The sequence below is a fragment of the Lagenorhynchus albirostris genome, chromosome 15 (genome assembly GCF_949774975.1).
Source record: "Lagenorhynchus albirostris chromosome 15, mLagAlb1.1, whole genome shotgun sequence".
Lineage (NCBI taxonomy): Eukaryota > Metazoa > Chordata > Mammalia > Artiodactyla > Delphinidae > Lagenorhynchus > Lagenorhynchus albirostris.
Window position 1 is genome coordinate 65,250,694 of NC_083109.1, and position 144,179 is coordinate 65,394,872.

At 43.8% G+C, this 144,179-nt stretch overlaps 1 protein-coding gene across 1 annotated transcript; it reads right to left on the reverse strand.

Moving 5' to 3' along the window:
- Nucleotides 1–24,312: 24,312 nt before the first annotated feature.
- Nucleotides 24,313–63,875, reverse strand: GPR139 (G protein-coupled receptor 139). Its single transcript, XM_060124571.1, has 2 exons — nucleotides 63,752–63,875; nucleotides 24,313–25,247 (listed from the first exon to the last, which is right to left on the reverse strand). The coding sequence occupies exons 1-2, from the start codon at nucleotides 63,873–63,875 to the stop codon at nucleotides 24,313–24,315; spliced, it is 1,059 nt and encodes a 352-aa protein (XP_059980554.1).
- Between the last annotated feature and the right edge of the window lie 80,304 nt (nucleotides 63,876–144,179).

Genomic DNA, 144,179 nt, shown 5'->3' on the forward strand with positions numbered 1-144,179 from the left:
CGCCTCTGAGAAGAGAGTGTGAAAGGGTTACTGATGGGGTCTCAGCTTGGGGCTGTACAATGCAAAACATGAGAACTTTTCAGTGAGAGTGAGGCCTGGTTTACCAGCAAGACTAAGAAACTCAGAATGGAGAGACCTGGTGTTTGATTCCAGCTTAGCTCTAGCATGCTGTGTGACCTGGGAGAAACTTCTTTCCTCTGGGGAGCCCTATCTGTGATGTCTGATTCTATCAACATCTTCATTATGTTTCCCTATTTGTGTACTACCTTGAGACTGAGTTACTTGAATTTTTTTCTATTAAAATGACTCACCTTAAATTTACTTTAAAAGGAAAAATTATATAATCTTTATATCATGAATGAAAAGCCAATCAATTGCCATAAGCAGAAGACAACTATGAAAATAAATAGGAGGAAAAAACCCCACTGTTAAATTCTATTCAGATGCCATCACCCACTGCAAGCTCTGAATCTGGCGCCTGCCATGATTTGTTAAATAGGAAAATAGCACGTTTAGGAGAGGTGTTATAGACATGCCGGAACCAGATGGAGACTGTCTATGTGAGGTGATTAGGAAGGTAGAAAAAGAACAGAGAAGGAAAGTACTGCCCCAGTATATGAATTGATATTATGTAATGTCATGGCTGGGTACCACTTAAAAACCAATCTCTACCCTCATCAGTGATAATCATGACTCATTTGGGGAAGCCTCCATGATTTCAAAGTCCCTTCTTGGTCAGACGTTCCAGGATTCTTGAATACCTAGATGGCTGTTTTAACACGTCCGCCATCATCTGGTGAGGCAGTGGCACTGTTTCACTTTAAAAATCAGCTAATTTGAGCCTCACTGTGGTTGGCCCCCATGCCTTCCACGTCCCTGTTCAGCTTTCATGTCCATCCTCCACGATGGCAATTTAACCTTCTCTGTTCTTACTCCTCCCACCATCTACCATCCCTCAGCAGATGCTCATGGAAGCCATCAGTCAAGGGGAGGTCCTCCTTTCCAACTGAGCATCTTCTCCTTCTCTTTCATATGGTCAAAGTGGTGTCTCGCCTGTGCTCTGGAATCCCCCCTCTTGGGTTCTCAGGGTCTATGCTCCATCAATTATTCCCAATTTTTCCAGTAGTTTCAACTTTTCTCCTGTATTGATTCCTTTCCACCAGAAGTTGTTTCCCATAAATGTACAATTTATTGGGCAATAAATAAGGAAACAAGATTATTTGGCAAAATATCTCCTGTGTTATTTGGAGTCACTGATTACCTATCTTTTGACAATCTGCTAGAACAGGACTTGGTAAACTACAGCCCATGGCTCAAGTATGGCCTCTGCCTGTATTTTGTAAGTAAAGTTTTATTGGCACACAGCCATGCTTATTCATTTATGTACCATCTATGGCTGCTTCCATGTTGCAATGGCAGAACTGAGTAATTTAATGGAATTGGTATGGTCCTCAAAGTCAAAATGTACTTATCATCTGGCCCTTTGCAGAAAAAGTTTGCTGACTCCTGTGCTAGAGAAGAACCAATGTGTATTTCAAGATGAATAATTGATATGGGCTGCTACAAATTTGTCCCATGTTTGGAACCATCACCTGAATAGAAATGTGGCCACAGGCCAGAACAACCATAGTCTGATGGATCAAGGTCTGGCTCACACATTGGATGTGGAGTGTGGCCAATCCAACTCTTGCACTTTTGCCTGTGTTAGTGAACTGGGGCAGTATGTAGTTTTGAATGAGCAAAGCTGGGTAAGGTTGATGATATTTCACAACAGCCCACACCCACTCAGCACGATAATCATGGCATAGCCATCTGAATGATGTCCAAGTTAAAACCCAATGCTTTAACACCTTGAGCACACCTTTCCCTTCAGTGTAACACATCCATTTACTTGTGCCTTTACCTGGAAGAAACACACACTCAAATTACAATTGGGTCCTCACACAACCTGGATGTTTCAGACAGCCAACAAAGACAAAATAGATGGTTCATACGGGTCAGTCATCTCGTCTCAGAGTTTCGGATGAGTCCCCAAAGCTGAGATAAATGGGGACCAAGGATCCTTATATTTTAAAGTGAGGTGCTAGACTCCTTTGAGAGAACTTTGGCAGGCCCCCAAATAGAGTTTTCTAGCACTAGCTCATCCCCAGCCTCCAGGGGAAAAGGCTAAAATTTCATTCAGCAGTTGTAGACTGTAGAGCGTGAATAAACCAAAGAGTGAAGGTGTATTTGGAGAGAATTTTTAGACTGTTGATCTAACAATTTCTCCCTCCTCTTCCAACCATGGGGCAGAAGACGGTGGTAGTGGAATTAAAGATATCTGCTTGGATAGGTTGAATTAAATCCCCTGAAACCTGAGGAGTACAGTAACTGTTACCTGTTGCATTCCTAGCCATCCAGAGCCAGGATGCCGGCTCGAAGCAGAGCATGAGATGAGGTTGCCTTTGTATTCCCCTGAGTCTCACAGCCAAGGGTGCCCCCACCTTACCCATGGAAGGAAGCTGGCTATGGGTCATCCTCAAAGGCATGTCACACGCGAGGATCATCTGGAGAGAGGATGTTACCCCAATAGAAGGGTGGATGGAATAGAGGATGTTACCCCAATAGAAGGGTGGACCCCCAGGAGCCAGGACCTGGGAACAAATGAGATGAGAAAGTCTCTTTAACGCAACAGTGGTAAGAAAAAAAAAGTTTACAGATGATAACCACCTTCACCTTCTACCTCAGGTAACCATTAATCTATTTCGTTCTCTATAGAATTGCCTTTTTGTGTATATGACATTTTATGTAAATGAAATAACACAGTGTGTTGTCTTTGTGTCTGGTTTCCTTCACTTAGCATAATGTTCATGAGGTTCGTCCATGTTGCAGCATGTATTCATATTTTATTCCTTTTTATTGTCGAATAGTACTTTATAGCATGGATATACACCAGATATGGGCAGACCTCAGAGACACTGTGGGTTTGGTTCCAGACCACTGGAACCAAACTACCGAACTACACAGACTACTACCATCGTTGGCAGTAAAGCCAATATCTCAATAAAATGAGTCACATGAAATTGTTTTGTTTCCCAGTGTGTATAAAAGTTATGTTTATGCTATACTGAAGTGTGCAGTAGCATTATGTCTAAAAAATGTACATACCTTAGTTAAAAAATACTTTATTGCTAAAAAATGTTAATCATCAGCTGAGCCCTCAGTGAGTCATAGTAGTAACATCAAAGATCGCTGGTCACAGATCACCATAACAAATATAATAATAATGAAAAAGTTTGAAGTATTTTGAGAATTACCAAAATGTGACCCAGAGACACAAAGTGAGAAAACGCTGCTGGAAAAATAGCACCGATAGACTTGCTCGATGCAGGGCTGCTACATGCCTTCAATTTGCAAAAAACAAAACTGCATAGTGTAATAGAGCAAAGTGCAATAAAACGAGGTATACCTGTACTACACCATCCCATCATAAATAAGAACTTTTGAGACACCAAGTCAACATGTTTAAGTTTCTCCTGGTTTATAAAAATAACTAAACCCAGCAAATCTCCCTCAGCCTCACAACTCCCTGCAGCGAGCAGCTCCGTCCCTCTCAACCTTCCTTCCTGACACTTGTTGTCCAGCTGTCCCCAGTTCCTCATCTCCTACTCACTTCTCAAGCCACTGGCACCCAGCCTCCGACCCATCCACCACTTGGAAACTGCTAATGCCAAGGAGATGTCTTGGACATCCCCTACCTTAGCCTGAGAGCTTTTGTTTAGCTAATTGCTTCCTTCTTGAAACTTGAGCATTACGACATCACAATTTTATGGTTTTCCTCTAAACTTCTGTTTCTTTTCACGAATATTTTATTTGTATTAGCTTTTTACCACTGTGTAACAAGTTACTGCAAATTTAGTAGTTTAGTAATTTAGGTTTAAAACAACACACCTTCATGGTCTCAGTTTCTGTGGGTCGAGAGTGCAGATACGGCTTACCTGGGTCCTCTGCTTGGATCCAAGCATGCTGGAATCAAGAGATTGGCTGGGTTGTATTCTCATCTGGAGTCTTGGCTGGGGAAAAATTCAGACCCGAGGTCAGTCAAGTTGCTGCCAGAATTCATTTCCTTGTGACTGTATCACTGAGGGTCCATGCTTCTTGCAGGGTGCCGGCTGGGGGCAGCTCTTAGGTCCTAGAGGGCCACCCACAGTTCCCTGCCATGTTGCTCTCCCACAACATGGTAGCTTCTTTGTCAAAGCCAGCAAGAGTAACTCACTCTAGTTTTCTAAGGCAGAGTCTTATACAATGTAATGAAATCATGACAGTGACAGCCTACCACCTTTGCCATAAGACATAACCTAATGATGACAATGACAATCTATCCCCTTTACTGTGTTCTATTGGTTAGAATCAAGTCACAGGTTCTGCCTGCACTCGTAGGGAGTGAATTATGTAAGGACTTGACTCATTGAAGGTTACGTTAGGATATATCTGTCACATTATTATAAAATATGGTAAATGCACAGAAAGTCATAGGAAATAACAGAAAGGACAATCTTCTATATAATATCTTAAATATTTTGCCTTGTTCGTTTCAGAGTTTTTTAAAGGAATGAAACATATCAGATAGAGTTTCAGCTCCTGCTATGTCTGTCCCCTTCTTAACTTCTTTCTCTTGTCCAAGAAGCACTCACTCTCGGAAATTTGGAATTTCGCATCTCTGTTCATGTTTTATATACTGTTTCTACAAAGGTATGTATGCATGCAGAGAAACTTCATGTAAATGGAATCATACTGTACATATGTGTCAACTTTCAACATTCCCTTTTTGAGGCCTATCCTTGTTGACACATGTAGCCTTAGTTCATCCATTTGCTTTGTGGTATAGTATTCTATTTATCCATTCCCCTCTTGATGGGCACATAGATTGCTTCCAAGTTGTTGCTAACACAACAACGTGCAATAAACATTGCTGTATCTACCTCTCTGAGCACATGTGAGGTTTTTTTCCCTCCAGCATACACCTGGAAATAGAATCATTTGGTTGTAAGGTAACACATCATCAATTTTTCTGTAGGTTGCCCAGTTTCTCTTCAAAGTGACTGTATCCACTTTCACTCTCACCAGAGGTCCTTGTCTTTTCCATTTCCACCCAACACTTGAGGTTGTCTGTTTCTTCTAATTATTATCAATCTGATAGTTGTGAACATTGTTGATATCTTAATGTTCACATTTCTGATTTTTAGTGAACTAAGGCAAGCTTTTTATTTTTATTAGCCATCCAGGTTTCTCTTTTATGAACTGCCTATTCATAGTCGGAACTTTCATCCATTTTTTCCCCAAATGTGTGCCAAGGTGACTTGACCAGGAAGAGGGACAGTTTCCCACCTCTGCTAGGAAGGGGCCCTACTCTAGCTCCTTGTTGTCCTTTTCATGTGGCCTCTGTCAGCAGTGGCAGCAATGAGGTGTCTGAAGTTCTTCGTGATTGGGAGACATCAACAAGGAGGACCTAGGACAAGAGAAGAGGAATGGGGGGGGGTGGGACCCCACATGGACACAATAGCTGACAGACTGAGAACATGTGAAGTGACTGCAGAGACTCCCAGAAATATTGAAGGAGGGACCTGAGTGAACACAGGGAGGCAAGACATAAACAGTTTGATTAATGGAACATCTCGATGTAGTTCTTTGTGTGTCTGTAAGATGATGAGGCAGGGGCATATTTGGATTATTAAACATTTTACCCTTTTCTGGGCTGTGGATAATATGTCGTCAGTTCAATCCTTTTATAACCCTAGCAGCATATGTGTAAACCAAAGGGAAAAGTTAATCTCTCAAAGATACTGCTGCTTCCCCAGGCAGGAGATCTCTTATCATAAGATCTGATCCTGTCTCACTTTCTCTTTTGGAGGGAGGTTCTACAGCTGTGCTGGCCTTGACTGGGGGTACACTCTTGTTTAACATGTCAGTTCAAGTGAGACAAGATGGAATATTTAAACAGGGCTTTGCTAAAGTCCTGGGATTATAGGAGGACACTAACAAACAGAACCTTAAGGATCTGGTCAAGCTTGAAGTAGAGCTGCTTCTCCAGGTATACCTTTCTCATTAATGGGGCCTCAGGAAAAATGGCCCATCCCAGTCCTTTTTCTTCTGGCTTCAAGCCCTATCTTTAACATCTCTGCCCCGAGAAAACTACTGCTGATATCTAGACTGTCCAAGGTAAGACAGAGAATCTGAGCCCTTTCTCCTACCTTCCCAGGCACATTTTCTTTTTCACCTGTCTGATGACCTGCTTCTCCCCTGGATGACTGATGCTATGATGACCTCATCTGTGGAAAAGGCCCTGTCCTTTCCCCTCATGGTTGTGGCCTTTCCCTTGCAGACCTCACTGGGACAGCAATGTCAGAACACATCACCATGTCCCAGCAATCAGATACACTAAGAGGCACACACATATAGCAGTAGGGAGTCATTTCCTTACAGCTTCTTAGGAATCAGATATTTACAAGATTAATTTACAATAACAAGAAGGCCTTGTCTCCAGCTGAGGAATATTTGTATCCTCTTTCAGAGCCCTAGAGACATTCTTGACATAGTGGGGATGTACAGGTCACCTGTATCAACCTCCACCCACCAGCAGGAAGGACTATTTCCTTTTTTCTCATCATTGGAACCAAGTGATAGCAATTCTAACAAGACAGGCGAGTTGGCCTTTATGCAGCTGCCATCACATCATCCCAAAGGCTAAAGTTTTGCTCCAGAGATTGACAGTGGATGCAAACTGACTAAGAGAAATAATTAGCGTAAAACTAGAGGCCACATTTCATTGAAAATTGAAATTGAGTATGGAGTGACTGATGGCCTGCCTCTCGTCTTCCAAATCTTTGATGCTATAGCTTTTTCAGGGACTGTCATTGGATAACTGAAATGAATGACATGCTTTCTCTACACTAGAAAAGAGAAAGAGCTGGAAAAGGACATAGCTAAACCCTTTCTTCCTGGGAGTGTCCTCTTCATTGCAAAGGTGACCAAGTTTCCCAGAGAAGTCCTAGAATATGCCATGTTCTCTGTCCCTATCACAGGGAACTAAATAATAATAATACTGTTTATGAATAATACAAGTATGTTCTATACACTTAATCATATTACAAATAATTCTCAATACCTCCTTTTGAAGTCAGTACTATGGTTATTCTCATTTTACATATCAGGCAACAGTAGCTCAGAGACTGGGAATAACTTGTCCAATGTCACTCAGCTAGAAAGTGGTGGAATCAGAATTTGAACCCAGATCTGCACAACCCACATCCTTGCAAACCAGAAACCTGCCCTTGGGGGTTGCAATGCTATGAATGTGTCTGATTTTAGCACCACCTTTGTTCACTCCTAAAAGTGTTATTTGGCATCCTTATTTTAATCAAAGTCAATTAAAATTATTTTTGATTTCAGAACTTTTAGGTACCTGAGTGCCATCCACGAGAGATGCATATACCAGGGCCTAGAATCTCAGACCCTGAAGATAGAATTATGCCTTTGGAAGTACCCAATAGCCTTAATTTGAGGACAATGAAGCCCCAGGAGGATCTTCTCTTGCCTTTTCTCTAAGTATTTTAACAGTACAGCACACCTGTCTATCTCCTTGAGGGTTGTGAAACTCCCTGAGTCACATTTGTAAAATTCCCTAGGTCATGAGGAGGTGAGTATAGGGGGAACCGTTTTCTCTAATAGTTCTATTTTAGTCCATTATTTAGGAATTCTTGATCTTACTGTCAGACGTATTTGGAATATAATTTCTCTCAACCCTTCTCTTTCATTCCATCATTGATGGGGAAGGAAAGCCTTGACTGATTTGCAGGATTGGAAGAAGGAACACAGCATATGTGAGAAAGCCTCCTTCACTCTTTATTTCTCAGGTCTCTAGAAGGGAGGAATTCTTTCTATGTACCCATCTTACATACCGGAACCCTAACTGGTTTGTGATCCAGGCTTAGCTTCCAGAGTAGGGTCTAGATGTCCATCTCTAACTGTCCTCACTAATAAGACTCTACTTGGGGGGACAGAAAGTCTGCTTGTAATCATCTGGGTAACTGTCTTTTATGCAGTTCCAGACTCCCTCAGGGGTGTCTGAGCCGAGATCTAAACTGGTTGGGGAGGAAGTCCATTGGCCCTGGATTCAACTGAGATTTTGCAACCTACCCTTCCAATAATAGAGCTGATAATTGATCGCCACTAGTCTATTTCTTGAATCTATTTCTCAATTTGTTCCGCACTGAGAGTGAGGGGATAGATGGGCATGATTTGTCAGCCCCCTTAATCTTCAACAGTGGAACTGCACGTGCAATGAAAACCTCAACCAATTGTGGAGAGTTTGAATTAGGGAACTGGCCTGATGACAGATTATTTGGGAAAGTTATGTTGTAATTTCTCAGTTCTTATAGCCAACCAAGTGTTACCAAGGAGACAAGCAGGTTCTCAATCCTGGCTGTATATAAGAATCACCTGGAAATGTTTTAGACTATTCTGATGCCTTGGGCCCATTCCCAGATGTTCTGATTTAATGCATCTGGGGGTAGAGTCTAGACATAGGCTTAAAAACATTAGGTGAGTCTAAAGTGCAGCTAAGGCTGGGAATCACTAAAATAAAGAAGCTGCTGAAATCTCCTTATTTAATAGATCAGTGTTTCACAAAGTACAGTGTTTATAACACAAGGGGTGTGTGAGTAGGCTGAGGTAGCAGTAACAATGAAGCACATAGTGAAAAAAATTTCTCCCTTTCTATTTTGCTATTAATTCTTCCGATTAGGTTAAAGAAAAGTCTCAATATGGTGGTAGTAGGCCCTTAACACCTATCTTTTGTTTTTTTAACAAAAAGAGAGTAGATGTCAGTTTCCGACAATTATGTAAGGTAAGAATTATTGACAGTCTTTGATCTTTTTCTTTAATGGTGTCTATCTATTTATGGCAGGTGATACTGGTTTTCGCTTATGGTAGTGATATAAAGTTTTCTTTGAAAAGAATCTCTATCAAGAAAAGGAAACCCTCAAACACTGTTGGTGGGAATGTAAATTTGTGCAGCTACTGTTGAAAACACTACAGAGGTTTCTCAAAAGAACTAAAAATATAACTACCAAACAACCCAGCAGTTCCACTCCTGGGTATACATCCAAAAAACCCCAAAACGCCGATTCAAAAAGATACATGCACCCAGAAAGATACGTGCACACCAATGTTCATAGCAGCATTATTTATAATTACCAAGATATGGAAGTGTCCATCAACAGATGAATGGATAAGGAAGATATGTATGAATATATATGTATATATATATATATACACACACACACACACATTGAAACATTACTCAGCCATAAAAAAGAATGAAAATCTGCCACTTGCAACAACATGGATAAACTTGGAGGGTATTATGCTAAGTGAAATATGCCAGACAGAGAAAGACAAATACTTATGGTATCACTCATATGTGGAATCTAAAGTATAAAACAAACTAATGAATATAACAAGAAAGAAGGAGACTCACAGATATAGAGAACAAACTAGTGGCTACCAGTGGGGAGAGGGAAGAGGGGAGGGGTGATATAGGCATAGGGAAATAAGAGGTACAAACTATTATGTATAAAATAAGCTATAAGAATACAACACAATATGACTACAACATAAGGAACATAGCCAATACTTTATAATAGCAATAAATTGAGTATAACCTTTAAAAATTGTGAATCACTATATTTTACACCTGTAACTTAAATAATATTTCACATCAACTGTACTTCACTAAAAAAAAAAGCGTCTCCATCTTGGGTGAACACTAGAATCATCTGAGGAGCTTTAAAAATACTGCTATCTGGATCTCATCTTGGGATTGCGATTTTCAAAAGCTTGCCAAGGGTGTAAAACCACTGTTTTAAAGTGCAGCAGTGCAGTGCTTCCCAAACTTTAATATGTGTATGAATCACCTGGGGATCTTATTAAAATTCAGATGCTGGTTCAGCAGGCTGGATGGGGTCTGTGATTCCACATTTCTTCCAAACTCCCAGGGGATGCCCATGCAATGCTCCTGTTAGGTGGAGAAGCAAGGACAGTGAATTTTGTTTCTGTAAGAAATCGTATTTTAAATGATTTCATAAAGTAAATAATGCTGCCCCAATTCCTTTTTTTAGTGAAAAGGGGGAGCAAAATCTGAATCTTCATACATAAAATTTTAACAGATATTACCTTTCTTCCTCAAGTCAAATTCGTGGCCAAATGGCTTCAGCACCTTGGACAGAAGCACAGGCAATTTTTTTTTTTTTTAATTTTTTTATTTTAACATCTTTATTGGAATACAATTGCTTTACAATGGTATGTTAGTTTCAGCTTCACAACAAAATGAATCAGTTATATATATACACATGTTCCCATATCTCTTCCCGCTTGCGTCTCCCTCCCTCCCACCCTCCCTATCCCACCCCTCCCGGCGGTCACAAAGCACAGAGCTGATCTCCCTGTGCTATACGGCTGCTTCCCACTAGCTATCTACCTTACGTTTGGTAGTATATATATGTTCATGCCTCTCTCCCGCTTTGCCACAGTTTACCCTTCCCCCTCCCCATATCCTCAAGTCCATTCTCTAGTAAGTCTGTGTCTTTATTCCTGTTTCACCTCTAGGTTCTTCATGACATTTTTTTTTCTTAAATTCCATATATATGTGTTAGCATACAATATTTGTCTCTCTCTTTCTGACTTACTTCACTCTGTATGACAGACTCTAGGTCTATCCACCTCATTACAAATAGCTCAATTTCGTTTCTTTTTATGGCTGAGTAATATTCCATTGTATATATGTGCCACATCTTCTTTATCCATTCATCCGATGATGGACACTCAGGTTGTTTCCATCTCCGGGCTATTGTAAGTAGAGCTGCAATGAACATTTTGGTACATGACTCTTCTTGAATTATGGTTTTCTCAGGGTATATGCCCAGTAGTGGGATTGCTGGGTCATATGGTAGTTCTATTTGTAGTTTTTTAAGGAACCTCCATACTGTTCTCCACAGTGGCTGTATCAATTTACATTCCCACCAACAGTGTAAGAGGGTTCCCTTTTCTCCACACCCTCTCCAGCATTTATTGTTTCTAGATTTTTTGATGATGGCCATTCTGACTGGTGTGAGATGATATCTCATTGTAGTTTTGATTTGCATTTCTCTAATGATTAATGATGTTGAGCATTCTTTCATGTGTTTGTTGGCAGTCTGTATATCTTCTTTGGAGAAATGTCTATTTAGGTCTTCTGCCCATTTTTGGATTGGGTTGTTTGTTTTTTTGTTATTAAGCTGCATGAGCTGCTTATAAATTTTGGAGATTAATCCTTTGTCAGTTGCTTCATTTGCAAATATTTTCTCCCATTCTGAGGGTTGTCTGTTGGTCTTGTTTATGGTTTCCTTTGCTGCGCAAAAGCTTTTAAGTTTCATTAGGTCCCATTTGTTTATTTTTGTTTTTATTTCCATTTCTCTAGGAGGTGGGTCAAAGGACCTTGCTGTGATTTATGTCATAGAGTGTCCTGCCTATGTTTTCCTCTAAGAGTTTGATAGTTTCTGGCCTTACATTTAGGTTTTTAATCCACCTTGAGCTTATCTTTGTGCATGGTGTTAGGGAGTGATCCAATCTCATACTTTTACATGTAGCTGTCCAGTTTTCCCAGCACCACTTATTGAAGAGGCTGTCCTTTCTCCACTGTACATTCCTGCCTCCTTTATCAAAGATAAGGTGACCATATGTGCGTGGGTTTATCTCTGGGCTTTCTATCCTGTTCCATTGATCTATATTTCTGTTTTTGTGCCAGTACCATACTGTCTTGATTACTGTAGCTTTGTAGTATAGTCTGAAGTCAGGAAGCCTGATTCCTCCAGCTCCGTTTTTCGTTCTCAAGATTGCTTTGGCTATTCGGGGTCTTTTGTGTTTCCATACAAATTGTGAAATTTTTTGTTCTAGTTCTGTGAAAAATGCCAGTGGTAGTTTGATAGGGATTGCATTGAATCTGTAGATTGCTTTGGGTAGTACAGTCATTTTCACAATGTTGATTCTTCCAATCCAAGAACATGGTATATCTCTCCATCTATTTGTATCATCTTTAATTTCTTTCATCAGTGTCTTATAATTTTCTGCATACAGGTCTTTTGTCTCCTTAGGTAGGTTTATTCCTAGATATTTTATTCTTTTTATTGCTATGGTAAATGGGACTGTTTTCTTGATTTCACTTTCAGATTTTTCATCCTTAGTGTATAGGAATGCCAGAGATTTTTGTGCATTAATTTTGTATCCTGCCACTTTACCAAATTCATTGATTAGCTCTAGTAGTTTTCTGGTAGCATCTTTAGGATTCTCTATGTATAGGATCATGTCATCTGCAAACAGTGACAGCTTTACTTCTTCTTTTCCGATTTGGATTCCTTTTATTTCCTTTTCTTCTCTGATTGCTGTGGCTAAAACTTCCAAAACTATGTTGAATAAGAGTGGTGAGAGTGGGCAACCTTGTCTTGTTCCTGATCTTAGTGGAAATGCTTTCAGTTTTTCATCATTGAGGACGATGTTGGCTGTGGGTTTGTCATATATGGCCTTTATTATGTTGAGGAAAGTTCCCTCTATGCCTACTTTCTGCAGGGTTGTTATCATAAATGGGTGTTGAATTTTGTCAAAAGCTTTCTCTGCATCTATTGAGATGATCATATGGTTTTTCTCCTTCAATTTGTTAATATGGTGTATCACGTTGATTGATTTGCGTATATTGAAGAATCCTTGCATTCCTGGAATAAACCCCACTTGATCATGGTGTATGATCCGTTTAATGTGCTGTTGGATTCTGTTTGCTAGTATTTTGTTGAGGATTTTTGCCTCTATGTTCATCAGTGATATTGGACTGTAGTTTTCTTTCTTTGTGACATCCTTGTCTGGTTTTGGTATCAGGGTGATGGTGGCCTCGTAGAATGAGTTTGGGAGTGTTCCTCCCTCTGCTATATTTTGGAAGAGTTTGAGAAGGATAGGTGATAGCTCTTCTCTAAATGTTTGATAGAATTCGCCTGTGAAGCCATCTGGTCCTGGGCTTTTGTTTGTTGGAAGATTTTTAATCACAGTTTCAACTTCAGTGCTTGTGATTGGTCTGTTCATATTTTCTATTTCTTCCTGATTCAGTCTTGGCAGGTTGTGCCTTTCTAAGAATTTGTCCATTTCTTCCAGGTTGTCCATTTTATTGGCATAGAGTTGCTTGTAGTAATCTCTCATGATCTTTTGTATTTCTGCAGTGTCAGTTGTTACTTCTCCTTTTTCATTTCTAATTCTATTGATTTGTCTTCTCCCTTTTTTTCTTGATGAGTCTGGCTAATGGTTTATCAATTTTGTTTATCCTTTCAAAGAACCAGCTTTTAGTTTTATTGATCTTTGCTATCGTTTCTTTCATTTCTTTTTCATTTATTTCTGATGTGATTTTTATGATTTCTTTCCTTCTGCTAACTTTGGGTTTTTTTGTTCTTCTTTCTCTAATTGCTTTAGGTGTAAGGTTAGGTTGTTTATTCGAGATGTTTCCTGTTTGTAGGATTGTATTGCTATAAACTTCCCTCTTAGAACTGCTTTTGCTGCATCCCATAGATTTTGAGTCGTCGTGTCTCCATTGTCATTTGTTTCTAGGTACTTTTTGATTTCCTCTTTGATTTCTTCAGTGATCAGTTCGTTATTAAGTAGTGTATTGTTTAGCCTCCATGTGTTTGTATGTTTTACAGATCTTTTCCTGTAATTGATATCTAGTCTCATAGCGTTGTGGTCGGAAAAGATACTTGATACAATTTCAATTTTCTTAAATTTACCAAGGCTTGATTTGTGACCCAAGATATGATCTATCCTGGAGAATGTTCCATGAGCACTTGAGAAAAATGTGTATTCTGTTGTTTTTGGATGGAATGTCCTATAAATATCAATTAAGTCCATCTTGTTTAATGTATCATTTAAAGCTTGTGTTTCCTTATTTATTTTCATTTTGGATGATCTGTCCATTGGTGAAAGTAGGGTGTTAAAGTCTCCTACTATGAATGTGTTACTGTCGATTTCCCCTTTTATGGCTGTTAGTATTTGCCTTATGTATTGAGGTGCTCCTATGTTGGGTGCATAAATATTTACAATTGTTATATCTTGTTCTTGGATTGATCCCTTGATCATTATGTAGTGTCCTTCTTTGTCTCTTCTAATAGTCTTTATTTTAAAGTCTATTTTGTCTGATACGAGAATTGCTACTCCAGCTTTCTTTTGGTTTCCATTTGCATGGAATATCTTTTTCCATCCCCTTACTTTCAGTCTCTATGTGTCTCTAGGTCTGAAGTGGGTCTCTTGTAGACAGCAAATATATGGGTCATGTTTTTGTATCCATTCAGCCAATCTGTGTCTTTTGGTGGGAGCATTTAGTCCATTTACATTTAAGGTAATTATCGATATGTATGTTCCCATTCCCATTTTCTTAATTGTTTTGGGTTCGTTATTGTAGGTCTTTTCCTTCTCTTGTGTTTCTTGCCTAGAGAAGTTCCTTTAGCAGTTGTTGTATAGCTGGTTTTGTGGTGCTGAACTCTCTCAGCTTTTGCTTGTCTGTAAAGGTTTTAATTTCTCCATCAAATCTGAATGAGATCTTTGCTGGGTAGAGTAATCTTGGTTGCAGGTTTTTCTCCTTCATCACTTTCAATATGTCCTGCCAGTCCCTTCTGGCTTGCAGAGTTTCTGCTGAAAGATCAGCTGTTAACCTTATGGGGATTCCCTTGTGTGTTATTTGTTGTTTTTCCCTTGCTGCTTTTAATATGTTTTCTTTGTATTTAATTTTTGACAGTTTGATTAATATGTGTCTTGGCGTATTTCTCCTTGGATTTATCCTGTATGGGACTCTCTGTGCTTCCTGGACTTGATTAACTATTTCCTTTCCCATATTAGGGAAGTTTTCAACTATAATCTCTTCAAATATTTTCTCAGTCCCTTTCTTTTTCTCTTCTTCTTCTTGATCCCCTATAATTTGAATGTTGGTGCATTTAATGTTGTCCCAGCGGTCTCTGAGACTGTCCTCAGTTCTTTTCATTCTTTTTTCTTTATTCTGCTCTGCAGTAGTTATTTCCACTATTTTATCTTCCAGGTCACTTATCCATTCTTCTGCCTCAGTTATTCTGCTATTGATCCCATCTAGAGTATTTTTCATTTCATTTATTGTGTTGTTCATCATTGTTTGTTTCATCTTTAGTTCTTCTAGGTCCTTGTTAAATGTTTCTTGCATTTTGTCTATTCTATTTCCAAGATTTTGGATCATCTTTACTATCATTATTCTGAATTCTTTTTCAGGTAGACTGCCTATTTCCTCTTCATTTGTTAGGTCTGGTGGGTTTTTATCTTGCTCCTTCATCTGCTGTGTGTTTTTCTGTCTTTTCATTTTGCTTATCTTACTGTGTTTGGGGTCTCCTTTTTGCAGGCTGAAGGTTCGTAGTTCCTGCTGTTTTTGGTGTCTGTCCCCAGTGGCTAAGGTTGGTTCAGTGGGTTGTGTAGGCTTCCTGGTGGAGGGTACTAGTGCCTGTGTTCTGGTGGATGAGGCTGGATCTTGTCTTTCTGGTGGGCAGGTCCACGTCTGGTGGTGTGTTTTGGGGTGTCTGTAGACTTATTATGATTTTGGGCAGCCTCTCTGCTAATGGGTGGGGTTGTGTTCCTGTCTTGCTAGTTGATTGGCATAGGATGTCCAGCACTGTAGCTTGCTGGTCGTTGAATGAAGCTGGGTGCTGGCATTGAGATGGAGATCTCTGGGAGATTTTCGCCGTTTTATATTATGTGCAGCTGGGAAGTCTCTTTTGGACCAGTGTCCTGAAGTTGGCTCTCCCACCTCAGAGGCACAGCACTGACTCCTGGCTGCAGCACCAAGAGCCTTTCATCCACACGGCTCCTTAATTTGGGATGATTCGTTGTCTATTCATGTATTCCACAGACGCAGGGTACATCAAGTTGATTGTGGAGCTTTAATCCGCTGCTTCTGTGGCTGCTGGGAAAGATTTCCCTTTCTCTTCTTTGTTCTCACAGCTCCCAGGGGCTCAGCTTTGGATTCGGACCCGCCTCTGCGTGTAGGTTGCCGGAGGGCGTCTGTTCTCTGCTCAGACAGGACGGGGTTAAAGGAGCCGCTGATTCGGGGGCTCTGGCTCACTCAGGCCGAGGGGAGGGAGGGGCACGGAGTGCAGGGCGGGCCTGCGGCGGCAGAGGCCGGTGTGACGTTGCACCAGCCTGAGGCGCGCCGCGTGACGTTGCACCAGCCTGAGGCGCGCCGTGCGTTCTCCCGGGGCAGTTGTCCCTGGATCCCGGGACCCTGGCAGTGGACCCTGGCACAGGCTCCCCGGAAGTGGGGTGTGGAGAGTGACCTGTGCTCGCACACAGGCTTCTTGGTGGCGGCAGCAGCGGCCTTAGCGTCTCATGCCCGCCTCTGGGGTCCGCGCTTTTAGCCGCGGCTCGCGCCCGTCTCTGGAGCTCCTGCAAGCAGCGCTCTTAATCCCCTCTCCTCGCGCACCAGGAAATAAAGAGGGAAGAAAAAGTCTCTTGCCTCTTCGGCAGCTCCAGACTTTTCCCCGGACTCCCTCCCAGCCAGCCGTGGCGCACTAACGGCCTGCAGGCTGTGTTCACGCCGCCAACGCCAGTCCTCTCCCGGCGCTCCGACCGAAGCCCGAGCCTCAGCTTCCAGCCCCGCCCGCCCCGGCGGGTGAGCAGACAAGCTTCTCAGCTGGTGAGTGCCGGTCGGCCCTGATCCTCTGCGCGGGAATCTCTCCGCTTTGCCCTCCGCACCCCTGTTGCTGTGCTCTCCTCCGCGGCTCCGAAGCTCCCCCGCTCCGCCACCCGCAGTCTCCGCCCGCGAAGGGGCTTCCTAGTGTGTGGACACTTTTCCTCCTTCACAGCTCCCTCCCGCTGGTGCAGGTACTGTCCCTATTCTTTTGTCTCTGTTTATTCTTTTGCCCTACCCAGTTACGTGGGGGGTTTCTTGCCTTTTGGGAGGTCTGAGGTCTTCTGCCAGTGGTCAGTAGGTGTTCTGTAGGAGTTGTTCCACGCGTAGATGTATTTCTGGTGTATCTGTGGGGACGAAGGTGATCTCCGCGTCTCACTCTTCCGCTATCTTCCCGGAAGTCCAATTTTTTTTTTTGAAAGACCAGTGCATAAACTAGGGAAGGACCAAGATTTGAAATCTGCATACAAAAGCATCTGCAAAACAATGATATCGAATATATTACTGCGGGTTGTGTGGGAAAGTTTTAAAAAGTATATACATTTTTAATGCCCTTCCTGCTAGTATAGTCTATATTATTTCAAATACAATCTTGTGGGGCTGATTCTCTACTTTGCCTGATTTCATTAGACACATGAATTGGATCATGAAATAGAACCATTTAATATTATGACCTGATGATCTCTGAATCCTCATTACTGGAATTAGAGGATGACTTTAGCCTAAATATCAACCTTGGATACTGAAAAGGTGAATGGGAACAAGCTGCTAATTCAGGAGAGTGTTGGGATGTCAAGGAAAATGTGTCAAAGTGGCCTGATGAAGTGGCTCATGGAACCAGATGGGACTGGCCTTAAATAACAATTCATAAGTTACTCACTGTGACCTTGAACAAGCTTAATTTAATTCCCACGAGACAGTTTTCTCATCTGAAAAAAGGAGGTGACAGCATTTTAAGAGTTATGATGATTAAATGAAGTAAGAAGATCACATCAATTTCTTACTTAAAATTCTCCATTGCCTTTTACCACCAAATTCCTCACCAGGGCCCACAGAGCTCTGCACGATTTTGTTCCTGCCCACCCCCCCTTGCCTTGTCCAATACCATTCTCTGCTGGGTCACTGTGCTTCAGCAGTCCTAGTCTTCTGTTTTTTCCTTGAGTACTCAAAATTATTCCCATTTCAAGCCCTCTGTCCTTTTTTCCCCTCAGCCTGGAATGTTCTTTATATGACTGTTTCCTTTTAATTTGGATTCCAGTTCTGTTACCTTCTCAAAAAGGCCTTCCCTGACTAACTTGTCTGCTCTTCTTTCCTCCTGACCTTAGTCACTATCATTTATTTCCTAGAAATTATCACTACCTGAAATGATTTTATTGGCTTCCTTGTGTATTGTCTCTCCTACTCGGGCAGGGGCCCTATCTGTCTTGTTCACTGAATCTGTCTTCAATCACTATGCCTAGAATGGATCTTGCCACATAGTGTATTTAAATACATATGAGTCAAATAAATCAATGACCGTGGGAGTGCTGGGACACATGGTTGTTAAATGAGTGCCCACTCTCTTGGCGCTCTTTATTTCCATTCCTAGACATATTCAAGTTGATAGTCTAGTCATTGGAGATGCTGAAGATGAATAAAAGGAATTTCTAATGATGAAGGCTCGAAAGCAAGCTTGTAAAGGTCTATAACATATATTTCCTGTAATGTGCTAGGAAATCATTGGAAATTGGACCTACCAACATCTAGGTTTTATAATCTTGGGCAAAGGGATCTCTTGGGCCTTAGCTTTCTTTCTTTTTGATATTCGGGTGAAATAATCTCTAAGATTCTCTCCGGCGTCCTATGATAGTAAAATAAGAATCTACCCTTTGCTGGTTATTCTGTAATCACTTCCTATCTCACTTCGCCCTTGATTTTTCACTGTTTTGTGCCTTGCGATCTGGCCACTATGGACTGCATCACCTGCACTCCCTTCCTCGCTGACTTCTCTTTGAGCTCGGCCAGTGGAGGCATCAGCATGGTATCAGAGGGAAGGAAGAAAGAGGTTGGGGTACCCCTTCCTTCCTCTCTGGCATCATGTCTCTGGCAGCGGTGTGGCACCTGCTTGCTGGGAGGCCCTTCTCCAAAGCGCATCCTACTCTGAGCTGCAGTAACAGCTATTTCCTCCCGTTGCCCATCAGGCATAGGGAGGTAAGGCTTCCTATTGTTTCTAGTTCCCGGGTGCCTCAATAGCTCTTATTCTTGCTCAGATCATTACTGAATAGTCTCTTGGTTAGTCTTTTTATTGAAATCATCTGAGTGAGATTTGCTTCCCTCCAAGACTCTGATTGATATACAATCCATTTGGAAATATATACAGAGAAGCAGATTCTAAGGACACCCATGGAAAACCATTTGTGGATTTAATAGACATCACTGTGAAGATTTCTTCTTTGGTTTGATCTGAATCCCTTATACTGCAGTTTAGGTCTCATTCCTTCTTGTTTTATCTCCAGTGGAGAGAAATATCATGTTACCGCCATTCACTAGGTAACAAAGTTCCGCAGACATGGTAACTCCTCATGCAGAGTTGGTGAGACGGCATCTCTCTTCCCCGTAGCCCTGTTCTGCTCCTTTTTAATCAGAAAAGTTTTCTTTTTCTTTTTCTGGCATGACAGTGACACATTCTTTCAATAAACCCAGGAAATCCACTGTGTCTATTCATCCCATAGACACAAACCTCTCATCCCCCTTGTTGTGTCTGGCAAGTACTCAGACTAATTGCACACCCTCACAGAGGCTGAGCCATCACATTTAGCCAATAAATGTAATAAAAGGATTATTATTTAACAGTTCAACTTCCGTCAACTCACTTTTATCCTGCTTCCCTGAGTTGGTGAACAAAATTAATGAGAACAGTGTGGTCATGCTTACCAGCTTCTATTTGCAACCTTCTTATCAAAATTTTTGCTTTTCTATACTTCCCTCTCAACTTGTAAGTTACTTTCATGCTCCAAGTTGATGCAAAGATAGATTATGGCAATAGTTTGTGGGTGGCTGTCAGAATTGACAGTGGTTTGTGTGGGAAATGCATAGCTAGTTTGAGAGCTGTGGTTAGAATTCCTGATAGAGTCAATTAAAAACAAAAATTACACCTCACAGGGAAAGGTCAAATCAAGTGTTTTAATTATGATGCTGTTATACTATATCTCACGCTTGGATGACCTGGGTTTGAAGAGTTGGAAAACTATGTAATATAACCAACTGTAAAAAGGGCACAAAAATAATGTGAACTTTTGGAGGGATGAATCAGAATCTTGCAGAGACGCAATGAGGTAGAGTGGAAAGGATGAAGTGTTAGGTGACTTGGGTTCTACTCTGGGCAAAATCATTTAAGCGTTTGAGCCTAGCATCCTCACCTGTAAGAGGATGTACAATTGGAGGCTCTTTTTAGCTCTACTATTAATAATCACCACCCCATGAAGTACGTACTGGAACTACTATTAGCCCGATTTTATGGAGAGGAAATTGAGACTCAGAAAGATTGAAAACATTGCCCAAGGCCACACAGCTAGAAAGTGGCAGAGCCTGCAAAGTTATAGCTGACAATAACTCACTCCAAACTTTGGTGTCCTGACCTTGAGAGTGTCTACTTACCTCTCAGGCACCTGGGAAAATTTGACTTTTACACCACTTTCTACATGAGGACAATCTTTCAGAGATCTTCAAGGACTTGTTCAAGGTCAAACATCTAGTACATTGTGGAGCTAGGACATGAATTTGTGATTGTCTGACTTCAAAGCCCAAGCTCTCAGCCATTATGCTAGATCTCCACTTATGATAACAGCCACCACAGTCTCGAAGATGCATAGACGATGTAGTCAGAAAAGAATTCAGATTTATAACCAGTAAGCTACCTAATTTAGGATTATAGGAAGCAGAGCTCAGTGGCAGGGGCAGGTGGGACTCAGGTCTCATTGTAGCACCAGCACAAAGCATAAGGGAGATGCTTATTTAAAAATTTTAATCAGAGTTCTGCCATTGCTTGAGCATATATGCATTTACCAAACACCAAGTGTGCACCATATTAGAATTTATTATAATACAAACAAGTCCAAACACAATATATCTAATTAAGAAAATATGAACATCTACTATTTTTCTATGGTAACATTTTATTCCATTCTTTCAACTGGAATAGCCAACACTAGAGTCTCTTATTCACTTCAGATAGGCCCCCAGTTTGGACCAGTAGGCACCAACTGTGCAAAGTAACCTTTTCTAATTGCAGAGTGTTTGCAAAATGAAACTTCATGCCTTCTCATGGTCTGTTTTTTATGGTTTGTCTCTCATCCTCCGTATTTCCTTCCTATTAGACAGTTCAGTCCTTGAGTTGTTCAATAAAAAAGATACAGTGTGTACATGTGTAGCATCACTGCATGCCCAACCAAGGACACAAATCATACAAGAGGAATGCTAGTTAACAGTCTTTGAAGGAGGCATCACAAAATCCTGATATAAGGCAATTGCTTGAGTGCAATCAACAGCAGCTGTTTACGTGACAGGCTTCAAAATTCAAGGCTTTATTTCTAAAACTGGCCTGAAAGAAAAGGCTTAAAAGTTTGTTTTTTTCTTTAAAAAAACTTTTAATTTTTGTCCACAATGATTACTATAAATAAGAATAAATTAAAAGTCCTTAGATTATCTGAAATAAACTTTAGGAGATATGTATCAACCTAAGCCAACAGGCGTTTGTATGCATTTTAACCAGAAGACAACACCTCTGGGCTGCCTTCAAAAATCAGACCTCTTTTAAACATTACTGTATCAGAATAGAAAACACAGTCAGAAGGAAGAGTGATCACAATACTAGTTGGTACAGCCTCTGTTGTTAAGAGAAGTAATAAACGAGTGTATGAGGAAAACATTCCAAATGCACACCCAGTTTTTACTTTTTAAACATCAATAAATAATTGTTACATACAACTAAAAACGTGGAGCAGAGAGCATTGAGATCCACATACATGGTTTTCATCTTACATACATTCTCAAAAAGGAATTGCTTAACCTTTATAGATATTGCACTGTGACTCATTCATGTATAGTTCAAACTAGCATTTTTCAGAGCTATGTGTTTAAAAATAAATAATTAAATAAATACGTATATATATTAGGTGTAGGTAGCCTTTGGTCAATGTTCATTCACAAGGGGGTGTGGTGGAGTTGCATCATACACACATTTAATGAACAGATGCCTGACTACACATGCTTGGCAAAAAAGAAACAGAGGGAAATGCAACTTAAGGGGAAATCAGGCCACTCTTCCACTAGATGTGCACATGCCCTGGGGAGAGTGTGACCTGGGAGATAACGAATCTGCTTGTCCCTCAGTCAAGCAACTGCCATGAACCTCTTCTAGTGGGAGCATCTTGCTGCACCAGTGTGATCCTAATGTTCTTGGGTACATGAGAGTCATACCATATGGTCCCTAAATGCAAGCCAACTCCGTCTTGTCTTCAACAGAAGAAACAGCAAACTGTTCCAATGCTGGAAGAAAACTTAGCTAAGTTTTTAAGGGGTAGAATATGGTCTCCAACATGGCTCCTTCCTGAGAACTTTGCAGAAATAACTTTGGCTCTGCCAGATTTTTGATGAGACTTTACTGCAATTATTTAAAAGGAGTAGGGGGCTTCCCTGGTGGCGCAGTGGTTGAGAGTCCGCCTGCCGACGCGGAGGACACGGGTTTGTGACCCGGTCCGGGAAGATCTCACATGCCGCGGAGCGGCTGAGCCCGTGAGCCATGGCCGCTGAGCCTGCACGTCCGGAGCCTGTGCTCCGCAACGGGAGAGGCCCGCGCACTGCAAAAAAAAAAAAAAGGACTAGGAATTCGGATCATCAGGATGAATGTGACCTAAAGTTGATTGAATTAGTGTTGAGGACATTGGTTGAAGTTTAGGGATTGTGTGGCATCGGAGCCTTTTCTACCCTGCTCATTTATTGCAAGTTCCCTTTAAGAGGGTAGACATGTCTTCCAATATAGGGACAAAAGTGCAGTAAAAATTCAGCCTGAGGAACCAAGTGTTCCAGGTGGACTGTCTGCTTTTTGTTGGATCACCAAAAATATCATACAATTCCAAAATCATTTTGGAAGACTTCTTCTAGAACAGGGATAAGTTCAAATACTGGGAATCTGGGAGAGAAGTTTTTAAAAAAATGTAACTGAGAAAAACTCCAGCATGGATTTTTCTTTCAAAACACGTCATGGGGTACATAGGAACCTAATGTAATCAAGTCTGTGTGTGTGCACACATGAGTTGTAGTTCCCAGGGAAGCCTCTATTAATTACACCCTAGAACTGTTCTTGCCTTGGACAGACAAGAGCAGAATAAATAAATTCATATTTTATTATTTTGCAAAGGATCTGGGTTAAATAGCATCACCAAAAACGGGCACCACCCTTTTGAGCCATGTGCATCAAAGCGCAGACATGCAGACAACACGCATACCTTTCCACTGCCATTTGCGGCCGAATGGCAATGCCAGCTGGACAGTGGGGCAGAGCTGAGAATGTCTCCCTTCACACCTGGAGAGCTACAGTTCCTGACCCTCAAAAACTAAACCCAGTTCCAAAGTCACTTCAAATAAAACAGTTTGGTGACGGCTTCAGCAAGCAAGGAGGCAGGGTTGGCAACTCTACACATAAAGCCTTCTCCAGGAAGCGTGAGCGGCACCGCAACAAGAAGCTATTTGAGTAAGGAGACCGTACACAGCTGACACAAGGATGGATTGAAACAATGGCAAGAGTGGGCTTATTTTTTTGTTTTTCTGGGCTCAAGAACTCCTCCTATATCCCCACACACCAGGCAGGGTCTTTGTTTTGGAGGAACTAGTTAAAATCTGTACATAATGGCAAATAGAAAGGCTGCATCTTAGACCCCAGGTCTGAGTGTCGTGGTTATGTAGGTCAGGAGCCTTTGCACAGAAGCTCTGACCAGAGTTGGAGTAAGATCCAATCCTCGCCTGCCCCCAGAATCTCATTCTACAGATTGGGGTGCCAGGGCCACTTCAAGACCAAAACCCTCACTAGGACAAAGGGCACCTTGGAAAATTCTCGAATTGGTCAGCATCGTTAGCTGCTGGTAACAACACAGGGAAATGATGGATGACCTCAGCTCTTGGAAGAAGAGTGTGGGCTCAGCTATGTGCTACTGTGGCTTGATGTGTCACATAAATGAGCGGTTTCCAGTGACCGTGGATGGTGCCAAGGCTAAGTCATAGACTATTTCTCTACTGTGTGTCCTTACAGGCCACAGGATAATGACACAACCTCCAATGACATCTTCAAACTGGTAGGGACTTCTGCTGTCAGCATGACTTGGTAGAAATGAATGCATAAATGAAAACAAGATTCATGCTTTTCTTTCTTCTCCTCCATCTTTCCTCATCTACCAGTCTGAGAGTTGCTCAATCTGTGGAGACAGGAAATCAGGTTAGCACTCTTAAGGAGAGCTGTTCAGCCATAGGATGGGCCACATTCCCATCTGGAAATGGATTATGCAGAGACACTAGGTGCCAAACCTATGAGGTCATGGGGATACCTTTATAGGTTTTCCATTTTTGTCGTACTGGTACACCAGCATCTTGATACAGTGTGAGTTGGCCGGCGAGATCCAAGGGCTACTTGTTATGGAAAAGTTATGGTTGGTGTAGAACTGTATTGGTTGCTTCTGGCACTTGAAGAAGGCCTTGAGGGTAGCGGCCGCCATTTTGCGGAACCGCTTGCTGATGAAGCAATAGAGGAAGAAGTTGATGGCCGTGTTCAGAAGGGCCAGCATGTTGGCAATGTCGGACATAACGTGCATCAGCCAGCGGTTCTGGATGGGTGCCCCATACAGGTGGTAGAGGATCATGATGATACGTGGGGCCCAGAGTGTGGCAAAGATGGAGGTAATGGTAAACAAGATGGCAGTGGTTTTCCCTGTGGAGTAGCCACGGAGGCGAAAATTGCTCTTCCGCCTGAGCTTGTATACAATGATTGAGTTCAATATGAAGAAGATGGAACAGGGCACCAAGTACACAGTGAAGCAGTGAATCCAGATAAGGACATGGTGCACGGAGGTGCTGATGTAGTCTTCAGTCCAGATGTTGGGCCACCAGTAGTAGGGGATGCTGGTCAGGAAGCAGGTGACATAAACACTTACGATGACTTTCCGGGTGCGGGCTGGGTAGGAGACCATGTGGTACTTGAGCGGGTGGCAGACCGCAATATACCGGTCAATGGTTAATGGAACAGTAATCCAAATTGAGGTGTGGATGGATGAGAATTCCAGCACTTCTATGATCTTGTCGGGAACCTGAGGCATCTGCATATTCAAGATGAAATCTTCCAACAGGAAGTCCACGAACACAATGAAAAAGAGGACCAAGATGTCAGCAGCAGCAAGTGCCAAGAGATAGTTGTAGGAGGACTTCTGTCTCCTGGCCACCAGCTGAGAGAGGATGATCACGGTTAGGATATTTGCTGTGGAGAGAAGAGAATCTGGCTTACGTCTGAAGCAAGATGACTTTATTGGCTACTAGGGGCCCCTAGGCATAGTGTATCAGGCACTCCCACGGAAATCAAAGGGACTGAACCCATGCTCTTGAGGGACAATCTCTGCACTGCAATTGCACCTCATACAAACATCTGGATACGATTTTGACAAAGTATCCTGTTCACATGGTACTTAATTTGTCCCTCACACAGTCATGACAGTGGTGCTGCCGTTGTCCTCGCTTCAGAAATGAGACTGGGTCTCAGAGAACTTAAGGAACTCACTTAGAGCCACAGAGTTAGTCATTCATGGTGACAGGGACCAAACCCAGATCCTCTAATCCCCAGTCCTCTGCTCTTTCTTTTGTCTGACTGCATGGAGAATATGGGGTTGGGATGGCATTTGCTGTTTCCCCATGCTCATTGGACTATACAACCTCTTAAGAACCTTTAGAACTTGGATTTTAAGACCTTTCTTTTTTAAGTGGGTTCAGAATTGAAGGAATGGAGAAGATCATGACCTTTAGATTAATTTAAAAATAAATTATATTTATTTTTAGAGTCGGTACACATGGTACATAATTAAAGTTAATAGAAAAGTAAAATTTCCTTCCACTCTTATTCTGCAACCACCCAAATACCCCTCCCTCAGGGCATTCATAGTTAATAAATAATCTGTGCTTATGCATGTCTGTATAATATGTGTGTATATAGGTTTTGCAAATATAGTAGCAATACATTATTTTTCTGGGGGTCAGAATTGTTTTGGAATGCATCCACATAATTCTGATCAATTTTAAAAAAACAAATGTCTCTCTGAATAAGATACATCTGGAAAGTCATTAGGAACTCACTCTAAAATGATATCCCAATGGATAACATCTGGAAGTCATTCTACACATTTATTCTCATTAAGTCACAACCAAACCTGAAATTTGAACATTATTAATTTTAGTTTGCAAACAAGGGTCTGAGAGAATTTATGTCCCCTGTCTGAAGTGCAGTGGCAGAGCTGGAATCCAGGGCTCTCTTTCTCACATGTGCCTTTAAAATTATTTCACAATAGTTCACATGTGAAAATGTCTTTAATATGCACACTCTGGTGTAGTCATCACTCGGGTTAAACAAATTTTAACACTTTGCCACATATGCTTTAGTTCTTTTTAAATAAAGAAACGACACTATAGATGCAGTTGAAGTCTTCTTTGAAATTGTTCCAGCCCATCATTTCCCTTCCGCCTTTCCCCGCCAGAGGCAACCACAGTGCTGCGGTCTTCAGGGCCACGTTTGCATACTCTTAACATTCTTTTATACAGAACCTGCCACTCTACATGCTGCTTTTTTTCACAAAACAAGTTGCTTTTGAGACCTCTTTTTTTTGATACATGTAGATCTATTTCACTCATCTTAACAACTATAGAGCAATTCTATTAATAACCTTATTGCAATTTATTCATATATACACATATTTATACATATACACACGTGTCTATATATGTATATATACACATATTAATGTAGACATATACATCTAGCTGTCTATATGTGTATATATATACACATATACTATATATAGACATCTATGTGTCTTTGTATATGTATATATGTGTGTATGTATATATATATATATATATATATATATATATATATACACACATTTAACTTGGTTTCAGGATTTTGCTGTTATAAACTGCTATAGTTAATACCTTGATATGACTCTCCATGAGAAGTAGCTATGTGTCAGAGTTTCTCTCAGGTAGTATATACATATGTAGAAGGGTGTTTATTATGCTTTAGAATATGTGCATCTTCATCTTTACCAGATATTGCTGAATTGCTCTGTAAAGTGGCTTTACTAATCTGCACTCCCAACAGTAGAGTATGAGAGTTCCAGTTGCTCCATAACCTCTCATTACTTGGCACTGTCAGTTTTTTTGTTTGTTTGTTTAAGTCTGTGCTGTCCTTGTTCTTGCTCAAAGCACTTTGAAATAACATTTTGAAGTGGTGGAGAGTTAAGGTACCAATTATATTAATTATCCAGTATTCATTCCCAGTGGTTTAGAGCATTCAATACCCATGCTTTAAACCACTCGGCAATATCAGTACTTCTAAGCGGGAGTGAGGGCACCATGTGAGTATGTTACACCCTGGACAATAACGAAAAATTATGAGTAAATTTTACTTTAAGTCAATATCTAAGAAAAGAGGTCCATTAAAGCAAAATTCTTTATATTCTTAATCCTGGAATTTCAAAAGTTTACTTATGCATCCAACAGTGTTTTTCCATAATTACTATGAGCTATGCCCTGGAAGGAGATGTTGAACAAAATAGACATGGTCCGTCTTAACTTCATGGAGCTTAGAGTTTACTATGCAAGAAAAGCTTCAACCGAAGAATCACAGAAGAAAATGTGTAACTGGAAGCTCTAGTAAGTGCTATTAGTGATCAGAAGAATTTTTACTGAGGAAGTGATATCCAAGCTGAAATTTGGAGACCCAGTAGGAGGTAAATAGGCAAAAAAGGTGGTTGGAGAAAGTGTTTCAGGCAAAGGAAACAGCATGTGCAAAGGCCCTGAGGTGGGGAAAGCATGAAGAGTTGAGTTTATTAAGGCAAGGAATACTCATATGGATTTCTACTTGCTTTGTATACATTTTTGCACTTCATAGCTCTCTTTTATTAAACAGCCTGTTGAAAAGTGTTCGAAAATGTCTTATTCATTTAGACATCCTTTCAGAAAACATCTAGCATCTTCCTTCTGTGTACATGGGCCCAAGATGGATACAAATTAGTATTGTAGACATTCAGAGTCTCCACTCAGAGAGTGTAGAAACAGCATGCAAGGGGCTGAATATTAAAGAGACAAACAAGAATACACACAGTGATACATGAGCCACAGGTGCATAGATACAGGATGAAGCGCAAAGGCTTTGGAGGAGGTGATGGGTCAAAAGTTAGGCTACTCCGACCTGACAGTCAGAGTTTCATGGAACTCAAGCTGTAAAACCAGCCACATAGCACAGGGAGATCAGCTTGGTGATTTGTGACCACCTGGGGGGGGGGGGCGGTATAGGGAGGGTGGGAGGGAGAGAGACGCAAGAGGGAAGAGATATGGGAACATATGTATATGTATAACTGATTCACTTTGTTGTAAAGCTGAAACTAACACACCATTGTAAAGCAATTATACTCCAATAAAGATGTTAAAAAAAAAACCCAAAAAACCAGGTCTGATGCTTTCCCATCAAGCCAAGAGCATCAGAGCACAGTGATTTAGAATGTGGAGTTTGGGGCCAGGCTGCCTGGGGTTCAGTCCTGGCTCTATTATTTATTGACTCTTTGGCTTTGGGCAAATTTATTCAATCCCGCTGTGCCTTAGTTTCCTTTTTCATAAAATAGGTTTAATAGGGTTATTCTGAGGACTAAGTGAGATAATTTTTATAAAGTGGTTAGAACAGTATCTGGCATGTGGTAAGTTCTCAATGAATGTTAGTTCTTGACTGAGAATCCACTCATTCAACAATTATTAACGGAGCATTTACTGTGTGTCAGGCACTGTATGAGGTGCTGGAGATGCAGAAATTAACAAAATGGACAAGTTCCCTTTTATCATGGGGCTTATAGTAGAGTGGGTGAGAGAGACAACACATAAATACAAAAATGTACAACAGAATTTCAGATAGTGATGCTATACAGAATAAAGCCAAGGGATGAGACAAATCGTTGGGGGGTGTTGTTTTTTAGATTGGACATTTGAGTTCAATTAAGGATGAGGAGAGGGGCTCTGCCATAAAAAGATCCGTGAGAAAAGAACTCTAAGTAGGGGGAATGGCAAGTGCAAAGGCTCTGAGGTAGGAAAGAACTTGGCATTCATGGAACTGAAAGAAGGACTCTCATCCGTCCTATTATCATCCCTGTTTTACAGGGGAGGAAACTGAGGCTTTGATATTTAGGTTCTCTCTCCATAGCCACAAACTGAGTAAGTGGGAGAGCCTGAAGTTGACTCCAGCTCTCTCTGACTTTATGGCATATCAAGTTCCGCTTCGTTTCCAGCCGGAGGAAAGTGATTCCTGTTCTCTCAGTTGCCCCTGACTTAGAAAAGTGCCGTCATTTCTCAGAACCTCTTTTTTCCATTCATTAAACAATGTCCACACACTGTCTCACGTCCCTGCTCTGCTCCCCAGCTTATAAGGGGGGTAGGGATGAATAAATGCTGGGGCGTCCCCAGAAAAAAATGTTATACAGTCATCCTTTAGTATCTGCAGGGTATTGGTTCCAAGACCCTCCTGTGATACCAAAATCTGCAGATGCCCAAGTCCCTTAAATAAAATTGTAGAGTACAGATGGCTCTCTGTCTCCGTGGGTTCCGCATCCACGGATACAGAGGGCTGACTGTATATATTCTGCGGAGAGTCACTTTCCAACACCATCTCTTACTTCCTCATCGAACCCTGTTTGTAATGTGGTGCTAAAAATGTTCCATATCCAAACTCTTCAAAAATATTCCATCTCCATCTAATTAATGCTTTAAGTCAGGCAAGTCATCAACTCCAAATTAAATTTCCAGCTATTCATATTTGACATTTCCTTAAGTTTCTAGTAATTGCGTCTCTCGAGAAACTAACCCGCAGACATTGAGTTTCCCATTGCTTTCGTGCAGGTCGATTTGCTCCCAAGGCAATATCAAGAACACTTAGAACATCCTTGGGATGAGAGAGATGTGTGAGCCACAGAGACCCAGAGGGGAATGGAACAATGCCTGTGTATTGATTTTCTGAAAAAGAAATGAGAAGGTAGAATTTTCAACTCCCAAGGTCGGCATTTGCTATAATTCCCCACATTGAAAAATCCTTTCATTTCCACTGTGACAGTTTTTTCCCCAAAGAAAAGGAGTGGTGTTGACAGGGTCTGTGTGTATTTATAAAGGGTGAATAAGCGAAGAAACCCAAGTCATCACCACCTGAAATTCCATTTCATTGCATTTTTACTTTAAAAAATATTGCATTAGGGCTTCCCTGGTGGCGCAGTGGTTGAGAGTCCGCCTGCCGGTACAGGGGACATGGGTTCGTGCCCCGGTCCGGGAGGATCCCACATGCCGTGGAGCAGCTGGGCCCGTGAGCCATGGCCGCTGAGCCTGCGCGTCCGGAGCCTGTGCTCCGCAGCGGGAGAGACCGCAACAGTGAGAGGCCCGCGTACCGCAAAAAAAAAAAAAAAAAAAAAAAGTCAATGCTTCTAAAAAGCAAATCCTTTCTGTCAGTGGTGTTGTTGGACAGGTGGGTAATATAAAGCCCATGTTTTGTGATTGCAAAGCTTCTTGGTTATATTCTTGGGGGAATTCATTTCCTATACTTTGCAGCTTACCATGCTCAAACTTGAGAGGATTTAGGGAGCGCTAAAAGATCAACACAGGTTGGGCTGTCAGACCCCACCACTGGACGGTTGACTGGTGCAGAGGGAAAGGGTCAAGGTCTTCCAGAGGTATTTTCTGTGTCTGTGAGGACTAAGAAGTTCCTGGAGATTCCTTGGAAGAGCCCTGACTGGGAGTTCTGAGTTTATATCTCTTAATTCTGCTACATTTCTTGGTTTTTGGTTGTTTATTTTTGGTCTTTGAAAATTATTTTTTTTAATTACAAAAGTAAAATATACCTTTAAAAATTAAACATATCAGTGTATAATAATATTATTAGCTCACTTTTATTGAGCATTTACTTCTAAGCATCTTACACACATTTAATTTCATTTAATTTTTACAACCACCCTATGAGGTTGGAACAATTATCTGAGAGCATCGAGCCTTAGAGAGGTTATAAGTAACTTGTTTGTGGTCACAGAGCAAGCGAGTGGTGAGCCCAGACATTAAGCCAGGCTTTTTGTCTCCTGAGTTTGTACATGTAACTATTACATTAGACACTGGAAAGTGAAAGTCTGTCCGAATCGCATTTTCTAGAGATATTATGGTATCTAGTCTCTTAGATGGTCCTCAGTGAACCATACCTCCTGGTGTTCATGCCTTTGTGTAGTCTCCTCCCCTTGAATTGGAGCTTGTCCTGTGATTCACTTTTTTTTTAAAATAAATTTATTTATTTACTTTTGGCTGCGTTGGGTCTCTGTTGCTGCGCATGGGCTTTCTCTAGTTACAGCAAGTGGGGGCTACTCTTCGTTGCGGTGCCCGGGCTTCTCATTGTGGTGACTTCTCTGGTGGCTTCTCTTGTTGCAGAGCACGGGCTCTAGGCATGCGGGCTTCAGTAGCTGTGGTATGCGGGCTTGGTAGTTGTGGTACACGGGCTTAGTTGCTCTGCGGCATGTGGGATCTTCCCCCATCCAAGGCTGGACCAGGGCTCAAACCCGTGTCCCCTACATTAGCAGGCAGGTTCTTAACCACTGCGTCACCAGGGAAGTCCCTGTGATTCACTTTCGACCAATAGACTACTGTGGGAGTGACACTGCATGAGCAGGTTGTACGTGGGCCTTTTGAATACCTGCTTTGGGACGCTCCATCTTGGAGCCCAGCTGTGAGAAGGCCAAGCCACACGGACTCTGGTTGAAAGCCCCAGGTGAGCTCGTAGCCGACAACCAACATCAACTGTCTGTCATGTGTCTGTCATGTGAGTGAGCGCTCTTGGATGTCCAGCTCCATGGAACCCCCAAATAACTGCAGTCCCAGTGCTCTGCGGCTGCCACTGTGAGAGACCCTGAGAAAGAGCCATCCGGCTGAGCCCAGTCAGCCTAAGAACCAGGACAAATAATCCTAAATGGCTGTATTAAGCCTCTAAGTGTTCGGGTGGTTTGCAATGCTGCAACCAGAACAGAGGTTTATTAACCATTTGGTGTTTTTATCTCTAGGATATTTATATGCCTATAATTATAAATATAATTAGTAATAAGATTATCACCACAAAATGAGATCATACACTAATACTGTTGTGCAAGTTGGTTTTTTATTATCTTTTTTCTCTCTCTTTTTTAAAAACTTTAAATAATTAATTTAGTTTTGGCTTCATTGGGTCTTCGTTGCGGTGTGCAGGCTTCTCATTGCGGTGGCTTCTCTTGTTGCAGAGCACGGGCTCTAGGCGTGTGGGCTTCCGTAGTTGTGGCTCGTGGGCTCTAGAGCGCAGGCTCAGTAGTTATGGCACACGGGCTTAGTTGCTCCGTGGCATGTGGGAAGCCCCAAGTTGGTTTTTTAATCAATTAGAAATAAATCGTGAATTTTTTCCTATGTCAATTATATTCATGAAATATTCACTTATGGCTGGACATTACTTATTTTATTTTTTATTTTATTATTTTGGCCACCACAGAGCTTCATTAAACATCTTTGCATATTTCTGTAGAATAAATTCTCAAAAGTAGAAATGCTGGCTTAAAGGGTAACACACATTTTTTCCCTTCCTCCCTCTCTCCTCCCTCTCTCCCTCCCTCCCTCTCTCCCTCCTTTCTTCTTAAAGGCAGCTAATAGAATTTGTAAGAAGGGAAAGAGCTCAAGGTGAAGCTACAAAAAGATTTAGTTTAGACACCAAGAAGCACTTTCTGACTACAGTGGTAGTTATGTGAACGAGAGCAGGCCACTGACACCACAGCTGTTTGGTCCACGCAGGTCTTCTGAAAAGAACAAAGAGCTGTGTATCTGGGCTGATTAAATTCCTGGCGTTACCTTCTGCAAATCCTCTTTCTCTGCATCCTAAATTATATTTTCGTGAATTTCCAAAAAGAGAGCAATTCACCCCTTTCAGCCCCATCCCCTGTGACTTAAATGCATCCCTCCCTCCTTCAAGGTGCCTATCTTTTGTACTAGAAGAGTCAGCCCTCATGTCCTACAGACACATGACGACCCCTGACACTGTGAGCCATTCCAGTGGTGCTATTTATATGGTTGCTGGAAGGTGCCTCAAGGACAGGTTTTTAGGAAAAGCCTAGGTGATGGGGCTCCTCTGCTACACAGCTGATGCCTTCCCCAAGGAGTCCACCCTGCGGCGTTCGACGATTGCAGTGCCCGAAGTGCACCTGACTGGCGCACGGTGAGCCCGAACCTGTGGGACGCGGGGCCAGGAGCATGACCGTCTCGCACACTCTCCCACCCTCAGCCCAACGTCTTTGTCATCTATGTCTCCACTGCCAGAGAACGTGCGGCACAAGTGGCATCCAGAAGGGTGTCACCACTGCCCTGAGGTGTACATCCTCCTGCTGGGCACCAGAAAGGACCTGAAAGCTCAGCCTGACACCTGCGGCGCCTCAAGGGCAGGGCCAGGTGCTGGCCGAGCAGATCAACGTCGTGCGCTCCCTGGAGGGCTTGACCTGGCAGCAGGACGGCGCTCAGCTTGGAGGCTGCCCCGCCCCACCCCGGACAACTGGTGCCTTGGTGCCCTGTCTGCCCCCAGCTGAGCCTGAAGGACAATTCTAGCACCCCTTGAGGGGGGGGGGTGCTCCCTGAATGCCTTTTTCTCCTTAAGGAGGCCCACAGCGAGGGGGCCTTGGGTCCTGCCCCACTCTGCTTGGGAACACCAGGTATTCTCGAGAGCTCACCCAGGCCAAGGTTGGCTCCCTCCCCAAGAAGCCAACCCTTGCCCCTCCCCATTTCCCCACACAGACGTTGGTGCCTCTGTGCTGCGTCCTCTCAGGTTAGGAGCTCTCAGCTGTCCAGTCCCTAACAGCTCCCTCACTGCTCTTTGACTGGTTCCCCTCTAGATGCTCTCTCCCTTCCCCAAAGAAGGAGCCACGGAACCCAAGAACGGTGAATATGTCCTAACCTACTCCCACATGCCCAGGTCTTATGCATTTGCTGACTGACTCAGCCCCCCATGCCCCCCGGGCCTTTCCTACCCCATCAACATTATTAAAATCTCATCTCCAGTGGGGGATGGGGGGAGATGATGCTGACGGGACTTGGTGTTCAGTCTTTTTGACCTCTGTGGATGGTGCCAGGAGGTCTTCAGGCAGTTGTGCCCTGAGGGCTTCTAGGAGAGGAGCAGGGAAGGGTTTCCCAAGGGCAGCTGTCCATCCATGTGGTCCCAACCCCAGGCACTGCCCGCTGGCCAGTGGCCAATCTTGTTTCCCATTGTTCCACTTGCTCCAGGGCAGAAGCCAGGGAATGTGGAACATACTTCCTGAAGTTGGCTATTAGGGGCACGAAACTGACTGTGGACTAGTGGGGTGGAGGTCAGGCAGTGGGGCCCCAGCTCATGTGAAGGCAATCCCTGAGGGATAGCTTCCAGGTTCCTGCAAGGGCTCTGAAGGGCCATTTGTTCTTTTTCCTCTTTGCAGGCTGAACTTCACCCCACATATCCAGGTACATAAGAACCTATCATAGGACTTCCCTGGTGGCGCAGTGGTTAAGAATCCTCCTGCCAATGCAGGGGACTCAGGTTTGAGCCCCGGCCCGGGAAGATCCCACATGCTGCGGAGCAACTAAGCCCGTGCACCACAACTACTGAGCCTGCGGTCTAGAGCCCGCGCTCCGCAACAAGAGAAGCCACCGCAATGAGAAGCCCGCGCACCACAACGAAGAGTAGCCCCCGCTCGCTGCAACTAGAGAAAGCCCCCGCGCAGCAATGAAGACCCAACACAGCCAAAAAATAAATAAATAATTTAAAAAATTCTCACTTAAAAAGAAAAAAAAGAAAAAAGGAACCTATCGTAGCTGGAAGAGGTTGTGAAGTGTAGTGATTAATCTCCCTGAACCTCAATTCCTACATCTGTGAAATCGGCAATCAATATAAATAGCACCCTCATAGGTTATTAGAAAAATAGAGGAAATAACGTGTAAAATACTTAGTACAGCCCCTGGCACATGGTGAGCACTCTGTAAATGTTAGTTTTGTTACTTTTCACACCTGGCCAGTTCAGTTCAGCAGACAATTATTGAGCTAGAGGCCAGACACTTTGCTGGAAGCAGAGCTGAATAGGAGAGAGTCTGAGCTCTCAAGGAATCCATGGAAGATTCTCGTTTACCTCCATGGATCATTCCAGGCACTATAGTCCTGTCACCTTATCTGGAAATTCTTTTTTTTTTTTGCGGTACGCGGGCCTCTCACTGTTGTGGCCTCTCCCGTTGCGGAGCACAGGCTCCGGATGCACAGGCTCAGCGGCCATGGCTCACGGGCACAGCCGCTCCGTGGCACGTGGGATCTTCCCGGACCAGGGCACGAACCCGTGTCCCCTGCATCGGCAGGCGGACTCTCAACCACTGCGCCACCAGGGAAGCCCTGGAAATTCTTCATTCCCAATTCCTCTAGCTGCAGCTGTGTCCCACCAACAACCCCTCTCTATTTTTCTCTGCTTGGTGGAGAAAAACATCGGTCTTTATCTATGGAACTATACCCTTAAGAGCCATTACTATATGATAACTTAGTTGTTTCTTGCATTCTCTGAAACAGCTTCTGTTCTTTTAAAATTTTAGTTCTTATTTGACAGCTCTTTAATTTTCTTTGTAGCTTTACTATCATGCCCTTCACTGTTATTTTTTTGTGGGGACCCTACTTGTCACCACATTTAGCACTTGAGTGGATCCTTTTCAAAGCTAGGATCTGTGTTTCTTCCTTTCTTTGAATCTCCCTTTCTAGGATCTCCTGCCCAGGGTGATAGCATAGCCGGAGGCAGGGATGACAAAAATGTTTACTCTTCAATTGACTGGTAGGGGCTGCTGGGTGCCATGTTGAAACATTCCAAAACCACACCTGGGTTTAGCAGTGCTGCAATGAATTGGTGATGCCTGCCTTGGTAGAAGAAATGCTGTGGATTTGCCACAGGAAGTCTTGGGACCTGGATACATGGTACAGGTTTCCTTTTTCCCAGAACTTAATAAAGTAGTGTTTTCCAGTGTAGACCAGGACTAGTTGAGACCTAGCAAGCCTGCCCTTGTGGTTGAGTGGTCAGCAAGAGCTAAGATGGCTACCCCAGGGCAGTCTGACTCAGGGCGATGGGGAGAAGTGAGTCCTCCTCCAGGCTACAGGCCAATCAGTTGGCCTTCTCTTGACAGTAAAATTGCTTCTGGCTTTTTGACTATGCACAGCTTCTTCGGGTAAGCATGACAACAACTAGATTCTCAACTGGGAAATCACATTCAAGTTGGCCAACAGACTCAAAAGTTTCCAAACCATACTTCTCAATGCCAAGCTTCATTTTCTTATGACTACCATACACTGAGCACCTACTGTGTGCTGGGTGGCTCTGTATAGATGAGATGATTTTATGAGATTTGCTGATGAACATTTTTACTTTCAAAGTTATACATTTAGTTTAAGTGGTACTAGAGGAATGTTATTTTTCCATTTAGGGTAGTGATAAAAGCCTGTTTATAAAATAACTTTATCCAAAAAGTGAACTGACTTAAAGAAATATTTAAGGAGATGACAGTGCAAGCAGAATGTAGGCTCTCATCTCCATTTTACAAATGAGGAGAAACTAATATTCAGAAAGGTTTAGCCACCTGTCCAAGACGGCACAGCTGGGAAGTCAAAGAAGCATTCTGAAAGCACTTGACGGTGCCATTCTGGGTCAACTTTTGTACTAAGTGATGGATGCGACTGTGTTTTTTCAGCTCTGGGGGTTTGTCACAGAGACAGATGGGGGCAGGGCTTGAGGTGGCTCTCCAGCAAACACAGAACAGAAGAGTTATCGGAAAGGACAGGCTCCTTAGAGAGGCATGAATTTTGAAGTCTGGAGGAGCTGGGCTAGCACCCCAGATCTGCACATTTCTTGCTAGCACTCTTGGGCAAGTAAACACAAGGAACAATCAATAAAATGGGAGTAACGATGCTGTCCAGTTCAGAGGGCTGTTGTGAGGGTTAGAGGGAATCTCTCACACACACAAAGCTCTTAGCACGGCGCCTGGCCCAGGGAGAGTGTGCAGTATAAGTGGTCACAGTTATTGTCTGCGAGTGTGATGACCAGTCCTGTGAAGGTGACAAACTGAACCAGGCGAAGGCCTGGTGCAGGCGAAGCAGCGCCCGCAAATCTAGGTGGGGCTTCTCCTGGTGTAGTTCTTGAGGATGGGAGAACTGGCTGTAGAAAAGACCTCTAACTTGTTTCTCACACTCGGTCAGTGAAAGTGTCCTTCATGCTGCTGTATGTTACAGATGAACGTTGTTAAGAGAGTAAACCCTAAGGGTTCTCATCACAAGGAAAACATTTTTGTTTCCTTTTCTGCTTTTACTTGTATCTCTGTGAGATGACGGATGCCAACTAAACCTATTGCGGTGATCATTTCACACTATATGTAAGTCAGATCATCATGTGTATATGTTAAGCTTACACAGTGATGTAAGTCAATCATATCTCAGTAAAACTGTGAAAGAAAAAAGAAAGCATCTTTAGCCTTTCCATTTTTGTTAGGAGGCCCCTCGGGTTAGACTGAGTTCTCACATAGACGCTTGTGTGCTCCTGGACAAGCCCCTTCCCTTCTCAGAGCCTCAGTTTCCATATCTGCAAAGTGAGCTGGTGAATAGTAAAGAAATAATTTAAAAAATAGTATCATAGCTCCCGTTTGGTAAAGGTGGGCAGGGGTTAAACAGGCACACAAGACAAGGAGAGGCTCCCAGGGAGAGTGAACAGCACGTGCAAAGGCAGGAAGGAGGAAGGTCCTCAGGGCAGCTGTTTGCTGTTTGTCAGGCCCTGAACTCACTGCTTCATATACATGAAGCATATTTCATGTCTACAATATCAAACATTATCTAATATTATAATATCTAACATTAAATATCCAGTATGGAATCCTTGCTAATAAAGTAGGTACTATTTTCATCCCCTATTATAGATGAGAAAGACTGAGGCTCAGAGGGTGAAGAAGTTGACTGAGGTTGGATGCAAAAGTGTCAAATGCCTCTTCCAGTTCTTCCATTCACGCAGACCTGTAATACAAGGGCTGAGCACATGCAGTAATAACTGGTACATTTATTAACAACCATTCCCTTTATTAGGCACTTGCTATGTGTGACTCACTTGCTAAAGGTTTTACTGGCATCAAATTTAATCCTCACATGACATAAAGGGATAGATGCTATTAATATCCCCATTATAGAGATGAGAACACTGAGGCCCAGTGGGTTAAGAGACTGGCCCAGATCAGACATCAAATGTATGCTGGACCCAGGATTCAAAAACAATTTATTAGACTCTAGAGCCCATTCAGTGCACCTGCTCATCCAGACGCTTCCATCATTAGCTTGAGGGAACTATTAAGTAGAAATGGGTCAGTATTTTGTTTCTTTTTCTTTTTTAACAGTGTGTATCAGCTGGCATGTATGGTGGCATGAGGTAGCTGAGGGAAGAATTCCCTTCAGAGGAGTTGTAGGTCCTTCCAGAACACCCACGACTCACAGTCCCTGGGAATAAGCGAGGGTAAAGAGACAGGGGGTTCGTCTCTGCCTCTGAGGGTCTAATCACTTCCTCCAAGTCCAGGGCTTACCACCGAGACCCTCTCCATGGCGCCTCCCGTATGGAATGGTGCTCGCGCGGGCTAATTCTCCCTGGGATTCACCCCAGGTGCATGGTTTCCGCCCACATGGCCGTCCCCAGACTTGGAGCTGGTGGCTGCCATGTGCACAGAATGCTCATTTGTTTTGCTGTTTTGTGGACCCAGAGTGATGGTCACTGGGTGTCAGGGGACCAACAGGAAGTCAGAGGCTTCTGGGCTCTTCATCTGGAGTTCACCGTGGTGTCAGAGGCTTTTGTGGCTCTGCTCGGGTTGTTGCTGTTTGATTAAATGTCTTGCACTAAGCACCATCCGTCTCCCACTGGCTCTCGGGGGGTAGGTATTTTTAGCTGTGGGCAAATAGCTTATCAATTGTGCATGCAAGACGCAGCCAACACAAAGCCTTCATTCCTGTTGCCTGTCTTCTTCCACACAGGCAAGGACAACAGAAGAATTAAAGGAGGTTGGCACTCATTTGCTCATTCCACAAACATTTACTGAGCTGCCCACCATGCACCAGGCACTGGGCCAGGCACTGTGGATGCAGCAATGTGCAAACGCACAGGTGGCGTGAGTCCACATGGGGCTTACGATCTATGTTGACAGAGTTGAGGTCTGCTCTGCTGCCTGCTAACTCTGAGGCTTTTGGTGGGTCACACATTTCTCTGGACCATTTTTCATTCAAAAAGCACGTGCTGGGCATATACTATGTGCCATTCACAGCACTGAGGTTGCTGGTGTGGAAAGACAAGTCTCTCCCCACTAGCAAGTGAGGTAGAAAGGGAAAGAGGTTGCACGACCAAGCAGCGAGCATGACCCAGGTGGCCCAGGCATTTTCTCAGGCCCATGGGAGAAAATGGCAATGAGTTCTGACCTTGGGGCCTGGGAAAGTTGCACGGAAGCGTGAAGGAGGGGCTGGTGGGATCCAGGAGCCACATGGGCAAAGGAAGCAGGATGGTGGGCAACACAGTCAAGAACTAGGAACATAACAGATAAGTTAAACAAATTCTTCAGCTAATGACCCAAGCTGTCTTTCTAGCCTGAAGGCTTCTCTTCCCAGGGGCCACTTCCGAGGGGCAGCTGGCTGCCCTGCGGCCAAGGCCACGTATAAACTGCAGCAGTCAGCTGTCACTTCGCACCTCCAGCTGCTTTCTAGTATTAGGTCTGCATCAAGTGTCTCCAACTTAAAAGAAGGAAAAGCAATACCATGTGATGTCAGGAAAAAAAAAACAAACCACTCACTATTATATACAAAGGTCCCAGAACATGTTGTTATGGTTAATCTACTTACCCAGGGTTCCATTGCTATAGACACCACCAGTGCTGACCCACAACTATCACAACCATCACTTTGATGATTTGGGAGTCACTTTAGGGACTCCCAGTGTCATCCCAGAATGGTAAGAGGCAAAGAGTACAGATTCCGGAGCCATGCTGCTAGGGTTCAAACCTGCCTGTGCCACTCTAGCTGTGTGACCTTGGACAATCTACTTAACCTCTCTATGCCTCAGTTTGCTCATCTATGGAAAGGATGATACAGCACTTATCATAGGCTTTTGTGAGGATTAAATGAATTAATATATGGAAAGTACCAAGCACGGTGCCTGGTACCATACAGGCTATATAATTTTACCATCATAACTATTAGGTTAGAAATCCAGACGAGCAGGAAGTGTGTTTGCTTTTCTTCTTATTATTAATATATTGCCAACCTCTCACACAGTTCTGGGCATATGGTAGGTGCTCTAAATATCTGTTGAATGAATGAATGAATGACTACGAACATAGATTAACATGGCATTTTAGACATGCAGAAGGGCTTTGTCATAGTTTTGAATAGACTGGAAGACTGCTAAGTGTTTACTGCAGAAAATGAGTCAGGTGATGTGATCAAGGGTAACTGGAAATTAATTGGAAATTAAGTTAGTGTTCACTGTGTGAGATCTTTTAGAGACTATCAGCTTCTCCAGAAGAGGTTTTGTGCCAGAATCTTCCATGTGAATCCAATTTCAGCTCAACATAAATTTAGTGATGCTCAACTGTGTAGCCAAACCTGGATCAGACTCTCAAGGAGTACAAGACCCTGCACTCAGGGTGCTGAGAACTTACTGAATAAGTCATCCCAAGGCAGCATGAGGAGTCATTCAAACTCCCTGCTACCTTCAATGGCTCTATGCCAGGGCTTATAAACTCAAATGGCACAAGGGACCAGGTAGGTGATATCAATGTGTGAGGTGAGCCTGCGGGGGCCTTTAGTGAGCGGCCCAGCTTATACCCCCTTTCAAGAGGGCAGCCACTGTTTAGTTCCCCCTGGTGGTTTCTCAGGAGGGAATGACAGCCAACTGTGGCCAGGTCATCCAATGTTTCAAGAGAGGCTTGCAGGCAACACACACACACACACAGGGGGTGGCCCATGGGTTTGAGACCTCTGCTCTGTAGCAAAATCCAGTGTCTTTGTACAGCCGACCGGATACCCCCCACACCATCAGCGCCCTTCTGCATCCCATGCAAATGCTCTTCACTTTACGAGCTGTTGCCTAAATGTGCAGTGTTCTGTCTCGGCTTTGTAGCATCGTATGGGCTATTTCTTCTGCCTGGAAGGCCTTCCCTGCCTACAGCACTTTGCCTGGCAGACTTCTTATTTTTAAAGCCTTTCCTGATCTCAGTGCACTGAGGTAAGCACCTCACTGGGTAGAGTATTTAGAACATTTTGGTACTGATCTCCTTCAAAATCTTTATCACCCATTCTCTGGAAGGCAGAGGCTGTATCTTTTTTCTCTGAACCTTGAGGGCCTATCACAGGGCAGTCAAAGAGTATGTACTCCGTCAGTGTTAGAGGAATAAAAGTGTGACAGATGGATGGATGGATGGGTGGATGAATGGGTTACCCAAGGCGCTCTCTGTGGAGTATTCATCTGCTGGCTGTCACTTCTGTGGTACTCCATTATATCCATGACGACTTGATCTTATCCCTTCCCTCTGTCTTCTCTCTAAACTCAGTCTCTCTAGGTAGCCTCTCGGGAACATTTTCCTGTTTCCTCTTATGATGGCTGATGGATCTGGACTCAAATTCCCCATTTACTTGTCCAGGCATGATTTAACTCAGTTTCCTCACCTGCGCAAGGGGGAAAATACCATTTCCCCAAAGGGCTTATTGAGAAGACTGAGTAACTTCATATATAAAAGCATTATTACTATGCCTAGCATTTAGTATGTACTCAAAAGTATTATTCATTTCTCTATTGGGTGTGATAGTTTCTTTCTTAGAGCACTGACTCTTTCCCTTGTTGGAAAGTGGGGAGCACCGATTCTGAAACCAGACTTCGTGGGCTTGAATCCCAAGTTTGTCATTTCCTAGCTTTGTGACCCTGGCTAAGTTACTTAAATAACTCTGTGCCTTAAAGTTCCTCATCTGTAAAATGGGGATAATGATACCTGTCTCTTAGGGTTCTTGTGGGAATTAAATCAAGGGCTTAGAAGAGTATTGGGCACATAGTGAGTGCTCAGTAAGTGTTAATTTTGTCGCTCACCAACCCAACCCAAGAGACTCAGGGCTGAGGAGAATTTTGCATATTCACCAAGACTACTCAGGCCGACTTCCAGACCCTTCCTTCTATTATAGATATTGACTCCCTGCTGGATTCAGCCACCTTGCTACAGCCGTGGACGTCATAGTAAACCCGAGGAAATGGTTTCTTCCTTTCTGTGGCTCCTATCCTGGCAGAAGCCAGATAGATCACCAGAGAGAAGCTCCATGACAGCAGGAGGCATCGTGCTATGGGAGCACTTAGGAAGGGGTAACGAGTCTAGCCTAGAGGATCACGGAAGACTTCTTGGAGGAAGTGGCACGCGTGCAGTGACATGGAGGAATGGGAGCCAGTCGAATGACTGGGGAGCAAAGTGTGTCAACAAGAGGGAACAGAATGTGCGAAGGCCAAGAGGCGAGAGAAAGAGGATGGCCGTTGCAGGAGCTCAGCTCCTAAGCTCAGCATGGAATGGAGGCCACAGACTGGGGGCTTAAGGGGATGATTCCAGGCTGCAGATGTGTTTTTAAGACTTTTGAATCAGTTGCCATGTTTACAAATTGGAGTATTTCACGTCCAATTGAGGGTTTGAACTTCTTTTGAAAATCAGAAGGAGAGGCCACACTGGGCCCACATTTCCACTTGGGGCTACCCTGCAGCTCAACAAGTCCCCATGGGCCGCACTCATTTCTGCCATCTGCCTGCCCCTGCCCAGAGCCGGGGAGGGAGTTGGAGGGAGGCCTGGCGGGAGAAGAGGTAGAGAAGTAACAGCACTTGATTCTAATGATTCAAACTGGGTTTGAGTTGAATTTGTCCTGAGGTGATAGCGATTCATTGAAGGGCTTTAAGCATTAAAGGGTTTTACTAAGTAAGATGCTTGTTATTTAGACGTCCTTGAAGGTAGTTGAGGGGGGTGGTGGAGAACAGAGGGTCCTTTATATAACTCATTGAAACTTTCAAACATGGGTTGGTATTGTAGCTTCCTCCTATATAAAATTTGACAGGAGCAGCAGAAATGCCGAGAGGTACCATCTTCCTGCAAAACGTGTCCCCTTCCCCTCTTAGGCCGGCAGGGGAAAGTTCCATGGGATCTGGATGTCCAAGAACATTGGAAAATTCCCTGATGTACACCACCTGGCTGCACTTTCTCCAAGGCCAGCGTCCTGGTGGTGGTTGTGTTCCACGACGGGACCTGCATTCTCCCAGCAGATGCGGGGTTGAAGCGGCAGCACCTGTGTCAGAGGACATGGACGGACAGGGAACAGGCCATGCCCAGAAGACAATGTCTAATTACCTGGGGGCCTCAGGAAGCAATTTTCTCTGGTTGGAGAAATTGATTTTTGTGCCACACGGCCGAATGACATGTAGGTCAAGGAGGTGTAATTATATGGAAATGGATTTATGTTTGGGAACTTCTAAGGACCCACCTCTGCACGCTGGGAGGTGGCAGAGAGAGAGCGTAGCTTCCATTCTGCCCAAGCTGGGTTCAGCAGGTGAAAGTCGGCTTGCTTCCTTGTGATTTTGAGGGGGTCTCTTTCTTTTCTAGCTTGGGGACACACACCTGAATGTCACAGAAGAAAAGAAGCAGTGCCCTTCCTAGTGCTGTGGTGATGAGCATGGGCACTGGATCCAGATGTGACTCCTACTGGCTGTGTGACCCCGGGGCAAGTTACCTAACATCTCTGTGCTTCCATGTGCTCAGCTGTGAAATGAAGCCTATTGTGAGGACTAAATAAGTCAATGCATAGAAAGTGCTTACAGAAGTCAGGGCTGCAGAGTCGACACCCCTGGAATTGTGGCCTCGGCTCCCTTCTCCATCCCATTTCACTCACGAGTGCTGCCTTCCCTCTGTCCCAGCGGAGAGGAACCAAAGCACGTGCAGCTCCCCAAACAAGCCTCACTGTCTCCGGCTCTGGGTCTTTGCTGATGCAGTTGTCTCTTCCCAGAACACTCTTCATCCACTTTATCTGGTTGACCCTTGTCCTTGACCCTTCAGGAGTCAGCTTGTCCAGCCGCCTGGATTGATGCCCCCCATGCTTTGCTGTAGCCCTGCTTATGACACAACAATCTGCCTCCCTTTTTTTTCTGAGCAGAAATATCATTTCCAAGAGAGGACAGGGAAAGTGTCAGTAGAAAAGCAAGTGGTTTTTTTTTCTCCCTTTAGAAATAAGAGAAAATGTAAATAATAATAGCAGTAGTGGTAGTAACGGTGATGATGAGGATGATGAGTGATTCTATACCTTTTTCTGCCATGAGGGAAGTGTTTTGTTTTGTTTAATAATATTACTATTTTAAAAAATTCAACCCAGCTCTCCAGGCTGTTTTTTGTTTGTTTGTTTTGTTTTTTTTTTTTGTCTGCATTGCACGGCTTGTGGGATCTTAGTTCCCCAACCAGGGATTGAAGCTGGGCCCTCAGCAGTGAAAGCGTGGAGTCTTAACCACTGGACCGCCAGGGAATTCCTGGAAGTGTTTTTTTTTAACATCTTTATTGGAGTATAATTGCTTTATTTACAATAGCCAGGACATGGAAGCAACCTAAGTGTCCATCGACAGATGAATGGATAAAGAAGATGTGGCACATATATACAATGGAATATTAGCCATAAAAAGAAATGAAATTGAGTTGTTTGTAGTGAGGTGGATGGACCTAGAGTCTGTCATACAGAGTGAAGTAAGTCAAAAGAGAAAAACAAATACCATATGCTAACACATATATATGGAATCTAAAAAAAAAAAAAGGTTCTGAAGAACCTAGGGGCAGGACAGGAACAGAGATGCAGACAGAAGTGGTGTTAATAATAAAAAGAATAGCTTCCACTTAGCAATCTATTATATGCTAAAAACTGTGATAAGCATTTTACACTTAATAGTCACTGCTGGGCTTCCCTGGTGGCGCAGTGGTTGGGAGTCCGCCTGCCGATGCAGGGGACGTGGGTTCGTGCCCCGGTCCGGGAAGATCCCACATGCCACGGAGCGGCTGGGCCCGTGAGCCATGGCCGCTGAGCCTGCGTGTCCGGAGCCTGTGCTCCGCAACGGGAGAGGCCACAACAGTGAGAGGCCCGCGTACCGCCAAAAAAAAAAAAAAAAAAAAAAGTCTCTGCTGCTCCCCTCACTTTAAAGGTGGGTATTATCAGATCTTTTCTATAAAGGAGGGAGTTCGGGACTGGGTTTAGAGACTTGCCCAAGTTTACACAGCTAGTAAGTCACAAAGCCAGGATTTGAACTCGGATCTGTCCAACTTCAAATTGTTAACTGCTACACTCTTTAAGAAGTCAGAAGGCCTTGGGACCATTGCTTCTAATGACACCCAAATCAGCTGCAGGACAGGCCCTGTGCTCATTGGCCTGCTGGTCTGCCTCTGACATGGGCCCCATCCTTGGGGGCTCCTGACTCCAGGGTGTCCCAGGGAAAAAGGCCTTTCCCTGCCTGCCCAGGGTTTTCCAGAATGAAGAGGGCACTCCTTGGTTGTACGGGGAAGGGATGGGCTACTTTCTTGGCAGAGGGAACTACAAGTACAAAATCAAGCCAATGTGAAACCATGTTGTGTTTGCAGAACTGTAAAGTGACAGGCTTGGCTGGCATGTGGACCGCAGGGAAATGAGGTTTGAGAATTCAAGTCTCCAGTGTGATAACCTCAGTGAAATTGCTTTGCAAACTCCCAGGGTTGTCGTGGGGACCAAAGGAGACGCTGCACGGAAGCGGCTTTGCAAACTGGAAAGACGTTAGGCAAGTGTTAATTATCACAAGATATTTTGGAGAAGCCTCACTGGTATCGGGAAAGAGAGAGCAGAAAATTAAAATACCTGCTAACTTCTCTTGAATCCACATTCTCAAAAGAATTCATAAATGAAAAATTCTCATTTCATTGCTCTCATCTGTTTTTCAGGTTAGTAAATTGTAATAGATTTTGGACTCTAATAAAAATTCAGTCAATTTCCTGGTCATTATCAATTACACTAGCAGGTTTTGAGACTTGTAGGAATTTTTGTTCCCCACCCATAAGGCCACATCCAGCTAATTCTTTATCCAAATACTTCTTAGATGCACCCTGTCTCTTCTCTTTCCTCTGACACTGGGGTGGGGGACAGGTCTATGTCTCCTTCATTTTGGGACATATTCTTAGTCACTAGCACAGTGTCTGACAGACAGTAGGCACTTGATAAATATTTGTTTAGTGCAGCGTCCAAGTCTGAATGGCATCATATTATACGTGAGTTACTGCAGGGACTTCTTAGCTCCACCCTGGCCCCTGCCCCTCTGTTCCCGAAGCCATTTGTCTACATGTGCTCAAAACCTCATACATTTTCCTCAGTCTAATAAAATACTATTCGTAAAACTAACTTAACTAACTTAACTAAAATACTATTCGTAAAACTAACTTAACTAACTTAACTAATGTTACATACTAATGCTACTAATGAAGAGTCCAAATCTACAGTTTAACCAAAACACTAAGGTAGGAAACTAAACAAAGAGGTGACACTATTCAAGAAAGCATAATTATTCTTATTCTTATTTGCTGATTATATAATAGTATGCTTAGAGAACTCAAGACAAGTAGTCAAAACTTTATTGGAACCAGTAAGTGAGACCTCAAGAATATCAAAGCCCAAACATAACAGCAATGACTGATCAGAAGATGGAATGGGAAGCAGATTCCATTCACAGCACTCTAAGCGCCCACAGGTGGGGAGGATGGCCTCCTTTGCGATGACTCTGGGTGGTACTTTGTCTCCTGGGTCCCGAAGCAGTCCTCCTTGTGCCTGAAATCTCCCTAAGTCTCTCACAGAACTGATGGAAAGCGCTATGGAAATCTCCATCCCTTGCTGCAGCTAACAAGGAGCGCACAGGCTCTGGCTCCCAGTGTCTGGGTCAGAAACCTGTCTTTGCCACGGCATTAACTGCGTGACCTCGAGCCACTTAACAACTTACCATGTGCCTCAGTTTCCTTACCTGTAAAATGGGGGTAATAATAGAATTTACTTTGTGGACTTATCAGGATTCAATTAGTTAATTCATGGAAAGTGCTTGAAACAGTGCCCAGTAGGTAGCAGGCACTCGATTAGTGTCCATTATGATTCTACCATCAAGGCTTCAGCAGCCGTGCTCTCCAAGCTTCAGCCATGGATACTGACGCAGGGGGCGGCGGAGGAGGACGTGTGCCTTATTCGGCTGAGGGTGTGGGGCTTTCACATCATCCTGAGTTTTTCTTCAGAACAGCAAGTTATTACATTTATAGGGTAATAGGTTGAACCATACAAAATGGACATTTTAAAAGGCAAAAAGTGGCCCAAAAGTGGCCTAATCATTTCAATTTACTTGTTTTGCCTACTGGACTGTGTATGTCTTGAAAGCCTGGGCAAAAGTTCATTCCTCTTTCTGGTCCCCAGTCCTTGGCAATGGTTCTGATGCTGAAGGAGGTGCTCAGCGCGTGTGTGTGATGAAGAAAAGACTTGTGGTCAGAACACACATAGCATGTCCATCCCAGAAGGGAGGAAGGGGAGTTCCAGAGAGCAGGGGCAAATATCTGCCCCGATAGCCACACCCCATCCCCAGCACTGCCCCTACCCCAGGATGGGAGTTGATGCTTTCCTCTCTGTCCCATGGTACACAGGCTCCCTTCTAGTATATCACACTTCAAGCTTCACATTGAGGTATCTGCTTTTTCATCTCTCCAACTAGACTGTGCTCTCCCTGAGAGCAGGGTCCCAGATCTATTTGTGCCACCTGTAGGAAGCGCTCAGTTCTCAAATGAATGAATACTGGAAAGTCCTAGCAGGGTTCAGTGGGGTGGCTCCCTTTGTGGGGACTCATTCCTATCTTTAACAGCTTTGTATATTTAGTGAAACAAGGAACCCTTGGTTTGAGGTCCAAGGATGTAGTTTTGGTTTTTCAGGCCCGCTTACTAGGAGTAACTTGGGAAAGCTATTTGACTCCTCCTAACTTCAGTTTCATAATGGATGAGAAAGCCCTTTGTAAATTTTAATTCACTTTGCATATTAGCCAACACTATATTGACATTAATAGCTATTACTGATGACTCTTTTTAAGCATTAGAAACAGAGCCTGGCACATAATAGGTGGTCAATAAACATTTACCCCATGGACTAGATTTGGAATTCTGAGCACTTGATTGAATTGAGTCCACTTCTGGCTGATAAAGGAGACCTTGGAAGGCTCTGGAAGACGGCAGAGTTTTCCAGGGAGTTGTTTCATCAAAATGTGCCACTTGAAAAGAAGCAACTCAATTTCCTTTTTGTAGATTAGGTGTGGAGTGGAGAGGGAATTCACCTTCCTGTCCTTGCTTAAAAATAATTTCAAGTAATTAAACTCTCTGCTTGGGCAAAGGGCAATGCGGATGCCGGGAGAGTCCTTGATCACGAAGGAAGACATAGTCCCTCAAGATGCCTGCAAAGACCAGGCTGGAAGGGTGAACCGAGGCAGAGGTCTGTAGACACAGCATTTGTCTTCTCCAGTGCTCTGAATACCAATGTCTGCTGCAGGCCCAGCGGCAGCACAGGTACCAGCAGGGGTGCACAGGCTTGTCACAGCTCCGCTCTGCCGCTCAGTGGCTGAATTCTCTTGGGCAGCTCACTTTACTTCTCAGAGCCTCGCTTTCCCCATCTGCCAAGTGAGCATAGAATTTCCAAGCTCACAGCCACTGCCGTGAGGATTAAATGAGGCATCGTGGAGAAAATGTTTGATCTAGTGTTTGTCTCAGAGTAAGTGCTCAGTAAATGATAGTGGTGGTGATGACGATGATGATGATGGTTATAGTCAAGATGTTTTCTTCAGTCTCTTCAAGGTTAGTAAGGAAATTACACTTAAGGAATTAAGAAGGCAGTCATCTGCTTATTCATCCATCCATCCATCCATCCATCCACCCATCCACTACTTAACAAGCCTCTTACCACGTGCCATGCGCCAATGCCAGAGGGCACTGGAGTCAAAGAGATGACTTAGACTCTATGCCTACTGTTAAGGGCACATCGCCTGACTCAATATCTTTTTTTTTTTTTTTTTCCCCGGTACGCGGGCCTCTCACTATTGTGGCCTCTCCCGCTGCGGAGCACAGGCTCCGGACGCGCAGGCTCAGCGGCCATGGCTCACGGGCCCCGCCGCTCCGCGGCATGTGGGATCTTCCCAGACCGGGGCACGAACCCGCGTCCCCTGCATCGGCAGGCGGACTCTCAACCACTGCACCACCAGGGAAGCCCTCAATATCTTTTTGATGCTCCCAGGCAGAGATAAGTTTGAGTCCCTACAGGAATTTAAATGCCTCACCCTCACTTCTGTTATAGAATGTGTCACATTGTATTATGATTATTGATTTGCCTTCCTACCTAACTAGAGTGTGAGTGCTTTAAGGGACCATTTCACCATCATCTTTGTCTTTTCCCACATCGTTATCCCCTATAACCTTCAGCACAAAGCAGGGCCTCATGAAATGGAGCCTGATCCTTTATGCAGCGTAAGAGTACAAGTGGGGATCAGATGAGAAATCCTTGTCAGTCTCTCCTTTTTTTTTTTTTTTTTGACGTGGACCGCTTTTTAAAAGTCTGTATTGAATTTGTTACAATATTGCATTGCTTTTGGTTTATGTTTTGGTTTTTTGGCCCCAAGCACCTGCTATATGCCAGGCCCATGATGTATATCGTCTCATGTATTCTCAGCAAGGTGGGTAGCCTTATGTTATAGATATGGAAATAGAGGCTCAGAGAAATTAACTACACACACCTAGAAAGTCCAGTGGATCTCAAATCCAGGTCTTACCAGCTTCCTTTCTCGCAGTAAAGCATTTAGAGTGGTAGGAAAGTGGCTGTGAGGCCAAACGTGTGATGGTGTAAACGGATATGGCATGTGTGTGTGTATTGTACACATAGTTAAATTTGAGGAAAGGCATTAACACAGAAAATTCCAAATCCTAGAGGGCAAGGCAGGAGACATAAGTGAAAGAAGCAGACCAGATAGAAGAAAATAATCTTTGTGCTGGGTATGAGTAGGGAGAGGTGGGGCTGAGGTGAACTGGACGGCACCAGCTTCATGTAAAGTGACCAGAGCTGCCTTGTTCTGGGCACTTGATGACAGTCAGGGAGAGCTCAGTTTTGCCAGACTTTAAAATTTCTCAAGAGTCATGAGAAATCTGAATTGTTATGAGCTTGTCTCTGAATGTTAATGGGGAAGGTGCTGCATTTTAAGAAAACCTTGAATAGGCTTCTCTCACATTCTGAAAGTTCTGAGACTGTGACCCACAGTCCAGGCCTCTTTGGAAAGTGAATGAGGGGCTTGAGAAGGGTGTTCACCAGCAAGCATCTGACCAGCATTTAGTGCTGACAGTGATTAAGAAAAAAAAGCCCTCTCATTTCTCAGAGCCCACCTCTTCTGGCCAGAAGGTCTATTCCGAGAAAATCCAAGAGGCGACCAGCCTTTTCTTCCCTCTTCCACGAGCTTTCTCTGCTCATTGTCAAGATGTCCTCAGTGTCTCCACCTCAGTCTTGGGGACATTACTCCCTTCCTCTTGCTGGACCCTGGTCCTCAGAACTGAATGCAGTCACAGTGACAATGTCCCTCTGCCACAACTGGCCACAGCTCGCTCCCGTTCATTTGCAAGTGACAGAGCTGAAGGTGACCCCATTCTTCTCACCCAGGCACTAGCTTCCTTTCTGATCAGGACTCTTGCAGCTGACAGCTGGGTCATCAGTGGGACTTGCCCATGGCCATGACCGAGACCATGGCCCTCCCAACGCGGGTACCCCCCACGGCCCCGGGGCGGGCACACGTCCCAGAACATCGTTAGTTGGCTCACTTCTTTTGGCTACTTCTGTTTTACTTGGAGATGGAGGAGATGGTGGAAAGGGCAGGAGTGGGATGTGAGGGCTGTGAACGTGACCCTTGACCGTTGACCTTGACCTTGGCACTCCCACCGCGTGCCCTGTGCCGGCGCCCAAACCCTTCACATCCCTTCCCACGGCAGCCACCTCCTCAGCTGCTCGCTGTTCCCCTCGTACCACCTTCCCTCGATTCTTCTCACAGCAGCTAGACAGGCCTTTGAAAACCTCACATTAGGTCATGTCACCCGCTTAGTGTGTCTTGCAACACTTAGAGTAAAATCCAAGCTCCTCACCGGACCGAAGGGCCCGCAGCATCCAGCCGGTGACTCCCTCGTCCCTACCTCTCGCTGGTCACATCCCAGCCCCGAGGCAGCGTGCAGTCCCCCCTCCCGACTTTCACCCTCCTGGTCCCTCTGCCCGCATGCCCTTCCTTCCCTGCTGCCACTCCCGCCTTCTCATCATTCCAATCTCCACTCAGACATCAGCTCTCTGGAGAGCCCTTGCCTGCCCCCCATCACTCTACCACGTCTTCTTATCCCCGTAGCGTGCATCACTAGCTAACATGACTCTGTGGACGCGTGGTTTACTTGCTGACTGCTCGTCCCCCTGCTTTTCCTCCAGTGACAACAAGGGTTCCTGGCGCGTGAAAGGGCCTCCACATGCATACGCTCAGTGGGAGACTGAGGCTCGAAGGAGGGCAAACTACCTGCTCCAGACCTTACAGCTAGCAAAGTGGAACTCAATTCCTAAACCAATGTTACTTCCCTGATCCCTCTGGCCAGGAGCAGTGGAGTTCTGGAAGGGTCCTGCGTGTGGAGGGCAGACATGTGTAGGAACCGCGTTCTGTGAAGGTCAAGAGCGTGGGTCGTGTGATTCCTTTAAGGAACATCCATCCCCACCCTCCTCAAAAACTGGCCCCACTGGCTCGAGTTCCCTCTGCGGTCACTGCTCTGTTCTACCACCTTCCAGGGAAGCCGGTGGTTTTCTTTCAAGAGGCAGATGGTGGTTCTTGTCAGCGGTTCTGTGGAGCTGAACCGTGGGGTGAGGCGAGGAATGCTAAAAGCAAGGGCTGCAGCCAGGACGGAATCGCTGGCCATTCTATGACTTTGATTGTGGAGGGTGGTATCTGGGTGCGTGTCTCTGTGTGTGTGTGTCTTGTCTATATGTCTGTGTGTTTGCGTTTGCGTGTCTGTGTCTGCGCATCTCTGTGTATCTGTGTGTGTGCAGAGGCCCTCAGTTGAAGGGATGTGGCTGATAGTTTGCTCTGCACTTAGCTGAAAATGGTAAGTAATGTCTGTGGCAGAAGAGCAATTCCCTGAGCTCTATCGATGGCAAACGATGGGCAAGGAAAGAAGTCGCTGGTGGACCCGTCAGTCCTCACACTGCAGAGCGTGTTGTCCCAACTCAGGGTCAACGTGCGTGGTTTTTATGAAGCTCTGGCTTCCTGTTCCCCTTGGCTCTCATCTCACACCACGTTCTTCCCCCACCTCGGCCACCTTTTGGCCCCCAGACTTGGGTGACCCTCCGTCCCGCTGTGCGGGCACCAGCTCCCCTCCTGCCACAGGTGGCTGCACAGCCCGCTCCCGTCGCCCTCATCCTTCCTTCCTTCCCTTCCTCCGCCTCAGTTTTCAGCTGTTCCCCTCGAGGGTCCCCATCCTTGGGCTCCCCATTTGGGCAGGCCCCCATAAAGAGCTCTCCATGTGCCTCTCTCTCCTTCATGACCTTTTCACAGGTGACTGTTTACATTTATTCGGGTTTCTGATCATGCTGGTCTTCCCCATCTGTGTGTGTGGTTGTGTGTGTGTGTGTGTGTGTGATGTGTGTGTGTGTATGTGTGTGTGTGTGGTGTGTGTAGTTGTGTGCACATGCGTGCAAAGGCAAGGCAGGGGTCTTCTTTGGTTTGCCATATGCCTAGTACAGTGCCTGGTACTTGGCACTGCCGGGCACATGGCCAGATGGATGGATGGACGGATGGGTGGATAAGTGAATCAATGAATTCAGATGCTCTCTGGACTGAATTTTGTGCTCTCTGGTTTCTCATCTCATCCTTCTTCATCATGGGGCAAAATGAAAACATACCTTTGGGTTAAAAGCCCTAGCTTCCCCTCAGTGTACTTCAGCTGGTCATGCCTTTCCTCAAGAGAAGCCCCAGTCATTCTGCTTCCACTTGATAGGAAGACCAAGCTCCTGGGTCGTCCATACAGAGAAGTTCCCTCCCTTTGAAGCCCACCGGGGCCCAGGGTAGCCACTTCCTCCCCACACCCTGACCCTACCTTCCTTACGTTTCCCTTGGTGGGGGTAGAAATGGCAGGATTATCCCCCCTGCAATGGCCAAAGCTCACTTGATTTGGAATCTGGAAGGTTTGGGGTCAAGGTCACCCCTAATTAGCTCTGAAACCTTGGGGGAACTTCCTTGCCCTCTCTGGGCCTCAGTTTTTTCATCAAGAGCATTGTACTAGATCAGTGTTCCCCAGATTTTAGTAACTGGCCCACCAGTGTTGTGACTTTTGCCATGTTCTTATGTCCCCTGTACTGTTACTTACTTAACATCTTGTTTTAAAGTGCTTTGCCATTTTTTTCTTGAATTTATATTTTATATAATACTACTCTCCAATATAAATGTAATATGAACTACATATGCACTTTCAATTTTCTAGCAGCCTCATTTAAAACAATAAGAAACAGGTGACATAATTTTTTTTTTTTTTTGCGGTACGCGGGCCTCTCACTGTTGTGGCCTCTCCCGTTGCGGAGCATAGGCTCCGGACGCGCAGGCCCAGCGGCCATGGCTCACAGGCCCAGCCGCTCTGCGGCATGTAGGATCTTCCCAGACCAGGGCACGAACCCGTGTCCCCTGTATCGGCAGGCAGATTCTTAACCACTGCGCCACCAGGGAAGCCCCAGTTGACATTAATTTTATTTTTATTTATTTATTTTTTGTTGTGGTGTGTGGGCATCTCTCTAGTTGTGTCATGTGGGTTTTTCTCTCTCTAGTTGTGGCACGCAGGCTCCAGAGTGTGTGGGCTGTGTAATTTGCAGCATGCAGGCTCTCTAGTTGAGGTGCAAGGGCTCAGTAGTTGTGGTGCATGGGCTCAGTAGTTGTGGTTGCCCCGCGGCACCTTAGTTCCCCAACCAGGGATTGAACCCACGTCCCCTGCATTGGAAGGCAGATTCTTTACCACTGGACCACCAGGGAAGTTCCGACATTAATTTTAACAGTATATTTTATTTAACCATGTTCATCCAAAAATGTAACACTATAAATTACCCAGATATTTAACTTTTTCTCATACTAAATGTCCAAAGTCTGCTGTGTATTTTACACTTCCAGCAGATCTCTCTATGGATGCTAAATTTTCACTGGAAATCCTTGATCTCTGTTTAGATGTCATAAAATGTACAGTTGAAAGAGTTGAACAACTCAAGTTGTTCCAAGCACACAGTTATTTTCTAATAATTGAGTCAAGTATCAGATTTTAATTGTAAATTAAGTAAAATGAAATGAAATAATAAACTCAGTTCTGCATGTTGTACTGCAGGACTTCCCTGGTAGCGCAGTGGTTAAGAATCCGCCTGCCAATGCGGGGGACACAGGTTCGAGCCCTGGTCTGGGAAGATCCCACATGTCGCGGAGCAACTAAGCCCGTGCGCCACAACTACTGAGCCTGTGCTCTAGAGCCCGCGAGCCACAACTACTGAAGCCCACGTGCCACAACTGCTGAAGGCCACACACCTAGAGCCTGTTCTCTGCAACAAGAGAAGCCAGCGCAATGAGAAGCCCGCGCACCGCAACGAAGAGTAGCCCCCGCTCGCCGCAACTAGAGAAGGCCCGCGTGCAGCAACAAAGAACCAATGCAGCCGAAAATAAATAAATAGATAAAAAAAAATTTTTTAAATAAATAAATGTCACGTGCTCAACAGCCACATGTGGCTGGTGGTGACTACAGTGGACAGCATGGACATATGACAATCGTGGATAACAAACCCACCTCCTGTTGTAAACAGAAGGTAGCCTTAAAAATAAATACAATGACAATACAAGAGTGACATTAAATTCTAGCTAGATACTGCTGCCTGCTGAGGTGCCGAGCCCTAGGTCTGCTCTGTGTCTGTTAAAGAGGGAGATTTAGCACATATGTAAAGGTGTTAAAAACACACTGGCACCCAGCTGAGACTCTCCTTTTGATGGAATCAAAAGGATTAAGAAAACTGAAAAGGAATTGAATGCTGCAGCCTTGTACCACCTAAAATAATCCTGCATAAAACATCAACGGACCACCCAAATCTAGATGATCACTCTGCACTCTGAAATTCTGTAGCCTTTTGCTCCTTTACTCTTATCACTTTGCTTCCTCTTCAGAGACCACTAGCATGTGATCTTGCAAAAAGTGAACTAAGCGAGACTTGGAAAAACTAAGTTCTGGTTCAGACTCTGTCATTGCCAGCTCTGTGACCCTGGGTGAGGTCTCAGTTTCCTCATTTTGTGAAACGGAAGTGTTTGGACTCACCAAATACCAGCAGCCATGGAGTGGCGGGCTCTGGGCCCTGGCTAGCCGCGAACTGTCTCATTTTGTCCACAGCATAAGCCCTGTGAGAAAGGCACTGTTCCACTCCTTCTGCAGGCGGAAACGTGGAGGCTCAGAGAGATTTGAGCAACCTGCCAGAGCCCCACCAATAGAAGCCACAAAGTTAGAACTTGGATCCAGGTGTGAGGACCACTGAGCCCACGCTGTCAGGTTCTCAGGGCAACTCCCATCCCCCCAAATGGTAGGTTTGTGTTTCAAAACATAATCAACGTGAAATGTGCGGTATTTCTTGGAGCTTTTCCTTCCAGCTTATGCCACGTCCCTGGTTTCCTGAGTTGGCATGCTTTTCTGATTTACCCACATTTTCTTTGGGTCTCCATCTCTGTTATTTCTTGCGCCTCCTTTTAGCTTCTTGCTTTTATTCTCCACTCCCTGTTATCCCCTTGGTGTTTCTTGGTGCTTCTGGGAGATGTACCCACTCTGGAGTTTGTGAACTGGCAGCCTGGTGGGCCGTATCAAGCCTGCAGACATGTCTGATTTGGCTCAGGTGATGCTGGCTCACATAGTGTTTTTAAAATTTGTGAGTTAGTTGCCAACATTTAAACACTGGGACATTTCAAATAAAAATCTGGATTTCTAGAGTTTTGGGAACAATTTGGCAACACTGGACCATTGGCTGGAAAGCTGAGTGGTGGCAGCACTTTCTAACTCCCCCAGGTCCCCCTCCTCCCTATTATCACCCCCACCTCTCAATCCAGCCTGACTGTCAGTTGTCAGCTGTCATTACACGTGTGCTGCCATTTTCTTATAATAAAGCTGGACAGCAGTACTGAATATTGCTCTGTCATTTTCTAGCTATGTGACCTTGGGTAAGTGTCTCAATGTTCTCATCTGGAAAATGGGCATAATATTTATCCATGCCTCAAAGGGTTGTCGTGAGAATTAAATAAGCTAATGTATGTGAAGTGCTTTGAAGAATCTCTAGCACATAATGAGTGCTACATAAGTGCTAGCAATTATTAAGAGGAAAGGGCAGTGTTTTTGGCATACGTCTCTATCATTGAGAGCCACGTATTTTCAGAAAAACAGCAAGGAAGCACAATTCTATGGATAAGTGAAGCAGTTCTTAAAACTGGCCCATTTTGTTCATTTATACTCTCTGACTGCCCCATGCAGGTATCTGAATTCAAGACACCTGCCCTCCCCAACCCCTAGCATTGCAGGGCTGCTTCCCCTATAAACATCGTCCACGTATTTCAGATCTACATGGAGGTTCAGTGGCGGGATCTGTGTTCCCCTCCCTGCTCCACTTCTGTTCGCAATCCCGGCTGCAGCATACAGGGTGATCTTGCTGGTGGTGCTTGTCATTCTCTGCACTAGCTTTAGCTGAAGACCATTTCGTGTTCCAAACTGATATTATTTCTGGAGGTTTCACTGAACCACAGGCAGCCCTCTTAGGGGTACAAATTCCCTAGGCTTATGATGGCATTGATTGCTTAATCCACTGGATCATTCTCTCCTAGTTTGCCAGGACATGGAGCTTCATATCTGGTGGGTACACTTGGAGTGGAATTGTGCATTTATGGAAAAGACCTATGTACAAAGCAGTGTGTGGCTTCAGGGCTTGAACACATTGACATGTTAGGCAATAAAAACAATGTGAACTACTATTTGTTGAGCTTCTACAATGTGCGAGGGACTATGAGAAACCTTTGTGCACTTCCCTGGTGGTGCAGTGGTTAAGAATCTGCCTGCCAATGCAGCAGACACGGGTTTGAGCCCTGGTCCAGGAAGATCCCACATGCCGTGGAGCAACTAAGCCCGTGCGCCACGACTACTGAGCCTGTGCTCTAGAGCCTGTGAGCCACAACTACTGAGCCCGCGTGCCACAACTACTGAAGCCCGCACGCCTAGACCCTGTGCTCCTCAATAAAAGAAGCCACTGCAATGAGAAGCCCACACACGGCAACAAAGACCCAACGCAGCCAAAAATAAATAAATAAATAAAAATTAAAAAAACAAAAGAAGCCTTTGCATGTTTTATTTCAAATGGCCACAAAACAATGCAGGGCACAGAAGTTTAATAACATTTATTGAACTCTTAGTCAGAGACAAGGATTACAAAGCTACTGTTCTGAACCCCAACCCAAGGCCAGCCCAGGCAGCCTCCAGCATAGATACTTCATTGGTCTGTACTTACGTCCCATCTACGGGCCATGTCTCCAACTGAGTAACACAAGCAGAGCCCAGCTTTCCTAGGTCTTTGACAGACCCATCAAGAATGACTTGTCCAATGTCTCACAGTGACTTATTACCAGAACCAATCCTGGAATTCAGGATTCCTCATGTAGTAGTCTTTCTCCCACTGTTATAACAAGAAACCTAAGGCCAAATGAGCATTAAGAGGGGCCAGACAGGTTTCAGAGGAGAATTAGGTGCACCATGTAGGGAATGTTTTGAACTGGGGTGCATGTGTGCTTTTAAGGGGGCAACCACTAAATTATGGTACAAATATACAATGGAATACTATGCAGCTTCATTAAAGAATGAAAAAAGCATTATATATACTGTTCTGGGTGATATATTAAGCAAAAAAACAGCAAGATATAGGATGGTGTGAATAATGTGCTCATTTTGGAGAGAGTAAAAAAAAGGGAGAGTTGAAATCCTCTATTCATATTTGCTTGTATATATACTTTAAAACTCTGAAAGAATAAATAGGAAACTAAGATACTAATGCAGTGGTTACTTGTGTGGTCGTGGTGATGATGGGGTGGATTTGGGAACTGGTGAGCAGGGGAAAGGAATGGGAGGGAGACTTTGCAATGTGTGCCTTTTTTATACTTTTAGGTTTTCAAATAATATGAATGTTATTACCTTTTTAATGTGTGTGTATGTCCACACACACACACACACATACACACACACACACAGCTGCATAGGAAAAGAAGCCTATTACTCAGCTCTAGTCAATTGCTACTTTCTGGGAACAAGAGCTTAATGTTTTCAGTTCTGATTTTTTAAGGGAACCTGGAAATCTATTTTTTTTTTTAAATCCCAATTTTTAATTTCAAATTGTTCATTGTTAATATGTAGAAATACAATAGAATTTTTGCATATTAACAGTGTGCAAACATGCTGAACTCAGTTTGTTTGTAGGAACTTTTATTGTGGAGTCTTTGTGATTTTCTATGAAGGTAATTATATCATCTGTGAATAGAAACAATTTAATTTCTTCCTTCCTGTATACCTGGGTTTTTTTTCCTTTTTCTTGCTGTATTGCACTGGCTAAAACTTCCAGTATGATGCTGAATAGGAGTGATGAGAACATCCTTGCCTTGTTTCAGATCTTGAGGGGAAAGCATTCCAACTTTCATCATTAAATGTGATGCTAGCTGTAGATTATTTATAGATGTCCTTTATCAGGTTAAAGAAGTTCTCTCCCTGTTCCTAGTTTGATAAGGTTTCATCAAATGGATGGATGTTGAATTCTGTCAAATATTTTTCTGCATCTGTTAAAATGATTATATGGATTTTCCTTTTTAGTTAATATGGTGAATCACATTGTTACTATGGTGAATGATTTTTAAATGTTGAACTAGCCTTGCATTCCTGGGATAAACCCAATTTGGTCTTACATATTATCCTTTTTATATATTGCTGGATTAGATTTGCTAATATTTTGTTGAGGATTTTTATGACTATGTTCATGAGGACTATTGGTTGGTAGTTTTCTTGTAATGTCTTTTTTTTTTTTTTTTTTTTGCGGTACGCGGGCCTCTCACTGTTGTGGCCTCTCCCGTTGCGGAGCACAGGCTCCGGACGTGCAGGCTCAGCGGCCATGGCTCACGGGCCCAGCCGCTCTGTGTCATGTGGGATCTTCCCAGACCAGGGCACGAACCCACGACCCCTGCATCGACAGGCGGACTCTCAATCACTGCGCCACCAGGGAAGCCCTCTTGTAATGTCTTTGTCTGGTTTTGATATTAGGGTAAAGCTGATGTCATAAAGCAAGTAGGGAATTTTCCCTTGATTTCCCTAATTTTTAATGGTGAAAAAATGACTTATAGAGTGCTTCCTGTGTGCCAGGCATTGTGTTACGTGCTTAACTTATTTAATACTTACAGAAACTCTATGAAGTATGTACCATTATCATCATCATCCCCACTTTATAGGTGGGGAAACTGAGGCACAGAGGAGTTAAAGCCACTTGCCTAAAGTCACACAGCTTATAAGTAGTAAAGCCAAGACTCAAACTCCAGAAGTCCAGCTCCAGACTTTGTACTCTTAATCTGTTTACTACATCTTCTCTAAAGATTTTACAGGCGAAAGAGAACACATCTGGAGGGCTCAGCCCAGCTTAGCAGCCACCATTCTTCCATCTGTGGTTAACAACAACAGTAACTAGCACATGTCAAAGCACTTACTACCTGCCAGGCTACAGACTCATCATCTCCTTTCATCTTGCACCAGCCCTCAGAGGCAGGCAGGCAGTTGTAGAAATGCTCCCTTCTGCTGGGTGGCATGCAGTTTCAGGCTTCATCTTCTTCACTTTGTCTCCCTTAACATCCACTGTGCCTTTCAGAAGGTAAAATTTTAAAAATGTCTTTCAAATCTCAGTTTAATTTTCCACTACTCCTTCCTTATCAGGGGGGCTCAGCCGTCCTCCCTCCCACTCTCTTCCCCCAGGCATTCAGGCTCATCTTTCCCTCTTGCACTGCCTTTTGCTTTGCACTGTCTTGTCCCAGCTGTGGCCCAATCAGTGTCCCCAACTCTGCTTTGTTGGCTTATTGTATGTGTTTTGAAAAGTTGGAAACATTTTGCTTATTTAAAATGGAGGAGGAAAGAGATGGAGTTTTAGGAACAGCTGGGACACCAATTTTCTCCAGTGAGCCCACAGCACGGAGGACTGAAGTTAGTTAAAAGAACTAGTAGTAATGAAGGCAGTAATGAAGGCACTGGATGCAATGGAAAGGTGTTTGCATGCTGGCTGGACTGTGTGACTGTAGATGAGACGCTCCACTTCTCTGAATCTCAGTTTGCTCTTCTGTAAAATGCGTTCAGGGCACGTACAGGTCACAGGGATGTGGTGGGGATTCACTGCAATAATACAAGCATTTAATACAGGAAAAGATCCAGTGTGGTCCACAGTCCAGGCCCTGTGCTAAGCCATTTTAACATAGGTTATCTTATTTAATATACACTGCCTGTGCACTACCGTTACCACCATTTTATAGGTAGGGAAGATTGTGGTACAGAGAATAAGAATTCTTAAGTGGCAGAGCTTTGCCTATACTTCACATTAGAACCCTCTGGATCCCACACCAGACCAGTTAAGTTGGACTGTCTGGGGTAATTCCTAGAGGCAGGGGATTGGACCACATGGCCTTTCCCAAGCTCTTCCTTTCAATCTAGAGGCTGAAAGTGCTAAGAAACAGCCCGGCTTTCCCCTAGTTACTAGCTCCCCTGTTGCCAAACAGCCATTCCCCATCGCTCTTTCACTCTCCAACCACCATGGCGAGAATTTGGAATTGGGGTGAGTCCACTGCCAGGAAAAGTGACTCAATTAAAATCTCAGTTTTCAACAATATTACCAAGCCCTGTGGTCTGTTACTTCACACCCAGCATAGCTGAGCCTCCCAGTCGGAGGCCAGGTAGCAAGGGTTTGCGAATTGCTGGGGCTAGGGGCAGGGCAGGGAATACTGTAGTGAGCTCAGACAGAGAAGCACCGCACTGAGCTGAGTGCTCTTCTCAGCATGCTTCCCAGTCCCTTCTCTGGCTCAGGCAGGGCTGAGCAACCCCCCACCTCCTTATAACCAAGGCAGCTTTATGATAACCACAACTACAGCAGCACAGCAGCAATCAATGTGTGGTGTGTCAGGCACTGAGCTGTGCGCTTCACTTGCACCCTTGCCTCCATCCACATCTTTACTTCTCACCACAATTTCAGGGGTAGGTACTCTCATAATGCCCATTTTACAGATGTGGAAACTGAGGCACAGAGACATGAAAGGTTCATAGATTAATACCCAGCTCTGCTTCATTCTACAGTCTGCATTCTTAGTCACTAGGACATACTTGTCTGCCCTTACGGTTTTGAGAGAATGACTTAAGGATTTCACTTTCGAACCACCTTGCAAGCCATTAACAAAACCCATGATCTTCCTGCAAGCCTGGCTTCTCCAATCGATTTTCTCCAGAATGTTTGGTCCTTCTGCATCCATCACAAGCTCCATGTATGAGCTCCTTGACCTCAGAGGCTGCGTCTCAGGGGTCTCTGAGTCCCTTTTTTACACCTCCTTAGCCCTTGGCACACAGTAGGTGGTCATAACTCTGAATGTATGAACACATCAATGCCCTTCAAGTTCTAACCACAATCCCCCACTCTTTTAAGTCTCTAAGTCCTGAGCTCAGCCTTGAAGAGCATGTGCCTGGTATATAATAGGTGCCAATGTCAATGGGTCAGGAAGGTCCTAGCTGGCATAGGAGTTAAGCCGTAAAGGTGTGTGGTACCTTGACTCCCACCTTGAGGTGTTTGAAGGTCTGAGCTTTCCTTCATTCTCCCCATCCTCATTTCCCTGCTCTGGACCCTTAGAGTCTCTCCTCATCCTTACGGTTCTGTCCCTTAAGGAGTTTTCAGAAGAAAAGCCTGAGAGAGTAGTTACTCTTGAGTCCAAAGAGGAGATGGAGGGGTGAAGGGTAGGAGTCAGAAAGGGGCCCTGTCACTTCTCTGGTTCAGCAAATAACCAACCTTCTCAAAAACACTCCCCAACGGAGAGCTCTGGAGAGGCTCAGGGGGGCCAACATGGGGAGGTGGGAACTGGGCCGAAATCAATTCCAGCTCTAGGTAATTACAGGACACATCACCACCCCAGCAGGGCGAACCAGGCTAGCCTCTCTGCGAGGGCAGCCAGAGCAATGTTAGTGATAAAATTCCCATCACTCACTGGGGGAGAGGCTCAGCCTTAGCAAACTTATGGTTTCTCGAACCTGCCAAATTTGGGAGGGAGGATTTATTTAAACAACCTTAGCAGGGTCCGTGACTACCAAGATGAATGTTTTGGAAAGGAAATCTCACAAGGCTCTCAGAAATCCAGCTCCCAAGTTCCCAGGATCCCAGGATGCTAAAGACAGTGGGGTTGATGATGCTACGATTCTAGGCTTTACATAGATTGGATTTTTTTTTTTTCCTTTCTTTCTGTCGCTCTCTCCCATCTGCATGGAAGTGACCTTTAGGAATCTTTCTGCCACAGAGACTGTCTCAGGGACTAGCTGGAAGAAAGGTCCCTCTCAAGCTGGAGCCTCAGGAAGCCCGCCCCCACCTCAGGCGACCATGGCAAGCAACTCCCCCCTCCCCCCTCAGTAAGCCCCTTCCCAACAGCTCAGCTCTCTTCAGGAACTCAGGACAAGTCTCAGCTATACTTTGGACAGGAGGCTAGGATGTGGGACCAGCCAGACATGTGCAGCAGCTCTGAGCTGCCTAGGGTGGGTGGACCAGGAGGCAAAGCCCAGGGGTGAGGCATGTCCTCAAGGAGACTGTGACCCCCTGAGGTGGCGGCCTCGGCAGCCCGCGTGTACCTCTGCACCCTTGCCCTGTCCAGGGCATGGCTCCGGAGCCGCCCCGACTCTTTCTAGCCGGCCTGGAGACGCGTTCCTCAGGGTGGCAGCGGGGGCTCATCCCTCGCTCCATCCCAGCGCCCCCCGGGGGCCAGAGAGTGCCCAGGATCAGGGGTTCCAGCTTCATCTCGGCTCAGGCGGCGACACGCCGCGGGGCAGAGGGGCAGAGGTGCCCCTAGTCTGGGGGCGACGGGAGAGGGGAGGCCCTCGCGAAACCATCTGTCCGGACTTGCAGTCGAGTCACACGCACAGCCCCCTCTGGACCCCCTCACGGGCGCCGACCGCTTCAGTCGCGCACACAAATACACACAGACACGCTCGAATCCCGCGCACTCACACCGACCCCACTCACACCCTGCCCATCGCCTGCCGCGTACACTCGTGAGACGCACACACGCACGGTCCCCGCCAGGCCACCGCAACTTCCTTTCCCCCAGCCTGGAAATGTCCGCAGTTGCCCTTAAGGCGTAAACTTTTTCAGAGGGGGCGTCAGGGATCGCTCCGAGAAGGTGGCTAGGCCTGGGGGTCCCGGGCAGGGTCACCCCGCATTCGGGGCTCCCGTCTTCCCTCCCTGTCCCCCACGCCCCTCACCTGGTAAACCGAGGCACAACAAGAGGCTGTAGTAGACCACGGGCACGAAGCCCAAGCCGCAGGCCCAGCCGGGGGACCAGGACAGCGAGCTGTTGGCTACGAGGTGGGCGTGCGTGTGCTCCATGAGCGCGCCCCTCGCTCGCCTCAGCTCTGCGCCCGGCCTGCCAGCCCTGCTCTGGACGCCGGCTCGGTGGTGGCTGCCGCCGAGGCAGCAGCTGGAGCAGCAGCGCCTCTCCCTGCAGGACTTGCTTCTACCCTCGGCCGTGGTCCCCTCTGCTCCCTCCGCACCTGCTCGCCTGGAGTCCCGGCTCAGCCCTCCCGCAGGGCGCAGGGCGCAGGGCGCAGGGACTCGGGAGGGGCTCCCGGAGCCCGGTTGTGCACCTCCCACCTCCGACCCTCTAGGCTCCCGCCTCGGAGCCGGGGGGCTGGGACGCCGCTCCCCGCAGCCAATCAGCAATGCCTGGACGCGGTGGAGGTGGAGGGGGGAGATGCTCGGGAGGAGGGGGTCCTAGCTGCCTCTCTCGGCTTCGGATTCTGGATTAGAGATGGAGTTAGACCTGGGAACACCAGAGGAAGTCTGGGTGGGAACAGACTACCCTCATCTCCCCACCGCATGGGAGGGGCGTGGTGTGGGTGGGACCTGCTTCTCCCGCAAAGGCTCCGTACTCCTCCAGCGTGTCCTCAGTTTGCCTTTCTCAACCTTCCCCCCAGCCACTTCTTTTTCCCCCAAGCGCCCGCGCCCCACCCCCTGCCAGGGCTTCGAGTCCATCTCCATATTGAGGATTCTCCACCCAGGGCAGGGGGTGGGAAGAGGAGGCTGTAGGAGCGAAGATGCTCTAGGCTTGTCCGTTCTCCTGGACCAGAGGAGCTGAGCTTAGAACTACCATATGACCCAGCAATCCCACTACTGGGCATATACCCTGAGAAAGGTGTAATTCAAAAAATCATGTACCCCAATGTTCATTGCAGCACTATTTACAATAGCCAGGACATGGAAGCAACCTAAGTGTCCACCCACAGATAAATAGATAAAGAAGATGTGGCACATATATACAATGGAGTATTACTCAGCCATAAAAAGAAACGAAATTGAGTTATTTGTGGTGAAGTGGACGGACCAGAGTCTGTCATACAGAGTGAAGTAGGTCAGAAAGAGAAAAACAAATACCATATGCTAACGCACATATATGGAATCTAAAAAAAAAAAAAAAAGGTTCTGATGAACCTAGGGGCAGGAGGAATAAAGATGCAGACGTAGAGAATGGACTTGAGGACACAGGGAGGGGGAAGGGTAAGCTGGGACGAAGTGAGAGAGTGGCATGGACATATATACACTGCCAAGTATAAAATAGATAGCTAGTGGGAAGCAGCTGCATAGCACAGGGAGATCAGCGCGGTGCTTTGTGTCCACCTAGAGGGGTGGGATAGGGAGGGTGGGAGGGAGACACAAGAGGGAGGGGATATGGGGATATATGTATATGTATAGCTGATTCAGTTTGTTATACAGCAGAAACAAACACAACATTGTAAAGCAATTATACTCAATAAAGATGTTAAGAAAAAAAAAAGAAAGAAAACAGAAAAAAAAAAAGTAAGTGTGCGTTCATCTGAGTGTGTGTGTTGGCTCTGGGGGAGGCCAGAGGTGGACTGTCCCTGAGCTGAGTGCCTTTGAATGGAACGTGGGCAGGGTTGCAGAAGCCCTCCACATGGAGCCCTCCTGCCAGGGATGGGATGTTGCAGCCACTCAGACACACTCATCCACACTCACACAGACGCGATACTCAGTCATGGGGACACAATCACACTCTCAGGGGGCATGTGGAAGCCCTCTCATCCCACATCCAGCCACGTGAAAACACAGAGGCATCTTTGTCAACGTGCACAATGACCACACTCACGCGACACACCAAACACACACTCAGACTCACGTGGGAGCTACCTGGGGGTGGTCTAGTGTTTGAGGGTTGAGTGAAGGATAAGAGAGGTAAAGCAGGTGGGATCTAGGCAATCTTGGAGAGTTGGGGTGAACGGGCACCCCCTTCTCCTCAGGGTAGGCAGAGGGAGAGTTCCCCATGCAGCTCTTCTGTGGGCCACAAGAGAATTGGGAAGGGAGATACACCTGGGGCTCAAGGCAGTGCATGTGAGAGAGTTAAAGATTCTGCAGAAATCCCAAGGAGAGGTGGGGCTGAGCAGCTGTCATCCCAGGAGCATGTGATGGGCTCAGAAAAGACTATGACCCCACTCTGCGCCCCGACAGCCCCCCCTCAATAACATTTATTGCAGGGGGAAGGGGACTGGGTGGGCTTTCCCCAGCCTCTCCAGGTCTCCCAAGATGGAGGAGACCTTTGCCCCTTCTGCCCAACAAGGGGCCTGTGTCCAGTTCCCATCACTGGTAGGATTCTTAGATCATTACATATCGTTGTTAGATTATTACACAGTCATGTGGGCCCAGTGAGGCCAGGTCTGATATCTCAAGCCAAGTTAGATATCAAAAGTTTGTTGTGTATGCTCCCATTTAAATGTGACTGCCCCAAACAAAAACAAAACAAAGAACCCCAGTGCATTGATAAATAAAGCAGTGTCATCATAGAGGCTTGACAAATAATTGTTCAAGAACCTATAGATTAGATGTGTCTACAGGCAACTAGACTGAGATGCGAAACTGGGGTTGGGGAGGGGCAGGTGTATGTGATTTGACAAAGCTCCCCGTCTATTCAGAGATCTCCTCACCTTGCGAACCATGGATAATGCCTCAGGGCTTTTGCACTGGCTCTTCCCTCAGCTTGAAGTGCTCTTTCTCCATAAAGCTGAATTAACCTGCTTCTGCAGGTCTTTGCTTATACGTCTCCTTCTCATTGAAGCTTTCCCTGACAATACTATTTAAAATGGAAATTTTCACACAACCCCTGTCCAAAACGCTCACTTCCTCTGCCCCTTCCCTGCTTGATTTTTTTCCATACGCTTAGCACCATGGACATACAATATACAATTTAATTATTTAGTTTGTTTCTTGTCTGTGCTTCTACACAGAGCTTGCATTTTGCAGATTCTCAACAAACATGGAAAGAATAGAGGGTCCCAGCACAACTGACCTAGGGCGTGCCGGGCAGGGGAAAATGAGTTTATCTTTGTCTTTGTGGAGTGTCAGCACATTGGATGCTGATAGGGTTGGGGTAGGGCACAATCCTAGGTTTAGCATGTCGTTATCATATATGGCTGCTACTTTAAAAATAATTTGTGTGGTTTGATTCTGGGACTCTAGTTAGAGACTCTTTATAAAACTAGAGACTTGACTGGGCAGAGGGACTGGGCTGCATGGGGAATCTTAACACGTCTTGTTTCTGAGCCTCCCTTTCCCCATCTGTAAAATGGGGATGAAGGAAACCAGGTATGCCTCATTCTAGGGATGCTGAGCAGGGAGAAATGGTATGGAGTAGCAGAGACGGTACAGACTGCAGTTCTGGAGAGCAGGGAATTGGACTGGGTTCTCTGCTGCTCTATTGAGAGCCTTGGCAGCCTGTCAATGTCCAGGTTTCCTGGGAAATGGATGGGTGGGAAGAGAAGAACTTTAAGGTCCAAGGTCAGGCCTTGGGTGTTCTTGGTCCTGGGGGAGGGACATGATGAGTCAACAACAAAGTCTGTTTAATTTTGCTCAAGCGCTGACCCACTTGACTGGCTCTGTAAGACAATGGAGTATGTGAGCTGACAACTGTGGTTGGTGAAATTCATATACTTATTTATTTTCAACAGACTTTCACTGGACATTTGACATGTGTTGACCAGGACTGGCTACATAATTGCAGGGCCTGTTGCAAAAATGAAACTGTGGGGCCCTTGTTCAAAAATTAAGCATTTCAGAGTGGTAACAGCAGAGCATTAAACCAAACATGGAGCCCTTCTAAGCGAGGGGCCTGTGTGACAGCACGCCCATGAACCTGGCCCTGCTTAGGGTACAGAGGTGGGTAATAAGAGTTAACATTGATTGGGGACTTATGAAACAGGTATGTCTTCACTCATTTTATCCTCATGATAACACTGGAAGGAAGGTACCGTTATTAGCCCCATTTCACAGGTGAGAAAAACAAGGCACAGAGAAGTTTAGTAATTTGCCAAGGCCACCTGGCTGGGATTAGGTTGCAGGTGGTCTGGTTTCAGAGCCTGTGCTGTAACCACTGGGAGGAGCTTAGTTTAGTGGAGAGACATGTATCCAACAGAAAACTATTACACAATGTAAGGTGGGCTCCATGTGACACTAGGGCTGGGACTTCATCTGTCTTGTCCTCTGCCGTATCCCAGTGCTAAGAACAGTGCCAGGTAGGTGTCCAGCGATAAATCTTAAATGAATGAGTAAATAAATATAATAGATAGATATGGAGAATGTTAGGGACGGGGGTTGCAAACTCAAATACCTATGAGCCTGGGCAGGTAATAAACATGAGTGAGGCAGAACCATTGTTCATTCTTCAGTTCCATAAGGAAATAGGCTATTTCCCATTTTTCTGGTGACACCTAGCCTTTTTGGTCGAGCTTTCATTTCTCCGCCCTTTGACAGAGACAGTGGTATAAAGTAATAATTCTTTAAGAAAAACAGTAGCACAAATATAATATAAATTGTAACTAACACTTTATTCAGTGTTGGGAAGGCAAAAGGGAGAAGTGGGGACTATAACAAACTAGAATTGTCTGCCAGCCACTGTACTGAGTTCAGGGTATACAGTTGTTCTAAAAAGTTGGTCTCTGCTTTCCTGGATCTTAAGTGCAAAAGACAGGCATGAATTAATCCATCTGATACCATAAACAGACAGACAGACAGACACACACACACACATAATTATAAACTTAGATAAATGCTTTACAGAAAAAGTCATAGGAATGAGAAACCACATACTAGTGATATCCGATGTGGTTTGGCAATCAGGGAAGGCTTCTTTGAGGAAGCAATATTTAGACCTGAAAAAAGATGTGAAAGATGAATAATAGTTAACTAAGGAAGGGATGCGGGGCTGGGAGTGAGGAGAGCATCTCAGGGAGAAAAAAGAGCAAGTGAAAAGGTCCTGGGGTGGGAGTGAGAAGGACTCTTTGAAGAACCAGAAGACCAGGGAGACTGGGGTGCAGTGAGCTGGAGAGTACATGGAGCCGGTTGCGGTTGGAGAGTGGGAAGGGCCTTGTGGCCTGTGGTGAGGAGTTTGGTCTTTACCTCTGGTTTTCAGCAGGGGAGTGCCAGGTTTAGATTTGCATTTTAAAACATTTGCTTTGTCAGAGAGGTGGAGGACTGATGGAAGGGAGACAAGAATGGGGGTGGGAAGACAAGTCATGAGGCTGTCAAGTTGGACATGTGAGAACTGATGTTGTGTTGAACTCTGGTGGTGATGGTGATGGAGTGGACTGCCTCCCAGCAGTTATAGGAAAGCGAGCGTGGGTGGGGGGAGGAGGAAGGGGAGGGGGAGGGGGACACACCTGGACAGAGAGGGAGAGACAGAGAGGAAAAGAAAAAGAGAGACAGTGAGGGAGAGACAAAGAAGTGGAGAGAGACACAGGGAGGCAAGGAATAGACGAATAGACAGAAAGACAGACAGACTGATAGGGAGAGAGACACACATAGTGATTATGACTGAAATTATTCAGGATGGAAGGGCTGGTGAAAGGGCGCTTAGAGCACCCTAGGCCCACGGTGCGGACCTGCCCAGTCCCCCACCTCCCATAAGAGTGTAACTTGTCCGCTGGTCCCTCCTCCCTTTTACAGACTTCTCACCCTCGAAGCCTTTCCTAGTCTGCACACCCCCTGTAGCTCCCTGCACAGATCGCCCCTCCTCTACAACACCACACCCTGCTGCTGCTCAGGCGTTACCTGTTACCTGCAGTTCCTGGATTCAGATGGCCTCATGGGCAAGGTCAGTTTCCTTCCCTTTTGAATTCTTAATGTAGGAATTCACTGAGGGGTGTGTAGTGGGTCCTTGAACATAGACCTGGGCGTGAATCCCAGATCAGCTCACTACTGTGTATTCATCAGGAATCTTTTTATTGAAATCAATATAACAAAGCTCAAACCAGCTTAAACTTTAAAAAGGAATGTATCAACTCATAACTGAAAAATATAGAAGTTTGCTGAACTTTAGGACTTGCTGGATCCAGGAGCAAAAAGTACTTGTCCCTTTCCACCAATGGGCCCTGCTTTGCTTTGGATTAGCTACATTCTTATACAGGCTCTTACAACATCATAAAAAGATGGACTCCAGCATCCCTGGATGTATCCTAACAGCTTAGTAACCTGAGCTAAAATAGAAGTTTCGCTCTTGTCGGACCAGCCCTTCTCATGTGCCCATCTCAATCCAACGCACGAGTTGAGTTGGATTTCTGAAGACAGACCCAAACGCACTGGTTGGCCGGGTGGGGCTCACGGGTCCAGCGATGGAGCCAGAAGAAGGGGTCAGTTCTTCCCAAACCACATGGACTGTGAGATAAGGTAGACCATGTATCCAAAGGAAACTTGGAATTCTGTAACAGGAGAAATAGGGATAGATGCTGGGCAGGTACAACCAGCACATCTGCAGGCTGAATTCAGCCCATGGGATGCCAGTTTGCTAGTCCTCTGTCATAGCGAAGTCATAGGTTTTGTTCCATTTTAAAATGATTTATTTAATTTAAAAACCAGACCTTATATTTTAGAGCCGTTTTAGGTCACAGCAAAATTGAGCGTAAGGCAGGGAGATTTCCCATATCTCCTCTGCCCTCACACATGTAGATCCTCCCACATCATCGACATCCCGCACCAGAGTGGCACATTTGTCAGAGTGGCACACTTGTCAGAGTGGCACATTTGTTAAACTGATGAACATGACACATTGTTATCACTCAAAATTCATATTTTACATTAGCCTTCACTCTTGGTGGTGCACATTCTATGGGTCTGGACAAATATATAAGGACATTAGCCATCATTGTAGCATCATAAAAAATATTTTCACTGCCCTAAAAATTCTCTGTGCTTCACCTATTCCTCTCTCCCTTTCCCTAACCCCCCTTTTATTTTTATGTCAAAAGTATCTTGTGTATGAACCATAAACAAACACTGAACTCTAGTTAGTGACATGCATACTGAAATTCTGGAGTGAAGTGTGTCACTGTGAGTGGCATGCAACAAAAAATGAAATGAAAAAAAAATGAAATGGATTGGTGACTAGAGAGAAGGGAGGATAGATATGTGTTAAAGCAGGAGATATTAATAGTAGAGTCTAGGTCATGGGTATATGAGTTTTCACTCTCTTTCACTTTTTACGTATCCTTGAAAATTCTAATAGTAAAATATAGGAAAAAATATCTTGTGTAAGTTCTCTTAGCCAAGCAGGTTATTACAAGCTATTGTTGAAACCAACCCCTCCTGGTGGTGGTGCAGCTCTTTAGACATCCAGCCTTCAGAGATGTTGCGGGAGACCCTTCCGTCCCTGCTATTACGCTGTCAGAATGGTACCTGGCATTTTCCCCTGATGCTCCGGGTTCTCTGCTGCCATTGGCCAGCTCTGCTAGAGCTCTTACCAGTTTGTCTGCAGCCTCTTGTTTGCTTTCCTTGCGTTTTGGGGCTGTGTTGGTTTTACTCCGTAGGCATGGCTTGTGGTTGAGGCCGTCTTGGTGAGCTGCTGAGGATTCATTCCAGCACTGTGTGTAACAGCCATGGGCTAAGTTCTTTGAGAGGTGCATCGATTCTCATAGAATTTGGATAAAGTCTTTTGTTGCTTGTCATTGACCTGTCAAGTGGTCAGGGGCTGCCACAGAGCAGGAAGAGAGTATTTCTGCAATTGCATGCTTCTCTCCCCCTACAGCCCAGTGGGGGGATAAAAGAGTCCAAGTCACAGCTGGGTAAATTTCATCAGCAGGCAAAGAATAGCTGTTGATGAGGTGAAGGAAATGGGCCTTTGAGAGGAAGGGAGGTGAGGGTTAGGAGAGAGAGAGAGAGAGAGAGAGAGAGAGAGAGAGAGAGAGAGTGTGTGTGTGTGTGTGTGTGTGCACATGTACATGCACGTGTATACATGCACAGGTATTTATATGTGTGTGCATGTGTGCGCATGCCTGTGTGATGTACCTGCACATGCATATGTCTCTATATATGTGTGTGTATGTGTGCACACACGGGTGTATGTGTGTGTAGTTGTTAGATTGAGGGAGGGCATGTGTGTGTGTCTGTACGGGTGTGTGTGGGTGGTAGATTGAGGGAGGGTGTAATTGACCAGAATGTTGCAGCAGGAGGAGCACAGTCTTTTCTCTCCTTCAGAGAGACACGTGAGACTTCTGAATAGCCTGTAAGACTCACTTTGCTCCTGTCATCTTACCTGACAGAAGTGAGTTGGAGGAGAGGGAGAAAAGAGACAGGAGATGGAGGCAAGAAACAAAACCAGTCTGTCTCACCGAATAACCTGTTTCCTATCAGGTGGGGAAACGTGTTTATTGGCAAAAAGTAAAACAAAGAAGTCATATCTGAGAGTGACACATTGTGATTACTTAAGCATCTAAGTAGTCTCTGGGCAGTGGTTATTTCACATTTAGGGGCTGTGCAGAATCTTATTCCCCTTCTTAACACATCCTGATTTCCTTTTAGAGCGTGAGCCTCCCCGCTGGATGTGCTCTCAGGAGAGTGAATTCAGGAGCCTGCCAACACTTTACGGAAGCAGCAGAGGCCAGATCCTTTGAGCCAGGACAGCCAGGGGCACACAGGTATCCTCAACTGGGTCAATTAGACTCCGTCCTCCGGGGCTTAGAATCTTGAATGAGTAGAACATGGGCAGGAGAGGTAGATTTCATTCATCTCCGTGGGGACGGCCCAAGAGGATTCACCTGCTCTGGGTCCATTTCTGTGATTCATGTTTCCGGCTCACTCCCAGATCTATGGCTTCCAGCTTCCTTGTGAGCCCTCTAATATCTCCTCATGCCCATGTTCGTGGCAGTATTATTCACAGTCGCCAAGATGTGGCTACAACCTCATGTCCATCAATGGATGAATGGACAAAGAAAATGTGGTGTATACATACAACGGAACATTATTCAGCTTTAAAAAGGAAGTAAATCCTGCCATTTGTGGCAACATGGATGAATCTGGAGGACATTAGGCTGAGTGAAATAAGCCAGTTGCAGAGAGACAGGTACTGCATGATTCCCCTTCCATGGAGTATCTAAAAGAACAAACTTATAGAAGCAGAGTAGAATGGTGGTTGCCAGGGGCTGGGGGTGGATGGGAATGGAGAGTTGCTACTCAAGGGGCATGAAGATGAATAAATTCTAGAGATACTATCTTTAACCTCGTGCCTGTAGTTAACAATATTGTATTATACACTTAAGACTTTGTTAAAAGGGTAGATCTTGTGTTAAATGTCCTCACCACAATTTTTTTTAAAAAATCCCCCAAACATAAAGATGGTCTAGATAAGGGTCTGTAGAGATGTGAGGAGTACTTCTCAAAAAAGCCCCTAAAACCCTCCCTTTCATTTAAAGGACACGCACTGATCAGCCAAGGATTTTTTTTTTTTAGAATTTGAAGATTTTATTTTATAATTTTTATTGGAGTTGATTTACAAAGCTGTGTTAGTTTCAGGTGTACAGCAAAGTGAATCCGTTATACATATACATATATCCGCTTTTTTGTTTTTTAGATTCTTTGTTCTCATTACAGTAACACTTCATAATTGATAGGACTTTACTTTTAACAAAGTACAGGCATACCTTGTTTTATTGTGCTTTGCAGATACTGCATTTTTAACAGATTGAAGGTTTGTGTCAACCCTGCATTGAGCAAGTCTATCGGCGCCATTTTTCCGATAACATTGGCTCACTTCGTGTCTCTGTGTCACACTGTGGCAATTCTCGAAATATTTCAAACCCTCCACTAGCAAAAAGATTACGACTAGCTGAAGGCTCAGGTGTTGGTTGGCATTTTTTACCTGAAGTATTTTTTAATTAAGGTGTGTGCATTATTTTAGACATAATGCTGTTGCACACTTAATAGACTGCAGTTTCATGTAAACATAACTTTTATGTGCACCGGGAAACAAAAACCTTCGTGTGACTCACTTTATTGCAGTATCTGCTTTATTGCTATGGTCTGGAGCTGAACCTGCGATATCTGCCAGATTTGCCTGTGTGGTCACATAAACCATCCCGTGTGAATCCTCATCATTACTGTGTGAAGGGGCCAGGGCTTAATTACCTCGTTCTGCACATGAGAAATCCGTGGCTCAGAGAGAGGAAGCAATGTGCCCATGATGACCTGGTGCTTGAGAGCTGTGGGACCCACAGAGAGAATTCTGTCCAATTCCCCCACTTTACAGTTGAGAGAATGGAGGTCCAGAGAAGTCAAGTGAGGTGTCCATGACCACACACAGTATTAGTGTCAGAGCTGGAACACAAATGCAGCTTTTAAAACTCAAAGCTGAATCCATTCTTGGCACGATGGAGAGCTGGCTTCAAAAGAGACAATAACAGTAGAGTTACCATCATGTCTATGTATTGTATGAGTAAAAAGTTACCAAATGTCATTTTCATTTGATTTGCAGAGTTACAGAGGCAAAGAATTCTCACACACCATATAACACCTAGAACATTCCAGGCACTCAGGTTGTCAAACTAGAAGAGAAGGTTTGAATATCCTTTCCAGCCATCTATCATGGGAACATTCCCCTATTCCTTGAGCTTTTTTTCCTCCAATCACTGCACTATAACTGCCAAAAATTCAATTTTCTTTAAGAGCCTTAGAAATAGTCCTAAGAGGGAGGCACAGGGTATTGAGAGCAGTGAGAGTGAAGGTATTTACCAGAATCTTTCCCGCTGGGATAAAACACTGAAATGTACAGAAAGCATGACTCATCAATGTACAGATAAGGCCAGTTCCACCACGCAGCAGTGGGCACAGAAGCAGAGCAGCTAGAAAGGCCAGTAGGTAGGTCATCTAATGGCTGGACCAGGCTAGGTGGGGGCAGAGGAAAGAGCTGTCCTGCTTGGGAAAGTTTCAGAGTGTCCTGAATACCTGAAATGTCTGGTTCTAGTATTGCTCTGCCTTTCTCTATAGCTGTGCTGTGGGAGGAGAAGCTGCAGCAGACTTGAAGAGAGAATTGAATGATTTGCCCAGGCTTTCCCAGGTGAGGGTTACCCAGACACCTGGCTGCTAATTTCTAAAGCCGGCAGGTCCCTGAGCTTCCTTAAGAGATACATAGGCTTTCCCAAATTGACAACTTCTGATTCTGGAAATAAACACCATGATCTATCAGTGTTGTAAGATTTCAAACTTTGGAGCCTGAAGGAATTGTGTTGAAGAGGCTTATGTGACCTTGGCTGAATCATTTCTCCTCTCTGTGTTCCAGTTTCCAGGTAAACCAGAGATAAATAAGGCTTCTGCCTCATAGGTTTAAGATAAAAGAAATAACCTAGTATTTCCTGAAATTTAGCAATTTGAGTACCATGTGCATGATTTTTGCTGCTTGTACTATTATTTACATAGTATTTTTCTTTAAGTTGATTCACTTAGAAATACTTCTATTTAAAAATTAGATATTTCAAATTAATTTTTAAATTAGTTTTTATCACATATAGTCAAAGTAGCCTCTCTTGCTCATAAAGAAGGAAATCGTTTAAGAAATCAAAGGGGAAAAAAACTAATGTCATTAGCATTCTAGCTAGTGTTGTAGCCTGCCAAGGCTCTGAGTCTAAGGCTTAACTCATTCTTTGTTGAAAGGGGAGATTGTTAAGTGTTAGAGAGGCACTAAAGGTATGCTAGCACCCACTTGAGACTTTCCCTTGCTGCAATTGGAATGATGGGAAAGGAATGAACTCTCTCTCCTTGTGATTCAATGTCATTTAGTATTGGGTATAGGAACCTCTAAAATTATCTTCCCCATAGTCTCTTGTCTTAGTTTGTAAGGCTGCTATAATAGAATACCACAAGTGTGGGTAGCTTATAAACCACAGAAATTTATTTCTCACAGTTCTGGAGGCTGGGAAGTCTAAGATCATGGAGCCAGCAGATTTGGTGTACTGGCTGGTGAGGGCTTACTTCCTGGTTCACAGCCAGAGCCTTCTCATTGTGTCTTTATATGATGGGATAGGGCTAGGAGGCGCTGTGGGGCCTCTTTTATAAGGGCACTAATTCCATTCATGAGGCTTCTACCCTCATGACCTAATCAACCCCAAAGCTCCCACCTTCTAACACCATCATTTTTGGGGGTTAGGATTTCAACACATGGATTTGAAGTGTGGGCACAACGGTCAGACCATAGCATTTTTGTGACTATATTTGGGGAAACATTGTGATGATGTTTGTCTTACGTAGTGCTTGGCCCATAGACTATACTTAACACATGTTTATTCTCTTTCCCTTGTCCTTTTGTCATTGCTACTTTTTAAGTGACTGTCAGAGGGTCAAACATGGTGGCAACACATCCAATGATGAATACACTTTTTTTAAATCAGTTGCCAGGGCTGATTTGGTTTGTAGAAGGTGAAACTTTGTTCTCAGTTTAAAATGCAGGTCAGAACCCATCTGCTATAGCGTATTTTCTGGTCTAAATACAGCATTAGAGGTCAAAATGTGTTGTAGCAGGAAAGGGAAAGAAATAACAATTTTGAGGACTTCCTATGTTTTTGGTTCTTTGCATACATTGCACAATCATTTCTCACAATTCTTCAAAATAGGATGCATTGCCCCCACCTCTCTATTAGATAATACTATAGATATCAATTATGGAAATCTTGTTATGTGGTAATGTATTGGCTATATTTTCTTATTTTCTGTATTCTTGATGTTCTAACATCTAGGGCCTTGATGCTAGAGATATGGCCCCTTCCAGGGCTAGCTAATTCCTAGAAACAGCAAACAACTCTTTCTGAGTGTGCTTTTGATATACAAACCAACCAATACAGATCCCATACCCCCCAATCATTTCCTTTATCAAACTCTCACACACCAAACCAATGTTCCCCCTGCCCTAAATCACTCCAGGGCCAGGTACTAGACAACTAGGGACTGCCCCTATACTCCAGAGCCCATCAAAATTATTCAATCATTCATTTCTAAAGTTACTCAGTATACCTACCCTGCCTCACCCTTTCTTTCCTGCTAGTACCCCAATAAAGGCTCTGGGCCATACTCTGCCTTATCCCACCTCTGACTCCTGACTGACCGTGGTGCTTCCCTGTGTGGCCCTGCCTCCTGTTTCTAGGGATTTGTGAGTATAAACTTCTTCCCTCATGACAGTCATTTCCATGTCTGTGTGTCTAACCATACCTCATTAAAACAAACCCTGGGTATGAATTTTAGAATAGATGGCAATCTGGTAAGAAATTGCTTTATTTAAAAACCTCCTCCAATGCTTTCCTTTCTCAAGTAAACTCCGAAATAAGAGTGATGAGGCTTCCCAGGGTCCAGCCCTTGTCTACCTCTCGCACTTCACTTCCCTTTGCTCAGTCCAGACGCAGTGGCCTTTTAATACTTTCGTCCATGATTGTGCCAAACACTGTTTTGCTTCTGGGCCTTTGTACTTGCTGTTGCCCCTGCTCCACCATTATTCAACTTTCTGTTCAAACTTCCCTCTCTGTCAAAAGCAGCTCTAGTTTGATCACTGCTTGATATTATTTTTTATTTTAATTATACGCGTATCATCTCTTACCTCACACTCCAGTGTGAGCTCCACGAGAACGAGGATCTAGTCTGTCTTGTCACCACCAGAACGTGACGGTCATACAGGAGGTTCTCAGTAACTACTCACTGAATGTATGACTCATATAATTTCATCTCCACCACTCTAACAGGTAGGTAAAGCTATCTTCCCCATTTTACAGTCGAGGAAACAGCCGGAGAGAGCTTATAAGTAACTTATCTGAGGTTACACAGCCAGTAGGTGGCGGACCCAAGATTTGAATCCAGATAGTCTGACTCCAGAACAATTATACTGAGGGCCTAAGGGTCGAGCATTGTGCTTAAGATCACCTAGATCCGAAGGATTCCAGGCCAGCTCTGGCCGACGCCAAATTTCCTACTGTAGCTACCTGATCATGTTTTTGTTTGTTTGTTTTTGTTTTTTTAGAATAAGATAGTTTGAGACTTCAGAGGCCCTGATTGCCCAAATACTCAAGGTCAGTTTGTGCCCAGGTTGGCTGATGGAGAGGTGACTGAACCGTAACCATCAGCAACATCTCATGGATTTTGGGCAACAAAAGTGCATAATATTCTGATACCCATTCCAATATGTAGGGTTTTTCCCCCCACACCAAGCAATTCTCCAACACCAGCTGGGTGTCCTACAATTCAACTCAATTCTGACACTATCTACTTGGAGATAATGTCAGGTCCCACAGGTTACAGGCTCAGTCCCACAAGGATGTCCCTCGTGCACACTCTGTCCTACTCCACATGTCTATCGCTAGTCAAGGTCGTCACCTGTGCTTCTGACCAACTGGCTATAGATGGGAGGTTCCAACAACCCCCTCCTCGGGTTCAATTGATTTGCTAGGGTGACTCACAAAACTCAGAGAAGCATTTTGTTTACTAGATTACTAGTTTATTATAAAAGGATAGAATTCAGGAACAGCCAGGTAGAAGAGATGCACAGGGCAAGGTATGGGGAGAGGGGGAATGGAGCTCAGCACCTCCACATGTTCACCAACCTGGAAGCACTCTGAACCCCCTCCCTCTGGGTATTTACGGAGGCTTCATTACATAGGCATGATTGGTTAAATCATTGGCTGTTGGCTAGTGATTCAGTCTCCAGTTCTCTCCCTGGATGTCAGCAGGGTGGGACTGAAAGTTCCAATCCTTCAATCACAGGGTTCGTTTTTCTGGTAACCAGCCCTCATCTAGATGCGGTCCAAAACTCACCTCATTTACATAACAGAAGACACCTTAATCACTCCTAACACTTAGGAAATTCTAAGGGTTTCAGGAGCTCTGTGCCAGAAGCAGGACAGAGACAAATACATATTTCTTATTAAAAATCACAATATCACAGTGCACAAGCAAATCTAATAATTAATGAGGCAATCCCACAGCCATCCTTGGAGAGTGTATCCCCAGAGACTGACTGCATCTCTGGAGACTGAGGGTCACCCATCTGGCAGCGCTCACCTTCTCCTGTTCTCCACTGCCAGCTCTAGACCATGCTGCCTTCTTCTCACAGTCCCACAGCCTCAGTTCAGAAATGTGTTCCCCACATTCCTTGACCAAACATGAAGAGCTCTTCACAACCAGTGCTTAGTTCATCCTTCCACTTCTCTGTCCCAATCTCAGACCCAAACAGCCTTTGTCATGTAGCCACACCAATTTCTTTGAAACCAAAAGAAACCTAGTTAGATTTGAATCCCAGCACCCTGATTCATGCACACAATATTTGTTGATTCAATGAATTTCCTTTCATTCTAACAACACTTTGAGATAGATGCAAGTATCATCTCCATTTTAAGGATGAGGAAACAGAGGCTCAAATATAATATTTTATAAGTACTTGCCCAAGATCACAGGGCTGGTAAGAGATAAAACTGGATTTGAATGTAGATGGTCTGACTCAGGAGTCTGCACTCTTAGCCATCTCCTCAATGTCCCAAGAGGTTAAGTATGTATGCTTGTAATCTACAAATGTTGGTTTTCTTTCTTCCGCTTTATTACATATGTGTAAAATGGAGTTAATAATAGTATTTACTTTATGAGTTTGTTGTAAGGGTGAAACATGTAATATTTCAAAGGAAATATCAAATCTAAAAAGCTTAGTACAGTATTTGAAACGTAGTAAGTGTACAATGAATCTTATTCTTAGTAGTGCAGGTATCATTATGGCTGATTTTATCGGGATGAATTTGGCCGAAAATAACAGACAATCTGATTCAAATGGATGAAACAAAAAGGAGATTAATTTTCTCCCATGAAAACCAGTCCTAAGACAGAGCTATCCAGGGCTGTTAAATCAGTGCTTGGTTGAGTGATATCGTCAGGGCCCAGGTATCTTTATCGTCTGCTCTGCTGTCTTTGATGTTTCAACTTTCCTCTCCAGTTTGTTCTTCTCATGCTTGCAAGGTGGTGGCAGCTATTCTGTGCATATCACACCAAAGAGGGGCCATTTCTTCCCCTGTGCACCTTTATTTTTTTCAGTGAAGGAAAGCTTTTTTAAAAGCTCCCTTAGTCTTTGAGACTTTTCAGGTCTTCATGGCCAGAGTTGTATTGCCATCCCACACTTCAACCAGTCACTAGAATTGCAAAAGCATGAGCGGTAGGGCTTCATACTCTTAGGGAACTGTTGACCCAAACCACCCATTTTGGCCAGGTCCACTTGCCTGAGTGGTCTCACAACAGGTGGTTCCTATAAGGAACATGGTGCAGCTGCTGAAAAGTAACCTGGAGAATTCGGGAGGGGCCAAAAGAGGGAGGAGATGATCAACATCTCAGAGTCCTTCTTGCTGGAATCCATCTTGGTTGAGAGATGTGCACACCACCAGGAAGAACCCTGAGTCAGACAATGGGCCAAACAAGATGATCGGCCCGAGACAACCTGGAAGCTAACCCAACCCCATCACCATAAAACCCAAGACTGCAAGCCATGCGGCAAAGCAGTTCTTCTGGGTTCCCTTACCCTGCTGCTCTTCACCTGGGTGCCCCTTCCCAATAAAGTTTTTTTTTTTTTTTTTTTTTTGCGTTACGCGGGCCTCTCACTGCTGTGGCCCCTCCCGCTGCGGAGCACAGGCTCCGGACGCGCAGGCTCAGTGGCCATGGCTCACGGGCCCAAACGCTCTGCGGCATGTGGGGTCCCCCCGGACCGGGGCATGAACCCGTGTCCCCTGCATCAGCAGGCGGACTCCCAACCACTGCGCCACCAGGGAAGCCCCCCAGTAAAGTTTTTGCTTTGTCAGCATGTGTGACTCCTCGGACAATCATTTCCGAGTGTTAGACAAGAGCCCACTCTCAGGTTCTGAAAGGGATCCCCCTTTCTGCAACAGCTGATGACTCTGATGGGACCCATTCTTTGCTACAACTGACATCCCGACCACTCAGGGTTCTTGGGGACCAGCTCACCCACTGATAGACCAGACCCAACAGCTGCTACCGGGACCCTTTTGTCCCTGGTCTCCTCCTGACATGGACGACTGATCAGAGTGCCCCAACCGGGTAAGGAACAAGAGAGTTTGTTGCCCTCTTCCCCTACCCTCTCCCTTTCCTCTTTCAACCCCTCCTATCTGTCCCCTCCTTTCTTCTGTCCTGGACACAGGAGTCTGGTTGAAGGGCCTCAGCCTGATCTGAGGGCCAGAGACTGATCACCTCCGATGGGCAGAGAACTCAAATTATCTGGTATCTGGTTTCTGGTTTTTGGTAGGGCTGAGTTCCCGTCCTCCCTTCCTGTAAGCCCAGGGAAAAGTCCTGTCATGCCTGGGCTTCTGCGGGTGGCAGGAGACGTCCGTAAGGCCACCCCTTTTGTCTCTCCTCCTTCCCTTCTTCTTTCAACCTGGCCTTCTTCCCTCCGTTTGAAATCATTGAAGACCCGAGATATTTCCGTTGACTCTGTCAATACTCTGATCTGAAGTTCTGTGTCTCTGAAGGAGGTTTTCTGAGAAACTGCAGCCTTGTATTTAAGGGAATCTCTGGTTAGGACAGCTGTGAGTATGTGTGTTTAATACTTTGTGTTCTGTGCTGTGATTTGTGATGGCCATTCTGCCTCGTAAAATGGGAAATTCTGGTTCTGTTCTACTGTGAAGCCCTCTTGGGCAAATTCTGCCCGACTGGAAAGATTTTAGCTATGAGCCTATGACTAAGAAAAGATGATATTTTATTATAACATTGTGTGGCCACAATATTCTTTAGACTCCAGAGAAAGTTGGTTTAGGTAAAACTCTTGAAAATTCCCAAACTGGTTCTTTTTGCATGTACAGTTAGTAAAAGCAAGCTTGATAAAACGTCTTTTCAGAATTCTGACCTTGAGGGAATAAGTCCTTCTAGAAGAATTTGCTTTTCTCACCCTGTGCCTTGAGACCAGGGCACTCAGGATCACTTACCTAGATCATCCCTAATTCCTGAGACTGAGGAAAAAAAGATAGGGGAAAAAAGCCTTTAAAATTTTTACTTATTCCAACTGTTATTTATAAACTAGTGAGTTTTATATTTTAACACCCAATTCATGACTAAGTTTAGAAAATGAAGCTATGAGATCTCTAGTTGTGTTTTTCTATATGCCTGTGTGCATTATATATATGTCCTTACCTTTGGATGGTATTATCAGATTAATTTGTCAATGAGTTCTACTTAATTGGCTTAAAGGAAATTAAGCGCTTATATAAATTCTTAAAAATACGGAAGGTAACTGGCCAGAATTAATTTCAGGTTCATGTGAACTGGGAAATATTCAGTATTAAATTAATATATGGTATTAAACTTAGTTTAAGTTTGTAAATTTAATTAATATAAACATGTCTTTAGAGTCATCGACATTAAGTATAATACCTTTATTATACCTAAGTTTAATAAAAGTCAAATAAAACCTTATTATATCTGTTACAAATCTGTCAACAAGGAAAGTAACTAAAAAAAAACCTTTTAAGGAAAGTAAATATAAATGATATAAGAGCTTTTAGGTAAACTCTATAGGAATAATTCTGTTTTAGGAATGTCTACTTGAGGATGATCTCTCCAGATATTTGGCAACATTAAATTTTAGAGTTGTGTTAAATTAAGTTAAATGATGGAAGATTATTGAATAGCTGGGTCATTCCCAAATAAAATTATTAAACAGAGAAACTAAAGGTATTTTGGACTATTAATGAATATGTTTGGTGCCTCCCTGAGATGTTTTTAGAATTTATCACTGGCATTTATGTTTAAGGCTAATGTAAAAGACAGTTCATGGTTGCTTAAGGAAAGTAGGATGTATGTTTTCAGTAAAGAAGGTATGAGGAATGGAATTACATTTTATTAAGGAAAAAGAAAGTGATTCTATCTTGGAGCTGGTTGTTTTGGGATGGAAAAATGAGGGATGTGCTAGTATAGATACAGAAAGTGATGGAAGGTTTGTGGGAAGCGGACACTGAGTTTTGTGCGTGGTTGGGACTGGCTGAGTTTAGAATGAATTTAAATGAGTAAATGAATTTTAAAAGTAAGCTGGTGCCAAACTTGAATTTGGTTTTTCTCTCTTTTAAAAGAACAAGTTTTCTTAAAATGTTGAAGTGACTTTGATAACAGATTTTAAGTTTCTTTACCTTTTAAGTGAAGAGTTCTGTATTTACCTTTGAAATCTTTCATTGTCACTTTGGCTAAGTGAATAACTGTTGTTTCACAGTGACCTATGATCCTATCTGACCAAGCGTTTTAAATCCTTTTTGGTATTTTTAATTTTGGACAAAACTTCCTAAATCAAATTCTAATGAAGTCCTTTTGACTGCTAGCTAACTTTGGGATGCTTCAAAGGGCCCCTGAAACATCCCAAAGAGAGATATTAAACTCTATTAGGTTCGCTTGGTATGTTAAATTACATGGGAAGTATTGTCAAATGAGTAATAAATCTTCTTAGGCTCTATTGTATGGTAAATGTTATTAATAGAGATATCCTAGAAATTATATGGGGTTCCTAAGAATCTGATATGTCCTGGTAAAATGTTATCAGTCATAATTATAGTTATTATCTGAAAGTGTATGTCACAGCAGTAATCAAGTTTCTTTGTCAGTTGCGTTGTAATCAGATTTTAAACGTGCCTTCTTAGGTCTTTTGTCATTTTAGATAGCTATGGTTTTACTCTGATGCTTTTGCAAAAAAAGTTTCCTCTTCAAGAAAATTTATAGAAAGAACTTTTGGATAAATACAAGTTTCTGACTTTCAGACCATAATGCTGAACTGGGTAAGAAATTAAAGAGTCCTAAATGAAAGCTTGATAGCTCATAAAAAGTTAACAGGAGGATTGTTTACTGAGTGAACTGGTGAATATGGTTATACTGGTCTTGATTTGTGTCTTCCAGATATAGGGAAGCCTTCCCCTCAAGTTACTTACGACTTAACAACAACTTGGTAAATCACACCTCTGTGAGCAAAATCACGGCATTTCTCTTTTCTCTCTCCCTGATCCCTCCAGAGATTGGAAATTCTTAGGTTCCCAGCAGCTTTATAAGGTAAATTAAATTAGGAAGGCCACCTCCTAACAGGTGCAGGAATCTGAAGGTATTTTGTGGACCTCAAAAGGGAGGAATTCACCTAAATCTGTAAGGCGGAATCTGTGAGAAGCCCTTGGCATGGTTTTCCTGGCCCTAGGGGGCCTTCTATCCATTAATCAGACTTAATTTGCAGATGAATCAGTCTTGATTTGACAAAAGTGAGGGTAATATTAGAGAGAAAGAGGTGTATCAATGGATATCAAATTCTAATTCTGTTGATTGAGGTCTGTATTCACTAAGATTCACTTCCCAGATAGTTCCTTGCTGTTAGGTTATATTGTTGTAAAGTTTAATTGAATTATTAAATGGGCACTCTAAGTTTGTTTCTGAAGCTTAACTCAGTAATCTGTTTTTGAATGAAGATCAAATGCTTCATGATTTGCAAACAGGAGATTAACACCAGGCTATGGTCATTTAAATTTAAAGGCTCCCTTACGTTGGGAACAATCAAACCATACTTGTGATAACCAGCCTAGTAACACTAGGAAATTGGGCTGGGTGCTTTATGGACAATGCCAATATAAAATTTACCTTATAGATAAGGATTGGTACAGAACAGACTAAGTCAGACAACCTGAGATACACTGGGCTGCACCTAATGGAAGTTCTTGACTTAAATTCTTGCTTACGACCTCACTAATACTGCTAGCTGTACTATTTTTTACAGTGCCTGTTTTATAAACTTGTTGTCTCTTGCATTATCAAACGTGTGACTGAGCCTCTGATAAAATGATGGTATGTTCCTATGAGATCAAGGATTGTAATAGTGTAACTCCAGCTACGGGAAAAAGCAGCAAGAGGGACTATTTTCCATAAGAGACTAGTAAGACAGGTGGTCTAGAGACCTTTGGCTACTGTTAATAAGGCCTAGGCCAGTAACAGCACATTGAGGGGCCTACTAGCGAAATCTTTGCCAGACCTGGGAATGAGCATTCCTAGCACCGTGGAACAAAATGGTCATGAAATACCTGTCAAACCATGGTCGAATTTATGACCATGATGGGACCCTGCCAGCTGAAAGTTTATGACCATGATGGGACCCTGCCAGCTGAAAGTTGGCACTTGTCAACTGCCTCTGCAAGGATTAAGTCTATGGTTACTGTGGTCACTGACCTTCAACACACCCTGAAAGGAATTCAGGGTGGAGATCAGGAATGAGGTGCTCTGTGCTCTGGGAAAAACTGGCAGAACAGGCCTTCAGATAGTTAGATACTTTCAGGAGAAGATTTTATGAGCCCAAATTCTTGCATCTTCTCATATCTAGAAAAGCACTGACATCATTAACAGTGACATCTGCTTTGGCCATTAAGGAGAGAAATGCAATTGAAAGTCAAAATGGGGTAACTGCGGTTCAGACATCCAAGGTAATATTAGGTGGCATTATGGACATGATTTCAAAGTCCTTGTATTGCTGAGAACTTGAGTTTTCTGAGCTGCATCAGACATGGGATCCACCAGCCATTCTCAAAACAATATCTGCTGGCCTCTGGTAGCTGCAACCTTATGGTTTCAAGATATCCTCCTGTAACTATTAAATTTCTTAGACAATGAAATTGCTTTAGATCAGATATTAACAAAAAGAGGAGACATACGTGTAGTGGCCAATAGCTCCTGTTATGTATATGTTAATGCTACATCAGAAGTTAAAACCTACTTAGGTAAAATTAGACAACTGGCTACCTGGCTATAAGTCTCCCCAAGATGCGAGGTCCAGGCTGGGTTTCAAGCTTATTCTTCTGAATTCCTTGGGGAATGAGATGTATTTTGTCTATTAAAATTCCAGTTGTCACTCTTCCAACTACTTCTAATTGGGTCGGTTACACCAAAATGACAGACCAAGGAATTGAGATCTTAATCATAAAAGACTCAGATCCAGGACTTGGAATTCAGGAATATTTCCAATTTGTTGTCTATTCCCCAGATTGAGGCAGGACTATGCCCCATTTCGGCAAAAAGTGGCCAGAGTGGTTGTCGCCCCATTCCCGGAGAGACTGAGGAGTTTCAAAGAAAAGGGGGAATTGAAACTGAGCAGGACCCTGTAGAGCTCCCAGGTACAAATCCTTTCTGTGTCCCATGTTTCAGCCTCCTTGACCTTCCTTGAGTTCAAAAGAGCAGATTCAAACAGTTGCTAATCAGGGAAGGTAGGGAATGCAGAAGCAGGGGAGGAGCAGTAAGTGGTGGTGCTGCCCTGGGGCAGGGCCCTGTTTCCTCCTCAGGAGTATGCATAACAATATCTTTGAGCTCTTCTGTAGAACTGGGGGTCCCACCCAGGTGGAGGATGGTAACTTCAGGCTGAGTGCAAGATTCCTGGAGCACCGCCCTGTTACCTCACCACTAACCAATCAGAAGAAAGTCACACCCCCTGCAGCCCTCACCCCAAGTTTTGCCTTCCTTTTCTGGGCTCGGCAATGAACATTCTGTTAGGCCTCCTGTTTGGTCCCTGTCTGCTTACAAGGTTTATATCTAATAGGGTCCAACAGTTTCAGGCTAAATTGTTGTTACTATGAGGGTGGAAGCCAGTTTCAGACACGGAATACCTTGATTTAGAACAGGTGGAGAGGGACTTCTCTGGTGGCGCAGTGGTTGGGAGTCTGCCTGCCAATGCAGGGGACACGGGTTTGAGCCCTGGTCTGGGAAGATCCCATATGCCGCAGAGCAACTAAGCCCGTGTGCCACAACTACTGAGCCTGTGCTCTAGAGCCCATGAGCCACCAAAAAAAAAAAAAAAAAAAAAGATACAAGGATAGAACAGCTGGAGAGAGACTTCTACTCTACTAGGCAGGACGGCACCCATTCCCAGCAGGAAGTAGTTACAGAAGAAACAGACCTCCACCCCAATTCCCAAGAAGTATCTTGAGTATGAAGTCTCTCAGGGGGCAGGTTGTTAGGGAACGGTTGACTGAAACCAGCTGCCTTGGCCAGGCCCGCTTGCCTGAGTTGTCTCACAACAGGAAGTTCCTATAAGGAACGTGATTCTAAGAAGTGAAGCCTGGTTTGTGGTATTAAAAGCCCCACACTTTTAGTGCCCACGTGATAATGTCTCTATTTCCTATACAATGGGTTGTTTCCTCATATGAAAATGGGCATAACAAGACATTCCTTTGCCCACTTCGTATGGTTTAGGGGAGAATCAAATAAGATTGGGTCTGAGAAACCCCAATGAAAACTCTGAACTACAAGTGATCGCTTTTGTTAATATGGATAACAGTTGGTAGTAGACACAAGAAACATAGTCCAGCACCCTCAGTTTATGGTCACTGATGCTGAATTACCACCATCTACCAGCTCCATTAAGGAGTCTGAATCCTTAGTCCATCCTTCCCTCCCCACACCCGCAGGCTGAAGTATTTCTATGCCTCGTTCTATTTCATATGCCCTGGTGCCCTAGCTCTTCTTCCAAGTTGACAGCTAGATAATATGATAAATTAATTGGTTCTAAGGTGCTAATGGAAAAATGACAGGTGCTGGAAGCACTGCCATCTCCATCCTCCCCTCCCTCCCTTCCTCCATGGCTTTCCCCTTATCTTCCCTTCACCCCACAAGATGTCCACTTTGGTAATAGCTTCTGGGAAAATGCCCTCTGTTCTCCCATCTCCCATCCCTCTACTGCAGTGACTACACTGGGAGCAGTTTTGTTCCCCAGGGGACACTTGGCAATGTCTGGAGATATTTTTGGGTTTTAAAAATGGGAGATGGAGCACTGCTACTGGCATCTAGTGGGTAGAGAGACCAGGGATACTGCTCAACATCCTACAGCGCACAGGACAGCTCCGTACAACAGACTTATTTGGCAACTAACATCAGTAGGGCTGGGGCTGAGAAACCCTGCTTTGCTATGATCGGATTCCTTAAGGATTCTTAACTAAGGAAGATGAAGTCAGTGGGAGGAGAATAGTCAAGGCTTGTTTTGATTTCATGCTTTTAAAGTATTTCACAGGCCACAGATTTTGTTTGACCGGCATCTAAGGCTCTCTTTTGCTAACAGATCCCACCCCCTAGGAATAGGTTTAGGAGATTGGTCAAAAGGGAAGAAAAGACCCAGGAGTAACCAGAGTCCTTCCTTGAGATTTTTTTTTTTTCCACACCCGGTGGCTTGCAAGATCATAGATCCCCTATCAGGGATCGAACCCGGGCCCTGGCAGTAAAAATGCCGAGTCCTAACCACTGGACTGCCAGAGAATTCCCGAGATTTTTTTTTTTTTTTTTTTTTCAAATGGGAGGCAGAGGAGAAAAATCTTTTTCTACTCTGGGCCCAGGGCTGTTAGGAAGTAAACTCAGAGAAAGCCCAGATAGGAGATCATGAAATTGATATGCGGGAAGAGGCATACCAATTTCATGATGAGAGACAGAGATGGAGGGTAAGCTGATGGCATTGGAGACACCGATTCTAGCCATTTCTTAGCACCAGCCCTGACCTTCCTATTGTTTGGCTTAAAAAAGTTCAAACTGAGTATCTGTCATTTGCAGTCAAAGAGTTCTAATTTAGCCATGTTTAAGGAAAATTTTTAGAGAGACAAAGGAGAATTTTCTGGGTGCTGGGCACATTGTGCCTTACCTGGGTGGGATCTGACTAGGGAGAAGTGATGTATCACAGATAGATCTTCTTGAGACTTGTGCTTCTTAGAGGGCAAGTGTAAAGTGAAGTAATGAAGTTTTTGGAAATTCTAAATAATGCACATATCAAGAGACATTTTTATAAAGAAATTTCCAAATTTTTATAAATTAAGTTCCAAATATTTTTCTCTTTTTATGATGATGATTTATCTATTTTTCTCCGCCCATCAAACATAGATTAGAAAACTCAAGAGGAAAAGGAAAACCTGTTGTATTTACCCGTATCTTCTTTACTGTGTTCTTTCTTCCTTCTTGATTGTTCAAGTTTCCTTTTTGAAAATTACCTTTCTGTCCAGAGAGCTTTCTTTAGCCATTCTTTAGGCTTCTGGTGACAAATTCTCTTAGTTTTCCTTCACCTGAGAATATGTTGATTTCCTCTTTATTCCTAAAGGATGTTTTCACTGGGTATAGGATTCTGGATTGACAATTTTTTTTCTTTCAGCACCTGAATATGTTGTGCCATTTCCTTTCAGCCTCCATGTTTTCTGGTAATAAATCTGATGTTATCTGAATTATTTTTTTCCCCTGTTAGTAAAGTGTCCTTTTTCTGGCTGTTTTTAAGATTTTTTATTTGTCTTCAGTTTCCAGAAGGTTGTTTATGAAGTGTGACTCTCTTTGGGTTTGGAAGTTTCTTTTTTTTTATATATATAAATTTATTTATTTATTTTTGGCTGCGTTGGGTCTTCATTTATGCACCTGGGCTTTCTCTAGTTGTGGTGAGTGGGGGCTAATCTTCGTTGCGGTGCATGGGCTGCTCACTGGGGTGGCTTCTCTTGTTGCGGAGCACGGGCTCTAGGCGTGCGGGCTTCAGTAGTTGTGGCTCACAGGCTCTAGAGCACAGGCTCAGTTTTTGTGGCGCACGGGCTTAGTTGCTCCATGGCATGTGGGATCTTCCTGGACCAGGGACTGAACCCGTGTCCCCTGCATCGGCAGGAGGATTCTTAACCACTGTGTCACCAGGGAAGTCCCAGGGTTTGGGAGTTTCTTAACTTCTTGAATCTGAAGGTTTCTGGCTCTTGCCAAATTTGAGAAGTTTTCAGCCATTATCTCTTTGAGTACTTTTTTGGACTCACCTTCTTTCTCCTTTTGGGACTCTAATGACATGAATCTTAGACCTTTTACAGTCCCACAGGTCCCTAAGCCTTTTTTCACTTTTCTTTTTTCGGCCTATTTACTCTCTGTTGTTTAGATTGGGTAACTGCTATTGTTCAGTCTTCCAGTTCACTGACTATTTCCCCTCTCCCATCCATTATGCCATTGATCCCATTCACTGAGTTTTCAAATTTTGGTTTTTGGCTTTTTCATTTTAAAAATATCATTTGCGGGCTTCCCTGGTGGCGCAGTGGTTGAGAGTCCGCCTGCCGATGCAGGGGACACGGGTTCGTGCCCCAGTCCGGGAAGATCCCACATGCTGTGGAGCTGCTGGGTCCGTGAGCCATGGCCGCTGAGCCTGCACGTCCGGAGCCTGTGCTCCGCAACGGGAGAGGCCACAACAGTGAGAGGCCCGCGTAACGCAAAAAAAAAAAAAAAAAAAAAAAAAAAAATCATTTGCTTCTTTTTTTTAACATCTTTATTGGGGTATAATTGCTTTACAATGGTGTGTTAGTTTCTGCTTCATAACAAAGTGAATCAGTTATACATATACATATATTCCCATATCTCTTCCCTCTTGCATCTCCCTCCCACTCTCCCTATCCCACCCATCTAGGTGGTCACAAAGCACCGAGCTGATGTCCCTGTGCTATGCAGCTGCTTCCCACTAGCTATCTATTTTACACTTGGTAGTGTATATAAGTCCATGCCACTCTCTCATTTTGTCACAGCTCACCCTTCCCCCTCCCCGTGTCCTCAAGTCCATTCTCTAGTAGGTCTGTGTCTTTATTCCTGTCTTCTTTTTCATAACTTCTGTTTGCTGACACTTTCTATTTATTTATGAAGGTTTTCTATCTTTTCATTTTCCCTAGTGTGTTTGTAATTGTTCATTAAAGCAATTTTATAGGGCTTCCCTTGTGGCGCAGTGGTTGAGAGTCTGCCTGCCGATACAGGGGACACGGGTTTGTGCCCCGGTCCGGGAAGATCCCACATGCCGTGGAGCTGCTGGGTCCGTGAGCCATGGCTGCTGAGCCTGCGCTTCCGGAGCCTGTGTTCTGCAATGGGAGAGGCCACAACAGTGAGAGGCCCGCGTACCGCAAAAAAAAAAAAAAAAGCAATTTTACAATGGCTACTTTAATTTCTTGTCAGATCATTTTAACATCTCTGGCATCTTGGTGTTGGCATTTATTAATTGTATTTTTTCATTCAGTTTGAAATAATCCTGGTTCTTGGTCTGATGAGTGAGTTTTTGTTAAAGCCTATACATTTTTTTTTGAAGCCTATACATTTTTGTATTATGCTATGTGACTCTGTATCTGCTTTTTTTTAATCTTTATTTTTTTAATTTAATTTAATTTATTTTTTTATACAGCAGGTTCTTATTAGTTATCTATTTTATACATATTAGTGTATATATGTCAATCCCAATCTCCCAATTCATCACACCACCACCACCGCCCCTTCCCCCACTTCCCCCCTTGGTGTCCATACATTTGTTCTCTACGTCTGTGTCTCTATTTCTGCCTTGCAAACTGGCTCATCTGTACCATTTTTCTAGATTCCATATATATGTGTTAATATATGATATTTGTTTTTCTCTTTCTGACTTACTTCACTCTGTATGACAGTCTCTAGGTCCATCCATGTCTCTACAAATAACTCAATTCTATTCCTTTTTATGGCTGAGTAATAGTCCATTGTATATATGTACCACATCTTCTTTATCTATTCATCTGCCGATGGGCATTTAGGTTGCTTCCATGACCTGGCTGTTGTAAATAGTGCTGCAATGAACATTGGGGTGCATGTGTCCTTTTGAATTATGGTTTTCTCTAGGCATATGCCCAGTAGTGGGATTGCTGGGTCATAAGGTAATTCTATTTTTAGCTTTTTAAGGAACCTCCATACTGTTCTCCATAGTGACTATATCAATTTACATTCCTACCAACAGTGCAAGAGGGTTCCCTTTTCTCCACACCCTCTCCAGCATTTGTTGTTTGTAGATTTTCTGATGATGCCCATTCTAACTGGTGTGAGGTGATACCTCATTGTAGTTTTGATTTGCATTTCTCTAATAATTAGTGATGTTGAGCAGCTTTTCATGTGCCTCTTGTCCATCTGTATGTCTTCTTCAGAGAAGTGTCTATTTAGATCTTCTGCCCATTTTTTGATTGGATTATTATTTTTTAAAATATTGAGCTGCATGAGCTGTTTATATATATTGGAGATTAATCCTTTGTCCATTGATTCATTTGCAAATATTTTCTCCCATTTTGAGGGTAGTCTTTGCGTCTTGTTTATGGTTTCCTTTGCTGTGCAAAAGCTTTTAAGTTTCATTAGGCCTCATTTGTTTATTTTTTGTTTTTATTTCCATTACTCTAGGAGGTAGGTCAAAAAAAATCTTGCTGTGATTTATGTTAAAGAGTGCTCTTCCTATATTTTCCTCTAAGAGTTTTATAGTGTCTGGTCTTACATTTAGGTCTTTAATCCATTTTGAGTTTATTTTTGTGTATGGTGTTAGGGAGTGTTCTAATTTCATTCTTTTACATGTAGCTGTCCAGTTTTCCCAGCACCACTTATTGAAGACACTGTCATTTCTCCATTGTATATCCTTGCCTCCTTTGTCATAGATTAGTTGACCATAGGTGAGTGAGTTTATCTCTGGGCTTTCTATCCTATTCCATTGATCTATATTTCTGTTTTTGTGCCAGTACCATATTATTTTGATTACTGTAGCTTTGTAGTATAGTCTGAAGTCAGGGAGTCTGATTACTCCAGCTCTGTTTTTTTCCCCCTTGAGATTGCTTTGGCTATTTGGGGTCTTTTGTGTCTCCATACAAATTTTAAGATTTTTTGTTCTAGTTCTGCAAAAAATGCTATTGGTAATTTGATAGGGATTGCATTGAATCTGTAGGTTGTTTTGGGTAGTATAGTCATTTTCACAATATTGATTCTTCCAATCCAAGAACCTGGTGTATCTCTCCATCTGTTTGTGTCATCTTTGATTTCTTTCATCAGTGTCTTATAGTTTTCTGAGTAAAGGTCTTTTACCTCCTTAGGTAGCTATATTCCTAGGTATTTTATTCCATTTGTTGCAATGGTGAATGGGATTGTTTCCTTAATTTCTCTTTCTGATCTTTTGTTGTTAGTGTATAGGAATGCAAGAGATTTCTGTGCATTAATTTTGTATCCTGCAACTTTTCCAAATTCATTGATTAGTTTTAGTAGTTTTCTGGTGGCATCTTTAGGATTATCTATGTATAGTATCATATCATCTGCAAACAGTGACAGTTTCACTTCTTTTCCAATTTGTATTCCTTTTATTTCTTTTTCTTCTCTGATTGCTGTGGCTAGGACATCCAAAACTATGTTGAATAAGAGTGGCAAGCATGGACATCCTTGTCTTGTTCCTGATCCTAAAAGAAATGCTTTCAATTTTTCACCATTGAGAATGTTTGCTGTGGGTTTGTTGTATATGGCCTTTATTATGTTGAGGTAGGTTCCCTCTATGCCCACTTTCTGGAGAGTTTTTATCATAAATAGATGTTGAATATTGTTAAAAACTTTTTCTGCATCTATTGAGATGATCATATGGTTTTTATTCTTCAATTTGTTAATATGGTGTATCACATTGATTGATTTGCATATATTGAAGAATCCTTGCATCCCTGGGATAAATCCCACTTGATCATGGTGTATGATCCTTTTAATGTGTTGTTGGATTCTGTTTGCTAGTATTATGTTGAGGATTTTTGCATCTATATTCATCAGGGATATTGGTCTGTATATATATATTTTTTGTAGTATCTTTGTCTGGTTTTGGTGTCAGGGTGATGGTGGCCTCGTAGAATGAGTTTGGGAGTGTTCCTTCCTCTGCAGTTTTTTGGAAGAGTTTGAGAAGGATGGATGTTAACTATTCTCTAAATGTTTGCTAGAATTCACCTGTGAAGCCATCTGGTCCTGGACCTTTGTTTGTTGGAAGATTTTTGATCACAGTTTCAATTTCATTGCTTGTGATTGGTCTGTTCATATTTTCTATTTCTTCCTGGTTTAGTCTTGGAAGGTTATTCCTTTCTAAGAATTTGTCCATTTCTTCCAGGTTGTCCATTTTATTGGCATAGAGTTGCTTGTAGTATTCTCCTATGATGCTTTGTATTTCTGCAGTGTCTGTTGTAACTTCTCCTTTTTCATTTCTAATTTTATTGATTTCAGTCCTCTCCCTCTTTTTCTTGATGAATCTGGCTAAAGGTTTGTCAATTTTGTTTATCTTCTCAAAGAACCAGCTTTTAGTTTTATTGATCTTTGCTATTGTTTTCTTTGTTTCCATTTCATTTATTTCTGCTCTGATCTTTATGATTTCTTTCGTTCTGCTAACTTTGGGTTTTGTTTGTTCTTCTTTCTCTAGTTCTTTTAGGTGTCAGTTAGATTGTTTATTTGAGATTTTTCTTGTTTCTTGAGGTAGGATTGTATTGCTATAAACTTCCCTCTTAGATCTCCTTTTGCGGCATCCCATAGGTTTTGGATCATCATGTTTTCTTTGTCATTTGTCTCTAGGTTTTTTGATTTCCTCTTTGATTTCTTCAGTGATATCTTGGTTATTTAGTTACATATTGTTTAGCCTCCATGTGTTTGTACTTTTTACATTTTTTTCCCTGTAATTTATTTCTAATCTTATAACGTTATGTTTGGAAAAGATGCTTGATGTGATTTCAATTTTCTTAAATTTACTGAGGCTTGATTTGTGACCCAAGATGTGATCTATCCTGGATCATGTTCCATGTGCACTTGAGAAGAAAGTGTAATCTGCTGTTTTCAGATGGAATGTCCTGTAAATATCAGTTAAATCTATTTGGTCTATTGTGTCATTTAAAACTTGTGTTTCCTTATTAATTTTCTGTTTGGATGATCTGTCCATTGGTGTAAGTGAGTGTTAAAGTCCCCCACTATTACTATGTTACCGTCGATTTCCTCTTTTATAGCTGTTAGCATTTGCATTATGTATTGAGGTGCTGCTATGTTGGGTGCATATATATTTTTAATTGTTATATCTTCTTCTTGGATTGATCCCTTGATCATTATGTAGTGTCCTTCCTTGTCTCTTGTAACATTCTTTATTTTAAAGTCTATTTTATCTGATATGAGTATTGCTACTCCATCTTTCTTTTGATTTCCATTTTCATGGAATATCTTTTTTCCATCCCCTCACTTTCAGACTGTATGTGTCCCTAAGTCTGAAGTTGGTCTCTTGTTAACAGCATATATATATATATATATATATATATATATATATATAGTTCTTGTTTTTGTATCCATTCAGCAAGCCTGTGTCTTTTGGTTGGAGCCTTTAATCCATTCACATTTAAAGTAATTATCAATATGTATGTTCCTATTACCATTTTCTTAACTGTTTTGGGTTTGTTTTTGTAGGTCCTTTTCTTCTCTTGTGTTTCACATTTAGAGAAGTTTCTTTAGCATTTGTTGTAGAGCTGGTTTGGTGGTGCTGAATTCTCTTAGCTTTTGCTTGTCTGTAAAGTTTTTGATTTCTCCGTCAAATCTGAATGAGATCCTTGCTGGGTAGAGTAATCTTGCTTGTAGGTTCTTCCCTTTCATCACTTTAAATATATCATGCCACTCCCTTCTGGTTTGTAGAGTTTCTGCTGAGAAATCAGCTGTTAACCTTATGGCAGTTCCCTTGTATGTTGTTTGTCGTTTTTCCCTTGTTGCTTTTAATAATTTTTCTTTGTCTTTAGTTTTTGTCAGTTTGATTACTATGTGTCTTGGTGTGTTTCTCCTTGGATTTATCTTGCTGGGACTCTTTGCACTTCCTGGACTTTGGTGGGTATTTCCTTTCTCATGTTAGGGAAGTTTTCAACTATAATCTCTTCAAATATTTTCTCAGGTCCTTTCTCTTTCTCTTCTCCTTCTGGGACCCCTATAATGCAAATGTTGTTTTGTTTAATTCTGTCCCAGATGTCTCTTAGGCTGTCTTCATTTCTTTTCATTCTTTTTTCTTTATTCTGTTCTGTGGCAGTGAATTCCACCATTCTGTCTTCCAGGTCACTTCTCCGTTCTTCTGCCTCAATTATTCTGCTATTGATTCCTTCTAGTGTATTTTTCATTTCAGTTATTGTATTGTTAATCTCTGTTTGTTTGTTCTTTAATTCTTCTAGGTCTTTGTTAAACATTTCTTGCATCTTCTTGATCTTTGCCTCCATTCTTTTTCCAAGGTCCTGGATCATCTTCATTATCATTATTCTGAATTCTTTTTCTGAAAGATTGCCTATCTCTACTTCATTTATTTGTTTTTCTGGGGTTTTATCTTGTTCCTTCATCTAGTACATAGCCCTCTGCCTTTTCATGTTGTCTATCTTTCTGTGAATGTGGTTTTTGTTCCACAGGCTGCAGGATTGTAGTTCTTTTTGCTTCTGCTGTCTGCCCTCTGGTGGATTAGGCTATCTAAGAGGCTTGTGCAAGTTTCCTGATTGGAGGGATTAGTGGTGGGTAGAGCTGGGTGTTGCTCTGGTGGGCAGAGCTCAGTAAAACTTTAATCCACTAGTCTGCTGATGGGTGGGGCTGGGTTCCCTCCCTGTTGGTTGTTTGGCCTGAGGCGACCCAACACTGAAGCCTACCTGGGCTCTTTGGTGGGGCTAATGGCAGACTCTGGGAGGGCTCACGCCAAGGAGTACTTCCCAGAACTTCTGCTGCCAGTGTCCTTGTCCTCGTGGTGAGCCACAGCCACCCCCTGCCCCTGCAGGAGACCTTCCAACACAAGCAGGTAGGTCTGGTTCAGTCTCCTATCAGGTCACTGCTCTTTCCCCTGGGTCCCGATGTGCACACTACTCTGTGTGTGCCCTCCAAGAGTGGAGTCTCTGTTTCCCCCAGTCCTGTCGAAGTCCTGCAATCAAATCCCACTATCCTTCAAAGTCTGATTCTCTGGGAATTCCTCCTCCTGTTGCCAGACCCCCAGTTGGGAAGCCTGACATGGGGCTCAGAACCTTCACTGCAGTGGGTGGACTTCTGTGGTATAATTGTTCTCCAGTTTGTGAGTCACCCACCCAGCAGTTCCGGGATTTGATTTTATTGTGATTGCGCCCTTCCTACCATCTCATTGCTGCTTCTCCTTTGTTTTTGGATGTGGGGTATATTTTTTGGTGAGTTCCAGTGTCTTACTGTCAATGGTTGTTCAGCAGTTGTCACCCTGTATCTTCGTAAAGCCTTTGGTTCCGGCTGATTTTCTCTGACACTGCTCTGGTAGGGGTAATGAGTGGTGCTGCACTGTTACTTTCAGGTAGAAGTAGAAGTTGTACTTATGTTTGTTTTATATATACTGTCCATGCATTTCAGTTGTACTTAGCAGGAGGAATAGGGAAAAGTACATCTACTTGACCTTCTTGGAAGCTAATTTCTTTTATTTGTTAAGCATCTACTGAGTGTCAGAAATGTAGTGTAAAGCACATACACATTGCCGTCAGATCCAGCTAAGTCTGAGTCCTGATTCCACCACTTATAGGCTGTACTGGGAATCAAAGACAATATATAGCATTTCTTGAAGTACTTTCACTTAAATTCTGTCCTTTAATCTTTACATCAAACCTGTGAAGTTTGTCTTATCAACATAATTTTACAGATGGGAAAACAGACTCAGAGAGGCAAGGCAAAGTAATTTTCTCAAGATAATTTGGCCCTCAACTTGCCTCCCCACCATGGATGAGAAAGAGATAAAGAAATACACAGAAAGAGGACTACAGGGTGGGTGTTAGGTGGCATGAGAAATTAGAGGAGTAGGCAGCATGGTAGTCTGGAAGTAACCTTGGAGTGGGCTTCACTATACCTTGTATCTGATCTCAACTGGGTCACGAGGTTAGTTGTGTGATCTCAGACAACTCACTTAACCTCTCTGGGTCTTCCCTTCTAGTGAGTGCAGAAGTGTAGGGTAGATGGTACCTAAGGTACTTTTCACTGCTGTAATTTTATGATGAATCTAAGATATATTATGCTCCAAGGACATTCTAGAAGCAATCTATGGGAGAATGAAGATCTATTAAACTCAGAAACAGCCACAGGACACCAGCACAAAACCAGAGTGCTGAAAATACTTTGGCAAAGACCTTGGTCAAGGGGAGGAAAGAGGTGATTATTCGGAAAGTCATTTAAAATGCCTCAAGGTCATCAAGTAATTCAGGATGAATCTTCTCCTGGAAGAGGTGCCTTTTTATTAGAAAAGAAGCTGGGATCTTCGTCTTTCTTGAGACGGGCCTTAATGCCTCAGGCTGACTTTAATCACCTCCTACTACTTATGGTTTCATATCATAAGTCTTAACGTATTTACCAGTGTGCCTTCCTTCGAGTTCCTCCAGGGCAGGAACTGGCTTTATAATAACAATGCCAACTGATGGTGTTTGTGCACAATGTGCTTCCTCTTGTCTTCTCCTCACAAACAACTCAATGAGTTATGTACTACACTCCCATCCCCCCATTTTATATAGGAGGAAACTGAGGTTCAGAGAAGCTCAGGGGCTTGTCCAAGGGCATTCAGCTTGCAAGTGACAGAACCCAGATGTTAACTTAGTTCTCTCTGCTTGCTGACCCCATTCTTGACCACTATACTACGTCATGTGCTGTGTCTTTTCTTTGTAAACCCAGAGCCCAGTACAATGTTGGGAATACAGTAGTTGGTCAATAATGTGTGGACAAAGAATGTCACCTCCCATACCAGTAAACAAAGGATGTTGTGGCCATCAAGTCAGCAGCCACTGCTGCTGCCCCAGACTGTGTAGGCTGAAGAGATTCAGGATGGAGAAAACAGGATATTTGCCCTAGATAATTGAGGTGCATATCAAAGGAATGATTTCAGTGAGCCCAGACTCTTGCATCTTCCCATACATAGAAGAGCGCTAAATTCTTTAATTTAAGATGTCTGGTTTTATTTAATTAACAGTAATCTTCTGATGTTCTGACTACCTGGGTTTTTTTCGTTTGTTTGTTTGTTTGCAAATCCTCCTATATATCCTGGCTCCTCCTTTACCTCTTTGGAAAGGTCCCTCAGAGCTATCTGAGAGGCTGCTCCTGGGCTTAAGTCCTCAGTGTGTCTACCGAATAAGACATAATTCTCAACTTTTAGGTTGTGCGTATTTTTCAGTTGACAAATGTTTGTCGAGTGGATGGATTGAAGGAATAAAGGAAGGGGTGAATGAAGGAAGAAGGAAAGATGATGGAAGGGGACATTGGTAAAAGAATGGATAAAAGAAAGGAAAGGATGCAAGGTTGATGGATTGATAGGTAAAAAAAGAATGGGTGCATAGATGGGTGGATGGACGGAGCACTATGAAATATGTAGTGGGGACATAAGATGTGTTAGGGATCCCAGGCCACACTTGATAGAGAAATAGTAGTCTGCAGTAAGTCCTGTCTTTCTTTTTTCCAACCATTTATGCAGTGAGAAGGCAGCAGAGCACTGGAACCTGGTCTGCCTGATGCAGCAGCTCCTGTTCCTGGCCTCTCTGGTATAATTCTGGGGAGTGTCCCCCACATCTAAAAGGCCTCCTCTGGAGGTGGAGCTCCATCACAGGAATGTCTGAGCAGTGGGGTTCTTGTAGTCATATGGGCAGGGGTCATGGTTTGGGATATGGGGTGGGAAGGATTCAATCAGCTTGGAACAGCTACAGAGACTGGGTCCAGTTCTCAGAGGAGGAAGGTGGGAAGCATTACGTCACCCAGATATGACAAACTGAGTCTTAGATATTAGTTAGCTGGGTGGCCTTAGGCAAGGTGTTGAATCTCATTGAGATCAAAATGAGGGTATTATGACACCCATTTGACAAGGTTCTTTCAAGAATTAAATGAAATAGTATAGGCATAAAAATGCCTGATATGAGTTCTTAATAAATGATAGCTATTCTTCTTATTATTATTGAAAAGTTCTTGGATTCAAAACTCTGAGTCTCAAGTCAGGGAGCTATTAGGTACATGGCTGTGGACAGGTTATTTAAACCCTCACTCACTCTTTCTTTTCTGTGTGTGTCATCCTCCACATATGTACTGTTGGAAGTGTCAGGCATGGTACTCACTGGGGAGAGTGTCATGGCTCGGTCTTTGCCTGGAGGAGCTCATAATCTAGAGCAGACAGACATACGCATAACAAAAATAACTCAGTGTTACCCTAAGCTAAGGGGTATATAGCATGTTGGAGTCAGATAGACAGGGGTTCAATTTCTGGCTCTACTTCTTACTATCTCATGGCTCAGAGCAACTCACTTCATCTTTTTAGGCCTCAGAGTCCTCATTGGTGAACTGGACACAATTGTAATAGAACATGCCTCATAGAACCCTGTTGAGCTTTGAATGAAATAATTAACATAACGTCCTTAGCAGAGTGCTTGACACATACAAAGCAAAAGTTTGAGAACTTCTTGCAACTGTGTAATGCATTTATCCTTATCCTGCCTGCGTGTTATCACACAGATGTTTGAATATTAAATGAAATAATGTAAGTGAATGAGATTTTAAAGATGTGATATAAAATATTAGCTGTTACTATTCTCAATATCTAGACAAGAAGGCATGCACAGAAGTTGCTCAGCATTCACTGTTGCCTGAGCTGGTCATGTAATAAATATTTGCTGATGCACGATTTTGAAGGTAGATTCTGTTTTGTTCTTCCTTTTGTCCAATGGAACTCTTTTTTCAGGGCATTCTGCAACCAAGAGAAGGGAGCTGAATCAGGGACTGGGAGTGCAGTTTCTGGGTGAGATCTGAGTAGGAGTAGCAGGTGATTCCATGAAATTTACTTTCCAAGCAGCTTCTAACACTGCACGCCTATCTCTTCCTACCAATTCCACATGTCACCTCCTGCTGTCTTCTGCACGGGTGAAGGCCATGAAGGAGCAGGAGATAAGGGAGCTCTGAGGCCAACTGGAGAGGGTCTTATAGGAGAAAGCTCGGCTGCAAGGTTAGGGGCTGGTGATGGGCAGGGATGCTGCTGCCATTAATGAGGGTCGTGGGGTAGAGTTAGCCTGTCTCAGCTCTGATTGCAGCTTACATGGATTCTTTGTGTTCCTGTAATTCATTCATTCAGCAAACATGTTTTGAGCATCCACTATGGGCCCAGCACTGTGCCAGGCACTGCAGATAAAGGAGTGAACAAGACATCATCTCTGTTTTCCAGAAGTTTATGCAGGGACACCAAATTCAAATGCCTTACGGAGGCTGTGTTGGGGTAACATTAGCTGCTGTTAAAAATAAACCCCAACATTTCAGTGGTTTTCATACAGTAAGAATGTTTTATTCTCTAATGAAACAGTCCCATGTGGCTCTTCCTGGTGGGTAGCAGGTAGATGGGGAAGTTTCTACCCAATCTTTCAGAAACCTAGGCTTATGGGGGCTTTTCCATCTTTAACGTGTGCCTTCCAGGATTTCCCTGGCCATCAATATCCAGCTGACAGATGAGGGAAGAGAGAGAGGACCTTGCATGGAAGTCTTTTATGGGCCAGGACCAGACGTGATCCTCATTACATGTTATCAGAATTCATTGGCTAGAACTCAGTCACATGGCCTCTCCTAGCTGCAAGGAAGACTGCCAAATGTAATATAGCTCTGAGCTCAGGGAGAAGAGGAGAAAGGTTTGGTGATGGAATATTAGTCGCTGCCATAGGAGTGTGATGGAAGGAGTGAGGCAGAGTAGATCAGGACTGTGGCAGGCAGGACAACTGAGCTCTCTCTACGAGCAGATGTGTCTCAGCTCAGAGGGTCATTGCCATGTGGGAAATGTTGCCAAATCTTTGGCTTTTTCAAGAGAAGCCAAAAATAATGGATTTTTCAAGTGAAATTTCCCAGTTCTTAAACATTGGCAGTTAATTCAAAAATTTAAAGGCATGGTATGGGCAATATTTTGCAGGACAAACTAATCAAACTGTGTGCCAAATGTAGCCCAGGGGTTGCCAGTTTTTGGCTTCCGCCTCATGGTAACTGGAGAGACCTGAATAAGTAATTACAATTCAGTGTGATCAGAGCTGACGCTCTGCCCTGTTATTTGTTTAGTCACGTGATATTTACTGAGCAGCTGCTGTACTCCAGGTTCTCTTCCAGGTGCTAGAGAGAATGATGTGAACAAGACAGTCCCTACCTTCAACGAGCTTACAGTCTCCTGGGGAAAGCAGATATTGAACCAAAACATAGAAAAGAGAAGAACAGGTGCTGTGGGTATGCACGATAAGGGAACCCAGTCAGGGGAACCAAGGAAGGCTTCCTAAAGGATGAGAAGTTTCAGGCAACATATAAGGTGTGAGGAGAAGTTGTCCAGGTGAAGGGTACTGAGGGGAAGTATGACCCAGGTGAGGGAGCTGCATGTGCAAAGGCCCTGAGGTAAGAAAGGACAGTGCACTTGAGGAACTCAAGGAATTCCATTGAGACTGGAGATGTATAGCAGCCCCAATGGCAAAATTTTCAGAACCCAAGGGAGGCCAGTGTAACTTATGCCTAAATATTTTCAATTATTTATTAAATTTAACCAGTAAAATATGAATTATAATGCATATCAAAATCCAAATCAAAATGATTTAAGTAAAACAAATCAGTGCTTTAAGAACTTTTCAAATTCATTAACTCATTTTAACATTCAAAGTTTAGCTAGTTGTCAATGTAAAGATTAGATATCATGCTTTTTGCTTGTCATGAATAGACTCTAGACCTACATATATATAAACTTCAGAGTAATATAAATCATTTAACATTGCAGAACATTTCTCAGCTACCGTGTCCAACCATTGCAAATACTATACTAATCTGTGAGTACCTCTGGACTCATGAATTGAAACATGAAGGGAAGCAGGAAAACGGTTGCTTGGCATTACTAGGAAACACTGCTTCATTTTGTAAGAATGTGTCCCATTTGTGCTATCTGAGAGGAAGGATGTGACAAGTTAATTAATTCCCATTTTCTCTTACCTAAGTGTTTTCAATGCTGAAATCTCTGCCTTCCAAGGCATCGTTTGTTTCCAAAATCAGCAGGGGCATCAGAGACAATCCTTCAAGGCATTTGAAAGCAGTTGCCTTTTCTTTTAAAGATACAGAGCAAAGGATGCAGAGAAGCATTTCCCTGGGGCTTGAATGGTGTTAGTCATGAGAGTGGATGTTTAGGGTATAGGTCCTAGTGTTCCTTTTTTTTTTTTTTTTGCGGTACGTGGGCCTCTCACTGCTGTGGCCTCTCCCGTTGCGGAGCACAGGCTCCAGATGCGCAGGCTCAGCAGCCATGGCTCACGGGCCCAGCTGCTCTCGGCATGTGGGATCTTCCTGCCGGACCGGGGCACAAACCCGTGTCCCCTGCATAGGCAGGCAGACTCTCAACCACTGCACCACCAGGGAAGCCCGCCCTAGTGTTCTTTAATAATTTATTTTTCAGTGTTTGTGGTATGTGGGCTGTGTACATTGTGAGGGCCTAGCATGAGGACCCCTCTTTTTCCAGATCCAAGGGTGGTACTTACTTATAAAGAGGCACCAGAGAATCTGCAAGAAGTAGGCAGGGACCCAATCACGTAGAACCTCACAGGCCATGTTAAGGGGTTCGGAATTTATCTTAAGTGCAATGAGAGGTCATTGAAATGTTTTAAGCAGAAGAATGACATAATCAGATTTGGATTTTTAAAAAACATCATTCTGAAAGTTGTGTGGAAGAGCGATTTGACTGAGGCAATGGTACATGTAAATTCTCGATCAATAGAGAATTGAATGAGAAATTAGGAGGCCATCACCACAGTTTCTTGCATCCAAGATTCTGCTTTTCTGTAGACGCATCAGCTTTGACCAGGGTTCTATACGTGGGAGGACATGTTAACATTCATTCTGGATTTGTTTTCCTTTGGAAACTAGGCTTAGCAAATACAGTAGTTTTATGTGCTTAGAGAAAAGCCCTTCCTTAATATTCAAATATTTGGTCCAAAGGATTCTTCAACTTCGGAGGAGATAGGGAGTTGAGGTGGGAGGAATTTCCATATGCCTTAAGATGGATGGCCAATTTCATGAGAGGAAATGCAAGTAAAGATGGTGAGACGAGAAAAGTGTGTGTGTGGGTATCAGATGAGTAATAGCATGGCGGGTGGAGCCGGGTGTGGCTAGGCCTAGGCCTCTCCGGCGGGTAGGGGATGTTGCAGGCTCTCTTGGCCATGTCTTCCCCATGGACAAGGGGTATTTTGTTTGGGGGTTGTTGCCTCTGATCTCACTTATCTTCCTTCTGGAAATTACTGCAAGCGTTAGGGAGAAGGACATGAAGGAAGCGGATGCCCTGTGGTTGAACAGGTCAATATCTGTCTCAAACTCTTGGGAATTCAATCCTAAGCATTTTATTTTGATAAAGACAATGAGTCTCTTGACCATGCTTAACAGTGGTCAACTTGAAATTTCAGAATGACCAGTAACATTGCCTTTGCCTCCCCATCCAAAGAAACACCCAGGCTGGCAGAATCTACTTCTGTGGAGTCTCCTCCATTTATCTCCTTTCTCGTTTCTTATGCTGCTCTCTTAGTTCAGGATTTTATCATCCTGTGTGCCATATTGGAAAACGGGCTTGGGTTCTGCTATCATACCAGACAGGATCTGAGCCTCAGCTCTCTTTGGGGAATCGCTATCACCTCTACAGACCACATTTACTCCTCTATATAGTGAGAACAATGACAGAGCCTATTTGAGGAAGAAGTGAGATCACGTGGTTCAAGCACCCAGCATGGTTAGTTCCCTTCCTTCCTGTGCTACAGTAAGGACTGGCGATAGCTCAGCACTAGCACGTAGGTGCCCAGGCACTAGCAGAGGGCTCACTCCCTGATTTAGAGCCTCCCTTCTCTCAGACAATGACTTCTCTCTCTTGAGAGATGTGTTTCTCATTTCATGAGCCTCAGGGCTCTGTGGAAGAATTCTACTCTTGCAGTCCAGCCGTAGCTTACACTACTGGTCTCCCATCCAAGAGCTGTCTCCCTCTTCCTTGATAATAAAACCTGTGGCCCTGTGCTCTGGGAAAGTGAACCGTATCCCTTGCCCCTGGAGATGAACCATAACTGGCCCAGCTCTGTCACTTACTACATGATGACCTTGTGCAAGTTGCTTTGAGTCTCAGTGCTGAATCTGGAGAGTGGGGAGATGGACAGATGAGAAAAATATGTGGAAGGTCCTTGGCATGCCAGGGGCCCTTGTCAAATGTCCTGATTCTTTCATAAATGTATGACTGCTTTGCCTTTAATTAAATTTAGAGTGATATGTTTCCAGCTATGTACATGGGTTCAGAGGCTGTGAGTCCCCCCAAACCATGCTTCTCACACTGCAATGTGCACAGGAATCACCTGGGATCTTGTTAAAATGCAGACTTTGATTCAGCAAGTCTGGGGTTTGTCCTGAGATTCTGCATTTCTAACAAGTTCCCAGGTGAGGCTGCCACTGCGGGTCCAGGACCAGGCTTTGAACAACCAAGGTCTATGAGGACCGCAAGTCATAATCCCATTGACAGAAGAGGGAAGAAGAAGCGTGAGACTCAATCTGTCTTCTCCTGACTTTTTGCTTCTCATTCTGGCTTCTCTGGCTCCTAGCCCCAGTGGATGGGGTCTCTGTCGAGTTAACGGAAATGTTGTTAGACTCTGAATCTTGGAGGCCCCATGCCTCCAGGTCCCCCAAGCTAAACAGAGCAACACAGGAGCCACGGGTGATGGCCTTGATTCTTCAAGCCCAGTCACTGCATTTCTGAGTGATGGCTCCTCACGAGTGGCAAACTGTTCTCTGAATTTGGGTTTCCATTCAACTGCTTCAGGCAAACCTAGCATTTCAAACACAAGCAGTGTCTGTGCAGGTGTGCCGAGGCACTCAGGGCCCTGGGAGGAGGTCACTCCAATTGAGGGGGTTGCATTTAAGATGCCCCTTCTGATGGGTCCCTCCAAATAACATCTCTGCCAAAATGGATGTGGAGGATGTGGCTGGAGGTTCAATCTTGTTATGATTTGAGGGAGGCGCGTGCCACCTGATGTCCCTGAGTGAGGTCACCTGGGCTGTACTCGCGGACTTGCTGAAAAGTAGCTGTAGGGGTTAGGGCTGCTGGGCCTTGTGTTGGCAGGGGCTCCCTCTTCCATCTACCTGTCTGGGGCTCTCCTCTCCACGGTGTCTAACACGTGCTTGTCAAAGAGTGTGTTCCAAGGTTTATGTGTGTGCCTTTTGATGTGCTATCCACCCCGACACCCCTGCCCAGTTTGGGGAATGTTCTCTGTTCTGGTCTTGTGTTCCTCCCTACCTTCACAACCCATCTTAGAAGTCCCTTCTTCCTGGAATCTGCCTTCTCGTCCTCCTTCCTCATCACTGGCATCATCAACGACGTTATCGTAGCTGCCATTCTAGTTCTTGTTATTATTATGATGATTAACACCGTTGATTGCCATTCCACCAGGCCCTGTGCACTGAGATGAGGCTATAACATTTGCCTCTCTCCACAGTTTATTGTTCCCTCCATCCTACTGAGTCTCAGAAGGGCTAAGTCACTTGCCTGAGATCACAGAGTTAGAAAGTGTTGGAACTGGGATTTGGGGTTAAGTTTCTCTCTCCCCAGAGCTCTTGCTCTTAACCTTCATGTTATCAGTTTCACAATCTTAGAAAGAAAAAGTGAGGTCCTGGTGCCAATTCCGAGGATTGTTCCTTCACTCTATATGGCATCCACCCACCAGATAGTACATTACTTAAAAACTTAGCCTGTGGAGCCAGACCTCTTGAGTTTAAATGTTGGCTTTGCTACTTCCTGGATATGTGACTGGGAGCAAACATCTAAACCTTTCTGGCCTTGGCTTGTTCATCTGTAAAATGGGGACAATGCATCTCTTAAGGTTGTCTGGGGATTAGATGAGTTTAGTTCTAAAGCAGTTTTGGCACATGCCAGCTATTACTGTTACCCAGTTTTGTTATTTCTTTTTCTTTTTTTTTTTTTGCGGTACGCGGGCCTCTCACCGTTGTGGCCTCTCCCGTTGCGGAGCACAGGCTCCGGACGCGCAGGTTCAGCGGCCATGGCTCACGGGCCCAGCCGCTCCGGGGCATGCGGGATCCCCCTGGCTCGGGGCACGAACCCGTGTCCCCTGCATCGGCAGGCGGACTCCCAACCACTGTGCCACCAGGGAAACCCTGCCATTCTTTCTTTTCTTCTCTTCCAGAATCATCAGTTACCTTTACTGGCAGATCACAGAGGGAAGGAAGATTATGATCAGACTGCTCCATGAACAGATCATTAACGTAAGTCCCATTGGATCCCTTTGTTATTCTCCCCTCCTTTTTAACATTTTGTAATGGAAATTTTCAAACATAGTCCAAAATAGAGAATAGTACAATGAACCTTGCCACCACCTAGCCCTGACAACCATTAACCTTTGCATACTCTTATGTCCTCTACGCTATCCCTTTGCTGTAAATCTCTGGATTATTTTCAAGCAAAATCCTAGCCTTTATATCATTTTATCTGTAGACTCTTCTGTATGCCTGAGAGATGCACACTTTTAAAAAACATAACCACGGTACCAATCATCACACGTAAAAGAAAATTTAATATTCCCTTACTCTCATCTTATGGTCAGTCAATGGTCAAATTTCCCCAATTGTCCCACTAAGTGTCCCACTAAGTGTCCCCAGCATCGGCAGGCGGACTCTCAACCACTGCGCCACCAGGGAAGCCCCCTAGTTTTGCTATTTCAGTTGGACTTTACTGAGAAGGTATCTTGTTCATTCAATCAATTCAACGCATATGTATTAAACACCTACTCCATGTCAGATATGTAGTTGGTGCTATAAATAGTCTTTAATCATTTCTCACTGACTGTGACCCAAAACAATTCGTTGCGACCCTTGTAGCCGCGGTTTCCTCCTCTGTCAAATGGAAGTACTGAAGCCTGTCTCACAGGATGATTTAAACAATTTGGTGTACAGAATATGAATGGAAGTCCTTAGTAAAGCCTTATAGTCCTATAAATGACATTCTGGTTCAAGAAATATATTATTATTATTATTATTATTACTGAAACAAATCAAATCAATCTTCAAGGCTCATCTGCTTGGTTGATGGAGTTTGGTCTTTCTTCCTTGAGGTTGCTTTTGTGGTTTTCCTAGCTGAGTGTTGGTCCTTCAACCTCTGAGGGAGCTCCTGCTAAGGCATTAGCTGTGCTCTTTCCAGGGCTAACCTGGCCTGTCCAGCCTTGCCCAAACCAAGAGGCCCTGGAAGTTGTTTTTGCTGAGTGGGGTCTTGACTCCTTGGGGTGGGGTGCCAACAAGGCCCAGGACTCTTCTCCTGAGGAGATCGCCCCGCCCCCTTGGGTGCTTCCCGTCTTAGGGTACCTCCCTCTCTGTGCTCCATTCGCTCTCCTTCCACCCCCTCTAAGGTCGCTTCAGCTTGATTCCTTGATGGGGCAGCGTTTTTCCAACAAGGCCCCTTTATTCCAGCATGGATGGGGGCAGGGAAATTACCTTTTTGTCGTTTGCTACGACAGCGTGAAGAACATGATAAATCAACATGCAAAACCCTGGTCCATTGTAAACATAACACAAATGGTAACTTTAACTTCTCTGTGTATCTTAGTTTCTCTCCTAGAAAATCAGCTCCTACCTGTGGGCAGAGAAGGGTTCTAACATTGTTCTTAACTGAGTACCAGATATTTTTCAGGCATTATCTCATTCAATCCTCAAAATCGTGCTGCCAGGTAGGGACACCTTTCATTTTCCTGATGAGGTTAGATAACCTGCCCAAGGTCACACGTTTAAAAAGTGGTAGAGCTGGGCTTTAAATCCAAGGCTGTCTCTCCAAGTCCACACACTGGTCACCACATTTCCTCATCTTCCATGTCTTCTATTTCTTTTGTGACCCCTACAGCACCTAGTGTAGTAGATTATAATAAATGCTGATGGAAAGAAACACTTCACAAGCAAAGGAAGTTCAAAACTCACCTGTGTTGAAGTCTTGTATTCCTTAAAGCAAACAGGCTGTGAAACATCCTCTTTTATAGACCCCTTAAACACAGCTCATGTGTTTCTCAACTTTCTTTTCAGTGACCTAACACCTAAGTCACGGGGGCATTTTCAATAAGGGGATAACATTGAAATTGGACTTTGTGGTACATCCCAGGGGGTCTGTGCACGGCCCCCGCATCTGCTGTTGGGGATGGTGAAGCGCCCAGCATGCCAGGGCAGCTTAGCACCTAAAGCAGGCCCAGGCCTGGACTTTGGACCTTTATTCCTATTTCTCCAGTGTTTTAAAAGCTGTTTTAGTTCGTTTTTTCCCCTAAATACACATTACATCATAGCTATTCATACTTCTTCGGGAGAGGGGCAGGGCTTTAAAATTGAAGAAAATACTTTTCATAAAAATATCAAAAATGGAAAAATAGTTACTTTTTAAAAGATTTGCTCTACAAACCAAATGGCAGCTGTTGAAAATCTCATTAAAATGAGAATAAAATGCAAAAAAAAAGCTATTTAAAAACTATTTGTTATTCTTTGGGAGCCTATCAGTTGGGAGCCCTAGACTCAGTGCTAAAACTCTTTGTATCTTCTCAAACTGTTCTTATCTGGGAAGTAGTAGTATTATTCCCAGCACACAGATATGAAACTTAAGTTCAGAGAAGTTAAGAAATATGCTCAGGTTCACTCAGCTAGAAAGTGACAGTGATGGGATGTATACCCGGGTCTATCTAAAGCCCAAAGCTGAGTTCTTAATTACTTTGTTATGCTAACCCTAAGGGCTGGGTGAAAAGAAAGGTTTATGGTCCCATCCAGCTTGAAAACATCCATCTCACCTCAAATTTCCGATATTCCGTGGTGCAGCCTAGGAATCCCTCCACTCACTTGGGATCCAAACATGAGGAAGTCAGGGGTTTCGAACTTGTGGGGTATTTTTCTATAGAGACTCCATTATAAAATGTGTAATATAAGGTCTCAGACTAACAGACTATTGCTGGGCACTTGGAATATAGGGGAAATGGCTTCTGTGATGGTTAATTTTGTGTCAGCTTGACTGAGCCATGGGGGTGCCCAGACATTTCGTTAAACATTTCTGGGTGTGTCTTTGAAAGTGTTTCTGGATGAGATTGCATTTGAATCAGAAAACTGTAAAGCAGATTGCCCTCCCCAGAGTGGGTGGGTCTCATCTGATCTGTTGAAAGCCTGAATAAAGAGCTGAGCAGGAAAGAATCCATCCTCTCTACTTGACTGAGCTGGGACATCAGTCTTCTCCTGCCTCTGGACTCAGACTGAAAATTATACCATCAATACTGAGACTTGGACTGGAACTCACATCACTGATTCTTCTGGATCTCCAGCTTGCCCACAGTTTATCTTAAACTTTTCAGCCTTCATAATCATGTGAGCCAATTCTTTATCATTAATTTCTATATCCATATCTATCTCCTATTGGTTCTATTTCTCTGAGAACCCAGACTAATACAGCTACCTCCACGTTTGCAGTATGCATTGCACATCCTGGCACTCATAGTTGCTATGGTGAGTCCTCATCTGCATGTACATTTAAGGAAACATCCCAGTTTATTACAAGTTATTTAGAAGAACTTTGGCCATGGTGTCTGTATGCAGTTAATATTGGGCAAGATGGGAAATGGCTTCGTTCTGAGTGGTTTCTAATCAGTGACAACAGATGTTCACAGATGGCAGAATTTTCTTTGAATTGGTGCTTTGATAATAACATTAAACACAAATCCTAAGGTAGAAAGAGGAGCTTTAGTTTGGCCCATAAGTGTTTTTGCAGAGAGATTCTGGGTAAATTGGTGACGGAGCTTTCTACAGTATCTGAAGAGTTAGAGCTGGCTACCCTGAGGTCACTGGAGCTGTCTCCTGCTTCTCCATGAACTCTGAGGATTAGAGGAAGGGCATTTTCTGAGATTATGAGAGACATACTTTTATTTAATAAAATACCAAAAATAAAGGGGATCAAAAAATCCCTTTCCTCTTATAATCCCTTTCTCTGCAAGGGTTCTTCTCTTCTTCCTTTAGAGGATGCAGTGGTGTGGTAAAGCCAGGTCTGACGGGCTTATGAGAACACACTGTTAAATATTCAGGAATTTTGGAAGGGGTTATTAAACTGTTGGTAGCTTGAAATTAGCCATGGTGGGATTATTTACATCAATGACATCTTCAAATGTTACAAATCAGGGTCTGTTCGTTTTCTTGAGAGCCAGTTTACCTGCATACTGGTTCATAACAACTACAGTTGATATTTGCGGGTTTTGCCTGTCCACCATCAGTTCCTTTGCCTCCTCCAGTAACAGCAGATTTTCTTTGAGGAAAAAGAATATCTGGTGAGCTGGCCCGCTCACCTCAGGCCAGTGGTTTGGGTGGGACTGACCGCATTCCCCAGGTCCAAGAGTGAGCATGTGATCTAGTTTGGCCAATCAGAACACTCCATTCCCCTTGCCACAAAGATTGGTTCATAAATGAGCATGTGACTCACTTAAAACCAATCAGAGCTAATTATGGAGTTTTGGTGGCACTTCCAGGGAAGAGAATCTTGTTGCCATGAAGGCTAGAGGTTGTAGGAGCTTAGAGCATAGGAGAAGGAAAAGCGTGGAGAGGACTCAGCAGAACAAGATGCCAAGAGATGGATAGATAACCAGGGCCTGATGACATGGGTTGAACTCCTGAAAGCTACTCTGGAAGCCAAATACTCGTGAACTTTGAAATTGCTGCGCCAGTCATTCTGAGTCCACTTTTGTCTTTGTTTGGCTTCAACCTGGGTATGTTGGGTTTTCCATCCCTTACAAGTTACGAGTTGTAATTGAAAAAGTCCCATTTGTTTCGGGATCCTTATAGCTTTCATGCTCTGGATCAAATTCCAGGGGACCTGGCAAGAAAATCTAATGGCGGGTAGGGTAGAGGGAAAGGAAGAAGAGCTTTTGTCTCCAGTTCTACTTTGGCTTAATGAAACGTGCCATGGTTTTCAGCCCCCCTCTCCTCCACACATGCACAAACTTTTCTTCAAATACCAGTTTTAGCATTTTCTAGCTTTGTGAACTTCGGCAATTGCTAAACTTCTTTGAACGTCAGCTCCTTCATTTGAAAAGCCAATATATTAACGTCAACTTCTCACGGTTGATGTGAAAATTAAATGAGACAATTCCTAAAAATTCAGTGTTTACAGAATCAATAATATATTACTGTAATTATTAATTAAATAAATTTATGTGTGGGTAGCCTGGGGCCTTATATTTTATGTTTTATAATGGATCTTCTAAGGAAAAATAGCTTTCAAGTTACAAGACCCTGACTTTCTCGTGTTTGGACCACAAATACAGGAATTCTAGATTGTGCAACTGAAAATTGGAGCTTTGAGGTGACATGGACATTTCAGAGATAGAAGGGATCATGAAGCACCTTTTGGTCCAGCCCTGAGTGTGGGCTCTATTCCATTTCCTTCACCCCTGTATCCCCAGTGCCAGTCATATTGTCGAGTTCCAGAGCTGTTTGTCAAATGAACAACCTTCCTTATTTTATCACTGGGAAAACAGACTAAGAGAAGACGAACTTTTGTGCTATAGTGTCTTCACTTGATAGTGTATGAAGGGGATGTAGGTATTAAACATCATCTTAAAACCTTGGCATTGGAATTTCTCCTGAGGAGACAACTGCCATTGGTGAGCTCAGTGGTTTAGATAAATGCTGTCCAGTAGAAATACAATGTGAGCTACATACGAAGTTTAAAATTTTCTAGTAACATTAAAAGTTGGAAAGAAACAGTGAAATAATTTAATTTAATATATCTGAATATTATCATATTACAATTACTAATAAGATTTTTGCATTCTTTTTGTGTACAAAGTTTTTGAAACTCAGTGCGTATTTTATGTTTATGGCAAATCGCCATTTGGACTAGCCACATTTCAAGTGCTCAGTAGCTGTATGTGGCTACTGGCTACCATATTGGTTGAGGGGTTTGCTAAGCTGTTTTGCAGGAGATAAGGAGGGGGAGTGTGAAGGGCATCTAAATGGAGAATGTTCCAGTAAAATGGCAAAAGGATATGTGCTTCTCCACAACATCTTGAGATACCTCTCTGAGAACCTCCAAACATTATAGGTCAAACAATCCCCTTTGTATCAGTGAGAGTGGTTTTCTAATGTGACAGTTGGAGAAGAGCTTGAGTTTTCCCATTGGGCACAATGTGGTCTGCCAGAGGAACCCATGAAGTTCCTCTATTGCCCTGGAATTCACAGAGTCTTTGGAAGGGCTTTGGGCAAGAGTGGAAATCATTGGGAAGTGGTGGCTCAATGCAATCTTACTTAGCTCTCATGGCTGGTGATGGGAGCATGCAAAAAACAACGTGTGTTGAATTCATGAATACGGAGATTGCAAGAGCAAGGGAGAGTTCCTTGAGTCTGAGATGTTTAGGATGATTTTTTGAGCATAGCAGGGTATAGAGAGGAGGCAGGTCTTGGAGAACAGAAGGATATGGAGAGGAGGGGACAATGTGTGTGAAGGGTCAGAGGCCAGAGAGAGCAGGGAGCACTCTAGAAATTTCAAGGACTTCTCTGTGGTGGGAATGTGAGTTTGAGATGATGGTGGCCAGAGGGGAAGTCAGGAGGGCAGAGGGCAGATCTTGAAGGGCTGGTGGGTCATGGTGAAGAGTTTGGATTCTATTCCAAGACCATGAAATAGAATGTATATGGTTAAAAGATCACTTAGGATGTGGGGAATGGTCAGAGGGACTGGGATGGAAGCAAAGTAGTCAATCAGGAAATTGAAGTCATCCACTTGGGAAGTGATGGTGACCCCATCTACGGTGGGAGTAATAGAGATGAGCAAAGAGGTTCTAGAGATGATTTGGAGGAAGAACGGACAAAACTTGGTGACTGGTTTGTGAATGCACATGCCTCAGTGGGAAAGAGTGTGGGGTATGGGTTAGAGAGGCCTGAGACACAGAGAAGAACCCAGGATAATTTCCGAATTTCTAGATTGGACAATGGTGTAGAAGGTGATGCCATTTAGCTAGTAGAGCAAATATCTAACTTGGAATGAACTCTGAGGGACACCGACAATGAGGGCATTTCTCCAGATCCCTAAATCAAGATGCCAGATTTCTGAGGAGGGGAAAGAATAACTGAAATCAAGTTTATCCCAGAAATTCCAGACAGGCCACTGGCTTGCAGAGTTGGAAAAATTGCATTTCCTCTCTCCGTCTCAATTTTTTTTTTCCATTTGCAAAATGAAAATAATAACTCACTTTTATAAGGGTGCTGACAGAATAAAATGCAATGGTAGATGTAAAGGCCTTTTGAAAGTAAAGCATTCAATTATTATTATTGTTATGCTGATTGGAAAGGGTTAGAAAGGCCTCATCACTGTATCAAAAATCAAGCTGGAAGTCCTGGGCCAGTGGATTATATAGATGATTATTCCAAGAGAAATTTGCATCAGAGACAAAAACCCTGAGTTCTGGAAGCTTAAAACAGTCCCAGACATTCAACCCATTCTTTCATATATTTGTTCTTTCACTCAGTTGTTCAGCATTTCTTGAGCACCTACTGTGTGCCAGTCATTGTATTGGGTACTGGGGGACTAACAAAGCAAACTCTGCTTCCTGTTAACAAGAAGAATAAAGGTCATGTCCCCAAATAACTCTATTTACATACATTTAAAAGTTTATTACCATCTACAGAATATTTTTATATACTATTCAATGCTTAAAAAAAAATCCTCTGCGGTGACCTTCATTATCCCTATGTTGTTGACATAAAGACTAAGGCATGGACAGATGAGCTGCCCTGGCCGAGGCTGCCACCCGGGAGACCCAGAACTCAAATGAGGAACTTCTTCATCCCAGTTCAGTGCTAATGGCGGATGGCTTGAAATAATAACACCAGCTAAGGTTCTTTGACTGTTTTCTTTGTGCAAGGTGCTGTCATGACTGGAAATATGTTATTTTAGTCAATTCTCTTGGTACCAAAGGAGTTAATATTATCTCTATTTTAGGCAGGTACTCAGCAAGTCTGTGCATGCGTATACACACATGCATACACCCAACGGACTGAGCATTTACTGTCTGCCGAGTCAAACACGTTACATGTATCACATTGTTTGATCTTTATGGCAACCCAAGGGAGTTGGCACTATTATTATCTCTATACTGTTGATGGGACCAGTGATGCTCAGAGAGGTTAAGTAACTTGCCTGAGTTCACACAGTGAGAGACACAAATGAAGTGCAATGAGAGTTCAAAAGACAACCATTTAATGGTTGGCCTAAAAAGGTAGGGGAAGGCTTCCAAAACCACAGACGTGAATATGCTTCCAGTGGACACTGGTAATAGACAAATATAATATCTACATCAAGCATGAGACACAGGGCACAGCTGACCTGGGGTAAATATTTCAACGTATGAACATTGGTTTTTCCCCACCATCTGGAAATGGCAGCATTCTCTTCTTTCTGTACTCAGGGACCTGGGGACCCTCCTGTTCCCTGTTGGCTCCCAGAGGACTCCAGGGCACACCTATTCCTCCCCCTTCTCTGGACAAAATGGAACCATCAGTGTCTCATGACATAGAACCAGTTCTCTGCTGTGAAAAAGAGAAAATGTTCCTTAATTTCTCTGATGCTCAGTTCCCTTAATAATAATAATGGGCTTAATAATATTTATTTCATACGGTTATTATGAGAAGTATCTGAGATAAGGGCTGTGCAACACTTAACACAGTGCCTGGCACAAAGCAAGCTCTCAGAAGTGTTGGGTATTATTATGGGCAGTACCTCCTAGGTTAATCCCCCACGAGCTTTTCCTTTATGGCAGTTTTGAAGTTAAGATAATTCATATTTGCTGGTGGAATATCTAGCTCTCAAATCCCTGGAGCAGCCAAGTTCATTTTATTCATTAGGTCCACTTTATAGTGGGAACTTGGAGCGGGATTCTCCAGATGCTGAAACAAAGCCCTAAATCCAGTAGCTTAACATTACAAAAGTATATTTCTTGCTTATGTACTAGTCCAACGTAGGTATTCCTGGTCACTGGGGTGGTTGTTCACGGGATGATTCCTGGGCCGAGGTTCTTTCCATCTTCTGGCTCTTCTCCCCCATCTAGGACTTTGGACTCTTCTGCATCCACCCAGGGGATGGGGGAGAGAACATGGAGGAACAGTGAAGGAGGTCTTCAAGGGCAAGGCATCACTTCTGTCCACATCCTTTGCTTGGAATTCAGTCACCTGGCCACATATAACTTAAAGAGAGGCTGGGAAGTGTGGTCCAATCATGCACCCAAGAAGGAGAGGAAACAGGTGTGGTGACCAACTAGCCAGTCTCTGCCTCAGTGATCATGTCAAAGGATCTTTAAATTTGGTCAAGAAGCCCTAGAGAAATTTATCATTCCTCTTCTGATTAGCCTGGGAAGACTCTCTGGAGAAGAGATTTTAGGAACTGCTAGAAAGAATGGAATTCACCTACTTGAGGACCTACTGTGTGCAGTGTGCCTGATACTGTACTTCTGTTACCTTGTTTCATCCTCCTAGCAATGACTTGAAGGCAGTTTTATTATCCCCATGGAGCAAACCCTGGTAAATGTCTAGCTACTATTTATTGAGGGCCTACTGTGTGCTAGGTACCTTGCTTTACATGTGTGATCTTGATTTAGCCTCACAAAATCCTGCCAGGTAGGCATCAGTTTGCACCATTTTATGTTGAGAAAAATGAGGCCTAGATGTGTAAAGTGACTTGCCCAAGGGCACACAGCCAGTATGTGGCTGAACTGAGGCTGGCATTGAGCTGTGTTTTGACCCTGGAGTTCTAGTTTTTTCCACTGGGGTTTGACAGATACCTTTAAACACAGGATTGATTTCATCTTGGACTCCCTATCCCCTGCCTGCCTCCCCTAAAGTGGGGGCAGCTCTGGAGCAAGCAGGGATTTCTACTGACCAGGGAGAGATAGAACGGTTGAGGTCTTTCCCAGCAAGCCTCTGCTTCTGGGTTCAGTTCCTCTCCTAATCTGACCTCTGCTACCTGCCAAGCAGTGACTAAGCCATTGACTCACTTCTGTTATGGCCTGAGAAGTCCAGTTCCGATGAAATGTGCAGCACCTGGAAGTCAGCCATCTGCCAGCATCTGGGCCCAATGTTGGGGTACACCTTTGGGTGTTTGAGGTGGGGATACCCAGGAGTACCATTTGGGGTGATTTTCCATGCCTGTACAATCAACATTCATCAGTGTCCTTTACAGGTCATTGCATTGGCAGGTTTTTTGTTTTTGTTTGTTTTCTTATTTCAAACCTCTGTTTAGTCTTTAAACCGTTACTTTAGGTAACAGAAATTCTTATAGTTTTTCTTTTTCTTTTTTTAAATTTTTACAGTTAGCCTTTTACTACTAATTCTAACAATAATACCACAATAGCCAATGTTTATTAAGTACTAATTATGTGTCAGGCTCTTATGCTAGTCGTTATTCTGTGTCATCTGTACAACTCTCTGAGCTAGGTACTAATATTACCCTCATTTTGAAGAAGAGGAGACTGAGTCTCAGAGAGTTTATAATATATTCAAGGTCATGCAGTTAGAGTTGGGTTACAGACCTGAACAGACTGGCTCAGATCCCATTCTTGACTGAAAGGTCTAAACTGAGGGACATTCGGTGTTTTAATGATGTGTCCTTTTATTGTCTACTTCTTGAAAAAAATTCATGAGGAAGCTGAGGGTCAGGGAGCCTCAGAGACAGGCTTGACTTGAAGAATAGTCACTAGATGTATTGGTTATCTATTGCTGTGTAACAAGTTACCCCAAAACTTTGCAGCTTAAAACAACAAACATTTATCATCTCACAGTTTCAGTGTGTCAGGAATTGGGGATCACCTAGTTGGTGGTTCTGGCTCAGGGTCTCTTGTGGTGCTGGGGGCTGCACTCAGCTGAAGGCTTAAGTGGGGAGGCTTTGCTTCCCTGCTCACTCCTGTGGTTGTTGGCAGGCTCAGTTCCCGGCTGGCTGTTGAATGGGGCCCTCACTCCTTTGCCATGTGGGCCTCTGTATAGGGTGCCCAAGTGTCCTCACAATACGCCATCCAGACTCCTCCAGAGTGAGTGACCCAAGAGAAAGAGTAAGCCCAGACAAAAGCCATGGTATCTCTTACAATCTAATCTTGGAAGTGATTAGGTTACCATCACTTACCATCTCTTCTATCATTATTCTGTCATTATATAGGTTGCACTGGTACGGTATCAGAGGGGACTGCAGAAGGGTGTGAATACCAGGAGGTGGGGATCATTGGGTACCATCTTGGAAGTTAGCTGCCACCCCAGGAATTGAACTCCTACCATGTGCCAGGCACTTTACCAAGTGTGCTTTCCTTGAAGGTCAGAAGAAAATGGTTTAGGTTCTGAGTCCCTCACTCTGGGTGAGTCATGGCTCATTCTTGGCTCTCTGTTTTCTCCTTGAGCCCTACCCAGGCAGTATAGTGAAGAGGCTAGGACCATGGGCATTGGTGCTTAACTGGATGTGAATCCTGGCTCTACCCCTGATTAGTCCTGTGACCCTTTAAGATATTTACCCCTCTAAGTGTCAATTTCCCCTTCCTTAAAACAAAGATAATTAGAGTAGTTCCCAGGGGTGTTGTGGGGATTAAATGAGGTAATGTGGAAAAGATAGTGGATGAAAAGAACATGCTTGTCACAGAGCTTAACATATGAAGGTGTCCATTATAAGTTTAAGCTGTTATATTTTAGATAAGAGTGTTGAACTCAGATCTCTCTGGCCATAACCTGAACCTCATGGTCACCCAGAATTGTTCCATCACTAAAGTCATAAATGTGAACACTTTGCACTCAGGTCACACCCTCCTGTCCTTCAAACTTTTCACTCAGTTACTCCCTCTGAAGCTGGCCATTGCCTCTTCAATTTACTTTACGCCAGTCAGCTTCCACGTGTCTTCACATCCTCCCCTGTCAAGTCTATGAATAACAGTCCATCATTTGAGCCTCTTTCTTAGGAATGTCTTCAACTTCCTTGTTTCACTGTCCCACTCTTGTACCACTAGTGAATTCCCCATCTTTCTTACTACCTGCACTTATGTCTGTTCTGGTGAGCTCTCCTGGACTAAATCCTAGAAAGCTCTTAATGGCACCACTATAATTCAAGGGATCCATTCTCAATGTAGCCTAGAATTCCTTTTGTGTTACCATAGCCAACACACTTATTTCCAACTTTCTTAACTTGCCTTAAATCTCCTTGCATACCGTCCTTTCTTTCCTTTTGTCCTTTTTTTCACCAAATACTTATGAGCATCTAGTATGTGGCAGATATATTTACAGGCATTGGAGAATCAGCAGTGACTAAACAACAGGGGGTATGGCTCCTGCCCTCTGGAAGTTTCACAGAGAAAATACAAGCCATCAGATGGGGACTATCTTTACTCACTGTTTTAATGGGAAGTTGTGGTTATACCCACCTTCAGATTTAGCAACCTCTTCATCCTCTTCCTTCTCCTCTTCTTCATCATCAATATCATCTTCACAATCCCTTTTATTAATGCTGATTATGTGCCAGGGACTGTTCTAAGCAATGTACATACATTAACCCATTTAATACATTACATATATTAACTCACCGGAACCCTGGGAGGTATGCATTCTTATCATCTCCTTTTTATACAGGAGGAAACAAAGCCCAGAGAGAGGTTAAGTAACTTGAACAAGTCACACTACATTTAGTATAAATTTCATCCTCTCCTCTTACAATGGAAGACATGTTATGTCCCCTGTTGGAGGTTAATTTGTCCATACTTGTGGATAAATGGTTGCCTGATGTAGCAAATAAAAATATAGAATGCCCATTTAAACTTGAATTTCGGATGTCCCATGTAAAATTTGGGACATTATGTATTGCTTATTTGAAATTCAAATTTACCTGGGGTACATTTTATCTGGAAACCCTATCTGGACCCCAGAACCTCTCCTCAAGGGACTTCACTCCATTAATTACTTGCCACTCCCACCCCGCTTGGGAGTGTCCTGGTTGCTTTGCACCTCCGTGTAAAGTGGTGATAATACTTTTGGAGTGACGTGATGGGACCCGAACAAAACACTCTGAGGCTGCCCTTTGGGGCGGTGCCCCTGAAGAGGGAAGAGTTTAGAGGCAAAGAGATCTGGTATGGTAATGATATGGGTATCTGGTGATCCTGTTTTACAGAATCAAGGTTTGCCTACCCAGCAGGACCCCTGGAGCTGCAGGAGAGAGGAGCCTGGAGTCTTCCTTATCAGTAAGGTACAAACAAGGCCTTCCATCTCCTCTCTAGTCTTCCTGGGCAGGAAGCTGTACCTCCAATGAGAAATGAGGTCAGCAGGGTGGAGGGAAGAACTTCCTGGCTCTTTATCGAATCCAATCATTTACGTCTCATTGAACCCAATCAAATTAGCCACTTATTACATTAAAATGGCAAAAGAGGGATTGTGTCAAGCATGCTAATTCAATAGGAAAGAGGGGCTGACTGAGAGTAGTGTCATGACTCTGACACGCACTTTCAAGAGGTAGAGGTCTTATGGCCTCCTCTGCCCACAGCAATCATGATGACCTTCCTCAGAGAGCTTTGCCGGATGCCAGGCATTGGTAAAGGAAAGGAAGATGGAAGTCCTGAGCCCTGCAGAGGCACAGGCTGGGAAGGGTGGGACAGAAGGGGAATGGTGAGATGGTACTTCAGGGACAAGTAATTTCAAGACAGGGTGTTGCCTGAGATTTGGAGTCAGAATCCAGACCTTACCAACTGTGTGACTTTGGGCCAGTTACTTGACTTTTCTGATGCTTAGTTTTCTTATTCATTAAGTGGAGGTTGATAATATTTGCCAAGGCAATGTTTCCCACAAATGATATTTCAGGGAAAGTCATTCCCTTTTCAAATCTCTTTCAATCCTTTTCATTACATTGAGGAGAAAGACTCAGTTGGGTACTAGGCTGTCGTTAACACCTCTTTTTTTTTTTTTTTTGTTCATAGCAGTTTTATTTATAATAGCCCCAAACTGGCAACTACCCAAATGTCTTTCAATGGTTGAATGTTGAAACAAATTGTGATAAAATCTTATGATAGAATACTACTGAGCAACATAAAGGAACAAATTATGAATATATGCAAAAATTGAAATGAACTTCAAGGGAATGATGCCGAGGGAAACATTTTAAAAAGTCAGTCTCCGAAGATTAAGTAATTCATGATTATGTTTACATATTATTCTTAAAATAACAAAACTGTGGAGATGGAGAACAGATTAGAAGTTGCCAAGGGTTAGAGATGGGGGTAGAAGGTACAGCGGGGGAACTTTGTGAGGTTTTTGATACTTGCAACAACTCTCTGATCCTTTCTTCGGAGCTAGGGTGTTAGGGTATGGTTGAAAGTTAGAATCACCCAGGCTTGTATTTGAATCCCCCTGCCATCCTTAAGAGTTGTGTGATCTTGGATAAAGAGGCTTAATCACTCTGTGCCTCAATTTCCTCATATGTAAAACAGGAGTAATCATACCCACCTAAGAAGTTTGTTATTGAGTATAAATGAGTTCATGAACATAAAATGCTTAGTATAGAGCCTGGCTCACAGGAAACCATGCATGCTAGGGATTATCCTCCTCCTTCTTCTCCTTTTCTTCTTGTCTTCTTCTCCTCCACCTCCTTCCCCCCCACCCCTTCTCTTCTTCATTTCAGTCTCTTCTCTGCCACTTCCTCTCGCAGACTTAATGCTCTCTGTACTCTACCCATGGCAGCAATTTGTACTTCCCGACTGTGCCATGCTTTCTCTTGCCTCAGGGCCTTTGCACATTCTTTCTTTCTGACTGGAACATTCTTCACCCAGGCTCTTTACTGGACAACTCTTACTCAGCTGATACGTTCCTTCTTCCAAGAAGCCTGCACTGCCTTATATTCTCCCTTCCCTGTGGTCCTTTCCTATTGTAATATTTTAGAATTTGCTTCTTTTCTCTCCTGGGAAGCCTGAAAGCCTCATGAGGGCAGGATTCAAGACCCTGGTCTGTCCTGTGTTCTCTTGTACTCCCAGCATCTAGCACCGAATCTGACATCTACTAATGTTTGCCTGAGCGAGCTGGCCAGGCGCCTAATATGGTTCTATGTACTTTACAGGTATCAACTTGTTTAATTCTCACAACATTCTGAGATAAGTTTTACTTTATTTTTAACAGCTTTATTGAAATATAATTGACATTCAATAAAGAACACATATTTAAAGTGTACACTTTGATAAATTTTGACATGTACACACCTGTGAGAAAAAAACCACAATCAAGATAATGAACATGTCCATCAACCCCAAACTTTCCTCGTCCCCCTTGATAATCCTTCCATCCCACCTCTCCTGGTTACCCCCCCCTCACTAGGCAAATGCTGTATGCTCTCTGCCACTATAGATATGTCTGCATTTTCTAAAATTTTATGTAAATGGAATCATACAATATGAACTCTTTTTTGGTCTGGGTAATTTACAGAGCATAATCATTTTGAGCTTCATCCATTTTGTTGCATATATCAGTGTTTATTCCTTTTTAGTTCTGAGTAGTATTCCACTGTATGGATACCCCACAGTTTATCCACTTACCTGTCGATGGGCATTTGGTGGTTTCTGGTTTTGAGCTATTTCAAAGAAAGCTGCTATGGACAGGTTTTATTCTGTCCCATTTTTACAGATGAGGAAGCTGAGGCAGGAGTATGTAAACTGCTTAAGTCCACAAAGCTAATAAATGGGAGAGCCATATGCAGACAGAGGTGCTGTAGGTCCAGAGCCCACCTCTGTATTAAGGAGAGTTTCAAACACAAACAAAAGCAGAGAGAATAGAATAACGCACAACCATGGATCCATCACTCAACCCCAGCAATTAACTCATGGCCATATTATTTAATCCTTCTTCCTACATTTAAAATCTTTTTGTTGGAATATTTTAAAGTGAATCCCAGACATAACGTTATCTCACAAATATGTCAGTTTGTATCTCTGACTTATGTGAACATATAGAAAAACTTCCCTGTGGATATTTCAAACCTAGGCAAAAGTAGAGACCATAATATAACAACTTCCCTTGTATACATCACCAGCTTCGACAGTTATTCTTGGTTGGTCTTGCTGCATTGCGCCCTCATCTATATTCCCCTTAATCTCCCCTGCTAATTATTTTGAAGCAAATATTGGGCACTTTATTATTTTATCTGTAAATATTTCAGCATGTATCTATAAGAGATAAGGACTCTTGAAAAAACATAGCCATGATACCATTATCACACCTAAACATTTTACAATTATTTCCTTTATACCATCAAACATTCAGTTGACATTCACATTTCTCTGATCATCTCACACTGTTTTATTGTTTTTCTCCTCTCTCCTTCTCTTGCTTCCTCCTTCTCTCCCTCTCTCTTTGGCCTTTTTCTTTTTACAGTCTGTCTGAGTCAGTGTAGCAACAAGGACCGTATGTCACAGTTGGTTGAGATGTCTCTAAAGTGTTTTAACCTATGGATTCTCCCTTTCTCTCTTTTTCTCCCTTGCAATTTATTTGTTAGAGAAACCAGGCCATCAAGGCCATGTTTTACATATCCGTCATGCCATTATCACTTTCACAAAATTAACAATAATCCTGGACTTCCCTGTTGGCACAGTGGTTAAGAGTCCTCCTGCCAATGCAAGGGACACGGGTTCAATCCCTGGTCCCGGGAAGATCCCACATGCTGTGGAGCAGCTAAGCCTGTGCTCCGCAACTACTGAACCTGTATCACTTGCCAGAAGTAGAAAGCAAAATAAATACAAATAAAATAAGACAATACCATTAAAATCTAAATAGATACTGTGGTTTGCTAAAGGCACCAAATTGAATGAAGGAAATGTACTATATCTTGTTTTTGGTGGTTGTGTATACTTGTCAAAATTCATTTAATTGAACACTCAACATTTTAGCATATGTAAACTGTACCACAAAGAAAAAGAAAAATTCCATTGGTTAAGATTTCCTTCAAGATGGACAGTGCTGGGCGGAGTGTGACAGTAGTTTCTCTCCCTTCTCTTGTCTCCATGGCTGCTCAATCACCTGCCCATCTCTTTCTGATTGACACTTTCTGTATTTGGCTCTGTTAATTCATTCAATCAGGTTACATTAACATTCTACAGGCCTAATATCTACTCAGTCTTTCTGAGGTGATTTTTGTTTTTGTTTTTTTGCGTTACGCGGGCCTCTCACTGTTGGGGCCTCTCCGGTTGCGGAGCACAGGCTCCGGACGTGCAGGCTCAGCGGCCATGGCTCACGGACCCAGCCGCTCCGCGGCATGTGGGATCTTCCCAGACTGGGGCACGAACCCGTGTCCCCTGCATCGGCAGGCGGACTCTCAACCACTGCGCCACCAGGGAAGCCCCCCTGGGAACTCTTGAAGGATGTACTGCCTCAGCCTGTGCAAAGTGCTTAGGACTGTGCTCGGCAGAGTGTGAGTCCTCGATAAATGTTGGCCCCGATCATCATGATAATCAATGCTATTAAAAGGGAGGTTGGGGGGCCTGACAGGGCCTGTGGACCCCCTTCCAGAGCTCTGCGAAGTACAGTTTGACAGCCTCTGCTCTTAATGACACCCGAAGTCTTCTCCCTCAGTTCTTACTATATTTGGGGCTCACTGCAGCCGCCAGGGCCCTCCCCCTCCCATCCTGTGGTCTGTGTCTAGGTCACTAGGTGGGCAGGACGCAGAGGGGTCACACTCCTAGGCACGTCCTAATTAAGCCAGAAAAGACCGTTCCCCACCTCACACCCCCAGCCCTGCTCATATCACTCCCAGAGACCGTCTTGCAAACGTGAAACAACCTGGTGCCAATGTCGTGTTTTGAAACCCGAACGCTGAAACCAATCTCCTGCAACTTGGCTGGCAAACCAAGTACATCTGCTTTAAAGCAATTAAGAAATTGCAGTCCAATGAAGGAAAACATGCTGTTGGAACAGGCTTCTGTGTTTCATTAAATATTCACGGCTCACTGATGGGGTGTGACGACAGACCCGGAGGGAAGCTTGGTGGTGAGTCTGGGGACGAGCCATCAATACCCCCAGGCCTTGTTATTAGTAATGACATGGCTGTAGCCAACCTCCACTGAGGTCCTACTGTACGCCCGGCACTGTGCTAAGCTGAAGTTGGCTTTCCCTTATTTGATCTCCACAGCTCCTCTAGCAGGTAGAATGTAATTGTTCCCATTTTACAGATGAGGAAAATGAGGCGTAGCGAGGTTAAGTCATTTGTGCAAGATTTCCACAGAAGCAGAATTGGGACTTGTGTTTAGAGCTTTCAGCCACACCACTAAACTTCCTCTTGGCCAGGAAATACGTCAGTTGATAGGATGCCTTATGCCTCAAGCTCAGAATTCTTGGTCAGCTGTGGTTAGAGGACATTATTTTTCTTTCTGTGATAGGACATGCCTGTGTCTATCAAAATGCTTTAGTTTCAAAGATAATTTCAGTATACTGCAAAAGAGCATTGCAAATCTATAGAGGGAGAAACCTAACTTAATGGTTAATGGATTAATGTCTAAAGATGTTTTCCTAGAGGCAAGTGTTTAACGTATGTGTGTGTGTGTGCGTGTGAGTGTGTGTACATTAGTAGATTTGAGATAGATGTTTTTGTTTGAAATTCGTCTTTCTCACTACCCAACTGCTTGTTAATTTGCTATCTTAAATCCATAGGTCTAACTTCTCTTGTCCCAGCTCTGCTTTTCTTTCTACTTCTTTCTTACTCCCCAGTTTTCTCCTGATTTCAGCATACTCTGAAAAACAGTGTATATTAAAGACGCACAGGCACGCATCCACACACACTCCTAGTCGGTAGCACTGGTGTGAGTTAACAGATCTTTGACTAATTGGCTGACAGTATTTAAGCACTGTATTGGAATTTTGCCTGGGACAGTAAGCCAGAAGAATACGTTTTTACTTGAACTTGGCTCTCAGGAAAATAACATCTTTGCGTGTCTGGGGCAGGGGCTGGGCAAGCAGTGAGAGAAGATCTTATTAGTGGTCTGAAAGTACAGAGGGCATCTTTTAGGGAGGAGAGGCACTATTTTTACCTGCAGAGATCCTTTGGAGTTTTAAAGTTATAAACAAATTGCCTTTAAGCTGGCCTTGTTAAAGAAAAAGAAAATATATAACAGGAAAGAAAAAGTCCTCTTCAGGCTGCAGGCATGGCCAACCTAGAGGTGACTTGAGCTGTATTCTGTTTCACTTGGAAGTTTTAAAGTTTGGAGGACTCGCTCAGGCCACACCTGGGAGTTGCCTGGACACTTCTCTTTCTCCTACATCCCACATCAGTTTTGTCACTTCTACCTTTGTGAGGAAGGAAGATAAATATATCCACCTCCGCTGCCACCACCCGGGTTCAGACCGCAGCAGCTCCTACTGGATTATTGCAACAGCCTCCTAACTGGTTTCCTGGCTTCCTTGCTGGCTGTCTCTTTGCTGTACCACAGCCAGAGTGATGCTGTGAAGACATAAGTCAGGTCATGTCACTCTTCTACTGGCTCTGGCCTCACCCACAGTAAAGGTCAAAGTCTTCACCTTGGCCATCAAGGCCCCACAGCACTGGCTCAGGGCTCTCTCACCTCCACTGCTCTGCCTCTCCTCTCTTCTCCCCACCCTGGCCTTCTCACTGTGCCTTGAGCACCCTGCAGTCAGGCTCCTACCTCAGGGCCTTTGCACATGCTGTTCCTTCTGCCTGGAATGTTATCCCTCAGATAGTGACATACTACTTCACTTCCTTTTGTACTTTATTCAAATGACTCTTCCATGGACCTCCTCCTGCCCAATCTAAAATTTTAACTCCTTGCCTTCAACGTTTTATATTCATCTTCCCTTTTAATTTTTTTCCCCAAAGAGTTCATCATTATCTAATATATCATATATTTACTTGTCTTTCCTGTTTTCTGCCTGTCTCACTGCTCCACGCTGCCTCCAGCATTTTATCTGTTAACTACTCTACTGCCCATGTCTAAAACAGTTCTTAACAGGTATTTCTCACATGATCAAATGAGCATCTTAGCCCATTTGGGCTTCTATAACAGAACACTATAAACAGGTAGCTTATAAACAGCAGAAATTGATTTCTCACATTTCTGGAGGCTGGGAAGTCCAAGATCAAGGTGCTGGCAGTTTCAGTGTCTGGTGAGGGTCCACTTCCTGCTTCACAGATTGCCTTCTTGCTGTGCCTCGCATGGAAGAGGGATGAAAGAGTTCTCTGGGATCTCTTTTATAAGGGCACTAATCCCATTCATGAGAGCTCCACCCTCATGACCTAATCACCTCCCAAAGGGCTCACCTCCTTCTACTATCACATTGGGGATTAGGTTCCAACATATGAGTTTGTATTTTTCTGATAGTCACAAAAGCCCACAATATCTACACTAATTGGTACAAGTTTTATGATGAGGCTTTGTTTGTTTGTTATGATAACTTGACTCCCTTGCATGGGACCACAGTAGACAGTTTGGCTCTTGAATTCTATTTTGTGGTTAGCGCGTGGACGCTGACTTTAAAATCAGGTGGCTCGCTAAGAGATAACTTCAGAAGGGAGATACTTAGATGAAATTAGAGAGATGGTCACCTTCATTAGCTTCTATGGCTACAGGACAGGGGAAGACTCAAGTGCTCCCAGATGCTGATGAGGCAGGATGGTGTCCAGTTGAAGAGCACAGGCTTCTGCTTTAAACCATCTACGTTCAAATCCTGGCTCTACCTCTTACCAGTAGGGTGATGAAATTAATATCTCCAAACCTTAGTTTCTCCATCAGAAAAATGAGGACGAAGACAATAGTGCCCACCACAGGAGGCATCAAGTAGTCAGAGAAACAAGACACGTGCGATGGGTAGCAAGGTGATGGGCCTGCAGTGAGGACTCTGTAAATGTGCACTGTGGTTGTTAGCTGAAGGAAGAGGGATCAGTAACTGAGGTCACTGAGACAAGAGGCCAGGTAGGCTTGTAGAGGACTTAGGGTGTGATCTTTGGAGCTCCACACATTGGGAACTGCAGAAAGGGGTCCTTTATGATCCCAGAATGCAAAGCCTCCAAAGTTTGGATCATCATCCAGTTCTCAACTCTGGCTCTAGGCAGAGGGTGTCTTTTTGGGGGTGTTGGCTCAGGCAGGTCTCCCTTTCTTTGAGACCTGTTTTCTCTGTTCAGTGGGGAGGCCCTGTGGGCAGGTGTGTATTGCATGATCCTGCCCTTAGGCTAAATTATACTTGACTCAGATTGGAACAATCAGACCAAAGCTTCTGGAAATTTAGGGACTCGATACCTACTGCACTTGAGCTGGGAGGATGTGTGAACTCAGGGACTGTTGGGCTGTATGTGCCAAGAAAGTGTAAAGGGGGAGAGAGGTATGGGGGCATCTGGCATTTGGGGGGCTGTCGTCTAACCCTCCTCCCCATGTTTGGGGAATTTCCCTTTCTGTCAGCTTGGTGGGAGCAAAGAAGCCCATTACAGAAGCCCCCGAATCCAAATCCTTGATTCCTCGACCTCCTGGCCGCTGGTGCAGGGGCGAGTGGTGCTCAGCCAGGTGGGAACAGCAGCTCGGGGCTGGAGTCTGGAGCCAGGGTTACCGGGAAGCGGGGACACACTAGAAGGAACTAAGGCTCCTTTGAGAAATGACTGATTCCCGGTTGGGGGCAGGAAATGTACATGATGAATCTGGAATATTTCTTCATATCAGGAAGCAAGGCAAAGCCCAAAACTGGAGTCCGCCAAAGGACTCAGGAGCCAACTTGAAGGGGCTCCCACCGGCCAGAGTTGGGACAATTGTGCATCAAAAGGAATATAACTGATATATATTCCTTTCAGCAAGGGACTGAAAACATTTCTATTATGTTTTATTTCATGAATTCAAGATTATACCCATCACAACAAAACTCACAGGTTTCCTTTGGAAGATGCTGGTTTCCGAATGAATTATTTTGAAAACTGATAAATAAAGGAAACAAATCAAGCATTCTACTTTTCCTTTACAAACTGTCAAGGTAACCCTACAATTGAAAGGCAAGTTTATCTTTAGAAGTATCCCAGCTAATAAATGAAGAAGGAATGATAGAAGTTCACTATTGTTAATACCTAATGAAATACCTAATGAAATACCTAATGAAATAAAGGATTTAGGAAGTGATTGCCAGTGACTGCTGGTATCTAACAAAAGAGGCAGATGGGCATCATGGGCTCCTGATGGAAGTGTGCTCCATGACCATGAGACAGGGAATAATAGAACCTGAATTGGATCAGACCTCTAGATCTAACTACTAATTTCCAGGACATACAGGAGACAGAGGAGAACGGTGAATTAAACCATGGGGACATAATCAGTAAAATTCAGACTGTGGGAAACTCTACAGGACCTGATGTCTTCAACAAATAAGTTGCAAAGGGAAAAAAAGAGAAGGGGGAAATGGAAGCCTATTATTTAAAGAGGCTTGTGAGACATATTAATCAATTGCAAGGTATGGGCCTTATTGCAATCTAGAATTTAACAAATAAATATTGTAAAAATATTTTTGAAACAATCAGACAACTTTGAAATCTGACTTGACATTTAATGATATTGAGGAATTATTTTAACATTTTAAAGTGTGATATGTTTTGTGGATATACATATATATATTTCTCAATCAGGGGCCATTTTGCTCTCTAGGAGACATTTGGCAACGTCTAGAGACATATTTGGGGGTGAGGAGGGTACTGGCACCTAGTGTATAGAGACCAGGGGTGCCGCTTAACACCCTATTACACAGAGGACAGGCCCGACAACAAAGAATGATCTGGTCGAGGATGTCGATAGTGCCGAGGTTGTAAAACCCTCTTCTAGAGTTACATGTTGACATAGTTATACTTTGATCCTATAAAGTTATAGGATCAAGGTATTTGCTTCAAGATACTATTAGGAGGAGACGGTGGGAAGACGTATGTAGGGTGCAGATGAAACAAGATGGGCTACGAGTTGAGAATTATTTAAGTTGGTGAAGGGAATTCATTATACTAGTCTCTACTTGGGAGTATGTCTCTATCTATCTATCTATCTATCTATCTATCTCTATCTACCTCCTATCTATCTATCCATCTATCTATCTCCTATCTATCTACCTATCTATCCATCTATCTCCTATCTATCTATCTATCATCTATTTATGTGCATGTGTATACTACATATATATATATATAGTATGTGTGAGTGTGTATATATGTATTTTCATAACAAAAGCTTATATACACGATGCAGGCATAGTGGAGATGGTACTCTGGCAGACGTGCCCCAGTGGTACACAGCACCGGGGCCAGTGGGGGAGGGGTGCCAGCTGAGACATTTGGTTTTCCGAAATGGCAGCAGTGATGTCATCACCCGGCTTGGGCTGTAGCATGATTTTGGCTGGGTCTGGCTGTCTAACCTTTCCTTGTTCTTGCTTTTCTTTTTGTCTTGTTCTTTGGGCTTCCCGGAGATTCTGAGTCTTCTGAGATCCTTTCAACACATCTCTTTCTGTTTAAATCGGCCAGAGTCGGTTTCTGTGCAGCCAGAATTTCTGGCTGATACGAGAAAAGAATAAAGCTGATGCAGAGGAGCTGAGACAACAGACCATGGGAGGAAAGAGACAGAGAGACAGAGAGTGGGAGAGAGAAATTATATATATATATATTTAATATTTCCTGTTCTTAATTTCTATATCTCTTGAGACCAAAGTTTAATTCCTGTCATTGGATTCCATGAGACTCCTGTATTATTTTGGGGGGTGGGGGTGGGGAATAAATGGTTTTTTCCATTTAAGCAAATACAAATGGTCTCTGTCCCCTACAACCCAAAGAATCTCAGTGTCAGTTCGTTGATTACATGCTCACCAAACCACCTTTTTGCTATGTCTGATTCTGTTCACCCCAGAGCATCTGTTCCATCAATATTTGTTTAATGAATAAATGATTAGAGGGAATGAATGTGCTGTTCATGCCAGCAGAGGCATTCTGATCCTCTTGGCACTTCTAGTAATCTTTGAAATGAAGGCATTTACTATACGTTCATTCTGGTGTATACGTCTGTCTCTTGTGAGTTTTGCCAGCATGTGTCAGTCTCCCTGAGCACCATTGACTCTAGGATGCTGCATCCTTGTGCCTTACCAAGAATAAATGAATCCACCAAGATAAGGTCATCCCGCAGGGGCCCTTGAGGGGCAGCTTTCTGTCTTCTCCAAGTGATAGACACTCGCAGTGATTGATAGTGATGGACACAGCCCATTCAAACTTCACTGATGAATGTGACATGTAGGAAGAATGCATGGGCAGGGTAGCCTAGGCTTTCAGAGAACAAACTTTGAGTCAAACAGACTTGGGTTATAACCTTAACTCTGTCACTTGCTAGTGTGTTATCTCAGCCAATTTATTTAACCTCCCTGTGCCTCAGTTTCCTCATCTGTAAAATGGACTATTAAGGATTAAATAACATATATATATATATATATACATACACACACACACACACACACACACACACACACACACACTCATACATACATACAAACAGACGGTGGTACACAAGGAGCACTCCATAAATGGTACTTTTATTATTACTAAACATTTTTATTATCATAAGGAAGTTCTACTGGTATAAAGACCATCAACCAGGAGATGCTCAAAGAAGAAGATGGTAAAGCTTTTGGCCCATTTCAAGGCCCTCATGATTCCCATTATACCACTTACTCAGTGACCTCATATTTGGTTGAGCCAGTTTGGGCCACCACACTAATTACGCAGCTCTGGCAATGCCCAAGGATGTTGTCTGGTAGGGAGGGTTGTGTGTGTGGGCTCTGGGGTCCTGCCAACCTGGACTCTCCCACCTTCTGCCTGTGTGAACTCAGGCACAGCACCTAATTGCTCTGAGGAGCATTTTACTCACTTGTGATGGGAAGGTAATTCCGCCTATGACATGAAGTTGTTGGTGAGAATTATATGCAATAAAACACATCAAATGCCTGACACATGATGGGAGGTGTGTCAACAGATGTGTCGCTTCCTTGCATTTATTTTTTTCCATCTCTCAGGATCGGTGATGACTCATTTCCACCAAAGAGGTCTTTTGTCTGGTTCTCATTGTTTCCTGTTCTGGGGAGGGGATCTCAAAAGTTCCCAAAAGTTGCCCAATCTGAAGGAATGAGGGACAGACCCCTTGCTCTGTTATCACAAGCCCTGCTTTACATCATTTATCAGGAGTCAACAAATGAAAATCCATGGGTGTTCAGACTTGCCCACTTTGGCTCATATAGTGTTTTTAAAATTGGGCAACTCTGCTAAAAATTCCACGTTTCACTTGAGCTGAATTATGGTCCCTCCAGACAGGGCAAAAGGCTCCGTTCCCCTACAGTTCCCGCCACTCCTGTTAATCACTCACCCACATCTGCCTCACTGACTTCTTAGACCTGGCTACTCCCTGTAGCTATCCGAGATCGTATCTGTGGAGGCTTTAAAACATGGTCTCAAATTCTTTAATGCTCCTCCCATCAAGAGATAGGATCCATGTTCCCTCTTCTTGTACCTGGGTGGGCAATGTGACTACTTTGACTAATACAGTATGGCAGAAGTGACACTATGTGACATGAGTTAGGTCAATAAAACGCAAAGCTTCTGCCTTGTCATCTTGGGGTGCTTACTCTGGGGGAAGCCAGCTGCCATGTAAGAAATCTAACTACCCTGAGACTGCCATGCTGGAGAGGCCATGGTAGGTATGCCTGGGGACAGCCCCAGCTGGGCTTCTAGCTGACAGCCAGCGTCAGCTGCCAGCCACATGTGCATAATCTGGGAACTGGATCTCCAGCCCCAGTTGAGCCTTCAGGTGATTGCAGCCCAGCCAACAACTGATGGTAACTGCTTGTGAGACCAGAATTCCTGGCTGGCAAATTCTGAGAAAAACAAACTGGTTGCTGTGTTAGGTCATTAAGCTTGGGGGTGGTTTATTTCACAGCAAACTATCCAGAACCAGTATCCTGGTTTGGTCTATTTGATAGTCATAGAACTTGCAGAGGGTACACCAGAAGAAGATGTGAGTTCTCCCTTTTCTAATAGCTACAGTGAGAACTAGAGATCAGAGTGCAGTAGGGGTTCATTTATTCATTCATCCAGCAAGTATTTATTGAGTATCTACTACGTGCCATGATTTGATAAGTGATGGAAATTTGGCAGCTTTTTGAAAAAAGTAGACCTAGATGTTTGCCCCCAGGAGTTTACATTCCCCATGAGGAAAGATGATAACAACAAATAAGGAAACATATATTTTATATTAGGTGTGATAAGGGCTATGGAGAAAAACCAAGCAGGGGAGGGAAATGAGAGGGCTGAGGCACAGATGGGGGTCCTAGGACTCTTACTGGTGGCTACTGGAGTATTTTAAGTATATTCAAGTGTAATAACAACAACAGCAACAATATCAGCCATTGGTTGAGTGCCTACCACACATTGCCTGTCATATGTATACCTCCACTTAAACTTCGTAACAGTCCTGAGTGGTAGGCAGATTATACCCATTTTACAGATGAGGAAGCTGTGGTTTGGAAAGGTTAACATCTCACCAGAAGATGCGTTGCTGGAGAATTGGTGGAGCGGGATGGGCACCGGCTGCTTCTCCTACCTTCTGCTTTCCTTGAACATCTCCTTCTCTCTTCTCCACTGTTGGTGTGCTGAGTCAGAAATCAAACTGGTGATCTCTGACTCTTCCATGCAGTGCCAGATGAGAAAGAAAAAAAGAAAGAAAAGAGAAAATGATTTCATTCAGAGGATAGTCAGGAAATGAAGGGACACTCTTGAATGATTATGAATTTAATGTTTATGCCACTTCTTCTTGTTTCTCAAGTGCAGTTTAGCATTTGACTGTTGAAGCTGACAATTTATGAGAATCTTGCAAAAGACCTGTATGCAGAAAACTATAAGACACTGATGAAAGAAATCAAAGACGATACAAACAGATGGAGAGATACACCATGTTCTTGGACTGGAAGAATCAACATTGTAAAAATGACTATACTACCCAAAGCAATCTACAGATTCAATGCAATCCCTATCAAATTACCAATGGCATTTTTTACAGAAATAGAACAAAAAATTTCACAATTTGTATTGAAACACAAAAGACCCTGAATAGCCAAAGCAATCTCGAGAAAGAAAAGCAGAACTGGAGGAATCAGGCTCTTGGACTTCAGACTATACTACAAAGCTGCAGTAATCAAGACAGTATGGTACTGGAACAAAAACAGAGATACGGATCAATGGAATGGGATAGAAAGCTCAGAGATAGAGAGCCATACACATATGGTCACCTTATCTTTGACAAAGGAGGCAAGAAAATACAATGGAGAAAAGACAGCTACTTCAATAAGTTGTGCTGGGAAAACTGGACAGCAACATGTGAAAGAATGAAATTAGAACACTCCCTAACACCATACACAAAACTAAACTCAAAATGGACTAAAGACCTAAATGTAAGCCCAGACACTATAAAACTCTTAGAGGAAAACATAACCAGAACACTCTATGACATAAATCACAGCAAGATCCTTTTTGACCCACCTCCTAGAGTAATGGAAATAAAAACAAAAATAAACAAATGAGACCTAATGTAACTTAAAAGCTTTTGCACAGCAAAGGAAACCATAAACAAGATGAAAAGACAACCCTCAGAATGGGAGAAAATATTTGCAAACGAAGCAACTGACAAAGGATTAATCTCCAAAATGTACAAGCAGCTCATGCAGCTCAATATCAAAAAGACAAACAACCCAACCCAAAAATGGGCAGAAGACCTAAATAGACGTTTCTCCAAAGAAGACATACAGATTGCCAACAAACACATGAAAAGATGCTCAACATTGCTAACCATCAGAGAAATGCAAATCAAAACCACAGTGAGGTATCACCTCACACTGGTCAGAATGACCATCATCAAAATATGTAGAAACAGTAAATGCTGGAAAAGGTTTGGAAAAAAAGGGAATCCTCCTGCATTGTTGGTGGGAATGTAAATTGATATAGCCACTATGGAGAACAGTATGGAGGTTCCTTAAAAAACTAAAAATAGAACTACCATATGACCCAGCAATCCCACTACTGGGCATATACCCTGAGAAAACCATAATTCAAAAAGAGACATGTACCACAATGTTCATTGCAGCACTATTTACAATAGCCAGGACATGGAAGCAACCTAAATGTCCAGTGACAAATGAATGGCTAAAGAAGATGTGGCACATATATACAATGGAATATTACTCAGCCATAAAACGGAACAAAATTGAGTTATTTGTAATGAGGTGGATGGACCTAGAGTCTGTCTTACAGAGTGAAGTAAGTCATAAAGAGAAAAACAAATACCATATGCTAACTCATATATGTGGGATCTAAGAAAATGGTACAGATGAACCTAGTGGCAGGGCAGGAATAAAGATGCAGACGTAGAGAATGGACTTGAGGACACAGTGGGGGAAGGGGAAGCTGTGAAGAAGTGAGAGAGTAGCACTGACATATATACACTACCAAGTATAAAATCGTTGGCTAGTGGGAAGCTGCTGCATAGCACAGGGAGATCAGCTCGATGCTTTGTGACTTAGAGAGGTAGGATAGGGAGGGTGGTAGGGAGGCTCAAGAGGGAGGGGATATGGGGATATATGTATACCTATAGCTGATTGACTTTGTTGTACAGCAGAAGCTAACACAACATTGTAAAGCAATTATACTCCAATAAAGATACACATATAAAAAAAGAATAAATTGGGTGCAATAAGCTGGAAAAAAAAAAAAAGAGAATCTTGGGCAAGTAACTGCTCAAAACCTCCCTGTGGCTCTAGTCATGGCAGGCAATTTATCCAGAAGACTGTTGAGCTTTTAGGGTAAAATACTTCTCTAATATTTTTCCCCTTCTGCTCATGCTTTTCTCAAAGCATGACAAATGCTAGTGGTTTGACAAGAAAGCACTGTCTATGGTCTTGAATGAGACTGCTCTTACGTATCAAGTCATTCTCGAAGAGAAAGGGATGTGATCAATCCCCTGTTGCCCATCCCCCAGCTTGACCCTGAGTCTCTAGCACTCCAGGGACCAGCCCGAAGTTCTCTCCTCCCGGGCTCTCTGTCCCTCCCTCTCCCTTCTCCCTTGGCCACAGGAGAGAAAAAAGTACCACTTTTCTTTGTTCCGTCTTAGGTTTTCATCAGTGTTAGTTTTTCTGGGGGAAAATGGCTTCAGTTGAGGTAAGGATGGTGCGAGAAGCTTCCTTGGCAAAGTGTGTAATTGCCTAAGGGGATATTGGCAAGGAGGATTTTGGCCAAGGAATAGACTCCTCCCACCATAGCTGGGTGAGATAGTTAATGGCTGCCAGGCCCTGTTCTGGGCATTCTCCCATCTTGTCTTCCTTAATCGTCCAGCCATTTGTGAGGCAGGCATCATTATTAGCTCACTGTAGTGAGGTGTCAGTTGAATTTCAGAGAGGGGCGGTGACTTGCCAAAGGCCACAGCGCTAAGTTGGTATGTTGAGGAGAGGACAGTTCAGGAAACAGAATGAGTAAAAGTGAGGAGGTGAGGACCAGCCTGTGATTGCTGCCAGTAACTGGGCGTTGCTGGAGAGCTGGCTGTGGGTGAGAAAAGGCAGGAGATGAGTTTGGGAAGGACTTTGGATGCTCTGACCCGAAAGACAGTGGGAGCCCCTGAGGGATAGTTAAGCTGAGGGTGACATCATTTAATTTGCACTAATTAATTAATTGCGTAAATTAATTAATTTCAGAGGTCATTGCAGAGGGTAAGCTGGAGGAGTCCAGTGCAGACAGAGTGACCACAGAGGAGGATCTTGTCCCAGGGACCCTGATAAGGTCTGGGTCCTCAAGGAAGACACTGCCCAGTGCGGAAGAGGGGCCTACCCGGGAGGGAAGATGGTATGGCACGTGCCAAGCCTCATCTGCACGGAGCATCCAAGTATTCGGGGCCAGGTCTCACACCGCATGGAACCGTGATTCATAATAGATCCACGGATCCCTCCAATTCTGCCTTGGTCAATAGCACCGCACACAAGTTTGCTTTCTAAATCCCTGCTTCATTCATACTGCTCTCTTTTTCCCAAGAGGTGCATGCGCGTGTGTGTGCATGTGCGTGTTTGAACAGAACCGGGGAAGAAACCTTGTTTTTATATGTGAGATGCTATTCCCCTCCGATCCCAGCCAGATTCCATCAGCTCTCATAAATCATTTCAGCACAGTCTTCGTCATTAGGCAGATCTGAATTCAAGTTGGAGCCCTGCCACTTCACCGTGTGACCTTGAGCAAACACCTCACCTCTGTGTACCTCAGTTTCCTTATCTGTAAAGTGGGGATTATTATGCTGTCTTCTTTCTAGGGTTGTTGTAAGGGTGAGATGATGCATATTTATACATTTGTCTTAGAACACAGCACGGAGCAGGTGCATAACGAGCATTAGCCATTGTTTCTTGCCTTGTTATCTGTAGCCTTATTCCCAGGTATGACAGCTTTGGTTCACATCTTGACATAATTCCAAAGTCTTGAGAGCCATTCGTATTCTACACAGATCTCAACGAATATGAGGAAGTCCAAGAATATGACCAGACAGACTTGAGCTGTCCTCAGTGGTCCAGAGCATTTGATTCCCAAGCGTTGTCCAAGGACCCCTACTCTGTGGGGGTCAGGCCAAGTGGAACCAGCTCAGAAGTCTTCTGGGACTCAGCGCCTGATACGTAACTCTTCTCGTCATCAGAAGCCCACAGCAGAATTTCCCAGCAGGGGTCATCAATCGCGCCAGCCACTGATACCACAAACAATACGGCTGATGCTGTTTGCCTGGCATCTAGGACAAATACGGTTCAGAGTTGTCTCCTTGGTTCCAACCCACTGGGGGAAAAGGAGAAGCAAACTCCTGCCTTTCTGTGGAGCAGTCATTGGTAGAGGCAGACTATGAGTTAGCTTCAAAACTCGATTAATTCAGAAGCTCAGTCCTTGCTTGTTTCCATCCACCCTGTCCTTCCACCAAACAGCAGCAAATGCTGACCAGCCGGAAAGTGTTTGATGACGCTGAGCGGGAGGAAAGGCATACTTCCCATGTCCTCTCACATAGTCACCATCGGTTAGTTCCAGGTTTCACCGAATGTTCACAACCGCCCGACGGCATAGGTACCGTCATCCCCATTCTCACTTTAATTTTAAGTGAAGAAACTAAAGCTCAGTAAGGGAAAGTTAAGTGTCCCAAGACACACAGCTAGTAAGAGACTCAAAGAGACTCAAATGCTGCTATATTGTACTTCTTCCTATTGGTTGTCACAGTTGTCCCACAATTCCATTTTAACAGATGGGGAAACTGAGGCTAGAGGTTGTTCGGTAATTTACTCAAGGACCCACAACAAAAAAGTGGTAGAGATGGGTTTTGAATTTAGGTCTGTGATCCTAAGCCTTAGGCTACTTCTACGGTGTAATCTACATCCTTGCTACTCAAAGTGTGATCTGTGAACCGCCAGCATCAGCAATCACGTGAAACGTGTTAAAAATGTGGCCTCTTGGGGCTTCCCTGGTGGCGCAGTGGTTTAGAGTCCGCCTGCCAATGCAGGGGACACGGGTTCGTGCCCCGGTCCAGGAAGATCCCACATGCCCCGGAGCAGCTGGGCCCGTGAGCCATGGCCGCTGAGCCTGCGCGTCTGGAGCCTGTGCTCTGCAATGGGAGAGGCCACAACAGTGAGAGGCCTGCATACCGAAAAAAAAAAAAAAAATGTGGCCTCTTATGAACTGCTTAGATTTACTGAATCAGAGTCTGCAGGGGATTGTGGGAATCCTGAAGTTTGAGAAGCAATGGTCTGGGTAGCCCATCTTTGCTGTGGAAAGACCCTCTCTAAGGGCAGCTAGTCTCCAAAGATGTCCCCAGGAATCCATCCCCTCCCTCAGTGCACAAGCCACTCCTTCCATCAAGGGGTGGAACTTGTTTCCCTCGAAACTGTGCTGTTCTTACGACTGGCTTTAGCCACTAGAATGCACCAGACATGATGTTCTGGGATTTCCAAGCAGCTTCTACTTCTTGCCTCTTGGAACGTAGCTTGAGCTACACGGAGTTACATGGAGAAGACACATGGGTAAGAATTGAGGCTGTGATTCATAGCCTTATCTGAGCATCTAGCTGACCCCAACTGCCAGCCAAATGAGTAAACCAACCTGGAGGTTCCATCCCAGCTGAGACAAGTGTATCCCCAGCCAACACACACAGAGCAGAAGAACTGCCCAGCTGAACCCACAGAATCAGGAAAGATAGTAAAATCGTTGTTGATTTAAGTCACTAAATCTCAGGTAGTTATGCAGCAGTACACAACTGAAAGAGACATGGTACTGCTGAGAAGTAGGGTGCTGCTGAAACATAAACCTAAAACACCTGGTGATGGCCTTGAAACCAGGCAGCAGGTGGAAGCCTGAAGCACCTTGGGGAGACTGTTAATGGAGGCTGGAAGGGCAATGAGAAAACTATTGGAGGCCGGAGAAAATGAGACTCAAATAATGAACTTCCAGAACAATGAGCACGATGTTGCTTCTGCAGTAACATGTAGATAGAAATGGTGCCTAACGAACCTGCCAATGTGGCTAAGGACATTTCCAGGTAGAATGCTGAAACTGCCAACTTTTATTAGTTCAGAGCTAATTATCTGTATTAATTAAAATTCAATAAAATTAAAAATCCAGCTCCTCAGTGCACTAAGTGTATTTCAAGTTCTCACAAACCACGTGTGGCTACGCCACTGGAGAGTGCAGAATATTATAGAACGTTTCCACGATCGCAGAAACTTCTATTGAACTGCCCTCATCAAGTATTGGTAGGGAGCTTTTAGGAAGTTGAGGACACGCCCAAGGCATTACCCAAGAGACTGCCACTCAAAGCAGGTTCCCCGGACCACCAGTACATGCATCCCCTGAGAGCTTGTTAGAAATGAAACTTCTCAGCCTTTGCCCCAGACCTACTGAAGCAGACTCTCGGGGTGGGAATGGGGGTGGGAGGATGGGCAAAAATCTGTGTTTTAACAAGCCCTGCAGGGGACTCTTATGCACATTGAACTTTAATAAGTACTAAAAAGAGTTTAATAAAGGAACTAGAGCAACAGAGTTGAGGGCAGGGTTAAGAGAAGCAGCAAAGGACAGTGAAACAACAAGAACTAGCAGAGGGGAAACCGAACAGTATTAATGGGACACAAGGCGCCCTAAGAGAGCCCCCATAGGCCCTCAGGCACCGAGGGACACAGCAGGTCCAGAGCTGGGGCAAGGCCACAGGGGTTAGGGGAAGGGCAGCGAATACCCTCACCCCTCTCTCCTCCACCCTCTGTGTTTTAACTGAAGTGCCTGTTGGCCCCAACCAACCCAAAGCCAGAGGACAAAGGAGACTCCTCTGCACAGAGCAGGGCAGAGGCCGGGGGAGAATGGATCCGGGCAAATGAAATTGAACCAGCACATACAGTTTTAATGTGTTCGTTCTATTTCAAAAAATACACACTTGATCTATGAAGGCATAACCATTAACGCTAAGAAGACGTTAGTACCCTTGAAGATCATCTTATTTACAACATCTTGGGGGAAATTGTGCTGTTAGCAGTGAGGTCTCTCCTTACAGTTTTAAGGAGGCAAATAAGTACTGCAAATATTTCCTTCCACTTTATTTTTCCCTCCCGGCCTCTCTTATCCCCTCTCCTCCTCTCTCCTCTCTTGCTCCTGGTCTTTCTTCCCTCTTCCCTCTCCCCTCCCCCATCCATCTTTATATTATGTGACAGTATTATAGTAAATAAAGTGTCCTGTCTTGTCTTTTTCATTTAAAGTTACATTTGGAGAATTTCCTTGTGCCATTAAGGATTCTCTGAAAACATGTTTTTTTGTGGCTCTGCAGATGGTTTAAAGATGATTGTTATTGTAAAGCTGTCTCAAATCCTTTTGGGAAGTAGGTGGTGTATAATGCATAAATTATAAATGAAAAGCAAGTTGTTCTTAATTTTACCCTGACCTCTAAAGTGCAGTAGCTCTTTGTGGATCTGCTTCTCCAAAGCCACAGAGACTGAAGGGATAATGACAATGACCAAAAAAGGAGGCATGAGGTGGAAGAGGGTTGAAATGGGGGTTCCTGCCCAGGGTCTGTTCAGTTTCTGCCTGTGCAGCCCTGGAGAAATCTCATCTTGGAATCAGGGCTCTTGGACCAGCCATGATGTCAATCTCTCTGTCACTCATCTTTCCATTCCCTCAGGCTACCTCCTAAAGACTCCTCGCTGTATCTCTTCCAGCTCTTTGCCTGAGCTCTAATTCTCCTCTTTCTCATCCCTGCCCCACCCAGTGGTCTGTGATCCCCTCTGCACCTCACAGACTACAGCAACAACTGCTTTTCCTGTTTCCACAGCATTTAATGGCTTATCATGCCTTCTGCTGCACGCCATCTCCTTATTTCCAGTTCCTGGAGGTAGGCGCTAATGTCTTCATTTAGTCATTCGCTCAAGCTGCACAATTTATTGAGCACCCACCCTGATGGGGACTTGGGGAGAGTGATGAACAGGCAGAGATAGTTCCTGCTGTCATCCGTCTCAAAATCCAGCAGGGGAGAGAGACAGGAGACACAAAATAGATGAATGTTTCCTAAAATTACAACTATCCTAACTGCTATGAAGGGGAAACAGGTACCACTTCTTGAGTATCTCGCATCTTAACAGAGTTAGTCTCACTTTATCCTCACATCAACCCTCTGACGTGAGGGGTATATATGTCTATATTGTATGTATATATGATATACATAGAGACATATGGCTTTATACGTATCATATGTATGTACATACATATGTAGACATGTACAGTTGTCCTTCGATATCCTTAAGGGATTGGTTCCAGGACCCCTGCGGATACCAAAATCTATGGATGCTTAAGTCCTTTAGTCAGCCCTCTGTACCTGCATCCACAGACACAGAGGGCCGACTGTATACATATAAAAATATACAATTTATATATAATATAAATATTATACATAGTATACTGTATACGCATTATATAATATGTCATATATAATATATTTATATCTATTATTTCTATATTTCTATACTGATGAGGGTGCGAAAGCTGCACCCCAGGATAATGGGGTAGTTTGCCCAAGGTCTTGTCGCTCGTATGTGAACGAATTTGGGATTAGAGTTCAGGTTTCTGACTCCAGAGAAGGTGCTGCTTTTATTCTACTGCAGCTGCGTCCAGCCCTGGCACCCCCAGCCCCTGCCCTCATGTCCGGAAGAGGAGAAAATCCTTCCTAGGATTAATGGGAGAAGAGCTGCCCTGATCTCTCACCAGGCACCAAAGTGCACACACTGTCCCAGTGTTACCAGCATTAATTTGTTAATTGAGAAAAACTTGACCCCAGAGCAACTGACCCTCCGGTTGGCACTATTGCGCCCATCACTCAACACACTGTACAGCACTTGTCTCCTCCCAGATCCCTGCCTGAATGCTGGGCAAGAGGAGGAAGCTCCAGCTGCCCAGTCTGTGCCAACCCCCGCTCTTATCTGTGTCTGGTCGGGTCCATGCTCAGCTCTGTTGTCTTCTGTCCACACTGTGGGCTGAGCATGGCGTCTCCCTCAGGTCAAAGTGATTGGAATTGCCAGCAGAGTCGATTATTCTGAACTCCACAGAGCCTCCATCAGAAGGCTGTGCTGTGCTGAGGGTAGAATTCATCACCCGACTGCCAGGCTGGGAACCAGAGAGGAAGAGGCTGGTGTTTTGAGAGCCTACTGTGAATCAGGAAGTAAGAAGGAGCGTTGAGCCCAATGAGTCAAGGTGGTAGAAAACATACTTTGATTTTCATACACTCCTCCAAGCACCTAGACATTGGGTGATGGATTATGTGATTTTATCTTATATGACATACGTATACTGTGTACACATTTTACTTTTCTTTACACACACGTATATGGAGATGTATGCATACACGTTTTTTCTAGGGTGATTAAGTTATTAAAGTAACGTGCACTGAATATGCATAAAGGGCAATGGATGAACTGGCAAGAGGATTTAGAGTTTGAAGACCAGTCATAGAATCCTGGCTCTGCCACCTACTCTCTATATTCAAGACGTTTTAGCGTTGTGGGCCTCTGTTTTCCCTTCTACAAAGTGGGAATTCCACAAACTGTATAATACAGCAATACCAGCTGTTGCTCTTTGGGTGTGTGTAATTGGATGCAAAGGTTTCTGAGTAACTGGACCCTCACCCTCACCTCTGCTTTCCTGCATACGGTCATCATACAGCGTGCCTTTCCACACACCGAACAAAAGCCAGTTGGGAAGGAGAGAGGTGGGTAGGAGTGGGTCACAGAACACAGCAGGGAAGGGACTAGTGGGCCTATCTTCCACAGTGGGTGCAGGAAGGCTGGCTTTGACTTTGTTTGTTGGCTGTCCACATGGAGGCACAGGGAACAAAAAAATCAAAAAGGAATAGGAAACGTCTGTGCTTCCCTCCACTGAGGCTAGCATGTAATCCAGCCTACCCTGAGAAGTCAGACCCTTCATCCGCCTTGCAGAGGGAGCAGAAGAAAATGCAAGAAAGCACCGCTAGGACCAGCCGAGCTGCGGCTGTCACACACAGCGGAAGAAAGAGGGTTTTCCATTCCGTGTTGTGATCTGCAGCAAAGCTTGTCCCAGTAAAGGTTGGGTTAGCGATTTCTCCACCCGTGGGATTGGGTGACAGGCAGATAATGGGATAAAGGACAGGAATTCTCTTCTCCCTTGAGGAAAAGTCTAGAAATGTGAGTAGAGAGGAGGAAACACACCTTCTCTGAAACATTTTCTAGGTTGGTCTTGTCTACCCTTGGCTTAAAAGGCTTAGCCGATGGTCAACCAGAGTAGAGTTTCCCTCCTTGTGGGAGAAGCAGAAGCATAAGTGGGCAATTCTGCTTCTACTTTCTGGAGAATTCCCTCCTAACACAACCTGGGCTGTTTTCCTGGAACCCGGGGGACGGATGGTTCAGCTCTTGCCTACGAGAATTCTTTGACATGGATCCATAACAACTCATTCGTGAAGTGAGGCCTCCTTGTACCACCAAGGATGAAAATTCACTCTGTGTTCCAATGACCATCTCAGATTATACCCTGTGATGTTGTCCAACATAGCTTCCTAGTGATCATGCCTTGTCCCAAATGGAAACCATATAACTCCTCTCCAGTTAACTCCCCTTCTTCTAAATTAGAGTTCAATGAAGTTAAAGTCTGCAATTATCCTCTTCCCAGTTTTTACTCTGATTTGTCTTAGACTGAGTAGTTTCATTCAACAGTGTAAATAATGGTAATGATAACAGTAGCAGTAGTCATAGGAACAGTAATCATTACTATCATGTGTTGATCACTTACTATGAGTCAAGAACTGTTCTAAGCACTTTCAATATTAATTCGATACTCACAACCACCCTATGAGGTTAGTGCTCTTATTACCTTATCTACATTTTATAGATGAGGAAATTGAGGCACAGAGGGGTGAAGTGATTTAGCCAAGGTCACACGGCAGGTGTTCCCTGAGTCCACACTCTTGATCACTAAGTTACATGTATCTGTATCTTTGGGGGTCAGTTAAAATCTTA

Coding starts and splice junctions, on each gene's coding strand:
- GPR139 (XM_060124571.1), bottom strand. CDS start 63,875: ATGGAGCACACGCACGCCCACCTCGTAGCCAACAGCTCGCTGTCCTGG. Junction 25,248..63,751: donor GTTGTGCCTCGGTTTACCAG/GTGAGGGGCGTG, acceptor TTCTCTCCACAG/CAAATATCCTAACCGTGATC.